The 125,170-nt window shown below is 46.4% G+C and overlaps 2 protein-coding genes, 1 long non-coding RNA gene and 3 pseudogenes across 3 annotated transcripts; all 6 read left to right on the forward strand.

Moving 5' to 3' along the window:
- Nucleotides 1–2,591: 2,591 nt before the first annotated feature.
- LOC101397302 (granzyme H-like) lies at nt 2,592–23,659 on the forward strand (annotated as a pseudogene).
- A 21,510-nt stretch (nt 23,660–45,169) lies between these two features.
- Nucleotides 45,170–48,367, forward strand: LOC101388463 (granzyme B-like). Its single transcript, XM_014780441.2, has 5 exons — nt 45,170–45,224; nt 46,284–46,431; nt 46,962–47,097; nt 47,304–47,564; nt 48,224–48,367. Exons 1-5 carry the CDS (start codon nt 45,170–45,172, stop codon nt 48,365–48,367), a joined length of 744 nt encoding a protein of 247 aa, XP_014635927.2.
- Nucleotides 48,368–54,861: 6,494 nt separating this feature from the next.
- On the forward strand, nt 54,862–58,183 carry LOC106800082 (granzyme H-like; annotated as a pseudogene).
- A 7,568-nt stretch (nt 58,184–65,751) lies between these two features.
- On the forward strand, nt 65,752–70,502 carry LOC101397555 (cathepsin G-like; annotated as a pseudogene).
- Nucleotides 70,503–93,997: 23,495 nt separating this feature from the next.
- LOC147917451 (uncharacterized) lies at nt 93,998–100,052 on the forward strand. Its single transcript, XR_015551706.1, has 3 exons — nt 93,998–94,142; nt 99,170–99,325; nt 99,870–100,052. It is a non-coding gene; the product is annotated as an uncharacterized LOC147917451 (long non-coding RNA).
- A 5,065-nt stretch (nt 100,053–105,117) lies between these two features.
- On the forward strand, nt 105,118–108,527 carry LOC101388722 (granzyme B-like). The gene is made up of 5 exons (XM_004421160.3): nt 105,118–105,208; nt 106,265–106,412; nt 106,937–107,072; nt 107,279–107,539; nt 108,199–108,527. Exons 1-5 carry the CDS (start codon nt 105,154–105,156, stop codon nt 108,340–108,342), a joined length of 744 nt encoding a protein of 247 aa, XP_004421217.1. The 5' UTR covers nt 105,118–105,153; the 3' UTR covers nt 108,343–108,527.
- The last annotated feature ends 16,643 nt before the right edge of the window (nt 108,528–125,170 follow it).

Raw genomic sequence — 125,170 nt, forward strand, 5'->3', positions numbered from 1 at the left:
CTGCTGGAGACCCAATGAGAACCTGCGCTGTAAATCTTCAGTTAGGCTGTCCTTGGTCAGAGCTTCTCAGAATCCCATTGTTCTTCCATTTTCTCTGTTTTTCCCACATTGTTCCATACCAAGACTACCTTCTCTGTCGGGGGTAAATTTAGTTCCGCCTCACTGTTATGCTAAGGGACAGCCTGTGGAGCCCCAGATTAATGTGAAGAGAGTTTCTTCCTTGACTCTCTATATTGGTTGGACCCAGAGCCTTGACTCTTATCCCTCTTGCCCGAAGAAATCACCAACCAAAGGCCAAATTGTTTAAGACAGCAAATACCATCAGGGCAAAAACAGCTTGGGTTGTCTTGACTTCTGCTTACTTCTCTGGGTTTCAGAATTAAATCCAAAATTTAGCCTGACTGGCCCTCACCGTCTTGTCAGTTCTCCAATGCTTTAAAAATATTTTTCTTCCCCTGTACTTTCCCTTAAATTGTTTTTCATTCAGAGGGTTCGTCCAAATAACTCAGCCTACTATAACTAAAGATACAATTCAGGGTATTCCTTTCATATTTATTAACCAACCTTGATTCATTTTCTCTTGGGAGGGACATAATTAGAACTATTTTCCCTAATCAATGGCCTGCCATTTTGGCGGTTATTCTTTACCTCACAAAATCACAGAAAATAAATCAATTACAGTTTAGTGGGTTCCTGCCCTGGTCACATGTGAAAAGATAATTTAACCTCAGTGAGCAATTTTCGAATTCATCACAGATTGGTTTTTTTCGGGGGAAGTTTCCTATAAAAAGCTAATCCAATCTGGTGTGTAAACTCTTACAGACTTCAGCATCCCATCCTCTTCCTGAACTGTGAGAGAATACATTTCTGTTGTTTTAAGCCTTCAAGTTGGTGATAATTTGTCACAGTGGCCATAAGAGACTAATACAGCACGTCATCTGGAAGTTTGCGTTTGAAAATCCTGTCCTGGGGTAGCTGCCTCAGAAAAAGCTGCCTCCTCTGAGAGGAGTTGGTAGAGACAGGCACCCTCTCAGGACTAACACACATGTGGCTACTGGGTATCAAACTTGGCCTTAGTGTCAAGAAAGTGGTGGCCATTCCTCCAAGGCTGTACAGCCCCAAGCTAGGGATTAGCCAAGTTCAGGCTCACACCTGTGTAAGAGCGCGGCCTGCACAAGCCCAGGCAGCGCCTCCGGAGTTCCTGCCACACAGATGCTCTGGGGAGAGGGCCTAGGCCAGAGTCAAGCTGGGAGAAAACTCAAGGCCAGGGCTGGGCCCCAGGACCACACTTCATCTCACAACTGGGGCCCAAACAGGGAGCGCCCACCCCAGGGAGGCGGGGAGGCCAGGACCACACAGAGGACAGCTCAGTCCTCCCTCCCTCTGCCTATGAGAGGCTCTAGGGGCCCCTCATGTATAACAACGCCACCCAGGGCATTGTCTCCTTTGGATGAAGAATGGAACACCTCCAGGTTTTCACCAAGATGCCAAGCTTCCAGCCCTGGAGAAAGATCAATGAGATCTTCTATGACTGACCATTTTCTCCGGGGAATAGTCCAGACCTCCCTGTGTGGAGGCTGCCATGACCTTAATAAATATCCATTTCTCGATGGAACCACTGATTTCTCCTTTATTTATTGAACAACAGTCACTGGGTACCAGCTGTGGGCAGGCCTGCCTCTGTCCCTTCCACTCACGGTTCTCCCCTCTTTTCCGCTTCCTCCTCTCTCCCACTTCCCACCACCTCCTCACAAACCTTTGCCATGTTATGACCCATTGATGCTTTTCCACACCTCCTTGTGGCTGAGCCCTTCACATCCAGCCCCACGTACCCTCTGGGCTCTGAGATTTCTCATAGGCCATTCACTTGCAGCCTCGGCCCCTTTCAGCCTGTCTCTTAGTCACCCATGGTAACCTGGCTTCTGGTCTAGGACCCCTGCTGCCCGCCTGGGTTAGAGCTGCAAGTTGAATAAGGGAGGGAGTCTTTGCAGCAGGACTGGATGGCACTACTTTTGCTATCAATCAACAAACAAACAGATATCGAGCACCCACTATGTGCCAGGCACTGGAGGCTCAGAAGTGAACATGGCAGACACCGGCCCAAAGACACTTGACACTTACATGACACTCATGACACTTACAGCCCAAAGAACTTTCATCAGAATTTCCCCAAAGCTCTTACTTGTCCAGTCTGGTCAGAGTGGCCCTAATCTGTGTGGGAAATCCACACAAATGAAAACCATCTTGTCTGAAGATGACAACATTCATTTGTCTTACAACTTTCTGTTTTCACGTGCATCGTCACATTTGACTCTAGAACAGCAGTGTATGGGACTGGAAATGAAGTTTCCTGTTCCATAGTCAGTGAAGCCCCACCTTTGGAGGAACCAGAGGTACAGGGAGGAAAAACACAACCAGAACAGCCACTTTTTTATGGTTTAAATGTAGGGTACCCTATGGGTACAAAGTTCAGTATAAATCTTGACATGGAAGAGATACCACATTTCCTTATCTTGCTGAAATCACACCACATCAGGGAGGCTTACATGGTGCCAGAAAAATAGAGAACCGCCTCCAACCCACAGGCCACCATGGTTACTGCTACATGCTTCACACCCAAGCTCACCGTGACCCTCAAATTTGGCCAGCTCTTAGGTTGGAGGCCACACATGTGATAGGAGGCTCTTTGTTGACACTGGGCCCCCGGTGCCTGGTCAGTCTAGCCAGGCATGCCCGACAGCCGTCCCTCCCATGTCTTGATGCCGATCAGAGTACAGCTTTGGAGTTCAGTGCAGTCACAGGTGTAGATCAATACTCCTGACCAAAACACACACACACCAACACTAGACTCATTTTCACATGGGAGAAGTGTATCCCTATGGGTTCCCGTTGCCCTAGAAGCCGCGCCTTCTCACATCTTTTTGCCCACCAAGACCTCTGTGCAGATGATCTTTTTTTATTCTCCTGGGAAAGATTGTCCCTGAGCTAACATCCATTGCCAATGTTCCTCACTTTTTTTTGGCTTCAGGAGGATTAGCCCTGAGCTAGCATCTGGTCCAAACTTCCTCATCTGTAGCAGAATATCTTAATGATGTTGGGCACTTTCGTAATAAGGGGAGAACAGTTGACTTGACACAGCTTCTTTTTGAGTGCTGAAAATCCTCCTCACACAAAGATGTTCCAAGATCATGCTCAGAAAGAGAAAACGAAGGGATAGAAAAAACAAAAACACACAACATACACACAAGCACACACAAATATATATGCACACATACAGACATATATTTGTATGTGTATCATATATAAAATATGCAGACGTGTCTATATACATGTGTATAGATACAGGTACAGGTATGGATATACGATTTCAAAAAGCTACCTTGGTACATACATAACCCATTTGAGGAGAGGTTTCTGTGGTTAACAATGTTTACAGAGCCTCTGCTGTGGCCCAATGCTCTTTCATTAGAGGAGGATAGTGAGGCCCAGAAATTGGCAATTGAATTACAATCCTGAGCAGGAGCCCAGGGTTCCTAACCTCCAGGTCAGGTCTCCTCCAACTGAGAGAGAAAGGCTCAGAGGTGTGGGGTCTTAAAAGTGACGTTATGCCCACGCCCAAGATAACCTCCCAGGGTCCCTGAGTAAGATGTTTTTCAGCCTCTGCTGCAACGATTCTCTGGAGAGAGAGCTCCTGGGTCACCTGAGCAGCCATTCTAAGAGAACTCTAGTTGTCAGAACACTCTCTTTTGCTGAGCTAAAATCTGCCTGCTGTGGCTTCCACCACCTCATAGAGTGATAGCAAAGAAAGTTCGCAGCTTGGCAGGCATGCATCCTCTGTGTGTGTATGTGTGTGTGTGTGTGTGTGTGTACACACTTTCTGTAACTATGGGACCATGGGTACATCACTTAATTTCTCTGAGTCTGTCTCATTTTACAATGTGATTACTGATAAAGCCCATGCAAAAGGTGGAGAATTGAATGAAATCTCGTATACTAGTTATATATGCGTTGGAACATAGTAAGATGTAGACTAGTAGTGTTGGGGAGGGGAAAATCCCCTTTCCTCGCTTCTTGTGTTCTTGTGGCTGGACTGATAGCAAAATTGACACAAGACAAGATTAACGGGAGAAAACCCAGTTCAATATATATGCATTGGAGACCAAAAAGAAGTGATGCTCAAGAGGGCCAGCCCGGTAACGCAGCGGTTAAGTGCTCGCTCTGCTTAGGAGGCCCGGGGTTTGCAGGTTCAGATCCTGGGCGCGCACCGACGCACCGCTTGTCAAGCCATGCTCTGGCGGCGTCCCATATAAGTAGAGGAAGGTGGGCACAGATGTTAGCCCAGGGCCAATCCTCATCAGCAAAAAAGAGGAGGATTGGAATCAGATGTTAGTTCAGGGCTGATCTTCCCCACAAAATAAAAAAAAGAAAGGAGCTCGAGAGTGAACAAAACAGGCAGTATACGTATCATTTATACAAAGAAACAGAAATTTGTGAAAAATTGACAGAACAAAGAAACTTAGGTTTGGGATACACAATTAGTGAGGAAATTAAGCAGAGTTGGGCTTGAGGTAGTAAATTAGCAAGGTTTGTTTATTCAGATTTCTCAGCCCTAAATCCCTAGCTCTGTTGATAAGGATGCAGGCAGAGCACCTTTCACATGGGAGATTTATTTCCTGCTTTCAGGGGGTTCAGAGACAGGAGGGTCAGAAAGCCCTTTTTGCTTTTCAAGTGACTTTAATTCTAAATAATTAATATGCTATTGTGGGATATTTTGGGGTGGCCTGCCCTGGGCCCCAACAGAATAATGCCCTTTGCCTTCCCTCTCCCCTGATTTCCCCCACACTGCATTTGTGTTAAAAAGCAGCTCCCAAATGACAGCCTATTTGAAGACAGCTATGACGCTCACCCATCCCCCAGGCAATCTTTTTCCTACCCTAGTCAGCTAGGAATTAATTTACCAGTGGGGACCCTCTCTTCTGGGAGACTCAGCAGAGCCCAGGGTGGGCACCCTCTTGGAACAAGCTTCCCTCCTCTTATCTGTTATATCCTCTACGGGGTCAAGAAAAAGTCCTAACCACCCTGCTCCTGTGAGACTGCAGCAATGATAAGATTTCTGGGAGAGAGGGGCCAAGCTGGAGGACACAAGCCAGTGCCCATCCCACTGATTCTGGTCCCCATTGTCTCCTCGGTTGTTATTTGTACCACTTGTGAGTAGGTATGTACGTGCCGGTATTTAAGATGCTCATAGCTGCACAGCCAAAGTCTTAGCATCTGATTCCAATGGGGGTCAGAAAGTTGACTCCTAAAAGCCTCAAAAGTGGAGGCCAAGGCCTTGGTGAATTAAGCATGGTCCAGTAACAGACCCATCCTCATTTTCCAGACTTAGAAACCCGAGAAAAGAGAACATTAAAAATGTTTAGAGTTTTGCAATCACATACTGGAGATTCTGGCAAATTAAGCCAGAGAGAGGACAGAGAGAATAATAGTCCTTGGTATCATGGTGAGTTATCTTGCTGCACTCCATTGGTACAATGCTCTCAGTGGCCCAGCAGGTTTCTGCAATACCTGATTTCTCACGTGCAGGCTTTGAAGGGCTGGCTGGAATGGTCCAGATCTCCTGCTTTGTTCACGTATGGTTCCAGTGCAGTGTCCTATTACTTGGTCAGAAACAGAGAAACTTAGTAGCAATGGGGGTCCTACAACTAGGAGATGTCATATCAAGACTGGTGGACAGACTGGGGACATGAGACAAGAATTCTTAGGTGTAAATTAGACTTTCCAAACACAAGGCTTCATTATATCTACCCTGAACTGTGAGACAGAAAGAAAGAGAAAGATCCACCAATTTTGCAGTCACATACTAGAGGTTCTAGTAAATGATTCAGCAGCACCCCTCTTACCTCCCCCAAACCAAACCATTTGCCACATCCCGTACACACGTGGTAAGAAGGCACACAGCACTAGCCCCTGAGTGATATGGGAAAAGAAAGAACTCGTTCACTCCAGAAGGGTAAAGTGTGACTTTTAGGTCCTGTGGGAATGAATGCTCTGGGGAAAGGTAATGGCCTCAGTGGGCAAAGTTCCTGGGGCGATAAAGACCCTCGGGTGGGAGTTTGGGGAAGGGGAGTCTTGAGTGTGATCCGAGGTCACATCAAAGGTGACATCACAACCCAGAACATCACTCTCTTCCAACCTGCTCCCACCCAGAAGTGCAGTCTATACCTATTGATTTTTCTGGATATGTATTATTACACTTGCCCCCAGTTTGGTGGGGGCGGGCACACTGGTCTCAGCCAACCCCACTTCTCCTCCCCCTTCCTCTGTAGTCCTATCTCTACTCATTACCCCAGACATTGCCCCACTCCAGAGTTTTACTGAATTATCCCCAATCCTACATCCAGACCTTGCTCTTTGTTGTTGGCTGGGCAATGATTAGAGTAGGCAACAAGGGGGAAATTAAAGGGTGTTCTAGTGGATACCAAAACTCTGGTAATCTCATAAATGTGTATCTGTCGTATAGACATTTTTCTCTCCCCTCCTGTCTTTTCTCCCCTATCCTTGCTACTACAGAAGCAAAATGGAAGTACAGTCTTCCCCACTCCCACACATAATCTAGGTGCTCCTTCACTGACAAGTCTTTCCCTCAAAACTGTTTTTGATGCCATGTACACACCCCAGAAAGTCTGACTATCATCCCAGCTTCCTAATAGGAATGCAGAGACAACTTCTACCTGAGGCAGGAATCTCTTCTCAACACCATGGCTGAGTCTCATGGTCAAATGAAATCAGCTAGGACCAAGTTCTGGCCTTTTATGCCTATAGGTTCTGATTTTAGGCATAACGTAAGAGAATGATCAGGCTCAGGGAAATTGGTTTAAAGCAGCAGACTCAAGTGCCATGTATGAGTGCAGGAATGTCATGTCACTGTGGCATTGTCGTTGCTGCAAGGAATGGCCCTACCTACTTCCAGTAGGTACTAGATATGATTCAGTGAAAAGCTAAGGCCCAAGGGGATTTCCCCTCATGGGCCAGGCCTGACATTCTCCTACTTGCTTTTGATGAACATCAGGAGAATGAAGAATAAAATCAAAGGGCGTGTGTGATCCCAAAGACCTTTTCCATCACAATATGGAATTTCCTTCACAATATGGTAGCCACTGAGGAACCTTTCTCTTCTAAGAGAACCAGAGTCTCATATTAGAGACATAGACAGAAACATTTATTCTTCAACATCCCCTTAATTTTACCCCCGATTCCTTGAACAATATAGGATATGGTGAAGTTTGTGCAGCTGTGGATAAGATCACAGACTTTGGAATCTGATCCCTGCATTCTAATTCCTGCTCCCCTTCCACTTTTATGAGCCAAGTGATGTAGAACAAGTCCCTGTACAGAATGAGCTGGGAGGTTTTCTACCTCCACCAAAATGTAAATAACTCTTGTAGTCTATACAGAAACTGATAAATAACAATGTGCACCTGAAATTACACAATGTTATAAACCATTATGACCCCAAGAAAATAGTTGGCAAAAATGTTAATTACTCTTTGCAGCATAACATTTACCATCTAAACTTTTGCAGCCTGAATGTCTTAAATGGAGTAATCACTGAGCATATATTTTATCAAATCCACCTGGCTACATACAGAAATGCTCTGGTAAATATGACCATTATTTTCTGGGTATTTCTCATCAGAAAATCATTAGCCTAATATTCATTGTAAGTCATTTATCAACAAAATTTTAGTCTATAGTACATCCTTAACAATGCTCAGTCACTCTCTTGCCACCATCTACCCGTAGGAATTATCTGTTACTTGCATGCTTCGGAGGATAACAGTCTCATTATTCAGTGTTTGCATTGGCAAATGGAAAGAACACTTGATGGTGGGGAGGGGGAGGAGAGCAGTGGAAGAGTCCCCAATTCAGCCCCCCTTCCTCTCTGGGACATTCACTTAGAGCCCCTCAGCAACGGCCCATCTCAGGACTGGGTCCCCAGGAAACACCCAGGACAGACATGTCTCACTTCCATGTCTTTCTCTGCCAGGTAGCACTTCCAAGGCAGCTCTCTGCCTCCAGCTGCCCTGCTGAAAAGATTTCCACAGACCTCGTGGCGGTCACCTCAGGAGATAATTCCCTCGTGACCGTCCCAGAGTCCAGCCCCACCACATCCCACAGCTCTGCTCTCTTCACGGTTAAGGAAACCTCAGCAGCAGGACTCTGGAGAGAAGGTGTTTTGCACACTGAATTCTAGTGCAAAAGGACATAATTCCTCCCACTCTCTTTCTCCAGGTACAGACTCTGTGCATTAAAGGCCCTTCTGACCTGACTGGGAGCTCGTAACAGCATGACAAGTTCGTACTTACTAACCTCACCGGGAACTAAGGCAGACTTGTGGTCTGCAGAGGCCTGGATATTCTGCTCCAGGGCCTGATCAGAGTCAGGAGAAACTGGACACTGGCCATTCATCATCATTATAGCAGAATTGCAGAGGTGAGGGGTGGTAAGCGTGATAAAGGTATCTGAGTTTGTCTGGGAAAAGGTGGGTGCCCTGGAGCAACCAGACTGAAATTTGAGGGGGAAAACAAGGGGTAGCTTGCCTCCCCAGGGCTCTTACCTCTGACATGGGCGAGTCTGGGCTCCAAAGGGAACCCCACTCTGAAGGGAATGCCCCTGAAAGGCCCAGGTGATTGGTGTGAGGAAGCCCACATGAACAGGGGCAGTGAGCTGGGCTAAGGGACACCTGAGGGCCCGGGAGACCACTCGTCCCACCAGGAACACCTTCCTTAGGGAATCACCACACATCACTGGCCGAGGTTCTCACAGCCTCCTGTTGTATACACAGTGGGTGACAACAAGGCTTCTCCTTGTGGTGACAAAACTCCTGGCAGAGTAGACACTTTGCTGGGCTCTGTGCTGAGTCCTGGAAGACAAGGTGGCAGCATCTGCCCCAGCCTCAGGGTCCACCCACGGCCCAGTCACTCTGCAGCAATAGGACATTTCATCCCATCCCTTCTGATCACAGCTGGCAGACTGGCTCTGCTCCTGCCATCCATCAATACACACATGGTTAGTCAGGGTCAGTCAACTGCCGGGCCGGGTGCAGGGCCCTGGAAATACAATGATGACAATGACAAATGCCTAATGACCCAGTGTCAGAGTGACCTCAGCCTGCATTGCATGGATCTCTGTGCTTTGTTCCAAGAGTCCTTAGTGCCCCAGATCTAGACGAAACTCAATAAGAACGGAAGAGGGTCCAGTTCCAATAAACACCACAACTTCCATTGTTTGTCACACTGTAGTCTGCTTGTATCATTTCAAATGATCTTAGAAATATAGATGATTGTAGCTAAAGGAATCTTGTACATCATCATGTCCCATGGTTTCAAATCCTGGAGGACCCTAGAGGAAGACAAGAGGGGAGGGATCAAGGCCCCCACCCCACCGTGTTAAATCAGAGTTGTCTGTTCATTTTAAATATTTGGCATTGATGAAATTATTTCCAGTGAGAAAAATATCCCCATATTAAAAAAGAAAAATATGGACACACAGTGATGTAGATTGTCTTGCTCTTTTGAAATAAAAGACTGAGAAAAAGAGGTGACCAGCACAGCCATTCAGCGAGTACTCCACGGGAACAGGGTGCCTGGTATCTCCATCACCACACCAGGGCTCCTCCATTCGGGAGATTTTGCCCCTACACTCTCTTCTCTCCAAAACCTCTGGCCACATGGCCATCCAGGCTGCTCTGACACCTACTGGAGAGGATGCACCATGTGGGACCACGTGCTAAACTCCAATCAGCCCCACTGGGGCTTCCAGACATCCATATTTCTCAATTAAGTGGTAGAATCAAGTTACCTGAGTATCTTCTGGAATCCCTTTATTACTGTGACTCACCAAGTTATTCAACCACCCTGTTCTGGAACCTCAGGGAGAGAATCTCACCCAGGCCTACCTGACAGTCCTTAATTTAGGACAGCTACCATGCACACCATCCTTTCACCCCAAGTATACTCTCTACCAAGCTAATCACCTCCAGTTTCTTATCCATTCTCCTAAGAAACTTGGAGGCCACTCAACACCCAGGATCCTCTCTTGTGGAAATTCTCCTCAGAGGCCAAAGCTGGAACCTCCAATGACCAGAGTCTCTTGGTTTCTCTCCACCATGTTGAGCTAACCTCTCAGGTAATGAGGGAAACTGGCCAATTTGGAGAAAACCCCATCTTTCATCCTAGCGAGCTGCTTCACTGAGGCTCTGGTCTAGGAATGTGCTTTTAGAAGGGAACGTGGCCACTATTTTCACTGCACCCACCATTCCTCTCAGGACATCGAGTGTTGGGAAAAAGGCAGAAAACAACACCCAGATGGAAGCATGCTCCCATAACAAGGCACTGTTTCTTCTTTCCATGGAAATAAAAGCCGAGACTCTCAACCAGGGACAGAGAGTGATGAGGTGCCAAAACTTTGCCTACACGACAGTGTTCAGTGTGGCCCCGCAACCAAGGGCCCCTGGGACAGGAGAGATCGGGACAGGGAGGATTCATGGCAAACTCTGATTTCATCTCTTTATAGCTCTACTTGCATGTTATGAGTACGATGGCGCTGGAATCTGTGACCCCTGGAAAACATCTTGATATTGAGAGCAACATAGGCTTTATCAGGGTGACCTAGGAACACACACTGAACTCAAGCACATATGTCATCACCCTCCTCTAAGGGCCTCTCTGGCCTCTCCTTACCTTCCTAATACTCTCTTTAACACCCCATCTCCACTTTATCCCCAATCTCCATGCTGCACCTGCACCCCTAGGATTCTGCCATGTCTGAAACCACCAAGAATTTAATAGATGACTGGAATCTAGGCTAGCATGTTTCAGGTGAGAACAGAGATGGGCACTTTTGCATGAACATGGAAAAAAAGGCTCAGGTTCTCCAGCAGTGAAAGACTAAGAGGGAAAAGATTGGGTCCAGTGATGATATTGTAGGAAGTAAGCAGGTGCTAATCACACACAAAAGGCAAAGGGAGGTGATCTTCAGGCTCTTTGTCCTCCCAGAATTCAACCACAGGAGAGAACATGACTTCTGGCTCAGGTCAAAGTCCCCAAAAGCCCCATGCATCACTTCTGAGAGCGCAGTATTTCCTCCTGGTGAATGTGGTCAGGCTGACTCAGCAACTGCCGAAGAATATGGTTCTTACAACACCTTCAGGGCTTGCAGAAAGCCCCAGCCAGGCTGTCTCTCTGACTGTCCTTGCCTCAGTCCTACCCGGCAATTTGCGGAAATGCAGCTCCATTGTTGAAAACAAATTACTGAAAGGACAGAAATAAAACATTCTCCCACAGGGCAACAGTGGGCCTCTGCCTTTCATGGCCTGCTCACCTGTAACCAGGAAAGTGATTTAGTATAAGGATGGCACATGATTCTGGTGGAGGGAAAACTGAAAATAGGAGATATAACTTTCCATTCTCTGGAGCTAAGAGTGGTTATCTACCCCAGGAGCTATTGTCTGGCTCAAGAATAGAAGAGCTAGCTAATAGTTTCGTAGGTGTGATCTTCACCTTGTCTGTCTTGTGCTGAGCCACTCAGTTCCACTAGGCAGATACACAGAACCTAACTGAACCATCAGAGTGTTACCTCACCACTGATCCCATGGCCCTAACGGAGACTGGCTCCCACCGAGGTCCCTCCTGCCCATTTCCCCGTCTCACTCTGATTTCCCATCCTTTGTATCTGCCCTCACTATTCTGAGAGCTCCATGCTTTGGGAAGATAAATCCATGCAGAAGTTCAGAAATCCATGTGGACGTCTCCTCCACACACACAAGCCAAAGCAAATTTGTGTATTATTCACTCCTGTTTCAATCAAACATTTATGGGTGTTTTGTAAGTATCCAACTCAGGTTGGAAGAGAAATATACCAGAGTATTCTGCCTCATGAGCTCAAAATATTCAGGTCTTAGAAACCAGACTCATCCTGGAAAGGAGCAGGACACTGGGGTCTGAGATGCTCAGGGACAAAGAAGCAACCAGCATAGGCAAGACAAAGTGTTTTCTAGATCTCGTGGACAGTCTACTCTGAAGACAGATCCTTTCCCCGTAAGATGTGTCTGAAGCACATTTGATACAAACCAGAGCTGAGCTCCTCACCACACAGGAAGAAACTGAGAACTAAGGAAGGAGCTGGGCCATGCTACAATGACACCAGGCTGCCCACAGAAGCCGGGAGCCCCATCTCAGTGTGTCGTGGTCCTGACAAATGGCTCTCTTCCCCACCATGTCAAACTCTATAGAGTCTTCCAGGCTCTAAACATCCTGTCTTGTGGCCATGAGACCTGTCCTCAGAGCCCAAGGCTGTCACCTCCTCAACCCAGCCTCCAGTTGAGCTTTCTCACACCTCATGCCAAGCTAACCTCTCAGGTAGTGAAGGAGACAAACAAGTGGAGGGAGATCCCATCCTCCACCCTAGTGAGCAGCTCCACTGAGGATCAGGACCAGGGATGTGGTTTCTGGAGGCAATGCCGCTTCTATTCCCACTTCTCAGGACAGTGAGTTTTGTAGAAAGTGCAGAGGAGCAGTGTCCAGGTGGAGGCAGTCGCTCTTGACTAGGGCTGTTCTTTCCTGGGAAACAAGAACAGAAGCCCTCACCAGGCTTCAAGCATCCTCAGTTGTCCTTGATGACATCAATACCCCATTCAGATGAAGAAATTTGCTTCTCATCTTTTCTTCATCTTCCAAAATCTGCAAAAGTGTGGAGAGCCAGGTCTGTCTATCCCACCTGGACACATTCAGGAGAAGTTAGGAGGAAACTGGGATTCATCCTGGTGATTGCGGGCAGAAGGTGAATTCAGGCAGGCTTGTGTGCCATCGCTAGCCCCTTCTCCAGCACTTCCTTTGTCCCTTCCACTTTTCTTTCAATCTCTGCTTGTGTAGAATTTGCCTACTACCTAATAATGTCCAATTGATGAACAAGGGGTAGGCTTAAGATGAAGCCATGCTCAAGGACCTTGTATTTATGTAAGAATCTCTTGCAAATTTATGGAGACACAAAGTAGAATGGTGATTCCAAAGACTAGGGGGAGACATCAATGGGAAGTTACTGTTCAATGGGTTCAGAGCTTCAATTCGGTGAGAAGGAAAAGTTCTGGAAGTCGATAGTGGTGACGGTTGCACAACAATGTGAATGTTCTTAACACCACTGAACTATAACTTAAAAATGCTAATAGCTAAATGTTATTTTATGTATATTTTACCACAACTTAAAAAGTAACTGTAAAAAAGAATATCTTATATCACAAAAGGAAAAAGCTCTAATGGAAGAAGATGCTATTTGGAGAAAGTGGCGGCAACCTCCTCGGCACATGTGTGGCATTGTTGGAGTTACTTGTCCTTTTGAGCACTCAGGTTTCTAGGTCAAGCAGAAGAGGCATCATGTCTGGTTGATGTCACAGACCCAGAAGTAGCTCCATCCCAGCATTTCTTCCCTGCTAACATGACACAGAAGCAGCAGCTGTGGGTGAGAATGAGCCAGAGGTGCTGTCTCAAGAGAGGGCTGGGCTGGAAATGAGACGATGAGATCTAGGATAGAAGGGAAAGAGCTATAGGGGAAATCTTGCCCATTCTCCTATGACACTTTATCCTACTTGGAGTGCACTGAGATTCTTGGGTGTGTACATCAATGGTTTTGGTTTTGGGGGTTTTCCCCACCAAAATTGAAGAATTTTCAGACATTATTTCTTCAAATATTTTTTTCTGCTCCTTTCTCTCTCCTCTCTTTCCCATTACATGTATATTGCATGTAGTTTCTCACACATCTCTAACACTCTGTTCATTTTCCTTCTTTGTTTTTTCTTTCTGTTCACTGAAAAGTCCTAAAGCAATCAGAAATTTATTAACGGTGACCTCACAAGAGCAGCCAAGCTTCTCTCCAGGCACAATGGCTACACACAGGCAAAGGTGCCTTCTGCCCTTGGTCAGAGTACCAGAGTCATGATCAGCTAGCTCTGGGTCAGGTGAGACAGGGCAAAGGGGGCAGAAAGAGAGCAGAAAGAAGCAACTGCCTGCAATATGATCTGGATCCACAGGGAACCCTGGGAGAATGGGAGCCTGAGCCATTTGTGGGGTGCAACTGTAGCCCAAGGTAGTGTCCCAGTAACTCACAGGAAAATTATCTATCAGAAAAATGTGATAGCGTAGCCAAACATACAAGAAACCAGCTATGGAAATTGTGAAAACTCTCATGGTTCTACGTGACAAGATGCACTCAAATGATAAACATCTGCTTTGGGCCAAAATTATATTTTATCATCTTTGATTTTTTATGCTTCCAAAACTCCATAGATATTACTTAAAAGGTTATTAATAACTCAACATGCTAATGCACATTTAGTTAATAAATCACTACAACATTGCTGAACATACTTGTGGTTTCCAAACTGGGGGGGCAGGAGGAGGCATAAGTCATCAAAGATAGGAGAACAGTGATAGCCCCATGAGGAACAGTCACATCTGGGACAGAGAATGAAAATGAGAAGATTCTTGACATGTTCTACTTTCTGGGTAATGACAAATCCAACAGAAGCAAAAGCAGCATAAGCATTATGCCCAGTTTGAGATAAGATGTCAGAAGTCTTCTCATGTCTGTACCAAATTATATAGGAACTAAGAGAAGTAACTTAAACTATCAGGCTGACTGCTGTATTCTTAGTAGCATCATAACTTGAAACTTTTCCACCCAAAAGCTAACAGCCCTCAAGCACCTGTGTACAGAGAACTGTGAGAGCAACTATGCCAGGTTCCTCACCACGGACAGGGAGCCTTGGGGAGCAGAAACTTTGCCTACATCATGGTCTTCACTGGGGCACCAGATTTCCTGGGCCAGGTGGGACAGGAGTGACCAAGGAAGCCCAGAATGAGTGACAAAGATTTGTTTCTTCTCTTTCAGTCTCTATCTGCATATCCCCCAACTACTTTAATACTGGGGTCTTTTAAACCTTTGAAATATCAAGAAGTTGAGAACAACATTAGCTTTGCCAAGGTGACCTGTGACCACACAATGAACTCCAGTGCATTTGTCTGTCAAACCCCTCCTCCCAAACTCTCCTATTCTATCACTACCTTCTCTTCCTAATACCCTCATCAATGTCCCATCTGCACTTCACCCCAATCTCTGCTCCTCACTCCCATCCCCAACAGTGTGCAGCTGCCTGAAACTACCAGGATACTGGATGAGCAGGCTCTTTGCTAGTGTGTTTTAACAGAAACCAGTGCTTTGTACTTTTGTATTTATACCAAAAAAATAAACAAACAAAACTCTGGCGCTATCAAAGAATTGAAGTTTTACAAAGAGTAGGATTGGATAGAGGCATGCTATTTCAGGAAGAAGACTGTTGCCTAATCACAAATTTGAGGCATGGTGGGGTCATATTCACATTCTTGAAGGATCTCACTTAGGGGAAAGGGACACCATTTCTAGATAATGCCAAAGCCCCCCAAAGCCCCTTCCTCACTCAAAGAGTCCAGGACTTTCTCCTGGTGAACGTGGTCATGCTATCAATGGCCTAAGAATGTGGTTCTTGCAAAACCCTCACCACACAGCCCTTTCTGTGTGAGGGGAAGGATATGACGAAAGCTCTTATCTTGAGAATCAGTAGAACTGGGAGGAAATTGGTGGTCACTGAGCCTGCCCCTTCTTCCTTCACCTCTACAGCTGAGAAGCCTGGAAGGAGAAAGCACACACCTCTTCAGACCAGATCAGCCTTTCAGAGAAGATGCTGCTGTTTCTGTTGTTATTGGCCAATCTCCTACCCTCCAGGGCTGAAGGAGATAAGTGAACATGTCGATCCTCAGAGGCCTGGCTTATTCCAACAGTGACACTTCCACAGTGTCCCACTGAGGTTATCACTGTGATCTTTCCTTGCCTCAGTCTATTCTCAGAAATTTGAAGAATGCTAGATCTGTTGATATCATGCAGTGTGGAGAAATTATAGAAAATAAAGTTATTCCCAAAGAGACCAGGTGGGTCCTCTCCCTTCTATGGGTCACATCCCTGTCACCTGGAAAGTGATTTAATATTAGAATGGCACATGCGTCTGTTGGAGGGGAAAGCTGAAAATAGGGGATATAACTTCCCATTCTCCAAAGCTAAGAGTGCTTATCTATCCCCCTAGCTATCGAATGGACCAAGAATAAAGCAGCTATCCTCTACTCAGTTTCCTAGATGTCACCTTCTCCATGTCCCCACTCTCTTCAGCCACTCAGCTCCACCAGGGCAGATACCCAGAACCTGACTGAGCCATCAGAGTGTTCCCTCCCGCTGCTCCCAAGTCCTAATGGAGACTGGCTCCCATCCAGGCCCCCTCCTGCCCCACCTCCTCATCACACTCTGATTTCCCCGCCTTTTTATCTGCCTTTTTGTTCTGAGGGCTCAATGCCTCATAAAGATAAATCTTTGCTGGATTTCACATTGCATTAAGACTGCTCCTCCCCAGCTGCTGACGAAAGCAGATTTGAAGACTATTCATTCATGTACCCGACAAGCATTTGCGGGGTCTGTACTATGTGCCTGACCCAGGATGGGGAGAGAGAGAAGCCAGAGTACTCTGCCCCATGAGCTCAAAATGCTCAGGTCTCAGACCAGACCCATCCTGGAAGTAAGCAGGACATAGGGGCTCTGAGAAGCTTGGGACAAAGAAGCAGCCAGGGTACATCAGAGAGCAATTTCCAGGCCTTCTAGCACAGTCCCCTTAACGTGTATATGAAGTGTGTTTGCTCCAGAGCAAGGGCTGAGCTCCTCATCTCCACAGGAGGAAACTGAGAATGAAGCCAGGAGACATGTCATGCTGTAAGCCCGCCATGCTGCCCACTGAAGCCTGCAGCCCTCTGTCACTGTGTTGGGGCCCTGAAGACACTAAAACCACCCCAGTCTCTGCACACACTATGGGTTTAGGCCACCTGGCAGTTCCGGTGCCCTCTTTTCATGAACACAGAGATCCAGGGCAATTTTCTCTTTCAGGGGAGATCAGATGGAGCAGAGAGGCCTGCCGTCACTCCCGGCCCTACATGGCATCTGTACTTTCCTACAACAACAACGAAGGCAGGAGCAGATGTGGAGAGTTCCTGGCACGAGACGACTTTGTGCTGACAGCAGCTCACTGTAACGGAAGGTGAGGAGCACAAATGAGTCCTTCTCTTCCTGGGAACCTCTTGTATCATCCCAGGGCTCAGAACTCAGGAAGGTACCTTAGCACACAGAGCCAAGGACTAATCAGAGGAGCCATCCAATCTGCTCAGGCCACGACAAAGTGGGATACAGGGTTGGAGCATGTGGACAGAGAACTGGGTGGCAGGCAGGCTGCTGAAGAACCAGGCTGGGTCACTGCTGCACAGCAAAGAAAGGCCACGCTGTCCACCTTTCCCTTCTTCCCTATCTGACTCAGCTGCAGGTGTGTAGGCTGGAACTTCAACCTATGATTCTAAGACAGAGCGTAGATCCTGTGGCTTACTCAATCATCCTTTCTTTACAGAAAAATGAGTGTCGTCCTGGGTGCTCATAATATCAGAAAAATGGAAAACAGCCGGCAGGTCATTCCTGTTCTTAAAGCCTTCCCTCACAAGGATTATAATAATAATTCAAAGTTCAATGACATCATACTACTGAAGGTACCATCTTGCTGACTTTCAGGTGCACGCACACAGGTTATGAGGGAGCACACAGCTCATTCAGGGTCTCAGTCCCCTCCTCTCCTCCAACCTGTCTGCTCTGCCTGGGTAAATGTAATAGAAGGGGGCTTGGGAGACTCCAGGCGAGGGGTACAGGCACCCTCACCCCTGGCTCTGAGTCCAGCTGGAAGGCGGGCCCTCAACTGCCATCTCTCACCTTTCTGACCAGCTGCGAAACAAGGCTCAACTCAACTGGGCTGTGAAGACAATCGCCCCGCCACAGAGCCAGGACTGGTTGAGGCCGGGGCAGGTGTGCAGCGTGGTAGGCTGGGAAAGTCTGGAAAGTGGCAAAAAGCTGAACCAACTCTGAGAGGTGGATCTGGTACTTCACAATGGGCAGAAGTGCAAGAACGTCTACAAAAACTACAACAACTCCATCCAGCTGTGCGTGGGGAACCCTAAGGACAAGAAGGCCACTGCACATGTAAGGAGACAAGTGTCTTCTCAGCCTTTCCCAGGGACACAGTGATGCTGGGGTGACATGGCCATGCCTTCTCCCACCACAGCCAATGGTGGACCAGGGTACACTCATGGGTACAGGCTTGCTGTTCCCAGCATGTGCTGCCCAGGTATCTCCCTCCAGCCAATCTCATGGCCTTTGTCCATTGGACAACAAGAGGAGGGTCTGGGACTGGGTTGTGCTGGAGAGAGGGCATAGCCAGGACACAGGCTCATGGTGTAGATAGATCACACAGTATCCACCACCCCCCCGGGTGCTCAGAGCCAAGGTGAATGGTGACCACTCAGCCACTACCCCTCTGAACTGCTGGGTCCTGAAAGGGGGGCAGGAGAGCACCAGGGAGGATATGAAGCTGAGAAGGGGGGAGCCAGAGGGGTCTGACTGAGACTTCGCCATTCTCTGTCCACAGGGGGATTCCAGGGGCCCTCTCGTGTGTTTACAACATGGCCCACAGCATTGTCTCCTTCAGAAAAAAAGAGTAGGAAACCTCCACTTGTCTTCACCAGAATCTCGAGCTTTCTGCCCTGGATAAAAAGCACAATGAGATACTTCAGACTTCAGGGACCAGACTGAGGTGTTCCCAGGATTGATCCATCAATCTTCTCTGGGGCAGAGGCCAGAACTACACTGGGCAGAGACGGGTGGAGGGGTCGCTGCTAGGGACTTAATAAACGTCCATCTCTAGAGTAGAAATCACAGATTGCTCTTTTATTCACCAAAATGTCCTATAGCTTATAGCTCATTGGGTAAATTTTCCTTCTATTTTTCAACATCTCTAAATCTTCTCTAAGAGAATGAATTCAGATAAGTAACCTCATTTTTAAAACATCCATCTTAGAGAAGGCTGGACTGGAGAGAAGTGGCTTGCTGAATGTTTACCATTGATGAGTGTCCTTCAATTATGGGAAAATTTATGTTGGGTGTAAAAGTAATACATACTCATCATAGAAAGATAAGTAAACACAGAACGTACCAGTAAGAACATTAACCTTCCTGGGAATTCCACCACCTAGAGATCATCATTAATCCTTAAGCATGTTACCCTCCCTTCTTTTTCTATGTACTCATAAGATGGTGTTGCTTTAACAGAATTGAGATTGGGCTCATAATGACTTCCTTTCCACTACTCTTTCATATGTCACCATACTGGTGAGAGTGTTGGGATAATCTGTTTTCAAATGTTTGTGATTGTTAGGTCCTGAGACATCAGGGCCGTGGTTCACTGGGCCCTGGACAGAGAATACTTAGTGTAGAGTAATTATTGGGATGATCGGCATCCATTTCCCCCTCACCTGGCAACAGTAGCCAGCATTTCTCGAGGGGAAACCCCTGCCCCCAAAAAAGGCACCAAGATTTTAGTGGAACAGTCCCCGCCTGAGGTCCAGGGGTGCTAAATGACCCAAGTATAAACCAATCAGGCAACTCAATCCTGCTGGACCCAATGATGGTTTCTTTTGGTCCAATGAACATAAAATAAATGACCTTTGTTCAAAATTGTGGTATAAGAGATGCTATCTTTGTTACAGAATACTTAGATTTAAAGAGGAGATTCTAAATATTCCAAAATACAAGGTTGGACTGGTGGTCAGATAGACAGTGGGGTCACATTTGGGGTGTTTGGGTTCCAGCTCTACATACCCCTAAGGCCGGTACAGCCATGGTCTCACACCACCAAGTGAAACCCTCACCACAGCCCTTATGATCATGTACTCTAACCACAGATTCTCAGTCTACACCAGCCAACCTCCAGCTTCTCAACGGCAGGAAGCTTGTTGCTAATCTCCCTGGACCTAGGTTACCACATAATTAGTCATGACTCCACCAGGATGGAAAAAGAGCCAAGAGCTGAGAAATGGAGACATTCTTGATTCTTGCTTCTTCTGGGTTCCACCTCCTCTGGGGCCTCAGCACGGGCTTCGCTTTCTTGTTCTTTCTTCTTGCTTTCGCCTTGTGACTCAGCACTGGGAGTGCAATTGTGGTGACAGTGCTACTGTCACCTACCCCAAGCCAGGGAATGTCGACAAACCCCCTTGCATGATGGCACAGGAAACCCAGAGGAGCACAGGTCTAGGAGGTCTCTGAGGTGCTGAGCCACCCCTCTTGCCTTCCTCTCAGGGGCTCTGTGTCTGGAAGGAGGAAACATCAGCAGCTCTGACCTGAGCAGACCTTCAGGAAAGATACAGCCACCCCTGCTCTTGTTGGCCTTTCTTCTGCCCCCCAAGGCTGGGACAGGTGAGTGACCATCCCCACTCCAGAGGCTTCAACTCATCTCACAAAACCCTCTGTACTCCTGACCCTTCTGCCCTGCAGAGTCAGAGAGTTTCCTCAATTTGAGCCCAAGAATTTTCTAGACCCCAGCTCCCATCCCAAATCTAGACTAATAAGTCCAAAGCTTCATAGACGCCAGAAGCAAGGGTGTTCACTAAAACACTCTTCCACGTTCACCCACCAGCACCAGTAGGTGTGAGCCTCTCTTAACATCTGGAAAGTGGATTGCTCATAGAAAAGCATTTGGCAGAGGATGTGAAGCTACAAAAGACAAGTAACTAAAATCACTCACTCCAACCCAGGAAAGGGCCGCTCAGATGAACTGGTAACAGTATTGGCAGTTGTCCCAGGAGCCAGTTTAAGAACAAGTTACATTTCTCAGCGCCCTCCACCCCCTCACTCTTGCCCAGGAGAGGAGCCCAGGGTGCAGTCGATCTCAGAAAGGGCTGGATGACTGTACCCGGACTCCTCTGAGGCCTTGGCTCTGCTGCAGGCCTGAGCCCACTTTCAGTCCCACCTCCCCCTGCTTTCCCAGGCCCTCGGCTGCTCCACACCGTGCCCTCCTCCCATCCCTGTGTCCTTGAATCCCACCAGCATTATCCCCACCAAACTTCTGCCTAAAGCTGAGTGAAGGCCCTTCATTCACACAGCCAAAAATGGTTACTGAGATCATAGGATGGCTTAGACACTAGGACGTGACGATTTTAGAAAATCCAACTCTATAGGCTCACGGACAGATAATTAGATGAAGGTGATTTCCCCAATCACAGTGTTAGCAGAGGTTCAGAGGGGTCGGGAGACTCACTGAGACAGAAGCCGTCAGGGGAGCCCTGTCCAGGATCCCTAGGGCTCCACCATCGTGAAGAGAGATCTTATCTCCTCAATACATTGTCTGAAGTAGGACGTGGAGAACAAGCACTGTTCCCCTTTTCTCACAGGGGTTCTGAGGTTTCACGTTCAGAAAAGGTTCTTCTGCTGCAGGGAGAACCCAGGAGATCTCTCCCCCAGAGTCTGCAGGGCACTGTAGACCCCACCGTCAGTCACCACCTTCCGAAACCTTCCCTCTAGACCACGGCCGCTCCCAGAAAGCCCATCTTTCAGTCTTTGTTTCAGAGGACATCATTGGGGACGTGAGGCCAAGCCCCATTCCAGCCCCTACATGGCGTTGGTTCAGTTTCTGGTTAACGAGAGAAAGAACAGGTGTGGTGGTATCCTCCTGCAACGGGACTTTGTTCTGACAGCTGCTCACTGCTGGGGAAGGTGAGGGGCCACAGACAACGGACACCTCCTGAGACCCCCACAGAGACCCTGTCCTCTGTCCAGGGGCTACAGCCCAGGGGAGCTCCCACAGCTCCTGGTAACTCAAGGTCACGAGAGCTCATCAGAGAAGCCATCTGAGAGCATGACTGGGGGATAGAAAGTGAAAAATAGGACAGGTAAGGTTTGGGGTCAGAGGTCAGAGGAGAGAGCTAGTGGCCCGGTTGAGAAGAGAGACCACACTGGCCAAATAAAGCAGCTGTGGAGGGTGAAAGCCTGCATGAGGGTCAAAATGCAAACTCAGAGGATTTTCACAATATTGCCTGAGGGCAAGAGAAATCTTCCAGAAGCTCTACCCTCAGTGTCATTGAGAAGCACAGAGCACAGAGACACTCAGCACCCGGCCCTCCTGTTGCCTCAATTTCCCCTAGCTGCTGCCCTGGCCTGTCCCAGCTGTCACTTGCCCATCATGGCTCTTGGGCTGGATCTCCTGTGACTCCACACCCTCAACACTCCCACTCTACTCTCTGTGCAGCTCAATCAGTGTCACCCTGGGGGCCCACAACATCCTCGACCAGGAGAGGACCCCCCAGGTCATCCCTGTGAAAAGATCCATCCCCCACCCAGACTATAAGAACTTCTCCAGGGCCAGCCCAGTGGCTTAGTGGTTAAGTGCATGCGCACCACTACTGGCGGCCCGGGTTCGGATCCCAGGCGTGCACGGACACACCATTTTTCCGGCCATGCTGAGGCCACGTCCCACATACAGCAACTAGAAGGATGTGCGACTATGACATACAACTATCTACTGGGGCTTTGGGGAAAAAAAAGGAGGAGGATTGGCAATAGATGTTAGCTCAGAGGCAGTCTTCCTCAGCAAAAAGAGGAGGATTAGCACGGATGTTAACTCATGGCTGATCTTCTTCACAAAAAAAATTTAAAAATAACAAAAAAAAAAAGAACTTCTCCAACGACACCATGTTACCCTCCCACTGCAACCTGTCCCTTCTTTCCTTCCTATCCTGGCTGCCTGACTAGTCCCAAGTGGCTCAGGGGAGAGGGAAGACAGTGCAGCCCCATCGCTGTGTCCAGGCCCAGGAGGCCGTTGGCTGAGCTGGACTTTCCTGCCTCTTCCCATCAGCTGGCGAGAAAGGCCAAGCAGACTGCAGCTGCGAGGCCCCTCAGCCTGCCCAGGGGCAAGGCCCAGGTGAGGCCCGGACAGGTGTGCAGTGTGGCCGGCTGGGGGAGAGTCTCAATGGGCCCTTTAGCACCACTCTGCACCATGCAGAGCTGACCCTACAGCAGGTTCGCGAGTGTGAATCCTGCTTTCCCCGCTATTACAGTGGGCCTCCCAGGTCTTTGAAGGGGACCCTAGGAAGATGAAGACCAGCTTCAAGGTAAGGTTTCCACCATCTACCGAGACAGGGCCCGGGAGAGAGGAGGAGAGCTGTGGGGTATGACAGTGGCCATATCGTCATGCTTCCTCCTGAGAGCTTGGGCAGGGTGGGTCCACGAATCCAGTCTTCAGCTATTCCCCTGAGCGGATCAGGGGTGCAGGGTGAGGAAGGATCAGTCAGCCCACAGCAGAGATCTCACCAAAATTTCCCTGAGGACTGGAGAGAAAGCCTTGGCCTGGGTGGAGCTGCGAAGAACAGTCAGAGCCAGGCTGGAGCCCCGGGATAAGGGAGGTGACAAGGCTGCCCTGGCCCTGATCTCCCACACAGCCCCCTAACAGAGAACACCCACCCCCGGGATAATGGGGAGGGCAAGACCACGAGGAGGCCAGCTCAGTCCTTCTCTCTGCCCACAGGGGGACTCTGGTGGTCCCCTCGTCTGTAATAATGTGATCCAGGGTATTTTCTCCTATGGACAAAGCAATGAGACCCTTCTAGGATTCTACATGAAGGTCTCACACTTCCTGCCTTGGATAAAGAGAACAATGAAGCGACTCTAACAGCAGGCCTGAGGCTTCACTTCCTCTGTGCTGACCATCTCTTCAGGGGCAGAGGCAGAAATCCCACGGGAGTGGGCAGTGGGTTGGCAGGGCCATAAAATGGATCACCAGTGCGAACATCACTGAAGTCTACTGATTCATGAAACCACTTTCAATGTGCAACAACACTGCTCCAGGCTGCCCTCTGCTGTCCATTCTGGGCTGCACTTCCTCCTTTCTCCCCCAGCCCTCCTTCCCCCCTAAACCCTATGTTGTATAGTTTCTTAGTCACACCACTGTGGTGCTTGGCCCTCTGCAACGGCTGAGTCTAAAGGCTGCCCATTATAGAAGGACAGTCTTCTCCCCCAAAATATGTTCCTCCCTGGGCCTTAGGAATTTCTTTTCTTCTCTAAGCCAAACACCACCACCAAGCCTGCAACAACTGAGCAGAGAACGGAGCCGGTCAGTGGAAGCAGAGTAACAACCAGGGCCTCTCTCTCCAGTGGGAGCAGCTTCTCCCAGCCTGGACAGCCAGGACCGTCTGCAGCTTAGGAGGCTCAGATGCTCCTTTGATGGCCCTCAGCCTCACTCAGGTCACATTCTCTGCCCTGCTCTCAGCCCAGCACTGAGCTCAGTCAACCTTCCTCCCTGGCTGACCGACCCACACCAGCCCCTGTTTTCTATCATCTGACTGCCCTGACCACCTGCTCCTTTCCCTTCCAGCTCCTTCTCTTCCTGTCCCTACCTTCTTTAGAGCCAGCCTCTCTCTCAACTCCCCAACAGAGTTCCCAAAGCCCCATGTGAATTCTCCTCTATTGTTTGTCCCTGTCATACCTGAGCTCTCAGCCCACCTGATGCCTATCAGAGGAGCCAGTATCTACTTCCTACCTGGGCAGAGACAGTTCAGGGCTTCCATCCACCAGCATCCCTCAGGGCCTCAGCCAAAATGGCCTGTGGAGTCACTCAGCAGCCTCAGCCCCTTTCAGCCTGACCTGACTCCCCCTGTTCGCAACCTGGGGTATGGCAGCTTTGTGAGCCTGAGGGCTCAAGGGCCATGGGCTAGAAAGTACCATTTTGGCATCCATCAATAGATCAATTGTTGACCTCTCTCTGTGGGCCAGGCACATAACGGGCTCTGTCCTTGACACTGGGACACTTACATGAGGGGAAATTTCCTCTAAATTCTCCTGGTTCCTCTCCTTCCACCAGGCAGGTCAGTTTGGCAGATGGATCTGTATGTGGAATCCACAGGAAATCTTGTCTTGAAAATAATTAAATTCTCTGTATTTTATCATTATTGTACATTACACTTTCACATGGGTGATCTTCTTGATTCCAGAAGGGCAGTGTAAAATCATAAGGGATTTGGAGACCCACAGGTCCCGAGGTTCCCAATCTGTGCTCTGTGGAGCCCATGTCCAGAGGGGAGAGCAGGAGGGAGGAGGGAACCGGGGCAGCCTTCTCTTTATTTATTTACATGTAGAAGGCATGACCTCAGTCCACAAACCAACACAATGCCACATTTCAAGGGCGAGACCCTTCATTGTGACCCAGAAGACCTTCTTTTAGGATCTTGTATCCTTCAAACAGCCCCACCAGTGAGTCAGCTGTGACAGAACATGACAAATTCACGAGAGCCGGACAAACATGACAACTGGGACCAACATAGAAAGGAGAAGCAACTTCATTGAAAAGAATAACAAATAAATCACATGGCTATGAAAAGCAAAATCCAGCACATTGAAAAATAAGTTGAAAAGCAACCAAAAGCTCATTTTGTACACACTACTGTCCATCTGCCAAGTCCCTGGGGCTCACAGCACCGGCAGAAGCACAGCTGAGAGAAGAGCTGAATGCATGTGTGGAGATGAGCAAGAGAATGATAGAGGGTGCTGTTCCAGGGGACAATTTCGGGTCACAGCAGCACAACAGTAAAAAAAGCACATTCTTTTTTTTGTTTTTTTTTTTGAGGAAGATGGGCCCTGCACTAACATCTCTTGCCAACCTTCCTCTTTTTCATTTTTCTCCCCAAAGCCCCAGTACCTAGTTGTGTATCATAGTCGTAGGGTTGCAACTCTTCTATGTGGGATGCCACCTCAGCATGGCTTGATGAGCGGTGAGTAGGTCCCTGCCCAGGATCCGAACCAGTGAACTAGCAGCTGCTAAAGCAGACCGTGGGAACTTAACCGCTACACCACCGGGCAGGCCCGAATAAAAGACCCTCTTACGAGAGGCCATCACACTAAAGAGATAGAGATTCCAGAGAGTCGGCCATGAGGAGCTCCATGGAGCCCCAGGGTGTAAGCCAGAGCCAGAGAGAGAGGGGCCAAGGACATCCGTTACCAGGGGCCCAGGTGTGTGGCCTTGAGGGACAGTGCCTGATGGGTCAATTCCCCTCACGCCTGATAGGAGCACTTGACATACTATGACGCACATTTGGAAGAAAAACTATTACCTTGTAACGCCTGCAGCATCAGGAAGACTGGGCTGCACTTGATGGGACCTGTTGACTTAAAATGATGTCTAAGTCAGTTTACATCTAATTCTCTCTCTAGATCCAGTGATTTTTATTTCTTGGACTTGTTCCTACATGAGGTTTAAAGTGCGTGCGTGTGTGTGTGTGTGTGTGTGTGTGTGTGTGTTATTCATAAAGATGTCACCACACCATTACTTAATAATAGACCCCAAATTGGAATCAGTATTAATGTCCAAAATAGGAAAAGGGTAAAATACGGCACATGCACATTATGGATTCTGCAGCCCTTCACATCTACATTATCCACAGCTCTAGAAAACTAAGCTAAGAATATTAATGGACAGGTTATTTTAAAAGACTAATAAACATTTGGAAAAAGGTAAAACTCACTAATTAATCAATGCAAATTAAAATATTAATAATTTTTGCTTATCTGATTGGGAAGGATTTACAAAAATGATAATACTGAGATTCACTATGGACATTGAGAAAATGGCATGTCTGCATCTGGTACACAGAGATCCTGAAAAAAGGAGGAAAGGAGTCCTTGCCCTAGCCGTCAACCACACGGAGAAAAGCAGACAAGGTTATTCCTTATAGATTTGTTACGCAAGTCAAATCATAGAAACAATGCCAATGTTCAGCACTAATATGAGGATGAGCTTTTAAAAAGTTACACATGACTGAACACTATGGAAACTTAAAGTTATGAGATAGAATTACATTTTGCCACATGGAAGAATGTTCGCCAGGTATTTTTGGTCAAAAGCAGGTTACAGAACAGTATATACTACAATCAAATTTTTGCTTATATACATAGTTTTCTTTTAGGCTTTTTTTTCTTCCTATGTATCCATTTTCCTATTTTTTCTAAAACTTTTATGTATTATTTATATAACTTAAATACATATTTGTTAAATATGAATGAGATTCTAAAACAAGATTCAATAATAGATCTTTAATAAAATGAGGAAATGGTTCTGTTGAGTAACTTAAACTATAGGATTCAAAACTGAATATATTGTGATGACACCTATATAAAAATATACACAGAAAAATCATAGGTGGAAATCCATTGGTTATCTGTGGTCAGTTGGCTAGTAGAATTAAGGCTGACATTTTTCTTCTTTCTAGTTTTGAATTTATTCACTATTTTAAATTTTATAATTATTAAAATAATTTTATTTTAAAATATATTCCAGGGCCGGCCCTGTGGCTTGGCGGTTAAGTGCGCGCGCTGCGATGCTGGCGGCCCGGGTTCGGATCCCAGGTGTGCATCGAGGCACCACTTCTCCGTTCATCCTGAGGCCGAGTCCCACATACAGCAACTAGAAGGATGTGCAGCTACGACACACAACTATCCACTGGGGCTTTGGGGGGAAAAAATAAAATAAATAAAATCTTAAAATATATTCCATGTCAGAAAAAAGGAGGCTTAAGTAAGTTGATCCATGTCTTAGTTAAGATAACCCTAACTGTTCTAACTGATGTTTTAGCATTTCAGTGACTGACACAACAGGAGTCGATTTCTTGCTCACACACGGTCCAAAATGAGTTTCCTGGTGAGCAGTGCCCCCTCTTACTCTCAAGTGTTCCAGTTTGCACAATAATTACAGGGTCAGCCCGTGATTAAGGGACCAGGCTCAGTCTCCTAAAGATGGATCCGTGTTCCCCAGGTTCCTCGGCCTCAAACCCTGGAAGGTCAAGAGCCTCTCTTACCATATCACCTCTCTTACTCTCTATAAATTGGTGTAATTGTGACTGTGCCTGCCATACATCTGAGCTGGCAGGGAATTTAACCTTATTAGCCATTCTTGGGACTGACTGCACACTAGGGTCATGTCATAGTTCCAGGGTCTGAAACATGGCCCAAGCCCGGTGTCTTGGGAGCGCTCTCTCTCATCACATGTCATCAGTAGGGTTGGTTCACTGCTGACACATTGCTCTCTCTGTGCAGTCTCCTCCTACCCCGGGGCTCTCTGCAGATTCATGCCCATTAGGTGACTTCCTCTGGAAGGCGCAATGGGAGGGTGAGTCCAATAGAGGGCTTCATCGGAGCATCAGCAGCTATTCCACGGGCAGAAAATGCAGACTGGAAATAAGACATTGTGATGGAGACAGCAGACTAGTAAAAGGGAGAGAGGGAGGGAGAAGTCTCCAATCTTATTATCCCACAGTCATATGTCATAAGTAGGACTCCTTCTCCAGGTGTGAAAGGAAGGCACAAGAGGAGAAAGAGAAGCTATCGTTTGAAAAATTGCTCCTAGAAACCCTGCTCAGTGACTTTCATGGGCTAGTATTGTGTCACATGTAAACACCATGTGCAAAGGAGTCTGGGAGGGTGAGTGTGTTTAGCTGGATATACTACCACTCTGAGCAGAATTAAGGTTCTTTACCGAGGAAGAATGGAAGGTGGATATGGGGCAGGCAACCAGCAATCTCAGACACAAAAAGTATCCTCTGTTTTAACAGTGAGGACACTAAGTATCACAGCCTTCTGCACAAACATGAGCCAGGAAATCTTTGGGGCTGCTTGGAGGGTTGGTGATAAAACTCATCTCCTAAGGCAGACGAGTGTGGACTATGGAATGTAATTGTGTACCTCAGACTTGCAACCTGTATGTAATAGGACACTGTTAGAGCTGGGGCTGTAAAAGATATTTTGATGTGGTTGTTTTGTCACCAGGGAGGAGACTCATGCAACTAGACCTGAGGTTGTGACAGGATGAAATCTGCCCACCCCGCCCCATCAAGTCCTCACGGGGTGGCAGCTGTCATTTTACTTCTTCACCACAGTGTCCTAAACATCTACAGTCTCATGGTGTCTCCCCAGCCAATGATAAGGAGCCTGCTCTGGGACCACAAGGAGGTTTTTCTTATTGGGTTAGGGGAGTGGAGAAGAGATCTCTTTTGATTACCTGCCTCGGCAGAGTCGGCTGTCCGCACTTGGACTGCAGCAGGATCACCTTCCCTCAGAATCTCAGGAAGTAGGTCCAAGCAGTGGCAAGTTTCCATGACCCTCAGACCCACCACCTCAGCACCTTCTCCTTCATTCCCTGACCTGATGTTTCTCCCTCCTGGTCCTGCCACCCATGGGGGCCCAGTGAGCTATAAAACCTTCCTTCTGAGAATTTTCTCTCCCAATGTAACTCAGAAAGCTGCTCAAGGATACTCCTGACACAAGAAAATCACTCAAGACTACTCCCCCTCACCACCACCCCTAGGAGGTGCAGGAGATCCGGCCTTGTCCTGAGATCAAGGCAGCTCTAGGGGAGCAGAAGACAGTCCCCATGTAGGTAGAGCATAGAAAGGTCAGGGGGGCTTGTCATTCACAAGGATACATGGGATATATTATTTTTTCCCACAAGGAACTTTGACTTGGATAAAAATCTTCCAGGTAGTGCTTAAGTGTGCACACTCTACAGCCAGACAGCTGAAGTATGAATCCTGGTTCCACTACCACCTAAAGGCACAACCTTGGAAAAGTCCCTTAACCTGGTGTGCCTCAGTGTTCTCAACTGTAAATTAGTGATAATAATACTACAACCTCATGGGATATTATAGGATTGAATGAATTCATATAAAGCACTCGAAACAGTACCTGATGCAGAATAGGAGCTCGATAAACGTCATCTGCTCATCATTGTCCCATTCCTACTGCACGGGGCCCTCAGTAGCTCACAGCTCCCACCTCATGCGGTGCTGCTCCCCTCCAGGCTTCTCTCAGAAGAGAAACTTGGACTGGACCATAAAGCAGGAGGGAAAGCTTGTTTGCTTCAGAAGGTAATACTCCCTATCGATCAACCCTTCTTTATGCACTGACGCACAATCTCACATACAGCATCTCAGTTGAGGTATGAGAGAAAATGGAGAAAAGGAAAAGAAAAAGAGAAGATGCAGATGAAACAGAGACCATTAACACAAGGGAAAAACAGAAAAGAAAGGATGTCATTTTCATTTATTCAGGATCACATTCCAAGTGAGGTGATGGCTGTCTTCCTTTTTCTCGTCTCTTTTCTCTATTTTGTTCAACTCTAAAAAGATGTCCGTTTTCTCTCAGGTCGATATCTCTAATTAATGCTGTATTTGTTTTCTATTGCTGTGTAACAAATTACCACAAATTTAGCAGCTTAAAATAGGACCCATTTATTATCTCACAGTTCTGTACATCAGAAGTCTGGGCAGGTTCCACTGGGTTCTCTGCCCAGGGTCTCTGAAGGCTGAAATCAAGATGTCAGCCAGGCTGGGCTCTCATCTGGAGGCTCTGGAAAGGATAAGCTGCCAGGCTTATTCAGGAGGTTGACAGGACTCGGTTCCTGGCTGTTGTAGGACTTACGGCCCCATCTCCTCACTGGCTATCGTAGGGGGCAGCTTCCAGAGGCTGCCCTCCTTCCTGACACATGGCCCCCTCAATATTTAATCCAAAAATGGCACATCAAGTCCTGTTCATGCTTGGGATTTCTATGACTTCATCTTCTGTAACCACCTAGAGAAAACTCTCTACTTTTGAAGGGTTCATGTGATTAGGATAGGCCTACCCAGATCACCTCACTCTTGTCATATAACCTAACATAATCATGGAAGTGATATCTTATTATATTCACAGACTCCAGCCACGCTCAGCGGGGAGGATATTACATAAGGGTGAGAGGCACTGGGGGTCATTTTAGAATTCTCCCTACAGCAAATGCCATGAACTTCAAGAGTGACAATGACAAAGCTTTTAAATGAACCGAGGGAAGAAAATGGGGCAGGGACGGTTCAGGGTCACCTAAAGAGTTGCGTTTGGGATATCTTCCCCCTAGGACATAGGACCTTCTCTGTATCAGGTTCAAAATCACTTCAAGGGCTCAAATGCTCTGGAAACATATACGCCATCCCAGTTCCAAGGCACATAGGCCTTGATAGAAGCAAGAGCAGGCTCCTGAGCAGACAGAACTGTGAGCAGGCCCAGGGGGACATAAGACAATGCTCACCTGGTTCTGACCTGGGAGGTGATGACACAGTGGCCCCAGGCCTTAGAGATCATGAGATATCAGGAGAAGGTCAGGACATTCAATACACATTCAATGGATTAAGAAAAGGAATATTTTCTTCTCCTTGGGCTTCTCTAAGAAAATTGAAGACTGGCTCAGCCTCCAATGGGAAGGAAAATTCCAAGCTAGTTGGAAGCAAAGAGGAGGAATTTATTAATGAGAGAAGAGACTAAGCCTAGTGATCTGAGTCTGTCAACTGACCATTCAAGCTTAGTCCTCATCCTCCAGTTGGAGGGCCCAAGGGAAGGGTCAGTTCTCAGACACGACAGGACTTAGAGATCTGAGCGGGTCACATTGCAGACATCAGCTGATTTATCTATTTGTTACAACAATGTTTACAACAGGTTTCAACAAAGTGCCTTGTTTTATCTCAGCCAGCTCGTGTGATAATTTTCTGACAGAAGGAAGTAAACGATCTTGAGGAAGGAAGGAGATCAGCTGTCAAGATCAGTCAGAGGAGCAGGCTTTCCAGGAAGGCTGCCCAGGGCAGGGGCTGCTCCACATGCCAAGTGTTTTCCCTCAGAGGTGGAAGGAAAGCGAGAACTCAGGGGCCCCAGCCTCTCCCTGCTTGTGTAGCTTCTGCTGTCTCTCTGCCCTCGCTGTATTTTTCTTCCCCTCTTGTCTTTGTTGTCAGAAGCAAATAAAGGAAGAAAATCAAGACCTGTGGTTCCCAGCCAGTGTAGTGGCTCAGGTGTAGAAACCACGGGGAAGTTTGGACTCTGTCTGAGCTAAACTGGGTGCAGTCGGGGTTGTGGAAACAGTGAGGGGAGCAGAAGTGCACTGGTGGTTCTTCGTTTGGTCTGTTTTCAAACATTTAAAAAATGATTTATCCTATACCAGCTCTCTGCAACCATTTTATTATTCAACATTTAAAAAATTAATTGATTTTTTTTAAAGAAACACACTTACTTGGTGCAAAATTTGGGTTCCAAAAGCATAAAAAAGTCAAAATACTCCTCTCACCTCTGACTCCTAGTCATACTGTTTCGTTCCCTGGAAGAAACAAATCAATGATACATTTTTGAGATTTATCCATGTCAATGCATGCGAGTAGAGTTCATTCATTTTAATGGATGCATAACATTCCAATGTATGCAAATATCACAATTTATTCTTCTATTCTTAGGAAATTTAGGTTGTTTCCCATTTTTCTAATAGAAAAAGTTGCAGTGAGCTATCTTTGACATGAATCTCTCTAGGGATGTTAGGGTATATCCTTACAGTGGAATGGCTGTGTTAGAGAGTGTGTGTAACTTTACTTGTCTTGGTAGTTGCTTGGTTGCTTCACAAAGTTATTGATCCAGTTAATGCTCCCAACGATACTGAGTATTGTAAGTCTTCATCATTTTTGTCAGTCTACTAGGTGTGAAATGGCAAATCATGGTGGTTTTTATTACCACTTCCCTTCATCTTTTCAAATATTTATTAGCCATTTGAGTTTGCTCCTCTGCAAATTGTTGTCTTTCTCTTTCACATTTACATTTGATTGTTTGTTTTCCTTAAGGATTTTAGACTTCTTTATAGATTCTAGGTGCCAATTTTTCAACAGATCACTGTAATCATCGTCTCCCAATCCAAAGTTATTTTTTGCTCTATGATGTTGCCTTTGGTTAAACAGAAGATTTAAATTTTCAAAGACTCCAATTTATTCACTTCTGTCTATTGCCTTTGAATTTCACATGTTTTGTGGAAAATAGAAGAATTTAATTTTTGGCAAAATTTCTCATTATTTCTCATGGTGCTCAGTCACTTCAGAACTTCTGTGTGTGGTCACCTCAAGATAATTACTTGAACATATCAGCGAACACTTTCCATCTTCAACTGTACGTTTGCATGACTGGTAAATATGACCTTGTTGGGGGAGAGGGAGAATCTCCCTCTGCCCTTTTCCTTAAGGTTCTTATGGCTGGCCAAATAATCAACAAGACAGGTGAGCAGGAGAAAATAATGCCAAGTTTAATAACATGTATACATGGGAGAAACTCAGAAATGAGCAACCCGTCCCTCTGTCTAAGCTGCTTGCTTAAGTATTGCAGCTAAAGGCGAGGAACGTGTTGGGGGTGGGTAGTGGTCTGGGACTTCAGAGGCCAGGAAGACAATTCTTTTCAGGGTCATCTATAGATAATGTGGTCAGGGAGAGACAGAGTTTTTGATAAAAGAGGCTTGGTGCCTTCTCTATTGTAACCTCTATCCTACATTATCTTTACAGCCGTCATGATAATAACTCCTTCCTGAAACAGATCTTTTGTTTTAAATTCTTTAGGCAGATTGGGAGGGGAAACTCAAATATTCTTCCTGAGTTCTCTGAGTCCTTATTGGCTTCAGCTCGAAATAATCCGCATACCAGAGTGGTGCTTCCTGGGGTAGCTTGCCCTGAGCACCATCAACCTCCTCAGGAAAGTCTTTCCTACCTCTAGAAAAAGACAGGTCAACCTGTCATCTTCTCCTATAATTGTTTTTCCTTCAGAGCACTTGCCACCATTCATAATCCTATACATGTGTGTGTACTTAGCTAATATATGTCTCACTCCTGGAGACTAGAAACTAAATCTGTCATTCCATCTCCATCTGTATTGTATAAAACTCTTCCCTTAGAAACTGTTTCTCCAGTGGTCCTATGAGTTAGCTTCCCCATATCAGCTCAAACTATGGAAAGGCTCACAATTGGCAGGAATTTGCATCTCTATCTTTGATCTAAGGCCCACAGTGGTCTTCTCTTTATGAGGTTCCTACAGTGGCTACAGTGATTATGAAAAGTCAATGGCTCTTTTGACACAGTGAACCCTAGAAGGGTAACTTGTGGTGACAGCAGTCTAGTTTGTGGATTATTGGCTAATCAAAATGAATTCTCACCACTTCCCCAAGCACTATGCATTTATTCTATGACACATTTTGAAGGGATTATTCTATTTTATTAAATTTAGGGCAATGAAAGGAGTGTCAAGGTTATAGTACAACTGATTAAGCCATGCTGGAATGTCTACCTTCCATCTGGATGCCATGGCACAGGGTTATCACATACAGACCCCACTCACAGTGCTCCCATTGTCTGCCTGTCACAGGTTTTCCTGAGTCTATCATATACCCTCCTCCCCTCAGGCTCGAGTCTGGAATGGAAGCAAGAAATCAGATGAGAACACTGATCTGGAGCATCACGTGTGGGGTGTACAGCCATTTTATATAATGATGGAAAAAAGAGGATGGAAATCACATAGGAAGGAGGGAGTTCGGTGGAATTCCTAAAGCCGAATATTCAATCTGCATGTAAAAAGTCAATACTGAGATTACACAATTGGTCTTCACTTCTAGAAAGTCATGTTCCTAGAAATGAAACTTAGTGATGGAAGGTGGTGATATACAAGAAGGGGTGCACATTACACCATCTAAAAGTAATCTAAAAACCGCAAAAAAGATGAGATCAAATGCCAGAAATGAAACATTGTATAGAGAGACAGAAAAAGTCAGAGATGTCATTTTTTTGTCATTATTGTTGTTGTTCTTTAGGTGTGGAAGATTAACCCTGAGCTAATATCTGTTGCCAATCTTCCTCCTTTTTCTGAGGAAGATGGGCCCTGGACCAACATTCTTGCCCACCTTCCTCTACTTTGTATGTGGGACGCCTGCCACAGCACCGCCTCATAAGCGGTACGCAGGTCCGTGACCGGGATCCGAACCCTGGAAGACCGGGCCACGGAAGCAGAACACGCAAACCCAGCCACTACACGACCAGCCCAGCCCTGGATGGAGTTTTTGTTGCATAGGTTGAGAAAAATGCAAAAATGTACTAATTGTTGACAACTAGTCAGTTCTAACGGACTCTCCCAAGCCTGATTCTCTGGAGATCCCAAGCAGCTCCTGGAAAGTCTTTCCCTTTTCTATCACTGATTCTTCAACAGTCTTCTGAGTACCTACTAAATATTTATACACTGTCAGTTTATTTCTCACCACCTTCTCCTGACTGCTCCACGTCCACCCCACGCCTTACAGTCCACATCTTCTCTATTTTGCATCAGGTCTCGTCCTCCCCGTCCTTCCTTGACAACATTAAATAAAGCTCTACATGCGCACTGTCCCCAAGGCTCTTTTTGAGCACGCTATGCTGCAGGGTTCGCCCCAAATACAAGAAAGACATCAGAGTCAGAGCATGAGGCCCAGGGACCCGCGATTACAGGGAGGAAAAGAGCCAGCAGGGCTGCAAACCCTCCTCTCCTCTGCCCAGCCCTGCTTCCTCCCTCGATCTACTCCTCACATTCTCCCCCTTTAATCTCCATAGACTCCCTGAAAGGATCCCCCTTGGGATCATTTCCAGACTCCAGCCTGCCCAAGGGAAAGAGCTGGGAGGAGCACACTAGGATCACACACAGCGTGCAAAGCAGCCTGGAGGGAAGGGCTTTCTCACATTCTTGAAGGTAGGATGGAAACCTCAGTTATTTTACTAGATGGGGTGTTGATCAAACGGTTTCTGTAGGTTTTGCAGATACTGTGTAGTAGACTAAGGAAATTTCTCTCCTTTTTGGTCTGATAAAAGCTTATCTTTGTTATTGCGAGTGGATGTTGAGTTTTATCAAATGCCTTTCTGCCTACTGAGATAATGATTTTTCTCTTAGATGTGTTCCTGTGGTAGTTCACGTTACTTGATCTTTCTATGGTTACATGAGATCTACACTCTTAGCGTAAACCTAAGCTGCCTGTGATGTGTTAACCTTTTTCTGTATTGTTGGACTAGTTTTGAGAGTAGATGCCTTGTGTAGGCTTTTGTGTCTGTGAATCACGAATGAGGTTAGCCTGTACATTTCCTCTCTTATCCTGTTGTTCGTGTCAAGGTTATGCCAGCCTTATAAAAGGAGACGGTAGTGTTCCTTCTTTTTCTCTTTTCTGGAGGCGTTTGCAGATTAAAGTTTTCCTTCCTTGAATTTTGGTAGAAGTGAACAGTGCGCCGTCTAGGTCAGTTCTCCAGGTAGATAATCTCTGATCACTACTGCAGCTCCTGTGACAGCTCTAGTCCTACATAAGTTTGCAGTTTCTTCTTGAGCAGGTGTCAGGAGTGATATTTCTATTGTGTCTAAAATTTCAAATTTGTTAGCATAAAGTTTTTAATAATGTTCTTGGCTTAACTTTTAATGGTGTGCAACTTTGTAAAAATATTCCCTTTTTAGCTCCTGATCTTAAATATTTACACTTCCTCTCTTTTTTCCTGATTAGTTTTTCTGGAAGTTTGTAATTTTATCGGCCTTTTCAAATAATTAATATTTGCTTCATTAAAACTCTCTGTTGTTTGTTTGCCTACTACTTCATTAACTTCTCCTACTTCATTTATTTCTTCCTCCCACTTCATTGAATTTATTCACTTATTAATTTCTAACCTCTTAGGCTTAGTATCAGCTCAATAATTTCAGTTTTTTGTAATATGTGAGTTTTAAGACTGAATTTTTCTCTACCTGCCTTCACTGCACTCCACAATTTTTAATAAGTACTGTTATTACTATTCACTTAACAATTTCTATTTCTTTTTAAATTTTATTTTGACTTTTGGGTTATTTAAAAGTGTATTTCTTTTTTTCTAATATTATGAGAATTCTTCTAGTCACCATTTTTTTGATTTCTAGTTTATGTTGTGGCCACAAAACGTTCCGAAGATTTACATTTTTAGTGCCTCAAGATTCACTTTATGGCCCAATATATGATCAATTTTTGCAAATGTTTTGTGTGTCTTTTAAAAACATATTGACATTGGGCACAATGTTCTAAATATGTCTATTAGATCCAGTTTATTCACTGTTTTGTTTAAATCATATATATCCTTGTGGATTTTTTTTTTTTTTTTTTTTGGTTTACTTACTGTACTAATTCTTGAGATGACGGTAGGTTTATTTATCTCCTTGGAGTTCTTTCAATTTTTATTTTATTTATTTTCTGGCCATACAATTAGGTGCATTAAAATTTAAAATCATTTTGTCTTCCTGATGAATTGATCTTTTTATCATTGTGAAATGACCCTAATTAACCTTATAGATACTTTTGAGTTAAAGTCAATTTAGTCTGGCATTGATACACCTGCAATGGTTTTCTATGGTTACTATAAATATGGTATATGCATTTCCTTTCCCTTACTCTCAACTTTTTATACCTGTCTTTTGCACAGAGTACATATTTATGTTTTTTTCACAGCTGATCTGATATTCTTCGAATTTTAACTCACACATTCAGGATGCTTACATTTAATATAGTTGTTGATATATTTGCTTTTAAATCTACTCTTACTTTATGGTTTATATTGGTCCCAACTATTCCATGGGTTTTTTCCCTCTTCTACCTTACCTTTTCTAGGATGGATTACTTTTTACCCTTCCTTTTTTCTCTTCTACTATTTGGAAGTTATGCATTGTTTATATTATTTTAGTATTTACATAAAACTACAGGATATTTCCACAACTTATCAAAGACTAAATTTAATCTGTAGGTTTACCATCCTCCCTGAAAATACAAGAAAGTCAGGACTTTTAGTTTCATTTACCTTCTTCCAACATTTTAGCATTTATTTTACCATTTTTTTAAGCACTGTTAGAAATTGTGATTATCATTTTATATAAACAATGTTCATTTTTCTTTGATAGTTTCTAGTTACTAGATGAGTTTTGTTTTTTTATGTATTATACTCTAATAATTTTTTCAATATTCCTTCCACTTAATAATTCTCTTTTTTGTTGTCTTCAATCTGCAAGCAAATCTACCCACATAATTGTGTTTTTTTGGTTTTTTTTTTGGTGAGGAAGATCAGCCCTGAGCTAACATCCATGACAATCCTCCTCTTTTTGCTGAGGAAGACTGGCCCTGAGCTAACATCCATGCCCATCTTCCTCCACTTTATGTGGGATGCCGCCACAGCATGCCCTGATACGTGGCGCATTGGTGCGCGCCCGGAATCCGAACCCAGGCCGCCAGCAGCAGAGCGTGTGCACTTAACCGCTACGCCACAGGGCCGGCCCATACCCACTTAATTTTTAATTTTGTTATTTCATTTTTTATTTTTAGATTTTCTGTCTAGTTCTGTATCATATCACTAATGACACTTCATATTTTCCTGTTCCCTCCAGTTATTTTTAAGTTTGTAGCATAATATGTGCCAGATAATTCCAAAATCTCAAGTACGTATTTGCTGATCTCCCCCAACTCAGAGTTATCTCTGCTGGCTCTCAATGAAGGGGTCACATTTTCCTGTGTTCTTTGGTATTTTGATCACGTGCAGCTTGATACTTTTAAAAAGATTTTGTGTGTGGTGGGTGGGGCAGAGGGTGCAGGCTTCCCAAGGCCTGGACTAAAGGTATCTTCAGAGAGAATTTGCAATGGCTTCTGTCTGGCCCCAGGGGGCGTTTCCCTTCTAAACCTCCTGAAAATCAAGACCACTGCTGGAGAGCCAATGAGAACCTAGGCTGTAAATCTTCAGGAAGGCTGTCCTGGGTCACAGCTTCTCAGAATCCAGTTGTTCTTCCCTTTTCTCTAGTTTTCCTGCCTTGTTCAGTAGCAAGGCTAATTTCTCTGTCGGGGGTAGATTTGGTTCTGCTTCACCCTTATGCTAAGAGACAGCCCAGCCCGTGTGCCCCAGGTTAACATGAGGAGAGTTTCTTACTTGACTCTCCATATTGGTTGGAGCCAGGGCCTTGACTCTTATTCCTCTCTTGCCCCAAGAAATCACCAAAACCAAAGGCCAAATTTTTCAGATGGCAAAAATCGCTTGTCTTGTCTTGACTTTTGCTTACCTTTCTGGGTTTCAGAATGAAATCCAAAATTTAACCTGACAGGCCCTCACTGTCTTGTCAGTTCCTCAATGCTTTAAACAGTTTCCTTTTCCCCTGTGTTTTCCCTTAAATTTTTTTCATTCGGAGGGTTGGTCTAAATAACCTGGCCTGCTATAAGTAAAGAAGAAAATCAGGGTACTACCTGTGTATTTATTCAATCAACCTTGATTCAGTTTCTCTTAGGAGGGACATAATTAGAACTGTTGACCCTTGTCACAGCCCTGCCATTCTGGCGGTTATTCTTTACCTCATAAAATTACAGAAAATAGTTCAGTGACTTCAGTTTAGGGGGCTCCTGCCCTGGTCACATGTGAAAAGATGGTTTAATCTCAGTGAGCAATCTTCAAATTCGTCACAGGTTGGTTTTCTTCAGGGGATGGTTCCTATAAAAAGCTAATCCAAATTGGTGTGTAAACTCTTTTCTGACTTCAGGATCCCATACTGTTCCTGAGTTGTGAGAGAATACGTTTCTGTGGTTTTAAGCTGTGAAGTTGGTGACAGTTTGTTGCAGTGGCCATAGGAGACTAATACAGCACCTTATCGGGAAGTTTGCATTTGAAAATCCTGTCCTGAGGTAGCTGCCTCAGAAAAAGCCACCTCCTCTGAGAGGAGTTGGTGGAGACAGGCACCCTCTCAGGACTGTCACTCACATGCCACTGGTTATCAAACTGCACCTTTGTGTGAGGAAACAGTGTCCATTCCTCCAAGGCTCTGCAGCCCCAAGCCAGGGATTAGGCCAGTTCAGGCTCACACCTGTGTGAGAGCGCAGCCTCCGCAAGCCCAGGCAGCCCCTCCGGGGTTCCCACCACACAGACACTCTGGGGGCAGGGCCTAGGCCAGGGTCAAGCTGGGAGAACACTCAAGGCCAGGGCTGGGCCCCAGGACCGCCCCTCATCTCCCACACAGCCCCCAAACAGACACCACCCACACCAGGGAGGCAGAGAGGGCAGGACCACACAGAGGTCAGCTCAGTCCTCCCTACCTCTGCCTACAGGAGGCTCCAGGGGCCCCTCGTGTGTAACAACACGGCCCAGGCATTGTCTCCTTTGGATGAAGAGTGGAACACGTCCTGGTCTTCACCAAGATCCTGTGCTTCCTGCTCTGGAGAAACATCAATGAGATCTTCAATCACTGACCATTTTCTCCCGGAAGAGTTTAGACTTCCCCTGTGGAGGCTGCCATGTCCTTAATAAAAGTCCATTTCTAGATGGAAACGACTGATTTCTCCTTTATTTATTGAACCACAGTCACTGGGTGCCAGCTGTGGGCAGGCCCACCTCTGCTCTGTCTGCTCATGTTGCTCCCCTGTTTTCTGCTTCAACCTTTCTCCCACCGCCCGCCACCTCCTCACAAACCCTTGCTGTTTTACAACTCATTGATGCTTTTCCACACCTCCTTGTGGCTGAGCCCTCTCACATCCAGCCACACCACTCTGATTGGCTCTGAGACTACTCACAGGCTATTCACTCACAGCCTCGGCCCCTTTCAGCCTGTCTCCTGGTAACCCATGGTAACTGGCTCCTGGTCTAGGACACTTGCTGCCCCCCAGGGCTAGAGCTGCCAGTTGAGTAACGGAGAGAGTCTTTGCAGCAAGACTGGATGGTAGTACTTTTGCCATCAGTCAGCTAACAAACAGATATCGAGCACCCACTATGTACCAGGCCCTGGAGGCTCAGAAGTGAATGTGGCAGACACCGGACATACCCTCATGAAACCTACAGCCCAAAGAACTTTCATCAGAATTTCCCCAAGGCTCTTCCTCACCCAGGTTGGTCTATTGGTTGGCCTGAATCTGTGTGGGAAATCCACACAAATGAACATCATCTTGTCTGAGGATAATAACATTCATTTGTCTGACGACTTCCAGTTCTCACGTGCATCGTCACGTTTAACTCTAGAACAGCAGTGGATGGGATTGGAAATGAAGCTTCGAGTTCTGTAGTCAGTGGAGCCACACCTCTGGATGAAGGAGAGGTACAGGGAGGAAAAACACAACCAGGGCAGCCATTTCTTTACAGTTTACATCTAAGGTACACTATGGCTATAAAGTTCAGTATAAACTCTGACATGGAAGAGATACCACAGTTCTTTAACTTCTTGAAATCACACCAGATCAAGGACGCTCACATGCTGCCAGAAAAATGGAGAACAGCTTGCAACCCACAGGTCACCATGGTTACTGCTACATGCTTAGCATCCAAGCCCACCATGACCCTCAAAGTTGGCCAGCTCTTAGCTCAGAGGCCACACATGTGATAGGAGGCTCTTTGTTGACACTGAGTTCCCTGGGACTGGTCAGGCTAGCCAGGCATGCCTGACAGCCGTCCCCTCCCAGGTCTTGATGCCGATCTAGTGTGCAGCTTTGCAGGTCAGTCCAGTCACAGTTGTGGATGAATAGCCCTGACCAAAACACGCACACCAACACCAGACACATTTTCACATGGGGGAAATAGTTCCCTCAGGGTTCCCATCATGTGAGATGGCGTGCCTTCTCACATCTTGTTGCCCACCAAGACCTCTGTGCAGAAGATCTTTTTTTTTCTTTTTGCTTGAGGAAGATTAGCCTTGAGCTAGCAATGTGCCAATCTTCCTCATCTGTAGCAGAATATCTTAATTATCGTGGCCACTTTCATAATAAGGGGAGAACAGTTGACTTCACACAGCTTCTTTTTGAGTGCTGAAAATCCTCCTGACACAAAGATGTTCCAAGATCATGCTCAGAGAGAGAAAACCAAAAGATCGAAACAAACAAAAACACACAACTGTACACACAAGCACACACAAATATATATGCACACATACAGACATATATTTGTGTGCTTATCATATATAAAATATACAGACGTGTCTATATACATATGTGTAGATACAGGTACAGGTATGGATATATGATTTCAGAAAGCTGCCTTGGCACATACATAACCCATTTGAGGAGAAGTATCTGTGGTGAACAATGTTTACAAATCCTCTCCCTTGACCCCATGGTCTTTCGTTAGAGGAGGATAGTGAGGCCCAGAAATTGACGATAGAGCTAAATCCTGAGCAGGATCCCAGGGCTCTGAACCTCCAGGTCAGGTGTCCTCCAGCTGAGAGGGAAATGCTCAGAACTGTGAGGTCTTAAAAGTGACCTTATGCCCACGATCAAAATAACCTCCCAGTGTCCCTGAGTAAGATATTTTCCAGCCTCTGCTGCAACAATTCCCTGAAGACAGAGCTCCTGGGCCACCTGAGCAGCCATTCTAAGAGAATTCTAGTTGTCAGAACACAATCTTTGCTCGGCTAAAATCTGACCACTGTGGCTTCCCCCACCTCTAAGAGTGATATCAAAGAAAATTTGCAGCTTGGCAGGCATGCATCCTGTGTGTGTGTGTGTGTATGTGTGTGTGTGTACACATTTTCTGTAACCAGGTGACCTTGGGCACATCATTTATTTTCTCTGGGTTTGTATCATTTTACAACATGATTACTGATAATACCCATGCAGAAGATGAAGAATTGAATGAGGTCACATATGAATTATATATGTGTTGGAACATGGTAAGCTGTGGATTAACAGTAATGCCCTTTGCCTTCTCTCTCCCCTGATTGCCCCCACACTGTATTTGTGTTAAAAAGCAGCTCCCAAATGACAGCCTATTTGAAGACAGCTCTGATGCACACCCATCCTCCAGCCCATCTTTTTCCTGTACAAGTCAACTGGGAGTTAATTTACCAGTGCGGACCCTCTCTTCTGCGACACTCAGCAGAGTCCAGGGTGGGCACCCTCTTGGAACAAGCCTTCCTTCCTCTTATCTGTTATATCCTCTATGGGGTCAAGAAAAAAGTCCTAACCACCCTGTCCCTGTGAGACTGCAGCAAAGATGAGATTTCTGGGAGAGAGGGGCCAAGCTGAAGGACACAAGCCAGTGCTCATCCCACTGATTCTGGTCCCCATTATCTCCTCGGGAGTTATCAAGTACCACTTGTGAGTAGGTATTCATGTGTAGGTATTTAAGGTGCTCATAGCTGCACAGCCAAAGTATTAGCATATGGACTCCAAAAAGCTTCAATGGTGGAGTTCAATGCCTTGGTGAATTAAGTATGCTCCAGTAACAGATCCATCCTCTGCTTCCAGGCTTAGGAACCTGAGACAAGGGAACATTAAAAATGTTTCGAGTTTCACAATCACATACGGAGGTTCTGGCAAATTAAGGTGGAGAGAGGACAGAGAGAATAATAGTCATTGGTATTGGTAAGATAAAGGTTCCTTAGTGGCTACCATATTGTGATGGGAATTCCATCATGTTGTGATGGAAAAGGTCATTGGGATCACACACTCTCTTTGCTTTTATTCTTCCTTCTCCTGACTTTCATCACCAACATGTAGGAGAGTGTCATGCCTAGCCCATGAGGGGCACTCCCCTTGGGCCTTAGTCTCTCACTGAATCACATCTAGTACCTATTGGAAGTGGGTAGGGCCATTCTTAGCAGCAATGACAATGGCACAATGACATGACATTCCCACACTCACACATGTCATTTGAGTCTGCTGCTGTAAACCAAATTTCCCTGAGCCTCATCCTTCTCTTAAGTTATGCCTAAAATCAGAACCTACAGGCATGAAGGGCCAGAACTTGGCCCTAGCTGACTTCATTTGACCGTGAGACTCAGCCACATCGTTGAGAAGAGATTGCTGCCTCAGATAGGAGTTGTCTCTGCATTCCTATTTGGAAGCTGGGATGATACTCAGAATTTCTGGGCTGTTTACATGGCATCAAAAACAGTTTTGAGGGAGAGACTTGTCAGTGAGGGAGAACCTAGGTTTTGTGTGGGAGTGGGGAAGATTGTACTTCCATTTTGCTTCTGTAGTAGCAAGAATAGGAGAGAGAGGGCAGGTATGTGAAGAGAAAAAAGTCTATAGGACAGATATACATTTATGAGATTTCCAGAGTTTTGGTATCCACTAGAACACCCTTTAATTTCCCCCTTGTTGTCTACTCTAATCATTGCCCAGCCACCAAAGAAGAGCAAGGTCTCGATGTTGGGTTGGGGATAATTCAGTAAAACTTTAGGGTGGGTCAATGTCTGGAGTGCTGAGCAGAGAGAGGACTCCAGGAGGAAGGGGGAGGTTCTTCTAGGAGAACCAGGGTCACATATTAGAGATACAGACAGAAACTTTTATTCTTCAGGACCCCCTTAATTTTTTCTCATATTTCTTGAACAATACAGGATATGATGAAGTTTGTGCAGCTGTGGATAAGATCGCAGACTTCGGAATCAGATCCCTGCATTCTAATATCTGCTCCCCTTTCAGTCTTATGAGCTGAGTGATATGGAACAAGTCTCTTACTTTCTCAATGTCTTAGCTTTCTCATTTGTGAAATGGAAGAAATATCAGTAGTAACTCAGACGGTGAGGTATCTGCGGTGGGTGATCAATAAATATTAGCCAACATTATGATGTTGGTCATTATTTTCTCATTTGTTCAACAAACTGATGAATCATATCTTCTTTTCCAGATATATTTTTATTATAAATATTCACTTAGATGCAGATTCTTAAAATTACAAGTCACAAATGCTTTTCACCATCTTTTAGTTTGTCTCTATCTGGTCACATCTAGGAAGAAATTTAGTCTCTCCACTGAGGCTTTTTCCGATAGGCTTCTTTCTTAGGAAGATGCCTGTATTATACTCTTTTCCACATGTCTGCCACCTCACTAAGCTTTGTCTGTGTCCACCAGACAGTTAGCTCTCTAAGAGAAGGAGACACACCTCCAATATGCTTGGTCATAGCAGAGAGAAGGGCCCAGACACACATCTGCTAAAGGAATTATTCGGATGGACTTAGCAACATGGGAATGAGGCACTGGTGTTTCTAGCACTGGGATAGAAGGTTTCAGGGGCTCCAACACCTCTACTAGTCAATACCACAGCCCACAGTCTCTACCTTCTATGCTCGGGTTCCTGCTCTGGGCTAGAACAAGTGGTCGTCACTGAGTCATCCACTGCGGCCACTGATGTGGTCACCGAATGATTCTCAGACAACAACCCAGAGGACATCATCAGGCAGAGGGGGTGGGGGTGGGGAAGCTTTTGTAGAAAGCCATCTATGATGAAGCACCACACAACCGAGGGGGACTTGACGTCATTGAGCCCACCTGCACCTCCTTCCTCTCCTGGGGGCTATAAGAGAGCAAGGAGGAAGCACCAGCAGCTCCGAGCTGGGCAGCCTTCCTGGAAAGATGCAGCGTCTCCTGCTCCTGCTCGCCTTTTTCCTGTCTGCCAGGGCAGAGGCAGGTGAGTGACCATCCCCATCCTCAGAGGCCCCATCCCATCCCACAGGGAGCACAGATCCCCTGCCCCTTCTGCACAACCCTGATCCATCTATCCACCAGCAACGGTCCTAATCCAGCTCCGTTCCCACCTCAGACCCCGGAGTATGATACTGGATAAGCTACTAGCAGCAACGGCAGGGCAGAAGGCTGTTCTCAAGAAGAGCCAGTGGGTGCTATTCCCTCCCCAGCCCTCCAGTTGCCATCTGGAAAGTGAAACTTAACTAGATGTGCCTGGCAGAGGGAGGGAAACTAGAAAAGAGAAAATAATAAATCCCCCAGCAGAGGACAGAGTGGGGCCTGGCTTCCCTGTCTGGGATGAGGCAGATGTTCCCTTCAGTGTCGGCTCAGGAGAGAATCCCAGAGCTCAGCAGACCCTGGAGCTGGTGGGACCACAGTCCCTGGATGATTGTTGGTGCCTTGCTCAGTCCCAAGGCCCCTCTGTCCCTTCACCAACTCTACTCTTCTTCCCAGGCCTTTAGCACCTCCCCTCTTTCCAGGAAGCAGCCACTGTTTGGCAGACCCCAACTTCTCTGCTTTCTATAATCCCACAAGCACTGGCCCTACCAACCCTCATCCAGAGGCCAATTGGGGGCCATTCCTTCACGTAGCCAACAGACACTTCTTGGGCATCCATTACCTGTCAGGCCCTGAAAACAGGCCATGACAACATCTAGATCCTAAACTTAAGACTTGGCCACTGGAAAGCAGCACAACCTTATATGCGGGCCTTACAAATGCACAGGAAACAAAGTAAAGTCAGGAGAGGAATTTTCAGGAGCCTCTAGGACTTCGCTGTCTCTCAGACAGAGATGCTCGCTTCCAATCATCTATGGAGGACAGATGCACAGATGGAGCCTGCTCCTCTTCTCTCTCCCAGAGGAGGAAGTTGAGGCTCCTCCTCAGCCCTTGCCAACTCCAAAACATCCTGGGCTCCCAGACGCCCAGTAGTCCTGAGCCGTAAGCCTACATATGCCTGGTGGACTCAATGAGTGCACACAAGCAGATCAGGGTTTCCTTTCAGGAGAGATCATCGGGGGACACGAGGCCAAGCCCCACTCCCGCCCCTATATGGCCTTGGTTCAGTTTCTGGTGAACGAAGGATGGAAGATGTGTGGTGGTGCCCTCGTGCGAGAGGACTTTGTTCTGACGGCTGCTCACTGCTGGGGAAGGTGAGGGGCCACAGGCAACTGATACCTCATGAGACCCCCACAGGGACTCCTGTCCTTTGTCCAGGGGTGCAGTCCAGGGAAGCTCCCCCGGCTCGTGGTAGCTCAAGGCCACGAGAGCTCATCAGAGGAGCCATCTGAGAAGATGACTGGAGGATGCAAAGTGAGAAATAGGACAGGTAAGGTTTGGGGTCAAAGGTCAGAGTTGAGAGCCAGTGATCCAGTTGAGAAGAGAGGACACTGGCCAAATAAAGCATCTGTGGAGGAAGAAAGCCTGCACGAGGGTCAAAATGCAAACTCAGAGTATTTTCACAACATTGCCTGAGGGCGAGAGAAAGCTTCCAAAAACCCTACCCTCAGCGCCATTGAGCAGCATAGGGCACAGAGACACTCAGCGTCCGGCCCTCAGGTTGCCTCGATTTCCCCTAGCTGCAGCCCTGGCCTGGCCCACCTGTCACCTGCTCTTCATGGCTCTTGGGCTGAATCTCCTGTGACTCCACATCCCCTACACTCCAACTCTGCTTTCTGTTCAGCACAATCAGTGTTACCCTGGGGGCCCACAACATCCAGGAGCAGGAGAAGACTCAGCAGGTCATCCCTGTGAGAAGAGCCATCCCCCACCCAGACTACAATCCTAACAACATCTCCAACGACATCATGTTACTAGAGGTAAGGAAACCTCTCTGCTGCTTCTGCTCTCCTGGGTCCAGATTGTTTCCCCTCCCACTGCGACCTGTCCCGTCTTTCCTTCCCATCCTGGCCACCTGGCTACTCCCAAGTGGCTCAGGGTAGAGAGAAGACAGTGCAGTCCCATTGCGGTGTCCAGGTCCAGGAGGCCATTGGCTGAGCTGGACTTTCTTGCCTCTTCCCATCAGCTGGCAAGAATGGCCAAGCAGACTGCAGCTGTGAGGCCCCTCAGCCTGCCCTGGGGCAAGGCCCAGGTGAGGGCCGGACAGGTGTGCAGTGTGGCCGGCTGGGGGAGAGTCACTCCAATAGGCCCAACCTCAGACACTCTGCAGGAGGTGGAGCTGATCGTGCAGGAGGACCGGGAGTGTGAATTCTGCTACCCCGGCATTTACAGCGGGGCCACCCAGATTTGTGTAGGGGACCCGAAGGAAAAGAAGTCTTCCTTTAAGGTGAGACTGATGATCACACTAATTTGGCTCTGAGGAGAGGGGTGTTTGGTGAAGATCTGGGACCTGTTCCTCCAAAAAGTGGGGTCTCCTTCACCCCCTGGACTCTGATCTTTCTCCTGGGAAGAGAAGGGCTGAACAGCCAGAGTGAGGAGTCACGGGACTTCTGCGAGCCCCCCAGGGGCCTGTGATGGATCCACAAATGTCATTCCCCTGGGCGGTGATGGTTCAACACTCTGCCCCATGCTGGGCACACGTGTTAGAAAACTGTGCTCCCTGCTGTGCAGCAGTTAAAACAAGGTGGCTCCTCAGAGCTGGCACCCATCTTGGATGATGGGCTCACCCTCCATGCTGAGTGTCGGCCCCACCTGCAGCTTCTGTGTCCTTAAACAGTAGACTGAAGCACAGTCCCACAGCACCTTCATGGGGAGATGATACGGGACCTGGGGGAGGACAGAGAGCTGCCACCTGAGTGAAGTGAAACAGTGACAATGTCCAGGGTCAGGACTGGGCAGCTGAGGGGCACACAAGGGGCTGCCCTCCCCTCTGATCTGCCACATGGAGGCCATGCAGGAGGCCTTCTCTGAGAGGGGCTTTGGGATGACAGGGAGGGCAGGACCAGGAGGAGAACTAGCTCAGTCCTTCCCTTTCTCTGTCCACAGGGGGACTCCGGGGGCCCTCTCATGTGTAAGAACGTGATCCAGGGCATTGTCTCCTATGGACGAAGTGACGGGTCACCTCCACGGGGTTACACCAAAGTCTCGAGTTTCCTGCCCTGGATAAAGAAAACCATGAAAAGCCTCTAACTGCAGGAACCAGACCATCTTCTCTGGAGCTCATCCAGAATCACACCAGCAACTAAATAAATGTCTCTTAGCTGAGTGGGAACGTCTGGTTTCTTGTTTATTCATTGACCCTCATTCACAGGCACCAACTCGGTGCTTAGAAGGCCAATGACACAAATCTGCTATTTTCTGCTTCCTCCTCTTCCCACTGCCAGCACCACCTCCCCCAAACCCCATGCAAAGCTGTCACCCAACTCCGTCTTACCAACACGAGTCTCTCCAGGCCCTGCTCTTCTGCCAGGGCTGAAGCTGAGCACCGTCAGGAGAAAATATGACCCTCTCTGGTCCCGGGGCTCAGGGTGAACTTCTTACCTCCTTCCCGGTGTTATATGGCAGAGAGGAAGGGGGATAACACCGCAGATCCCAGAGACCAAGCCGGCACAGCCTGGGGCTGGAGCTCAAGGGCACAGCCCCCAGCACAGGGGAGGGGAGGGGCTGCCTGAGCAGGACATTTCTCTCCCACAGCCCGGGGAGCTGGCACGGAGTGGGGCGGGTCTCTTGAGAAGCTCCTGTTCTCACCTGGGCTGAGTTTCCTCCTTGACCTGCTCTGAGCTCAGGGCCCAGCTCGGCCTCCAGTCTCCTGGCTGCCCCTTCTTCTCCATCCCTGCTTACCACTGAGAGTCCTCAGAGTCCAACAACTCCTGTTGCCTCCAGACAACAGTGCTCTGAGCTGGGCCCTTCCTCACAGCCGTCCCACCCAGGACTCCCAGAGGTCCATGTCGTTCCAGCAGGGCCTCCCCACTGACATGCCAATCCAGCTCATGCCCTGGCAGAGAGGGCTACAGAGGGACCAGGCCTGTGATGGAACCAGGCAGGGCCCATGGAGGACAGGGTAGGCGTGTGTCTATCCGGAACCTAAGGCCCCATCTCTCAAGTGGCAGGGCCACCTCAACCCCTCACATCTAGACCAGTGTCACCACTCGTGCTCAGGGTCCCCTGGCCACCTGGTCACTCAGTAGCCTGAGTCCCTTTCAGCCTGTCACTCTTAGTCCTTGCTGGCCTCTAGGGGTAGACCCCTGCTCGCCACCCAGGGCTGTATCAGCATTTTGAGTTGGCAGGGGCTGCTCTCTGCAGTAGGACTGGAAAGCACAGGTTGTCCATCAATCAACAAACACGGGCTGATCCAGGACCTAACTGTTCTGCCCTGGGATATACAGTGAACCCAAGACAGACTCTGTCATCTGAACCCGAGTGACACTGACAGTGTGACTTTCACCCAAATCATCTAACTCTCCCTCCCTCCTTCACATGAGTCCACGTGGCCTAGATCTATGTGGAAAATCCACAAGAATAAAGTATTTTATTTTTATTGCTGATTACAATCTGTATGAATGTTATCACATGTGACTCTAGAACAGCAAGTATGGGATTTGGAAATGACGTTAGTCATTTAGTTTCTAGAGTGAAGTTACCAAACTCGGTTCACTGGAGCATCCTCTTCACCTAGAGGAGAGGGCAGCTGGTGGGGAGGAAGAAGACAGGAAGGGCAGCCTTACATTCATTTGCTTTAAAAGCAGCAAGTATGAACATCATTGTCCAGATTCAAATGGTAGGAAAAACTATATGATGCATTTGCTTGAAGGCAATTAGAGTCTGACTCCAAACTCCCATCCAATTGGACCAGCCAGAAACATGAACCCTGTCGTTACTGCAGCTCCTGCCTGCGCAGAAGCCAGCTAGAATCTGGGAGGCTGATACAGTCTGGAAAAATGGAGAAAAGCCTCTAGTCTGCAGGCCTTCATGGTTACTCTGCATCCACCATTTCCAAGACCACCCAGACTTTTGGACTTTAGGAGGTTTTTGGCTTGGAGGCCACACATAGTGTACATGATTCTTTGCTGAATGAGGATCTCCCTGTGTTGGGCTCACCTTGACAAATACTCCCAAGGGCCACCCCTCCAAGGTCTTGCCACAGATATGGGGCACTGCCCAGGGGCTGAGCAGAAGTCCCAGCTGGGCTAAAGCCCTCCTGCCCCAAATACACACAGCACAACCCTCTTGTGACGAGAGATAAATACTCTGGGATCGTGTAACCCTCAAAGGCATGGCCTTTCCCATCTTGTTGTGCACAAAGCATACAGCAACCCAGCCTCTTAACGACCATGGGCACTTTCACAAGGGAAAAGCAGTGAAGTTACGGAGCTCATGACTTGGAGCTAAAAAACATCCCTGCATCTAAGACGTACTAAGAACCTGGCTCCTCGATGGAAAAAGACAAAAAGGAAAATGCAGAAAGCAAAACAAAAATAATATTTTTAAAATTTGCCCAGGGATCTGGCCCCGTGGTGTAGCGGTTAAGTGCGCGCGCTTCGCTGCTGGCGGCCCAGGCTCAGATCCCGGGCATGCACCCACGCACAGCTTGTCAGGCCATGCTGTGGCGGCGTCCCATATCAAGTGGAGAAGGGTGGGCACAGATGTTAGTCCAGGGCCAGTCTTCCTCAGCAAAAAGAGTAGGATTGGCATGGATGTTAGCTCAGGGCTGATCTTCCTCACAAAAAAATAAATAAATAAAAGTTGCCCAGCCACATGCATGTTTAGTTTAGTTATAACATTGACTTTGAGAAAATGGTTCTGTGCTTTAAAGCAAGTCTGAGAACCCCTGTTGTAGGTCTTCATCCTCCTTTGAGAGATGACAGGGAGCAAAGTCCCAGGAGAGGGAAGTGACCGACTGAAGGTACCACAGAGTCAGGACACAGCCTGGACTGAGCCCCGGCCCTGATGGCCAGGCCACCGAGAGGCCTGACATGTTGTCTAACATCCTCCCTGTGCTGGCTTCCTGGCGTCCCTGAGCAAGAGGTGAGCTTCTCTCAGACGTCTCCCCGGAGAGAGAACCTCGGGCTCCTGTGCAGCCACTCTGTGACAACTACTCAAGACACCTTGTTCAGTGAGCTGAAGTCTGCTCATGGGCACATTTAGATGGAGGTGGATAAGGACCCTAAACATGCTGATTCCTTCAAATCTCCTTTGTCTTTGGAAGTATCTCCCTGCTGCACTCCCCACCTTTGAGGAAACTATCCTTCTCTTGCTTAAAAATATATGTAATGAAAATTTTAAAATAAAAATACATAAAATATCTCTGTAATGACCTCAAGGAAATGCCTCTATGCACAAAACCCACTCTCACCGCCCCTCCTTCCTTCCAGACCCACAAGAAGAGTCAGGTCCCAGGATGGCAGGGAGAGAATTGCCAAGCCAGCTCCTGGGGGAGAGAGGCCCAGAAGACTGCGAGATCTTGCTAATCTGTTTTGGGAACGTGTCTCGGGATGGATCTGCCCTTCCCGCCCACCACCACACTTCTGCTGGGCCCCATCTTTGTGAACTTACAGAACTCACAGGGTTTATTTCCTGTCTGTGTATCCCACACAGCACAGCTTTTGACCAATAAACATATTTCACCATAAAACAAGTGCTGCAACAGGTTCCTTTTTATCATAGGCCTATTGCTAGACTACATTCCTCATCCACAGATTCAGGAAGCTCAGTGAACCTCAGGGAGGACAAAGAAGGCCACATCTGAGCACATAATAGTCAAAGTGGTGAAAACCAGAGAAAAAGCTGAAAGTGGACAGAGAGGAAAATAATATACATTACTTTAGGAGAAACAACAAGAATAACAATCAGCACCCATCAGAAATAGTGGAAGTCAGAAGACAGTGACATGACATTAGTAAATGGTTGAAAGTAAAAAAGAAATAAGCAACCTATTTCTGGAATTCTATGTCCAGTGAAAATACTGTTCAAAAATGAAGGCAAAATACAGACATTTTCAGAAAAACAAAGGTAAGAAAATTTGTTGCCATCAGACCTGTGTGGCAAGAAATACTAAAAGAAGCTCTGCAGGCTGAAAGTAAATGATCCCCATTGTGGGCAGGAAGGAGGAAAGAAAAAGCAAAACGTAAATGGTGACTAAATTTAAAAGACTTTACATAAATTTCTTTCAAAGACTAATGACTACATAAGACAAAAAATGTTTTAGGGTTTATGACACATTTTAGTAAAATGTATGACAAAAATAACTCAAAGGCTGGGAGGGAGGATAAATGGAAATACATCATTGCAAAGTTCCTATATGAAGTGGTATAACATTAATTCAAAGTACACTGTGATATGTGAAGGACGCGTACTGTAATCCTAGAGTAACCACTACAAGAATATATAGAGATATGACTAAAAACCAATCAAATAGCAATATGATGTTCTCCAACCTAACCCTACCAGTAGTTGCATTAAATGTAAGCAGACTAAACACTCCAACTAAAGGGTAGAGATTGTCAGTCTGGACAAAAAATGGATGACTCCATTTTGTGCTGTTTACAAGAGACACTCCTCACTATAAGGACGTGGATAGGATGAAAGTAAAAGGGGAGAAAAAAGAAGATATATCCTGCAACACCAATCAAAAGAAATTAGCCTTGCCCATGGAGTGTGCTGTTTAACTTTAGAATTTTTGACAACCTGTGAGATCAGAGTGTCTCAGTAGAATTTTTATTTCCATTTTTCCATATTTTATTTCCATTTCTCTTAATATGAGTGAACTCTTTCCATTATTTTTTAAATATATTTTACTGTGAACTATCAGGTCTTTCAACCATTATTCTATCAGATTTTTGGTCTTTTTCTTCTGGATTTTCAGAGCTCTTTATATACTAGATAGATTAGATCCTTAATTGTGATATATGTTGCAATAGTTTCTCCAAGTTTGCTGTCTGTATTTTGAATTTGCTTACACTGTTTTTTGACATACAAACTTTTAACAATTGTTTTTTTACATATGAAAGTTTATTTATCAATCTTTTCTTTTCATGTTTCTGGATTTAGAGTCATTGTGGCAAAGGCTTTCCCCCTTTCTAAAGGAATTCCTTTTATAAAGGAATTTACCCATGTTAATTTCTAGTGCATGTACGGCATTATTTTGTATCTTTGAGTCTCTTATCTATTTGCAGTTTATTCTGGCAATTTATGGAAAATATGAGCCCAACTTAATCTCTTAAGAAATCCCTATCTAGTTCTTCCAACATCATTTGTTAAAAAGTCCATCATTTCCTCAAGGATTTGAAAGCCCACCTTATTATAAACTAGATTTCCATGTGTACCTGGGAATGTTTCTGGCTATTCTATTCTCATCAGTCTCTCTGTCTATTCATGAGTAAGTGCCACACTGTTTTCAGGAAAGAAGTTTTATAAGATGTTTTTAATATCTGATAAGATTACTCCTCTCCCTTACAAGTCTTTTTCTCTTTTTATAATAATTTTCCTAGCTAATCTTTCTTGCTTATTTTCCACATAAACTTCATACATTGCCTAGAACATGTGTAACACTAGGTAAAGAATTGGTATTCTTAATGGAATCACACTAAATTTATATATTACTTTGGGGAGAAATTATCCCTTGTTGGTGTAGATCCATCTTATCTGAGAACTAAGACTATCTTTCTATTTCTCAACTATATTTTTGTGTTTTTAGGAGTATTTAAAAGTCTTCTTCAAATAGGTTTTTCACAATTCTCGTTAAGATTTTCCTAGCATCTTGTGTTTTTTGTTGCTACTATAACAGACTTTCTTTTCAATTACGTCTTCAAACTGATGGTTGGTTGTTTATGTGAAAGCTGTGAGTTTTCTTCCAGTTTTAAAACAATCTCAAGCTTACAGAAAAGTTGCAGGTGCAATACAAAGAATTCTTTTGTTTCCTGAGTGATTTGAGAGTCAGGTTACTGACCTGGTGCTCCATCACTTCCCAAATACTTCAGTGTGTAATTCCTACAAACGAGAACACTCTTACATAACCACAATCCAACCATCAAACCCAGGAAATAAACATCAATACCATGTAAGCTTTACACATCTAATCACTAGCCTTAATATGTTGATTTATTTGATTAACCCCCATAGAGATTTATATAACAAATCTCCCACATCCCCCCCTTCCCCTAAGTGGGTCCCCTCCTTCCCCCACACAGGCTCTGGGATTCCACACTGGCACACCCTTCATGCCAATGCCCACCTCACCCTAATCAGCCTCCTCTGACAAATTGCACCCGTAGAGTCCCCTGTACCCCTACTTGAGCTCTGATACCACCTACTAGGCCAGCCCCTTGTGTGAACACCCTCCTCACCCCACTTGGGCATCAGCTCCCTGCACTGGGCTGCCATCCTAAGCTCACATGTATGTATTCAGGCACCCCAAGCTGAGCTGCCCAGTGCCGGGTCTTGAGCCAATGTGGGGTGAGCAGAGTGTCCACACAGGAGGGAGGCCTGGCCTGGGCACCTTCCTCACCCCACACAGGCATGGCTGGGACACCTCACTCTGACGCACTGTGGCTCCCCTGCCAGAGTCACCACCGTCACTGTGCTTTGTCTCTTTAACTAAGGTTCTATTGCTTTTTAAAAGAAATGCGATGAAGATGTTTAGAGCCAACAATACTTTCAATTCCATGACTCTCTCCTCTTTTTCCGTGATGGGGAGGTAATCAGGATAACTTGGTAGCAAACGGTACCGGGCCAACAGAAATGTAGCTCTCTGGGCAGTACTGTGAGAACACTGCTTTGGCTCCCTGGCATCCATTCCCACTTCATGTGGTATCAGTAATTCACCAAGGAGAATAACTCTGGGGAGAACCAACCTTCTTCCATTCTCAGGACACATGGTGTGGACAGAGCAGACCCCAACTGATCAAAGGCTACCACCCAGGTTTAGAGAGATCAGTGGTTTCAACTCCTCTGACCAACTCTACACGCACTTAAACCAGTGTGGCAGACTGCACTTTGCTATGACAGCCCCTGTGTATCTCCCATCCCACAGGCTCTTCTTATAGGACTGCAACACTCCTCCCACTGAGAGGCGGGGTCTATGCCCTTTCCTTTTTAATCTGGGTGGGGGCTTTTGTTGGCTCATGCAGTGGAAGATGGTAGATGGATGCCATATGACTTCAAAGTCTAGGTAATAAAAAGAACACAGTTTCTGCCTGGTTTGCTTTCTAGGAGATGCTCACTCTGGGGAAGCCAACCATCCTGTGGCGAGGAAGACCCAACAATCCCGTGTGCAGAGACTACTTGAGATGCCCTCGTGGAGAGGAACTGCCGTGCCTAGGGGACAGCCAGCACCAACAACTGGGCCTGCGTGAGCGAGCCTCCAGGTGATCCCAGCCTCCAGGCTTCACGCCTCCCCTGACACCAAGGGGAGCAATAGGGAGCTCTCCACAATAAACCCGGACCGAAATGCAGATTCGTGGGCTAAATCAATGTCACTGTTGTTGTTTTAAACCACTCAGCTCTTTAATAACTGGAACAAACCTTCTTCAGCATTACTCCCACACCATTCTGCCCACTCCTCTAACCAGGGCCCTCACCACCCTTGTCTGATCACTGATGGTTTTTTCTCCTCTGCCAGAAGCGAGGACTCTCACCTCAATATCCCCAAGTTTCACACAGAGAGGGGCCTCAGTAAATGATCATCCTGATGGTCCAGAGAGAGCCAAGGAAAAGAGGACATTCTTGGATCCCTCTTCATAAGACTCAGGGTGCTGGGCTCAGGGACCTGCTACTGGCTGATCAACATCTCGAACCGCCCCACTTGTAGCACCTACGATGTGTCAGGCTCCAGCAGAGAAAGACCAAACACAACCCAGCACATGGAGCTCGTGTTCCAGATGTCACAGAGCAGCAGCAGCCCAGGCTTGTCTGGACACATGAGGGGAGAGAGGACCTGGGGGACAGCAGGGCTGTCACTGATTGTTCCACACACAAGGTCTGTCTGGCAGCACATGCGTCTGCAGCAGGAACTGAGAACAGGGCCTGCTCTTCTCAAGTCAGAGGGAGAACCTGCGTCCGGGGGTCACCAGGCAAGCCAGGATTGCCGCCCAGGAACCGCACGACCCCTTCTTGGTGGTGCTGGCTACCACAGAGCCCACTATCCGCCACCCCACCTCCTTCCCACCCTGCTTTCCTCTGTCCCGTCCCCCACTCCAGCCTTTGGCTCCATGCGCACAGCAGGCAGGTAGAATCTTCTTTCAGGGAAAATCCTCGGGGCCATGAGGCCAAGCCTCATTCTTGTCCCTGTCTGGCGTTTCTTCGGATCCAGACTCCAGAGACAATAAAAAGCTGTGGGCGTTCCTTTGTGCGTGAGGACGTTGTGCTGACAGCAGCTCACTGCTGGGGAAGGAGAGGAGCAGAGCAGGGCCCTACTCTCTGTGGACACCTCACAGAGAACCCTCCTCTGCGGGCTGCATACCAGGGCAACCTAGCAACACAGAAGAGCTCTTCAGAGGACAGAGAAGCTTTGGGGAGAGGGGGACAGGTCACTGCCCATGGCCTGTTGAAGAGAGGAGCCGATCAGAGGTGGCATTGGAAGGAGGCTGAGGCCGTGCTCCAAAGCCCAGAGTGCACAGGTGACAAATTCACTGTTCTGCTCAGAGACAGTCAAGCTCTGAGCATGACCGAGCACCCTGAGTCTGCTCCAAAAACTGCCACCCAGTCTGGGCTGCCAAGAAGCAGAGGACACGGAGATGCCCCATCCCTGTGATTCCTCTCCACTCTAGTCCTGCCCTGTCCCAAGCTGTCCTCTTTCCTTCACGGCTCCTGGCTGGAGCTCCTGTGACTCCACCTCCCTCTCTGCTCTCTGTGCAGCTCAATCCACTTCACCCTGGGGTCCCACAACGTCCAGGGGCAGGGGAGGACCCAGCAGTTCATCCCTGTAAGAAGAGCCATCCCCCACCCAGACTATAAGAACATCTCCAAGGACATCATGTTACTAAAGGTAAGGAAACCTCTCGGCTGCTCTTGTTCTCCTGGGTCCAGCTTGTTTCCCCTCCCACTGCGACCTGTCCCTTCCCTCCTTCTCTTCCGGGCCACCTGATTACTCCCAAGTGGCTCAGGGAGAAGGAAGACAGTGTAGCCCCATCGCGGTGTCCAGTCCCAGGAGACCACTGGCTGAGCTGGACTTCCTTGCCTCTTCCCATCAGCTGGTGAGAAAGTCCAAGCAGACTGCAGCTGTGAGGCTCCTCAGCCTTCCCAGAGGCAGGCCCAGAGGAGGCCCAGACAGGTGTGCAGTGTGGCCGGCTGGGGGAGAGTCTCAAGGGGCACTTTAGCAACCACTCTGTAGGAGGTGGAGCAGACCCTGCAGCAGGATCACGAGCGTGAGTCCTGCTTCCATCGCTATTACAGCGGGGCCTCCCAGATCTGTGTAGGGGACACGAAGAAGACGAAGACCAGCTTCAAGGTTAGGTTTCCACCATCAACCTAGACAGTCCCCAGAAGACAGGAGTTTGGGGAGTTTGGGGTACAGGAGTGGCCATATCTTCATGCCTCAGCCTGAGAGCTTGGGCAGCCTCGGTCCATGAATCCAGTATTTAGCTTTTCCCCTGAGCGGATCAGGGGTGCAGGGTGAGGAAGGATCAGTCAGCCCACAGCAGAGATCTCAGCAAAATTTCCCTGAGGATTGGAGAGAAAGCCTTGGCCTGGGTGGAGCTGCAAAGAACAATCAGAGCCAGTCTGGAGCCCCAGGATGAGGGAGGTGACAAGTCTGCCCTGACCCTGACCTTCCACGCAGCCCCCTCTCAGAGACCACCAACCCCCGGGATAGTGGGGAGGGCAAGACCACGAGGAGGCCAGCTCAGTCCTTCTTCTCTCTGCCCACAGGGGGATACTGGTGGCCCCCTCCTCTGTAATAATGTGGTCCAGGGTACCTTCTCCCATGGACAAAGCAACAGGACCTCTCCAGGAATCTTCATGAAGGTCTCACACTTCCTGCCTTGGATAAAGAGAACAATGAAGTGCCTCTAACAGCAGGCCTGAGGCTGACCTTCATCGGTGCCTGACTATCTTTTCTGGGGCAGAGGCAGGAATCCCAAGGGGGTGGGCAGTGGGATGGCAGGGCCATAATAAATGGATCTCCAGTGAGAATATGACTGAAGTCCACTGATTCATGGAACCACTTTCAATATGCAGCAACACTGCTCCAGGCTGCCCTCTGCTGTCAGTTCTGGGCTGTACTTCCCCCTTCCTTCTCCAACCCTCCTTCCCCCTTAAACCCCATGCTGTGTAGTTTCTCAGTCACACCTCTGCGGTGCTTAGCCCTCTGCAAGGGCTGAGGCTACAGGCTCCTCATTATAAAAGGACAGCCTTCTTCCTCAAAATATGTTCCTCCCTGGGCCTTAGAAAATTCTTACCTTCTCTAGGCCAACCACCATCACCAAGCCCCCAACAAATTGGCAGAGAGAGGAGCAGGTCAGTGGAAGGGGAGTAATTCCAGGGACCCAGGAGGCCGGGGGGCCATGACATGGGCACTGAGTTTCCTGTTTCCAGGGCCTCTCTCTCCAGTGGGGGCAGCTTTTCCCACAGCCAGGACCATCTGCAGCTTAGGAGGCTCAGACGCTCCTTCGACAGCCCTCAGCCTCACTCTGGTTCCATTCCTGGCCCTGCTCTGGGCCCAGCACTGAGCTCAGTCAACTTTCCTCCCTGGCTGACCATCCCACACCAGCCCATTTTCCATCTGACTGCCCTGACCACCATCTCCTTTCCCTTCCAGCCCACCCTGTTTTGAGCCAGCCTCTCTCTCATCTCCGTAACAGAGTTCCCAAAGCCCCACCATACCTGAGCTGTCAGCCCACCTGATGCCTATCAGAGGAGCCAGTACCGACTTCTGACCTGGACAGAAACTGTTCAGGCCTTCCATCCACCAGCATCCCCCTGGGCCTCAGCCACCAAGGCCTGGGTAGTCACTCAGCAGCCTCAGCCCCTTTCAGCCTGACCTGATTCCCTCTGCTAGCAACCTGAGTTATGGCGGCTTTGTGGGCTTGAGGGATCCAGGGCTGCTGGGCTGGAAAGGACCACTTTGGAATCCATCAATAGATCGATTGTTGATCTCTCTCTTTGGCCATGCACATAGGTTCTGTCCTTGACACTGGGAAACTTACAGTGAGGGGAAATTTCCTCTAAATTCCCCTGGTTCCTCCCCTTTCACCACAAAGTTCAATTTAGCACAGTGGTATCTATATTTGGAATCCATAAGAAATCTTGTCTGAAAATAATTACATTCTCTGTGTTATATCTGTACTGCACATTACAGTTTCACATGGGTGATCTTCTTGATTCCAGAAGGGCAGTGTGAAATTGGAAGGGACTTGGAGACCCACAGGTCCTGAGGTTTCCAATCTGTGCTCAGTGGAGTCCATGTCTGGAGATGAGGGCAGGAGGTAGAAGAGAACCAGGGCAGCCTTATCTTTATTTATTTACATGTAGAAAGCATGAACCTCAGTCCACAAACCCACAAAATGCCGCATATCCATTGTAAGACCCTTCATTGTAAGGAAAATAATAAGGATAATAATAAGTGTTCATACCTTGAGGTATATGAGGAAGCCATTCTTGTTTAACCCTGATTCAACCTAAAACTTGTTTTTCCCAGAGCAGCCTGACTTATGACCCACCAAACATGCATTGTACATCTGCTTCAAACATTTTCACAAAGCAAAGAACATACTCTTTAAACATAGGGATGAATGTCTCCCTTTCTCTGATGCTAATACCAGTACTTCTCTGAAGATAAGCTTTTCCTCCCAGAGAACCAAGGTCAAGTTGACCTGCTCTGTATGTGACTTTCCGGAAAAAAATGTATTCCTGTAACTCGCGATATGTTCCTTGTTTGAAATGGTGTATTTCCATACTGTAAACCCCCCTTCCCAGAAGTGCCTTCCTCCCTGGGGGAGACAGCACTTCCTGGCTGGTCCTCAGCATTGGGTCAATAAATATCACTCTATCTTTCTTATCTATAGATTTGTTATTGACTGTTTGCATTGACACTTGTGACCCAGGTGAGCTTATTTTAGGGACCCATATCCTTCAACACCACCACCAGTGAATTGGACGTGACAGAACACAACAAATTCATAAGAGCTGGACAAACACTGAATCAACTTGGACAAACATTGAAAAGTGAAGCATGTTCATTGAAAAGAATAACAAATAAATCACACAGATATGAAAAGTAAAATCCACCACATTGAAAAATAAGATGAAAAGCAAATGAAGCTTATTTTTCATTCAAGACTGTCCCCATGTCCATCTGCCAAGTCTTCCCTGGGGCTCACAGCAGCAGCAGAAGCACAGGTGAGAGAAGAGCTGAATGCACGTGTGGAGATGAGCAAGTGAACAGTAGAAGGTACATGAGCCAGGTGACAACTTCAGGTCACAGCAGAAAAAAGGACACTCTTAGGAGAAGCTGTCACTCGAAAGAAATAGAGACCCCAGAAAGTCAGCCATGAGCAGCTCCACGGAGCCCCAAGGTGTAAGCCAGAGCCAGCGAGAGAGTGGACAAGGACATCCGCCACCAGGGGCCCTGGTGTGTGGCCTCGAGGGACAGTGACTGATGGGTCAGTTCCCCTCACACCTGATAGGAGCACTTGACATAAGATGACGCACATTAGGAAGAAAAACTATTACCTTATAATGCCTGTAGCCTCAGGAAGACTGGGCTGCTCTTGATGAGACCTGTTGTCTTAGAATGGTGTCTAAGTCAGTTTACATCTAATTCTCTCTCTTGATCTAGTCATTTTTCTTCTAGAACTTTTTCCTACATAACGACTAAAGAATGCTCATGTATATGTGTGTGTGTGTGTGTGTGTGTTTGTGTGTGTGTGTGTGTGTGTTATTCATAAGGATGTTCCTCACACCATTAATTAATAATAGACCCCGAATTGGAATCAGTACTAATGTCCAAAACAGGAAAAGGGTAAAATATGGCACATGCACATTATATATTTTGCAGCCCTTAACACCTACATTATCCACGGCTCTAGAAAACTAGGTTAAGAACATAAATAGGCAAGTTATAAAAAATCTAATAAACATTTGGAAAAAAGTAAAAGCTCACTAATTAATCAATGTAAATTAAGATGTTAAAAACTTTTTGCTTATCTAATTGGAAGGATTTACAAAGATGATGCTTAGATTCAGCATGGACATTGAGAAAATGGCATTTTCACACCTAGTACACAAAGGTCCTTCAAAATAAAAAACAAAAAGGGAGTCTGTGACCTAGCCATCAACCACACTGAGAAAAGTGGACAAGATTATTCTTTATAGATTTGTTACAAAAGTCAAATCTTAGAAATAACTCCAATGTTCAGCACTAATTGCAGATCAGTTTTTAAAATTTTCATATCGTTGAACACTATGGAAACTTTACAGTTTTGAGATGGAATTATATTTTGCCACGTGGAAGAATGTTCACCAGGTATGTTTAACTCAAAAGCAGTTAGCAGTATATACTACAATCAAATTTTTCCTTATACACATATTTTCCTTTTACGCCTTCTTTTCTTCCTACATATCTCTTTTCCTAGTTTTCCTATAATTTTTCTGTATTATTTAGATAACTTAAAAACCTATTTATTAAATATGAATGAGATTTTAAAACAGTATTCAATAATCGATTTTTAATAAAATGAAGTAATGTTTATGTTGGATAATTTAAATTATAGGATTAAAAACTTATTTTTATCCTGAGCAAATATATTTATGATCAAACCTATATGTTGTGATAAAATCTATATAAAAATATACATAGAAAAAATCTACATGGATAAACATCTGTTCACAGTGGTCAGTTGGGTTGTGAGATTAAGGCTGACATTTTTCTTCTTTCTATTTCATAATTCATTCAATATTTGAATTGTATAATTATTAAAATAATTTTATTTAAAAAAAATTACAAATCGGAAACAGGTAGGCTTCAGTACGTTGGTCCATGTGTTAGTTAAGATAACCGTAACTGTTCTAACTGATAAACTTTAGCATTTCAGTGACTAACACAGTAGAAGTCGATTTCTTGCTCACACACGGTCCAAAATGAGTTTCCCGGTAAGCAGTGACCCCTCGTACTCTCAAGTGTCCCAGTTTGAACAATAATTGCAGGGTCAGCCCATGATTAAGGGAGCAGGCTCAGTCCCCTAAAGACAGATCCATGTTCCCAGTGTCCATCTGCGTCAGACTCTGGAGGGGAGGAGTCTCCGTGATCAGGCACAGGAGTATGTTTGGAGCCAGGTCTGGACAGCGCCCAAATCATCTCCACTCACATCCCATTTGCTGCAACAGTCACACAGCCACACCAAACCTTGAGTGAGGCTGCACAGTGGGGTCACCTACGTCCCCTGGAAGAAAAGGACATTGATTTGCTAAACTGCTAGCTCATCTCTACCACGATGCCTAACAGTGTTTGCTGTTAGAAGGACCAGGGGCCATAAGTATTTTTCTGACTATAAAACTAACAACTTTCCATTGTATAAAAAATTGGATAAGATAGAAGTGAAAATGAGAGTCACATAAAATGGTTGTTCTGGTTCTTGTCTTTTTCTTTAAGAAAATTAGTATCAACTTGTATATACCGTTCTACATTCTACTTTTTATACTTAATATTACATGACACAAACTGCTCCACGCCACTAAGCAGTCTTCTCAAACATGATGCTTTTTAACAGCTGGATGGTGTTTCATCTCATGAATATATCATAATGTATATTACCACTCTCCTATCGTGAATATTTGGATTGTCTCTGCATTTTTGGAAGTGGGTCTTAGTGATATGTCCACCTCCACCTCATTCTTTATTTACCCAGGGCCCCGGGGTCAGCTGCCCAGTCTCAGAAGTAAGCTTTTTTGTCAGGAAACACTGAGGTTCTGGACCTTTTTTCAAATCCTTCTCTGCCACATCCAGGGTCTGGGTCCCTCTCTCCCACTAACTACTCTGAGGGGAAGATTGTATGCAGATCTCATTGAATTTCCTATGTCACCTGCTCTTTCCTACAAGCACAACAGCACAGGCCACTTCTTGGCAAGACAGTGTCTTGCTCCCAGCAGACACGTGTGGTGGGAAGACAATGGCATGGGTACAGCCTTCTCCCAGCACTGACACTCCATAAAACACCACAAACTATCAGGAGAAACTTCCCAAGGAGCTTCCAAAACCTCTCTCTGAGACTGAAATTAAGGCAGCCCTGAGGATGTCCGGAATGCCCCAGTAGTACACTGGTCTCCTACAAAGCTAAGAGCTGTGAGATTGGTTTCTGACTATAGCGGCATCAGAGTGAGGGAGGGGGAAGTGACCCAGCATCAGCCTGCCCAGAAGATTGGCATTGATGGCAGCCTATGGGGCCCAGGGAGGAGGTGGGAAGCACCCAACTTTAATGTCCCAACATCCCAGAGGAGAAAACAGTTGTAACTGATGGAAATGTAATAAAAGAGTCCAAATTGGATGTAACCAGCTATGGATGTTGTGAAACGTTTCAGAGTCATATTTGATCTAATACTACAATTTCCTATTAAAGTAGAAAATAAAAACATTAAAAAACCTATGTGTCCCTATCTACTCTCATACATTAGTTCTCCATGGACAGTTTCTAGAAAGAAGTGGGAAGACAGCTAATTTTCAACAAAGGAGCCCAGAACATACAATGGAGAAAGGAAAGTCTCTTCAATACATGCTGTTGGGAAAACTGGACAGTCACGTGCAAAAGAATGAAAGTAGACTATTATCTTATGCCATACTCAAAAATTAACTAAAAATGGATTAAAGACTTGAATGGAAGACCGGAAACCGTAAAACTCCTAGAAGAAAACATAGGCAGTACTCTCTTTGACATGGGTCTCAGCAGCATCTTTTTGAATATCATGTCTCCTCAGGCAAGGGAAACAAAAGAAAAAATAAATGAATGGGACTACGTCAAGCAAAAAAGCTTCTGCATGGCAAAGAAAACCACCAGCAAAACAAAAAGACAACCCACCAACTGGGAGACAACATTTGAAAATCATATATCCAATAAAGAGTTAATTTCCAAAATATATAAAGAACTCATACAACTCAACAACAAAAAACGAACACCTCAATCACAAATGGGATCACGGACAAGAACAGACATTTTCCAAAGAAAATATAAAGGTAGCCAACAGGGACAAGAAAAGATGTTCAACATCACTAATTATTAGGGAAATGAAAATCAAAATCACAATGAGCTATCACTTCACACCTGTGATAATGGTTATCATTAAAAAGACAAGAAATAACAAGTATTAGAGAGGATGTGATTAAAGGGAACCCTCATCACTGCTGGTGGGAATGTAAACAGGTGCAGCCACTATGGAATACAGTGTGGCATCGCCTCAAAAAATTAAAAATAGAAATATCATGCAATCCATCTGTTCCACTTCTTGGTATTTATCCAGAGAACATGCAAACACTAATCCAAAAAGATATATACACCCCTATATTCATTGCAGCATTATTCACAACGGCCAAGAGTTGGAAGCAACCTAAGTGCCCATCAGTGGATGAAAAATGTAGTATAATTAAACAATGGAATACTACTCAACCATAAAAAAGATGAAATCTGGCCATTTGCAACAGTATGGATGGATCCTGAGGGTACTATGCTAAGCGAAATAGGTCAGATACAGAAAAACAAATACAGTATGATTTCACTCATATTTGGAAGATAAACAAACACAGAGATGCAAAGAACACTTGGTGGTTACCAGAGAAGAAGGGAGGAGGGGCAGGGGGGAAACAGGGTAAAGGGGTACATACGTGGGGTAACAGACGGAAACTAGAATTTTGGTGGTGAATACAATGCAATCTACAGAGAAGTCGAAATAAAATGATGTACACCTGAAACTTACATATGTTATAATCAATGTGACTTCAATAAAATATAAATAAATAAATAAATAAATAAATAAATAAGAAGTGGGAGGAGCCAGGGTCTCAGCAGGGTGGCCAGGGGTCAGAGGGTAAGACAGGCAGGCTTCCTCTTTCCTCTTTCATCTCCGTCAACTTTGTCCTGCTGTCCCCACCATATCCCACATCTGTGTTTCATTCACCTCTGTCCATGTCTTACTAAGTACAAATGAATAAGGAATCCAGGAAATATATTCATTTAGAGAAACCAAAATTCCAAAGGACTGAGCCTTAATCTTGGAGACACAGGAAATAGAGGACATAGGCAGCCACCAGCTTTCATGCATTGTTGGGAAATTATTGAATTTGTGGGTTTAGGGATCTGGGACACAGGCCCCACGCCCCCTCCTGTGGCCCTGGGTCCCCATTTCTGCTGCCAGCACTGACTCTGCAGTTGTGGGGGGATCACACTGTGGCTGGGATGTCTCTCTTTTCCTCAGATCAAAATGGCAGTTGGTGAGCAATCCTCCTGAGCAGCTTGGGTGACGAAACCTATCCCACCAGCAGGAGAATGGGACTGTGAATTCTGACCCCAACCTGGCCCTTCCTTCCTCTCTCAGGGGCTAAAAGTCTGGCAGGAAGAAGCACCAGCAGCAACTCACTGGGCAGCCTTCCTAGGAAGATGCAGCCGCTCTTGATCCTGGTGGCCTTTCTCCTACACCCCAGGGCTGGAGCAGGTGAGTGACCATCGCCAACCTCAGAGGCCCGAGCCCTCTCGCAGACCCTGGAGCCTGACTGCCTAGGCACCTTCTAGCTCAGGATCACCGGGCAAGTCATTCGAGTTCAAAGTTCCTCAGGTTCCTTACCCATAAAATAAGAATAATTTTAATGGTTACCTCACAGAGTTGCTATGAGTGTTAAATTAGTTAGTGTACATAAAACTCTTGGAATTGGTCTCAGCACCTGGAACCTGCTTTATAAATGTGCTCTCTAAGTTCATTCTCCCACCCACGGATCAAAGCCTAGGATACAAGGAAACAGCAATAACAGTCCCATCAGCTCACATCTAGTCTCATCCCACGCTGGTCATGAGCTGTCCAGGAGCTGGACTCAGGTGGATCTGGGAAGCTTCCTGAGGAAGAAAGTACCAGGAACTTCAGGGAGAGGCCACTCCAGCAGGCTCCCATCCAACAACAGAGCATCTCTCCTCAATGCGGGTGGCTGAAGTTGGCCATGCCTGGAGCAACAAACTTCTCCTCCTTCTTCTCCTCCTGCCTTGGACCCAGACCAGCCTGAGACCTGGGGACATGTGGGAAGGGGCTGAGGTCTGGAATGGGGAGTCAGCAGAGTTTCCTGAAGATCCCTGGAGTGCTCCCCCAATGTGTGGTGCAGACCTCAATTCTCACCACCAACTCCTCTGTCCTCCGCATCATCTCACCTGCCTCCCAATCTTCTAGCCTTTCTGGAGCCACCAACCGGGTACCCACACCATGGGTTCCATGAGCACAAAGATAAGTACTGAATGCTTCCTTCCAGGGCCAATCACTGGAGGCCGAGAGGCCAGGCCCCATTCCCACCCCTACATGGCATATCTTCAGACCCAGACTCTAATGGGTCCAGGCATGTGCGGGGGGTTCTTGGTGTGAGAAGACTTTGTGCTGACGGCAGCCCGCTGCTGGGGAAGGGGAAGAACTAAGGAGCTTCCTGGGTGACCAGTAACACAGGCCCAGAAGGGTTATAAGAGAGGCCATATGAAAGCAGGGCTCTAGCAACGAAGAGGTGAAAGAGCCCAGGGAGGTCTGGGGACTGGGAACAGGCCAATGTAAATGAGGAGAAAAGAAGGGCATGATCAAAAAGAGCGAGAGGAGGAAACGGAAGACGTGCATTGGGGCTCAAAATGTGAATTCAAGCTCTCTCTCAATTTATTCTAGGGGAAGTAAAACTCAGGTCACTGCGTCCCCCACCATCCCCAGCTCGGGGCTTTGGGGAAGCAGAGGGCACAGACAGAGCCCCAGAGCCCCCATCCCCTTAATTCCCTCAGCTACAGTCTCACCACCCTGGGCTGTCCCCTTGCCCTGCAGAGCTGGTGGAACATAGTTGCTGAGGCTCACACCTACCTCTAGGCCTCCTCTCCTTTGTAGCCCTTTGAATGTCATCCTGGGGGCCCACAACATCGGGAGACGGGAAAGCACCCAGCAGCGCATATTTGTGCGCAGAGCCTTCCCCCACCCTGAATATAATCAGCAGAACCACCTGAATGACATCATGTTACTGCAGGTACCACCTACCTGACCCCCTGGTTCTCCAGCCCAGCTGACTTTCTCCCAGTGTGGGGGCTTCACCCTGTCCTGGCACCATGGTGGAGGAAGCTGGCACAGAGTCCCAGGTAGTGGTGAGGGCAAGGGGTGGGTTCTGCACAGGGTTCCCTGAGGGCCTGCACTCTTCCTGCCAGCTGGAGAATAGAGCCACAGAGAACAGAGTCGTGAGGCCAGTGGCTCTGCCTCGGACCCAGACCAGGCTGAGGCCTGGGGACATGTGCACCGTGGCGGGCTGGGGCCTGGTGGGCCTGGATGAGAGGACAGACACACTCCAGGACGTGTGGCTGAGAGTGCAGAGGGATCAGGAGTGCAGCAATCGCTTCCATTTCTACATCCACCGAAGGCAGATTTGAGTGGGGAACGTGAGGGAGGGGAAGTCCCCCTTCATGGTAAGGCCACAGGTACCCACCAATGCTGCCCATACGGAGGGACCTGGGCAGAGCTGAGTGGGGGAACAGACTACACCCCACGGCCTCAGTCTCGGGCCCAGACCTGAGTGATGGGGTGCTTTCTCCCATCAATCTGGTCTGGGGACAGGGGAGGAGCACCAGACACACAACGTACACATATGCCGCCTTGTCCTGGGGAAGGGGAAGGTACCCCGCCTTGGGTTGAGCTAGAGACAGTAAAAACAGTCAGGACTGAAGCCCAGCAATGGAAAGATCCAGAAGCTTGACTGCTGCACCCCACCACCCTCCTTTCTCATATACCCCACAATTGAAGGAGCCGACCTGTCCCTGCCTTCTCTGAGGGCCTGGCTTTAGGGCAGCAGGAGTGGAGAGGCCTGACTTCATTTCGCTTCCTCTCATCACCCACAGGGTGACACTGGAGACACCTTGGTGTGTCACAATGAGGCCTAGGGCACCACCTCCTATGAAAATAGGATCGGGGCCCTTCCAGCAGTCTTCACCTGGTGTCCAGTTTCCTGCCCTGGATAAGGAGAACAATGAGATGCTTCAAACAGCGGGGTCAGACTGAGACCCCCAGTGACTCTCTCTTCTTCTCTGGGGCTGAGGTCAGCTGCGAGGGGTTTCTCAGAGCCTTAATAATTGTCCATGTTTGGAGTGGAAATATCCAATTTCTCATTTGTTCATTCAGCATGATTCAGTACACAACACATGTATGCCAGAACTGAGGCTGAGCAAATCCAGGAAAATGGGGTCTCTTCTTCAGGACAATGAATCCCCCCATGTCATGGAGATCAGGATGAGCTTCTTCCCTTCTCCAAGACATCCATTCTCCCGTCTCCCCTCCCCCCACAGCCTTAGGGATTGATGAAAGGACATCTCTCTCCCCAGAGCAAGACTGTCTACTCTCCCCCTACCAGAGACCCCCACTACATATTAAAGTACAATCCACCTTCCGTATCCCCCACAGATTCAACCAATGCAGATCGAAAAGCCTATGATGGTTGCATTGTACTGAACATGAACAGACATTTTTCTTTATTCCGTAAACAATACAGTATAACTACAGTATTAACAACTACAACATTTACATTGTATTAGGTATCATAAGTACTCTAGAGATAATTTAAAGTGTATGGGAGGTTGTGTGTAGGTTATATGCAAATACTTTGTCATTTTATATATGGGACTTGAACATCTGGGGATTTTGATATCCATGGAGGTCCTGGAACCAATCTCCCTCGGATGCTGAGGGATGACTATATACTATAAAACTGTGTGCCATTGGTATGTGTAGGACAGGCAGACCAAAGGACACGATTGAAATTCCATACAAGGCCCAATTTAATACATGGTGAAGGTGGCATCTCAAATCACTGGGAAATTATAAACTTTTAATACAAGGTGTTAGAACAGCGAGGTAGTTATTTGGGGAAAAACAGAGAATTAGATCCACTCCTCACACCATAATCTAAAGTAACCCTCTAATGGATCAGAGATCTAAATCTAAAAAATTAAACCATACAAGTACTAGAAGAAAAAAAAGATTTACTTGCTTAAAAATAGCTAACGAGCACCCATGTTCACAGCACCACTATTCACAATGGCCAAGAGATGGAACAACCCACGTGTCCATCACAGCCAGAGGCCTTCTGCTAAACCCTTCACCACACCAACCCCCACTGTCCTATAGACAGATGTTCTCATTTTCAACGTGAGGAGGGTCTGCTGTTTGTTTTAATATACTGAAGTTATACAAAATTCCAAAGAAAATGTTGACTAAAATAATATGAATTTTACCCTAAAGATTAGCCCATATTCAAATAAAAGATTACTGACGTGACTTAATTTAAAATCATGCTTTAAATATCTTCTTAAGGTAACTGTACAGAATGACCTGGGAGGTTTTTCTACCTCCACCAAAATGTAAATAGCTCTTGTAGTCTACACCGAAACTGATAAATAATAATGTGCGCCTGAAATTACACAATGTTATAAACCATTATGACCTCAAGAAAACAATTGAAAAAAAATGTTAATTACTCTTTGCAGCATAACATTTACCATCTAAATTTTTGCAGCCTGAATGTCTTAAATGGAGTAATCACTGAGCACATATTTTATCAGATCCAGCTGGCTACATGCAGAAATGCTCTCGTAAATTTTACCATTATTTTCCAGGTATTTCTTATCAGAAAGTCATTAGCCTAATATTCAGTGTAAGCCATTTATCAACAAAATTTTAATCAACAATACATCTTTGACAATGCTCAGTCATTCTCTATATTTGCTACCATCTACCCACAGGAATTATCTGTTACTTGCCTGCTCCGGAAGATAGTCTCATTATTCAATGTTTGCATTGGCAAATGGTGGGGAGGGTGAGGACAGAGCAGTGAAAGCATCCCCCATTCAACCCTTCCTCTCTGGGACATTCACTTAGAGCCCCACAGCACTGCCTCGTCTTAGGACTCGGTCCCCAGGAAACACCCAGGGCAAACATGTCTCACTTCCGTGTCTTTCTCTGCCAGGCAGCACTTCCAAGGCAGCTCTCTGCCTCTAGCTGCCCTGCTGAAAAGATTTCCACAGACCTCGTGGCGCTCACCTCAGGAGACAATTCCCTCATGACCGTTCCAGAGTCCAGCCCCACCACCACCCACAGCTCTGCTCTCTTCAAGATTAAGGAAACCTCAGCAGCAGATCTTTAGCAAGAAAGTGTTGTGCACACTGAATCCTCGTGCAAAAGCACACAATTCCTCCCACTCTCTTTCTCCAGGTGCAGACTCTGTGCATTAAAGGCCCTTCTGACCTGACTGGGAAGTCGTAAAACCATGACAAGCTCATGCTTAGTAGCCTCACTGGGAACTAAGGAAGACTTGTGGTCTGCAGAGGCCTGGGTCTTCTGCTCCAGGGCCTGATCAGAGTCAGGAGAAACTGGACACTGGGCATTCATCATAAGTATAGCAGAATTGCAGAGGGGAGGGGTGGTGACCTTGATAATGGTGTCAGAGTTTGTCTGGGAAAATGTGGGTGCCCCAGAGAAGACTCTGAACCTTGAGTGTGAGAACAGGAGGCAGCACAGGATGTCTCCATATGTCATAGGAATCTTCTCTACTACGGAAATGTGAAAAAACTATCAGAAGTACATCAAATCTGCTAAATAAATTATGAATGAGCAAGATTTTAGGTGGCATCACCCCCAGAACAATTAAGAACTCCACTAGACTGATATCTTATCACAATTTCATTTTCAAGTTTCCACTGAATTTTCAGAAGTATAATTTTCCAAGGCTGCATTATGATCCACTGCATGATACATAGCAACTTACTAAACCAATTCAGCAATCCAGGAATTTACAGTGTGGACTTTGAACATGCTATTACAACTTTGACAATCAGAATGGGTTTCAGTGGTAGCCAGCTCTAATATGGCCTGGATGACCCCCACCTCCTGGTGTTCCCACTGGAGGGTGAAGGTTTTTGCTGGCATGACAACGTCACTGAGACCCCAGATTCCCAGGGCAAGGAGACTAACGAAAGCCAAGATGAATTATACCCTCTTCACCTTTTCTATGGCAAACAGATGTCACCCATGGTGCCCACAACATCACAGAAGAGGAAACCACACAGCAGCGAATTCCTATGTGCAGAGCCATCCACATCCTGATGGAGACAAAAGACAGGGACCACATACAACCACAAGAGTCTCATGCCTGCCTTTCTGGTCCTGTAGATGATCAGGCCCGACCCTCCCCTCTCCTCCACCTGAATCACCTGCTGGGTCCCAGGACACCCAGGGGATTGGTACAGCTTCTGATGGAAGGGTTCAGTAGACAGTTCTTCTGTGGCTCGAGTTCCCAAGAGGAGCAAGAGAGAATTTGCCATCTCTTGCCTCTTCCAGCCATCTGGAACACAAGGCCAAATGAATTCTGCTTTGAGGTTTGTTGTCTTGCACGAGAGCTAGGACTGGGTGATACAGGGGAAGATGTGCAGGGAGGCAGGCTGGCAACATCTGGATGACGGCAACTCTCAGACAATCTCCAGGGAGTGGAAATGGAGGTACAACTGGAGCACAGACCAGTATCTACAGCAGCTCTGAACAGTTGTGGGTGGGATGCAAAGGAGAACGCTGTTCAAGGGAAAGGTGACAGATGTATGCCCAGCCGTGACCCAGAGGCAAAAAGTCGTATGGGCATCTGGGGAAGAATATACCCACAGTCTACAGAACTGGATTACCAGGGTCCACAGAGTCCCCCATCCAGTCTATGGACCTTGTTTCTGATGCTCCGGACAGACACTGGAAAGCTGGGGTAGAGCTGGAGATAGCAGTCAGGACTGAGAGGGACGACCAGGATGCTGATATGCACTCCCCCTCACAATCACACACACACATTCACACACACCAGGGCCCTGACCCTCTGACATGAGTGAGTCTGGGATCCAAAGGGAATCTCCCTCTGAAAGGAATGCCCCTGAAAGGCTGAGATGATTGGCATGAGGAAGCCCACATGAACAGGGGCAGTGAGCTGGGCTAAGGGACGCCTGAGGGCCCGGGAAACCACTCATCCCACTAGGAATACTTTCCCTAGGGAATCACCACACCTACCTGGCCCAGGTTCCCACTGCCACCTGTTGCATATATAGTGGGTGACAACAGGGCTCCTCTTTGTGGTGACAAAATTCCTAGCTGACTGGACACTCGGCTGGGCTGTGTGCTGAGTCCTAGAGAACATGGTGAAAGCATCTGCCCCAGCCTCAGGGCCCACCCACTGCCCAGTCACTTAGCAGCTACAGGACATTTCAGCCCATCCCTTCCTTTCACAGCTGGCAAACTGGCTCTGCTCCTGCCAACCATCAATACACACATGGTTAGTGAGGCTCAGTCAACTGCCAGGCCTGGTGCAGGGCCCTGGAAATACAATGATGAGAATGACAAATGCATAATGACCCAGTGTCAGAGCAACCTCAGTCTGCATTCTATGGATCTCTGTGCTTTTTTCTCAGAGTCTTCAGTGCCCTAGATCTAGACAAAACTCAATAAGAACGGAAGAGTGTCCAGTTCCAATAAACACCACAACTTCCATTGTTTACCAAACTACCTCTGCTTGTATCATTTCAAATGACCTTAGAAATATAGATGATTTTAGCTAAAGGAATCTTGTACTTCATCATGTCCCATGGTTTCAAATCCTTGAGCACCCTAGAGGAAGACAAAAGGGTAGGGATGAAGGCCACCACGCCATCAGGTTAAATCAGATTTGTCCATGTGTTTGAAATATTTGGCATTGGTGAAATTATTTCCAGTGAGGAAAATATCCCAATACTAAAAAAGAAAAATATGGACACACAGTGATGTAGATGGTCTTGCTCCTTTGAAATAAAGGCCGAGAAAGAGAGGTGACCAGCACAGCCATTTGGCGAGTACTCCACAGGAACAGGGTGCCTGGTGTCTCCATTACCACGCCAGGGCTCCTCCATTCGGGAAATTTTGCTCCTTACACTCTCTTCTCTCCAAAACCTCTGGCCATGGGTCATCCAGGCTGCTCTGAAACCTACTGGAGACGATGCCTCATGTGAGACCATGTGGTCCATCTCAACTCCTGCCTGTAATCTATACTCAGCCCAGCTGGGGCTTCCAGACATCTGTATTTTACAATTAAGTGGTAGAATCAAGTTACCTGAGTATCTTCTGGAATCCCCTATTAGTGTGACTCACCAAATCATTCAACCACACAGTTCTGGAAACTCAAGGAGAGAATTTCACCCAGGTCTGCCTGACAGTTCTTAGTTTAGGACAGCTACCGTGCACACCATCCTTTCAGCCCAAGTATAATCTCTACCAAGCTAATCACCTCCGGTCTCTTCTCCATTCTCCTATGGAAGTTGGAAGGCCATTCAACTCCCAGGATCCTCTCTTGTGGAAATTCTCCTCAGAGGACAAAGCTAGAACCTCCAATGGCCAGATTCTCTTGGTTTCTCTCCACTGCACTGAGCTAATATCTCAGGTAATGAAGGAAAGTGGCCACTCTGGAGAAGACCCCATCTTCCACCCTAGTGAGCTTCTCCACTGAGGCTCAGGTCTAGGAATGTGTTTTTAGAAGGGAAAGTGGCCAATATTTCAACTGTAGCCACCATTCCTCTCAGGACATTGAGTGTTGGGAAAAGGGCAGAAAACAACACCCAGGTGGGGCAGTGCCCCATAACTGGGACTGTTTCTTCTTTCCATGGAAATAAAAGCAGAGACTCGCAACCAGGGATAGAGTGTGATGAGGTGCAGAAACTTTCCATACACGACAGTCTTCAATGGGGTCCCATGATCCAGGCCCCATGGGACAGGAGAGATCGGGATAGGGAGAATCATGGGAAAGTCTGATTTCCTCTCTTCATAGCACTACTTGCATGTTCGAAATACCTTGCAACAGGAAACTGTAACCCCTTGAAAACATTCTGATATTGAGAGCAACATGGGCTTTATCAGGGCGACCTAGGAACACACATTGAACTCAAGCACATATGTCGTCAATCCTCCTCTAAGGCCTCCCCTTCTGGCCTCTCCTTACCTTCCAACTACTCTCTTTAACACTCCGTCTCCACCTCATCCCCAATCTCCATGCTGCACCTGCAGAATCCCCAGGATTCTGCCACGTCTGAAACTAACAAGAAATTGATGGATGACTGGACTCATGGCTAGCGTCTTTCAGGTGAGATCAGAGCTTGGCCCTTGCATGAATACGAAAAAAGGGCTCAGGCTCTCCAACAGTGAAAGACTAAAAGGGAAGGGATTTGGTTGAATGGTGATGTTGTAGAAACTAGGCAGGTGCTAACCACAAATGCAAGGCAATGAGGGGTGCTATTCAGGCTCTTTGACCACCTGAATTCAACCAATGTAGGAAACGTCACTTCTGACTCAGGCCAGAGTTCTCAAAAGCCCTATTCATCCCTTCTGAGAGCCTGGTATTTCCTCCTGGTGAATGTGGTCAGGCTGACTCAGCAAATGCTGAAGAATGTGGTTCTTACAATACCTTTACTACTTACAGAGACCCCCAGCCAGGCTATCTCTGTGATCCATCCTTGGCTCAGTCCTACCCAGGAATTTGTTGAACACCAGCTCTATGACTGAAAACAATTCACCGAACGGACAGAAATGAAAACTTCTCCCAAAGGGCAATAGTGGGCATCTCCCTTTCATGGCCCTCTCACTTGTACCCAAGAAAGTGATTTGGTATTAGGATGGCACATGATTATGGTGGAGTGAATGCTGAAAATGGGGAATATAACTTTCCATTCTCCAGAGCTAAGAGTGGTTATCTATACCAAGAGATATCATCTGGCTCAAGAATAGAAGAGCTAGCTAACAGTTTCCTAGGTGTGACATTCACCTTGTCCCCATACTGCTGAGCCACTCAGCTCTACCATGGCAGATACCCAGAACCTAGCTGAGCCATCAGTGTTGTAGCCTCAACGCTACTCCCCCAGACCTAATGGAGACTGGCTCCCACCCAGCCCCCACCTGCCCATTTCCCCATCTAGCTCTGATTTCCCATCCTTTGTGTCTGCCCTCATTGTCCTGAGAGCTCAATGCCTTAGGAAGATAAATCCATTTCTGAACTCCTGTTCAGAAATTTATGTGGACCTTTCCCACACGTGGCGCAACCCAAAGCCAATTTGTGTATTATTCATTCCTATGTCAAACAAACATTTATGGGTATTTTGTAAGTGTCTGACTCAAGATAAAATAGAAAGATACCAGATCATTCTTCCAGATCAGCTCAAAATATTCAAGTCTTGGAGACCAGACTCATCCTGGGAGGGAGCAGGACACAGGGTTCTGAGATGCTCAGGAACAAAGGAGCAACCAGCATAGGCAAGAGAAAGTGTTTTCCAGGTTTCTGGATAGTCTACCTTAAAAACAGAACCTTTCTCCTTAAGATGTGTCTGAAGTATGTTTGACACAGATCACAGGTGAGCTCCTCACCACACAGGAAGAAACTGAGAACTAAAGAAGGAGCCAGGTCATCCTACAATGATACCACACTGCCCACAGAAGCCGGGAGCCCCATCTCAGTGTGTAGCGGTCCTGACAAACGGCTCTCTTCCCCACCATGTCCAACTCCACAGACTATCCCAGGCTCTAAACGTCCTGTCTTCTGGCCACCAGACCTGTCTTCTGGTTTCTAGAATTCTCCTCAGAGCCCAAGGCTGGGACATCCTAGACCCAGCCTCCAAGTGAGCTTTCTCATACCTCATGCCAAGCTAACCTGTCAGGTAGTGAAGGAGACCAGACTAGTGGAGGAAGATCCCATCCTCCACCGTAGTGAGCAGCTCCACAGAGGATCAGGACTAGGGATGTGGTTTCTGGAGGCAATGTTGTTTCTATTTCCACTTCTGAGGAGAGTGAGTTTTTGTAGAAAGGGCAAAGGAGCAGTGCCCAGGTGGAGGCGGTTACTCTTCACTGCGGCTGTTCTTTCCTTGCAAACAAGAACAAAAGCCCTTACCAGGCTACAAGCATCTCTCGGTTGTCCCTGTCGACACCAATACCCCATTCAGATGAAGAAATTTGATTCTCATCTATTTCTTTATCTTCCAAAATACCCAAAAGGAAGGAAGGCAGGCCTCTCTATCCCACCTGGACACATTCAGGAGAAGTGAGGGAATTTATTTTGTGTGTGTGTGAGGAAGATCAGCCCTGAGCTAACATCCATGCCAATCCTCCTCTTTTTGCTGAGGAAGACCAGCTGTGAAGCTAACATCTATTGCCAATCCTCCTCCTTTTTTTTTTTCCCCAAAGCCCCAGTAGATAGTCGTATGTCATAGTCGCACATCCTTCTAGTTGCTGTATGTGGGACGCAGCCTCAGCAGGGCTGGAGAAGAGGTGCATCGGTGCACTCCTGGGATCCGAACCCGGGCCGCCAGTAGCGGAGCGCAGGCACTTAACCGCTAAGCCACGTGGCCAGCCCTTAGGAGAAGTTAGGAGGAAACTCGGCTTCATCCTGGTGGTCGGGGGCAAAAGGATGAATTAAGGCAGGCTGGTGTAGCATTGCTTGCCCCCTCCCCAGCTCTTCCTCTGTCCCTTCCACTTTTCTTCCAGTCTCTGCTTGCATAAAGTTTGCCTACTACCTAATAAGTACCCACTGATAAATAAGGGGTAAGGTACTTAAGATGAGACCATGCTCAAGGCTTTTGCATTTGAGTAAGAGTCCCTCAAATTTATAGAGACACAAAGTAGAATGGTGATTCCCAGGACTAGGGGGAGACACCAATGGGAAATTACTGTTTAATGGGTTCAGAGTGTCAAGTGAGAAAGACGAAAAAATTCTGGAGATGGATAGTGATGATGGTTGCATAACAATGTGAAAATACATAGTGCCAATGAACTGTACACTTAAAAATGGTTAATAGCTAAATGTTATGTTATGTATATTTTACCAGAGTTTAAAAAATAAACTCTGGTAAAGAGGGTGAGAATGAGCCAGAGGTGCTGTCTCAAGAGAGGGCTGAGCTGTAAATGAGATGATGAGATCTAGGATAGAAGGGAATGAGGAATGGGGAAATCTTGCCCATTCTTCTATGACACTTTCTCCTACTTGGAGTTCACTGAACTTCTTGGTTGTGTTCATTAATGGTTTTCATTTCTTTTGGGGTTTTTTTCACCAAACTTGAGAAATTTTCAGCCATTATTTCTTCAAATATTTTTTTCTGCTCTTTTCTCTCTCTCCTCTCATTCTGGGACTCCCATTACAAGTATATTGCACGTAGTTACAAGTATATTGCATGTAGTGTCCCACACATCTCTGACACTGTTTATTTTACTTCTTTCTTTTTCTGTCTGTTCACTGAAAGTCCTAAAGCAATTACAAATTTATTAATGATAGTCTCGGAGAAGCAACCAAGCTTCTCTCCAGGCACAATGGCTAAACACAAGGACAGGTGCCTTCTGCCCTTGGTCATAGCAGCAGGGTCATGATCAGCTAGGTGTGGGTCAGGAGAGGCAGGGGCCAAAGGGGGGAAGAAGGAGAGCAGAAAGAGGCAACCCTCTGCCATTATCACCTGGATCCATGGGGAACCCTGCCCAAGGTGTGTCCCAATAGCTCAGAAGATAATTATCTATCAGAAAAATGTGATAGCACAGCCAAATGTACAAGCCAAATGTAAACAGCTATGGAAATTGTGGAAATTCTCATGGTTCTCTGACCATAGATTCTCAGTCTACTCAGCCAACTGCCAGCTTGTAAGGGACAAGAGCCATGTTGCTCATCTCCCTGGACGTAACATGCTAAATAATTATTCATGACTTTATCAGGATGGAAAAAGAGCCGTGAGCTGAGAAGTGGAGACATTCTTGATTCTTGATTCTTCTTGGTTCCATCACAGGCTTCAATTTCTTGTTCTTTCTTCTTGCTTTCACCATGTGACTCAGCACTGGGGGTGCAAGTGTGGTGACAGTGCTACTGTCAACTGCCCCAAACCAGAGAACTTTGACAAACCATTTTGCATGATGGCACAGGAAAACCAGCGGAGCACAGGTCTAGGAGGTCTCTGAGATCCTGAGTCACCCCTCCCGCCTTCCCCTTGGGGGCCATGTGTCTCAAAGAAGGAAATACCAGCAGCTCTGACCTGGGCAGACCTTCAGGGAAGATACAGCCACTCCTGCACTTGTTGGCCTTTCTTCTGCCCCCCCGAGGCTGGGACAGGTGAGTGACCATCCCCACTCCAGAGGCTTCAGCCCATCTCACAAAACCCTCTGTACTCCAGACCTTTCTGCCTAGTATAGTCAGATATGTTCCTCAGTTTGAGCCCAGGAATTTTGTAGACTCCAGCTCCCATCCTAAACCTAGACGAACAAGTCTGATGCTGCAAAACACTCAACAAGGATGGCAGGAAGGAAGGGTATTCACTAAAAGGTTTAGTAGGTGTGAGCCTGTCACTTATCACCTGGAAAGTGGGTTGTTCATAGAAAGGTACTTAGCAGAGGATGTAAAGACACCAAAGAGAGGTAAATAAAATCCCTCACACCAGCCAAGGAAAGAGCAGCTCAGACAAACCAGCTGCAGTAGTGGGAATTGTTCCCGAGCCCAGCTTAGGAACAACTTACATTTCTTGGTACCCTCCACTCCCTCACTCCTGCCCAGGAGAAGAGCCCAGGGTGCAGTTGATCTCAGAAGGGGCTGGACGACTGCACCCAGGACTCCCCTGTTGCCTTGGCTCTGCCACAGGCTGGAGTGGCCCATTTTCAGCCCCACCTCCCCCTGCATTGCCAGGGCCTCAGCTGCTCCACTGCAGCGCCCTCTTTCCATCCCTGTGGCCTTGAATCTCACCAGTAATATCCCCACCAAACCTCAGCCTAAAGCTAAGTGAAGCCTCCAGTCCACATGCAAGGGCTGAGTCTAAAGGCTGCCCATAAAAAAGAAAAAATCCTCCCCCTAAAATTGATAATCTCCTGGCCTTAGACTTTTCTTACCTTCTCTCAACCAACTACCATCACCAACCATGCAACAATTTGGCAGAGAGAGGAGCAGGTCAGTGGAAGGGGAGCAATTCCAGTGACCCAGGAAGCCGGGGGGCCAAGCTGTGGGTACTGAGTTTCCTGTTTCCAGGGCCTGTCTCTCCAGTAGGGGCAACTTCTCCCACAGCCAGGACTGTCTGCAGCTTAGGAGGCTCAGATGCTCCTACGATGGCCCTCAGCCAAACTCGGGTCCCATTCCTGCCCTGCTCTGGGCCCAGCACTGAGTTCAGTCAACCTTCCTCTCTGGCTGACCATCGCACACCAGCCCCTGTTTTCTGACTGTCATGGCCCCCAGCTCCTTTCCCTTCAGGCTCACCCTGTTTCAAGCCATCCTCTCTCATCTCCCTTACAGAGTTCCCCAAGTCCTCTGTGAATTATCCTCTATTGCTTGTCCCCAACATACCTGAGCTGTCAGCCCACTTGATACGTATCAGAGGAGCCGGTACCCAAGTCTCACCTGAGCAGAGGCAGTGAGGCCTTCCATCCTGCTCAGCATCCCCCAGGGGCTCAGCCACCATGGCCTGTGGAGTCACTCAGCAGCCTCAGCCCCTTTCAGCCTGACCTGACTCCCCCTGCTGGCAACCTGGGTTATGGCAGCTGTGAGCCTGAGGGCTCCAGGGCCATGGGCTAGAAAGTACCACTTTGCCACACATTGATAGATCAATTGTTGATCTCTCTCTTTGTGCGAAGCACGTAACAGGTTCTGTCCTTGACATTGGGAAATTTACAGTGAGGGGATACTTCCTCTAAATTCCCCTGGTTCCTCCCCTTCCACCAGCCAAGTCAGTTTGGCATGGAGGTATCTGTATTTGGAATTCACAAGAAATCTTGTCTTGAAATCAATTAAATTCTCTACATTGTATCTATATTGCACCTTGCAGTTTCACGTGAGTGATCTTCTTGATTTCGGAAGGGCAGTGTAAAATTGGAAGGGACTTCGAGACCCACAGGTCCTGAGGTTTCCCATCAATACTCAGTGGAGTCCATGTCTGGAGTGGAGAGAAGGAGGGGGCAGGGAACTGGGGCAGCTTATCTTTATTTGTTTACATGTAGAAGGCATGAATCTCAGTCCACAAACTCACAAAATGCCACATTTCAAGTACAAGACTCTTCATTGGGACCCAGACGACCTTCTTTCATGATCTTGTATCCTTTAAACAGTCCCACCAGTGAATGGGCTGTGACAGAACACAACAAGTCATGAGGTCTGGACAAACACTGACAACTGGGAGAAATGTGGAAAAGAGAAGCAACTTCATTGAAAAGAATAACAAATAAATCACACAGCTATGAAAAAGCAAAACACAGCACAGTGAGAAATAAGGTGAAATGCAACCAAAAGCTTATTTTTCACACTCTACTGTCCATCGGCCAAGTCTTCCCTGGGGCTCACAGCACCTGCAGAAGCACAGGTGAGAGAAGAGCTGAATGCACGTGCGGAGATGAGCAAGAGAATGACAGAAAATGCACGAGCCAGGGGACAACTTTGAGTCACAGCAGAAAAAATGGACACGCTTAAGAGAAGCTGTCACACTAAAGAAATAGAGACCCAGAAAGTCAGCCATGAGGAGCTCCATGGAGCCCCAGGGTGTAAGCCAGAGCCAGCGAGAGAGTGGACAAGGACATCTGCCACCAGGGGCTCCAGTGTGTGGCCTCGAGGGACAGTGACTGATGGTTCTGTTCCCCTCACACCTGATGGGAGCACTTGACATAGTATGACGCACATTAGGAGGAAAAACAATTACCTTATAATGCCTGTAGCCTCAGAAAGACTGGGCTGCTCTTGATCATACCTGTTGCCTTAAAATGATGTCTAAGTCAGTTTACATCTAATTCTCTTGATCCAGTGATATCTACTGCTAGGACTTATTCCTACATGAGGGCTAAAGTGCGCGTGTGTGTGTGTGTGTGTGTGTGTGTGTGTATGTTATTCATAAAGATGTTCCTCACACCATTATTTAACAGTCGACCCCAAATTGGAATCAGTATTAATGTCCAAAATAGGAAAAGGGTAAAATATGACCCATGTACATTATATATTCTGCAGCCCTTAACATCTACCTTATCCATGGCTCTGGAAAACTAGGATAAGAACACAAAACAAAGAAAACTAGGCTAAGAATATTAATGGGCAAGTTATTTTAAAAAAGTAATAAACATTTGGAAAAAAGTAAAACTTATTAATCAATGCAAATTAAAATGTTAATAATTTTCTGCTTATCTGATAGGGAAGGATTTACAAAAATGATAATACTGAGATTAAGTATGGATATTAAGAAAATGTCATTTTCACATCTGGTATACAAAGGTCCTAAAAAAGGGGGGAAAGGAGTCTTTGCCCTAGCCATCAACCACACGGAGAAAAGTGGACAAAGTTATTCCTTATAGATTTGTTACACAAGTCAAATCATAGAAACAATGTCAATGTTCAGCAGTAATTTGGAGATGAGCTTTAAAAAAGTTACACATGACTGAATACTATGGAAACCTTAAAGTTATGAGATAGAATTACATTTTGCCACATGGAAGAATGTTTGCCAGGTATCTTTTTAGTCAAAAGCAGGAAACAAGGAAGTGTACACTGCAATCAAATTTTTGCTTATACACATAGTTTTCTTTTAGGATTTTGTTTCTTCGTACGTATCCATTTTCTTAATTTCTCTACTTTTATGTATTATTTATATAACTTAAATGTCTATTGATTAAATATGAATGAGATTCTAAAGTGATATTCAATAAGAGCTTTTTAATAAAATGAGGGAAAAGTTTATGTTGAATAATTTAAACTATAGGATTCAAAACTAAATATATTGTGATCACACCTATATAAAAATATACACAGTAAAATCAGAGGTGGAAATCCATTGGTTATCAGAGATCAATTTGCTGGTAGAATTAAGGCTGACATTTTTGTTCTTTCTATGTTTTAATTTATTCAATATTTTAAATTTTATAATTATTAAAATAATTTTATTTTTAAAAAATATTCTGTGTCAGAAAAAAGTAAGCTTAAATAAGTTGGTCCATGTCTTCATTAAGATAACCCTAACTGTTCTAACCAATAAACTTTGGCATTTCAGTGACTGACACAATAGAAGTCGATTTCTTGCTCACTCACGGTCCAAAATGAGATTCCTGGTGAGCAGTGCCCCCTCTTACTCTCAAGTGTCCCAGTTTGTAAAATAATTATAGAGTTAGCCCATCATTAAGGGACCAGACTCAGTCTCCTAAAGATGGATGCATGTTCCCCGTGTCCATCGGCATCAGACCTTGGAAGGTGAAGAGCCTCTCTTACCATATCACCTCTCTTATTCTCTATAAATTCATGTAATTGTGACTTGAGCCTGCCATACACTTGAGCTGGCAGGGAATGTAACCTTATTAGCCATTCTTGGGACTAACTTCACACTAGGGTCATGACATAGTTCCAGAGTCTGAAACATGGCCCAGGTCCTGTGGCTTGGCAGCCCTCTCTCTAGTCACCCATCATCAGTACAGTTGGTTTACTGCTGACACATCGTTCTCTCTGTGCAGTCTCCTCCTATCCCATGGTTCTCTGCAGATTCACGCCCATTAGGGGACTTCCTCTGGAAGGCGTAATGGGAGGGTGAACCCAATAGAGGGCTTCATCGGAGCATCAGCAGCTATTCCAAGGGCAGAAAATGCAGACTGGAAATAAGACATTGTGATGGAGAGAGCAGACCATAAAAGGGAGAGAGGGAGGGAGAAGTGTCCAATCTTATTATCCCACAGTCATAAGTCATAAGTAGGACTCCTTCTCCAGGCATGAAAGGAAGGGACAAAAGGCGAAAGAGAAGACACCCTTGGAAAAAATCTCTCATAGGAACCCTGCTCAGTGACTTTCGTGGGCTGGAACTGTGTCACATGTAAACCCCTATGTGCAAAGGAGTCTGGGATGGTGAATATGTTTACCTGAGTACACTACCATTCTGAGCAAAATTGGGGTTCATCAGCGAGGAAGAAGGGGAGACGGATATGGGACAGGCAACTAGCAATGTCAGACACAAAAAATATCCTCCGTTTTAATGATGAGGACACGAAGTCTCACAGTCTTCTCAACAATCATGAGCCACGACATCTTTGGGACTGCTTGGAGGGTTGGTAATAAAACTCATCTCCTAAGACAGATGAGTGTGGACTCTGGAGTGAAATTGTGGACTTCAGATTTGCAACCTGATGTAACGGGACACTGCTAGAGCTTGGAGCTGTAAGAGATGTTTTCATGTGGTTGTTTTCTCACCAGGGAGGAGATTCATGCAACTAGACCTGAGGCTGTGACAGGAGGAAATCAGCCCACCCCACCCCACCAAGTCCTCGGGTGGTGACAGCTGTCATTTTACTTCTTCACCACAGTGTCCTAAACATCTACAGTCTCATGGTGTCTCCCCAGCCAATGATGAGGAGCCTGCTCTGGGACCACAAGGAGGTTTTTCTTATTGGGTTAGGGGTGTGGGGCAGAGATCTCTTTGGATTACCTGCCTGGGCAGAGTCGGCTGTCCGCACTTGGACTGCAGCAGGAGCATCCTCCCTCAGAATCTCAGGAAGTAGGTCCAAGCAGTGGCAAGTTTCCATGACCCTCAGACCCACCACCTCAGCACTTTCTCCTTCATTCCTTGACCTGATGTTTCTCCTTCCTGGCCCGGCCACTCCTGGGGCCCAGTGAGCTATAATTCCTTCCTTCTGAGACTTTTCTCTCCTAATTTAACTCAAAAAGCTGCTCAAGGACACTCCTGACACAAGAAAATCACTCAAGACTACCCTCCTCACCACCACCCCCAGGAGGTGCAGGAGATCCATCCTTGTCCTGAGATCAGGGCAGCTCTAGGGGAACAGAAGACAGTCACCATGTGGGTGGTGCAGAACAGGGTCAGGGAGCCTTGTAATTCACAAGGATACATGGTATATATGTCATTTTCCCACAAGGAACTTTGCCTTGGATAAACAACTTCCAGGTAGTGCTTAGGTATGCAGACTCCACAGCCAGACAGCTGAAGTGAGAATCCTGGTTCCATTACCACCTAAAAACAACCTTGGAAAAGTTCCTTAACCAGGCTGTGCCTCAGTGTTCTCAACTGTAAATCTGTGATAACAATACTGCAACCTCATGGGATATTATAGGATTGAATGAATTCATATAAAGCGCTCGAAACAGTACCTGATGAAGAATAGGAGTTCGATGAACATCATCGTTTCATCATTATCATATTCCACTGCACGGGGCCCTCAATAGCTCACAGCTCCCAACTCACTGGGGTGCTGCTCCCCCCAGGGCTTCTCTGAGAAGAGAAACCTGGACTGGACCATAAAGCAGGAGGGAGAGTTTGTTTGCTTCAGAAGGTAATCCTCCCTATCGATCAACCCACGTCTCTTCTTCACACTTTTATACACACTCCACGTACAATCTCACACACGCAATCTCAACTGAGGTGTGAGAGAAAACGGGAAAAGGGAAAGAAAAAGAAATGATTCAGATGAAACAGAGACCATTAACACAAGAGAAAAAGAGAAAAGTAAGTGTGTCATTTTTCGTTTCTTTGGGATCACGTTCCAGGTGAGATGATGGTTGCCTTCCTTTATCTCCTCCCCTTTTCTCCATCTTGCTCTACCCTAAAAAGATGTCCATTTCCTGTCAGGTTGATATTTTTGATTAATGCTGTATTTATTTTCTATTGCTGTGTAACAAATTACCACAAATTTAGCAACTTAAAATAAGACCCGTTTATTATCTCTCAGTTCTGTACATCAGAAGTCTGGGCAGGTTCAAGTAGGTTCTCTGCCCAGGGTCTCTGAAGGCCAAAGTCAAGGTGTTAGCCAGGCTGGGCTCTCATCTGGAGGGTCTGGAGGAGAATCAGCTGCCAGGCTTATTCATGGAGTTGACAGGACTCAGTTCCTGGTGGTTGTAGGACTGAGGGCCCCATCTCCTTCCTGGCTATCATCAGGGGGCAGCTCTCTGCTTCCAGAGGCTGCCGTCATTCCTGCCACATGTCCCCCTCAATCTTTAATCCAAAAATGGCACATCTAGTTCTGTTCATGCTTGAGATTTCTAACTTCATCTTCTGTAACCACCTGGAGAAAACTCTCTACTTTTGAGGGGCTCATGTGATTAGGTTGGGCCTACTCTGATCATCTCCCTTTTGCCATATAACCTAACGTAATCATGGAAGTGATATCTTATACTCATAGACTCCAAGCACACTCAGAGAGGAGGAGATTATATAAGGGTGGGGACTACTGGGGGTCATTTTAGGATTCTGCCTACAACAAATGCCATTAACTTCAAGAGTGACAATGAGAAAGATTTTAAATGAAATGAGGGAGAAAAATGGAGCAGGGACAGTTCAGGGTCACCGGAAGTTGAGTTCGGGATACCCCCTTCCTAGGACATTAGACCTTCACTGTATCAGGTGCAAAATCACCTCAAGGGCCCAAATGTTAAGGAAACATGAACACCAACACAATTCGAAGGCACATGGGCCTTGATAGAAGCAAGAGCAGGCTCCTGAGCAGACAGAAGTGTGAGCAGGCCCAGGGGGCCATAAAACAATGCTCTGCTGGTTCTGACCTGGGAGGTCATGACACAGCGGCCCCAGGCCTTAGAGATGGTGAGATATGAGGAGAAGGTCAGGGCATTCAATAGACATTCAATTGATTAAGCAAAGCAGTATTTTCTTCTCCTTGGGCTCTATAAGAAAATTGAAGACTGGCTCAGCCTCCAACGGGAAGGAAAAGTCCAAGCTAGCGGAAAGCAAAGAAGAAGAACTTAAGAGTGAGGGCTGGCCCCGTGGCTTAGCGGTTAAGTGCGCACTCCGCTACTGGGGGCCCGGGTTCGGATCCCGGGCGCACACCGATGCACTGCTTCTCCGGCCATGCTGAGGCCGCGTCCCACATACAGCAGCTAGTAGGATGTGCAACTATGACATACAACTATCTACTAGGGCTTTGGGGGGAAAAAAAGGAGGAGGATTGGCAATAGATGTTAGCACAGAGCCGGTCTTCCTTAGCATAAAGAGGAGGATTGGCATGGATGTTAGCTCAGAGCTGATCTTCCTCACAAAAAAAAAAAGAACTTAATAGTGAGAGAAGAGATTGAGCCTAGCGATCTGAGACTGTCAACAGAACTTTCAGGAATAGTCCTCATCCTCCAGTTGGAGGGCCCAAGGGACGGGTTGGTTCTCAGACGCACCAGGACTTAGAGATCTGAGCGGGTCACATTGCAGACATCAGCTGATTCATCTCTTTGTTATAACAATGTTTACAACAGATTTCAGCTAAGTGCCTTGTTCTATCTCAGCCAGCACCTTGTGATAATTTTCTGACAGAAGGAAGTAAACGATCTCGAGGAAGGAAGGAGATCAACTGTCAAGATCAGCCAGAGGAGCGGGGCTTTCCAGGAAGGCTGCCCAGGGCAGGGGCTGCTCAGCACGCCAGGTGTTTGCTGCCAGAGGTAGAAGTCAGAGGTAGAAGGAGAGCAAGGGCTCAGGGGCCCAGCCTCTCCCTGCTTGTGTAGCTTCTGCTGTCTCCCTGTCCTCACTGTATTTTTCTTCCCCTGTTGTCTTTATTGTCAGAAGCAAATAAAGGAAGAAAATCAAGAGCTGTGGTTCCCAGCCAGTGAAGTGGCTCAGGTGTAGAAACCAGGGGGAAGTTTGGACTCTGTCTGAGCTAAACTGTGAGCCATCAGTTGTGGGAAAAGTAGGTTGTGGGAACAGTGAGGGGAGCAGAAGTGAGCTGTTCATTCTTCATTTTGTCTGTTTTCAAACCTTTAAAAATTTTTTTATCCTATACCACTGTTACCACACCAGGTCCCATTTTGCCTGCCGCCCAGAAAGCCAATCGCTGATATGACGAGATTGCAGAGAGAGAGAGTTTAATCACAAGGCAGCCAACTGAGGAAAACAGGAGAACAAGTCTCAAGTCAGCCTCCCCGAAAATAGGGACTCAGGGGTATTTATGGGGAAGAGGGCAAGGAGGTCTCAAATGATTGGAGGTGAGGAGAGATGAGGTACTCGAAGCTCTGTGCAAGCGTAGTTAGGCTTCATTTCTCTTCCGTAGTGAAGATTTTCACAGAATGGCAGCATTTGCATGCCCTGAGGGTGGAGTTCCAACCTCTTGCTGTCAAAAGGGCCCAGTTGATGGGTTGGTGGTCTCAGTCCAGCCCGAAGTGGACAAGGGGTTCAGTTCCTGAAAAAAATAGCTCAAACACCCATTACCATGGTGACCCAGGCTCCAGGGAGATGTCATCTATAGGAACCTAGTGGGAGTCAGATAGCGTATTACCCAAACAACACAGTTAACAATGAGTAAGTTTATCATGCAGATTTAAGTCCTTGCCTTTGATTTGGATAAATTTCTAGGTAAGGCCATCCCCCCTTCTTTCTGGTGCAGGGAAGAAGATACCTTTAAAAATGGAGATTTTTCTTTACAAATGTAAATGTCTCTCATAAAGGGTAACTAGAACTAAGAATGGGCTTAGCACCACCCACCCAGGTACCTGGAGATATCTATAGTAATGGCCTTTCCTGGGGGCAGGCATCCCATCCCAAACTCCTTTGGTCAGTTAGTGGGGATGGTAGTCAAAATGTCATTCAGGCAGAGACATATTTTGAGGTGGCAAATTCCAATCCCCCGTAGTTACTAGCTGTTTAATCATCAATGGCTATTGGCTGGTTTCACCAGCCCACTGCAATCGTTTTATTATTCAACATCTAAATAATAAATTGTATTTTTTAAAAAAAGATACATTTACTTGGTGCAAAATTTAGGTTTCAAAAGAATAAAAAGGTAAAAATACTCCTCTCACCTCTGACTCCTACTCATCCTGTTTCCCTCCCTGGAAGAAACAAATATAATTTCAAAATCTATCCATGTCAATACATGGGAGTAGAGTTCATTCATTTTAATGGATGCATAACATTCCAATGTATGCAAATAACAATTTATTTATGTATTCTTAGGAAGTTTAGTTTGTTTACAATTTTTGCTCATAGAAAAATGTTGCAATGAGCATTCTTTGACATGAATCTTTCTGTGGATGTTAGAGTGTATCCTTACGGTGGAATGGCTGCGTTAGAGAGTGTGTGTACCTTCACTTGTCTTGGAAATTGCTCAGTTACTTAGCAAAGGTATTGTTCCAGTTAATGCTCGCAGAAATAATGAGTATTATGAGGCTTAATCATTTTTGTCTGTGTACTAGGTACGAAACTGCAAATCATAGTGGTTTTTATTACCACTTCCCTTCATCTTTTCAAATATTTATTAGCCATTTGAGTTTGCTCTTCTGTTAATTGTTGTTGTATCCCTTTCATGTTTACATTTGATTGTTTGTTTTCCTTAAGGATTTTAAAGACTTCTTTATAGATTCTAGATGCCAATCTTTCAATAGATCACTGTAAATATCATCTCCCAAGCCAAAGTTGTTTTTTGCACTAGGATGTCACCTTTGGTTAAACAGAAGATTTAAATTTTCAAAGACTCCAATTTATTCATTTCTGTCTACTGCCTTTGAATTCCACATTTTTTGGAAAATAGAAGAAATTAATTTTTGGCAAAATTTCTTATTATTTCTCATAATGCTCAGGCACTCAAGAACCTCTGGGTGTGTGGTCATGAAACTGGCAACCGGTTAGCCATTGATGGATAAGCAGCTAGTAACTATGGGGAATCGGAATTGGCTGCCTCAAAATATGTCTGCCTGAAAGACACTTTGGCCTCTACCCTCAATAATTAACCCAAGGAGTTTGGGATGGGAGACCTGTCCCCAGAACAGGCCATTACCATAGACATCTCCGGGTATCTAGGAGGGTCCTTGCTAAGCCCATTCTCACTTCTGGTTACCCTTTATAAGTGACATTTACATTGGTAAAGGAAATCTCCGTTTGTAAAGGTATCGTCTTCCCCGTACCAGGAAGAAGTAGGGGATGACCTTACCTAAAAAATTCTCAGAATGGAAAGCCAGAACTTAAATCTGCATGTTAACCTTACCCATTGTTAATCATGCTCTTTAGGCAATATGCTGACTCCCACTAGGTTCCGACAGATAACATCTCCCTGAAACCTGGGTCACCATGGTAATGGGTGTTTGAGCTATTTTTTTCAGGAATTGAACTCCTTGTCCACTTCAGGCCAGATTGAGACCACCAACCCATCAACCGGGCCAACGCAGACATATGTTGGATAAGCGACCTTTTGATGGCAAGAGGTTGGAACTCCACCCTCAGGGCATGCTAATGCCGCCATTCTGTGAACATGCGTCCTACGAAGAGGCGTGAAGCCTGACTATGCTTGTGCAGATCATCAATTACCTCATGTCTTCTCACCTCCAATCATTTCAGACCACCTTGCCCCCTACCCCATAATTATCCCTGAGTCCCTATTTTTGGGGAAGTGGATTTGAGATTCAGTCTCCCGTTTCCATACTTGGCTTCCTTGTGATTAATAAACCCTCTCTCTCTGCAATCTCATCATCACGGTGATTGGCTTTCTGGGCAGCAGACAGAAATGGACCTGGTGCAGTAACAGTCACCTCAAGATAATTCCTTGAACATATCAGAGAACACTTTCCATCTTCAACTGTACGTTTGCATGACTAGTAGATATGACCTCCTCAGGAAGGTCTTTCCTACTCTAAAAAAGGGTAGGTTAACCTGTCATCTTCTGTTGTAAATGTTTTTCCTTCAGAGCACTTGCCACCATTCACAATTCTATATATGTGTGTGCACGTGGCTAATGGATGTCTCACTCCTTGAGACTAGAAACTAAATCTGTCAGGGCCACCATCTGCCTCCCAGTGCTTTGTAGAGGCAACACATGGAGAAAGTACCTAACACATCTTTTTGAATGAAAGAACTGCCCAGGCTTGGACATTCCATCTCCATCTGTATTGTGTAAAACCGTTCACTTAGGGACTGTTTCTCCAGTGGTGGTATGAGTTAGCTTCCCCATATCAGGTCCAACAATGGAAAGGCTCACAATTTGCAGCAATTCACATCTCTGTTTTTGATCTAAGGCCCACAGCGGTCTTCTCTTTATGAGGTTCCTACAGTGGCTGCAGGGATTGTGAAAAGTCAATGGCTCTTTCGACACAGTGAACCCTAGAAGAGTGATCTGTGGTGATAGCAGTCAGGTTTGTAGATTATTAGCTAATCAAAATGAATTCTCACCCCCCCAAGCATTTTGCATTTTTTCTATGACACATTTTCAAGGGATTATTTTTTTTTTTATTAAATTTAGGGCAATGATTCACAGAAATAGAAAAAAGAATACTAAAATTTATATGGGGCAACAAAAGACCCCGAATAGCTAAAGAAATCCTAAGAAAAAAGAACAAAGCAGGAGGCCTCACAATTTCTGACTTCAAAACATACTACAAAGCAATAGTAATCAAAACAGTATGGTACTGGTACAAAAACAGACACAAGGATCAATGGAACAGAATTGAAAGCCCAGAAATAAAACCACACATATACGGACAGCTAATTTTCGACAAAGGTGCTAAGAACATGCAATGGAGAAAGGAAAGTCTCTTCAATAAATGGTGTTGGGAAAACTGGACAGCCACATGCAAAAGAATGAAAGTGGACCATGTGCTATCGCCATTCACAAAAATTAACTCAAAATGGATCAAAGACCTGAAGGTGAGACCTGAAACTATAAAACTCATAGAAGAAAATATAGGCAACACACTATTTGACATTGGTTTTAAAGGAATCTTTTCGGATGACATGCCTACCCAGACTAGGGAAACTAAAGAAAAAATAAACAAGTGGGACTTTATCAGATTAAAGAGCGTTTATATGACAAATGAAACCAGAATCAAGATGAACAGACAACCAACCAGCTGGGAGAGAATATTTGCAAAACATACATCTGACAAGGGGTTGATCTCCATAATATATAAAGAACTCACACAACTGAACAACAAAAAAACAAACAACTCGATCAAAAAATGGGCAGAGGAAATGAAGAGACACTTCTCCAAGGAAGATATACAGATGGCCAATAGGCACATGAAAAGATGCTCAACATCACTAATCATCAGGGAAATGCAAATCAAAACAACACTAAGATACCACCTCGCGCCCGTTAGAATGGCTATAATCACCAAGACAAAAAACAACAAATGTTGGAGAGGATGTGGAGAAACAGGAACCCTCATACACAGCTGGTGGGAATGCAAATTGGTGCAGCCTCTATGGAAAATGGTATGGAGATTCCTCAATGAATTAAAAATAGAGATGCCCTATGATCTAGCCATCCCACTACTGGGAATCTATCCAACGAACCTGAAATCACAATCCAAAGAGGCTTATGCACCCCTATGTTCATTGCAGCATTATTCACCATAGCCAAGAAGTGGAAGCAACCTAAGCGTCCCTCGACTGACAATTGGATTAAGAAAATGTGGTATATATATACAATGGAATACTACTCAGCCATAAAAAAGACAAATTCGTCTCATTTGCAACAACATGGATGGGCCTGGAGCGTATTATGTTAAGTGAAATAAGCCAGAAAGAGAAAGACAAACACTGTATGATCTCACTCATATGTGGAATATAAACCAACACATGGACAGAGAAAACTGGACTGTGGTTACCAGGGGCAGTGGGGGTGGGGGGTGGGCACAAGGGGTGAAGGGAGTCATATATAGGGTGATGGACAAACAAAAATGTACAACCCAAAATTTCACAATGTTAGAAACCATTAAAACATCAATAAAAAAAAAAATTTAGGGCAATGAAAGGAGTGTCAAAGTTATAGTATGACTGATTAGGCCATGTTGGAATGTCTACCTTCCATCAGGATGCCATGGCACAGGGTTATCACATATGGAACCCACTCACAGTGTTCCCATTGTCTACGTGTCACAGGTTTTCCTGAGTCTATCATATACCGTCCTCCCTTCAGTCAGGCTAGAGTTTGGATTGGAAGAGAGAAGTCAGATAAAAACATTGACGTGGAACATCAGGTGTGGGGTGTACAGTCATTTTATGTAATGAAGGCAAAATGAGGATGGACATCGCATAGGAAGGTGGGAGTTCTGTGGAATTCCTAAAGACGAATATTCTATCTTTATGTAAAAAGTCAACACTGAGGTTACACAGTTGCTCTTCACTTCTAGAAAGTCATGTTCCTAGAAATGAAACTTAGAGATGGAAGGTGGTGATATACAAGAAGAGGGCTACACATTACACTGTCTAAATGTAATCTAAAAACAGCAAAGAAGGTGAGATCAAATGCCAGAAATGAAATACTCTATAGGAAGACAAAAAAAGTCAGAGATGCAGTTTTATTCTTGTCAGTGTTGTTGTTGTTTTTGGTGTGGAAGATTACCCCTGAGCTAACATCTGTTGCCAATCCTCCTCTTTGCTGAGGAAGATTGGCCCTGGACCCACATGCTTGCCCACCTTTCTCTACACTGTATGTGGGCCGCCTGCCACAGCATTGCCTGATAAGTGGTGCACAGGTCCATCCCCCGAACACTGGAACCCCAGGCCACGGAAGCAGAGCCCACAAACCCAACCTTTACGCCATGGATAGAGTTTTTCTTTCATGGGTTGAGAAAATGCAAAAATGTACTAATTCTTGATAACTAGTCAGTTCTAATGGACTCTTCCAAGCCTGGTTCTCTGGAGATCTCAAGAAGCTCCTGGAAAGTTTTTCCCTTTTCTATCACTGATTCTTCAACAGTCTTCTGAGCACCTACTAAATATTTATACACTGTCAATTTATTTCTCACCACCTTCTCCTGATTGCTCCACGTCCACCCCACGCCTTAGAGTCCACATCTTCTCTATTTTGCATCAGGTCTCGTCCTCCCCATCCTTCCTTGACAACATTAAATAAAGCTCTACATGTGCACTGTCCTCAAGGCTGTTTTTGAGCACGCCATGCTGCACAGTTCACCCCAAATACAGGAAGGACATCAGAGTTACAGCATCAGGCCCAGGGACCTGGGATTACAGGGAGGAAAAGAGCCAGCAGGGCTGCAAACCCTCCCCTTCTCTGTCCAGCCCTGCTTCCTCCCTCCAACTACTCCTCACATTCTCCCCCTTTAATCTCCATAGACTTCCTGAAAGGATCCTCCTTGGGATCATTTCCAGACTCCAGCCTGCCCAAGGGAAAGAGCTGGGAGGAGGACACCAGGATCACACACGGTGTGCAAAGCAGCCTGGAGGGAAGGGTTTTTTTTGCATTCTTGAGGGAAGGATGGAAACTTCAGTTATTTTACTAGAGGAGGGGATGATTAAATGGTTACTATAGGTTTTACAGATACCGTTTAGTAGATTAAGGAAATTTCACTCCATTTTGTTCTGATAAAAGCTTATCTTTGTTATCATGAGTGGACATTGATTTTTATCAAATGCCTTTCTGTTTATTGAGATAATGATATTTCTCTTAGATCTGTTTCTGTGGTAGATTGCATTAATTGATCTTTCTATGGTCAGAAGAGATCTGCAGTCTTAGTGTAAACGTAACCTGCCTGTAACGTATTAACCTTTCTGTATTGTGGGACTAGTTTTGAGAGTTGTTATATTGTGTAGGGTTTTGTGTCTATGAATCAGGAATGAGGTTGACCTGTACATTTCCTTTCTTATCCTGTTGTTTGTGTCAAGGTTATGCCAGCCTTATAAAATGAGACGGTAGTGTTCCTTCTTGTTCTCTTTTCTGGAGGTGTTTGTAGATTAAAGTTTTCCTTCCCTGAATTTTGGTGGAAGTGAACAGCACGCCGTCTAGGTCAGTTCTCCACGTGGATAATCTCTGATCGCTGCTGCAGCTCCTGTGACAGCTCCAGTCCTACCTAAGTTTGCAGTTTCTTCTTGAGCAGGTGTCAGGAGCGATATTTCTATTTTGTCTAAAATTTCAAATTTGTTAGCATAAAATTTTTAATAATATTCTTGGCTTTTGTTTAATGGTCTGCAGCTTTGTAAAAATATTTGCTTTTTAGTTCCTGATCTTAAATATTTGCACTTCCTCTCTTTTTTCCCTGGTTAGTTTCTCCTGAAGTTTACAATTTTATCAGCCTTTTCAAATAAGAAATATTTGCTTTATTAAACCTCTCTGTTGTTTGTTTGCCTACTATTTCATTAACTTCTGCTACTTCTTATTTCTTCCTCCCACTTCATTGAATTTATTCACTTAATTTCTAACTTCTTGGGATATATGATCATCTCAATAATTTCAGTTTTTTGTAATATGTGAGTTTTAAGACTATGAAATTTTCTCTACCTGCCATAGCTGCATACCACAATTCTTAATAAGTACTGTTATTATTATTCAATTCACAACATTTTCTATTTCTTTTTAAATTTTATGTTAACATGTGGGTTATTTAAGAGCATATTTCTTTTTTTAATAGAATGAGGATTTTTCTAGTCACCATGTTATTGATTTCTAGTTAAATTATGTTGTGGCCACAAAACATTCCAAAGATATACATTTTTAGTGTCTCAAGATTTGCTTTATGGCCCAATATATGATTAATTTTCGCAAATTTTTTGTGTGTCTTTTAAAAACATATTGACATTGGGCACAATGTTCTAAATATGTCTATTAGATCCAGTTTATTCACTGTTTTGTTTAAATCATATATGTCCTTATGGATTTTTTTTTTTTTTTTGGTCTACTTACTGTACTAATTCTTGAGATGATAGTAGGTTTATTTATCTCCTTGGAGTTGTTTCAATTTTTATTTTATTTATTTTCAGGCCATACAATTAGGTGCATTAAAATTTAAAATCATTTTGTCTTTCTGATGAATTGATCTTTTTATCATTGTGAAATGACCCTAATTACCCTCACAGATACTTTCGAATTGAAGTCAATTGCATCTGGTATTAATACACTTACAGTGGTTTTCTATGGTTACTATAAATATGGTGTATCCATTTCCTTTCTCTTACTCTCAACTTTTTATACCTGTCTATTGCACAGAGCACATATTTATGTTTTTTTCACAGCTGATCTGATATTCTTTGAATTTTAACTAGCACGTTCAGGATGATTACATTCAATATACTTATTGATATATCTGCTTTTAAATCTACTCTTACTTTATGGTTTGTATTGGTCCCAACTATTGTATGAGTTTTTTCCCTCTTCTATCTTACCTTTTCTTGGATGGATTACTTTTTGCCCTTCCTTTTTTCCCTTCTACTATTTGGAAGTTATGCATTGTTTATATTATTTTAGTATTTACATAAAAGTAGAGGATGTTTCCACAGCTTATCAAAGACTAAATTTAATCAGTAGGTTTACCTTCATCTCTGAAAATACAAGAAACACCAGACTTTTAATCTCATTTACCTTCTCCCAACATTTTTGCATTTTAATTCTACCTTTTTTTTCTTAAGTGCTGTTCGAAACTGTGATTATCATTTTATATATACAACGTTCATTTTTCTTTGATAGTTTCTTGTTACTAAACGAGTTTTGTTTTTTCTGTATTGTACTCTAATAATTTCTTCTGGTATTCCTTCCACTTAATAATTCTCTTTTCTGTTGTCTTCAATCTGCAAGCAAATACACAATTTTTAATTTTATTTCATTTTTTATTTTTGCAAGTTCTGTCTAGTTCTTTATCACATTACTAACGACACTTTCTATTTTCCTGTTCCCTCCAGTTATTTTTAAGTTTGTATTGTAATATGTGCCAGATAATTCCAACATCTCAAGTCTGTACTCGCTGATCCATCCCTACTAAGAGTCATTTCTGCTGGCTCTAGCTAATGGTGTCACGTTTTCTTGTTTTTTTTGGTATTTTGATCACGTGCAGCTTGATACTTTTAAAAAGATTTTGTGTGTGTGGTGGGTGGGGCAGAGGGTGCAGGCTTCCCAAGGCCTGGACTAAAGGTATCTTCTTCAGAGAGGATTTGCAATGGCTTCTGCCTGGCCCTTGGGGGCATTTCCCTTCTAAACCACCTGAAAATTAAGACCCCTCCTGGAGAGCCAATGAGACCCTAGGCTGTAAATCTTCAGGAATGCTGTCCTGGGTCACAGCTTCTCAGAATCCAGTTGTTCTTCCCTTTTCTCTAGTTTTCCTGCCTTGTTCAGTAGCAAGGCTAATTTCTCTGTCGGGGGTAGATTTGGTTCTGCTTCACCCTTATGCTAACAGACAGCCCATGTGCCCCAGGTTAACATGAGGAGAGTTTCTTACTTGACTCTCCATATTGGTTGGACCCAGGGCCTTGACTCTTATCCCTCTTGCCCCAAGAAATCACCAAAACCAAAGGCCAAATTTTTCAGATGGCAAATACCTTCAGGGCAAAAACAGCTTGTCTTGTCTTGACTTCTGCTTACCTTTCTGGGTTTCAGAATGAAATCCAAAATTTAACCTGACAGGCCCTCACTATCTTGTCAGTTCCTCAATGCTTTAAAAAGGTTTTATTTCCCCTGTATTTTCCCTTGAATTTTTTTCATTCAGAGGGTTGGTTCAAATAACCTGGCTTGCTATAATTAAGATAGAAGTCCGGGTATTACCTTTGTATTTATTCAACCAACTTTGATTCAGTTTCTCTTGGGGGGGACATAATTAGAACTATTTTTTCTAGTCGATGCCCTGTCATTTTGGTGGTTATTCTTTACCTCACAAAATCACAGAAAATAGTTCAGTGACTTCACTTTAGGGGGCTCCTGCCCTGGTCACATGTGAAAAGATGGTTTATCTCAGTGAGCAGTCTTCAAATTCGTCACAGGTTGGTTTTCGTCAGGGGAGGGTTCCTATAAAAAGCTAATCCAGTCTGGTGTGTAAACTCTTTTCTGACTTCAGGATCCCATCCTCTTCCTGAGTTTTAATAATTGCCTTTTCTGGATTTAGGGGAATCTTGTACCACTTGGGAAAATCTATGTGTACCCGAGGGGTAAGTCCACTTCAGATCACCAATGTTTGATGGTCAGGCCAACGAGCAATGGAAAAGGGCAAGAGAAAGGCCTGAGAAACCACTGAGGGGAGTGTTCTGACCCAGTAGACGTGGGACCAAGGCTGGAGCCAGAGGAGGAAGGAAATCCCCCCACATACCCCTTGCTCCTCACCAGGAGGGGTTTAGCCTCTTGTTCCTCCTCATAGATTGCTAGTACCTGATGGGAACCTTGACCCCATCTACCCGTGTAAAGGTAAGACCCTAGGATGAGACACACGATGATGACACGGTATTGCACTGGGGTAACGACCGCGACAGGGCAAGAACCAGAGTGTGCTTGACGGGCTGGGATCCTGGATGTCTTCTTCTTTCCTCAGCAAGTTTCTCAGCAGCAAGGAGAAATAGTTAAATAATTCAATATTATTTGTGAAAATGTTTATGATACATGACATAATAATTCTCCTACTGAAAATATATCCTGAAAACAGAACCTGAAACACACACACACACAAACGCGTGCACACACACATACACACAGGCCTACAGTACACAACAAACTTTGAGCATAAAGATGCTCATCTCAATATTATTTAAATTTGTTAAAAATTAGAAACAGCCTAAGTAACAAAGTGGAGAGCATTAAGTATGGTTTTTCCACATAATGGAGTATGATATAAACATAAACATGATTTTTAGGAACCTTACAGAAAACCAGGCTAAAAATATTGACTGGCTTTTTGCATCCTCTCACTCCCCAAACAGAAAAACATTAAAACATCAAGACGACACTTTAGCCTATGGGACTGGCAACAATTTAGAAGGAGGACAATACTCACTATGGGCATCAGTATGGAGAAACCGCCATAGAAATTTCCTGATATCGAGTATATAAACTAGTACAATCCTTTTATTGCTATTTATTTATTTATTTTTAGGATGAGGAAGAATCACCCTGAGCTAACATCTGTTGCCAATCTTCCTCTGTTTTTGCTTGAGGAACATTAGCCCTGAGCTAACATCTGTGCCAATCTTCCTCTATTTCGTATGTGAGTCACAGACACAGCATGGCTGACAAGTGGTGTAGGTGTGTGCCCGGGACCCAAACTCGAGAACCCCAGACCACCGAAGTGTAGCACACAGAACTTAACCTCTACGCCACGGGGCCGGCCCCGGTACAATCCTCCTAGACAGCAATTGCTCATGTTTTCAATAAGTTAAAAAAAAAAGTGCAATTATGCTTTGAACTAGCAAACCCATTTGATGTATTATTCTTGGAAAATGGGACAAGTACACAAAGGTGGTTTGTTACAGTGTTGTATATACTAGCAAAAAATTAAAAAATGGGAGCAACCTTGAAATAAAGCAAAAGGAGAATCATTAAGTAAATTGTCATTAAGTTCACATATCACATGGAAACGACAAAATAGAAGCAGCCAATAAAATGATGACTACTATTTCCTGGTAGTCGTATATGACCAAGTAATAGAAGCAGGTTGCAAAATCTTATGTGTGGGAGAGTGACATCACCAAGACGGCAACATAGGTCATTCCCAACTTTGCTCCTCCTCACGAGAAGAACAACTAACAACTGCTCACTGACAAGACACCACTGGGAAAATCCTAGAACACAGGGTTGAGGCGAAGCACCCCCCTGCACCACAGAGACCAAGACAAACCACCTTAGAAGGATGATGGATGTTAACTAAACTTATCATAGTAATCATAATATATGCAAGTCATTATGCTGTATAGTTCAAACTTATACAGTGCTATATGACACTTATATCTCAATAAAACAAGGGAACAATCTTATATGTAGCATTACCCCATTTTTATTTTGCTAAGTATACAAATTTGCATAGTAAAAAGCCTATGAAAATATACACCAAATTGTTGGTCGTTGTAACTAGGTGGTAAACATCAGGTAAGGCTAATTTTTTCCTGTTGTCTTGGCTTCCATGTATTCCCTTTAATTATGTTTTTGTATATTTTGAAGATGAAGGAAGGGACCATGAACCAAGAAATGTAGTTCCTGATGCTGGAAGAGGAAAGAAACAGATTCCCCCTTAGAACCTCCAGGGGGAGTGTGGCCCTGCTGACACCTTGATTTCCACCCTGGGACACTGATGGTGGACTTCCGGCCTCCAGAACTGTGAGAGAAAACATTTCTGTGGTTTTAAGTCATCAAGTTGGTGACAGTTTGTCGCAGTGGCCATAGGAGACTAATACAGCGCCTCATCTGGAAGTTTGTATTTGAAAATCCTGTCCTGGGGCAGCTGCCTCAGAAAAAGCCACCTCCTCTGAGAGGAGTTGGTGGAGACAGGCACCCTCTCAGGACTGTCACTCATGTGTGCTACTGGTTATCAAACTACACCTTTGTGTGAAGAAAAACAGTGCCCATTCCTCCAAGGCTCTGCAGCCCCAAGCCATGGATTAGCCTAGTTCAGGCTCACACCTGTGTGAGAGCATGGCCTGCACAAGCTCAGGCAGCCCCTCTGGAGATCCTGCCACATAGATGCTCTGGGGAGAGGCCCTAGACCAGGGTCAAGAAGGGGGGCCACTCAAGGCCAGGGCTGGGCCCCAGGACCGCCCCTCATCTCCCATGCAGCCCCCAAACAGAGACCGCCCACCCCAGGGAGGCGGGGAGGCCAGGACCACAGGAAGGCCAGCTCAGTCCTCCCTCCCTCTGCCTACAGGAGCCTCCGGGGGCCCCTCATGTGTAACAACACCGCCCAGAGCATTGTCTCCTTTGGATGAAGAATGGAACACCTCCTGGTCTTCACCAAGATGCCAAGCTTCCTGCCCTGGAGAAAGATCAATGAGATCTTCTGTGACCGACCGTTTTCTCTAGGGAAAAGTCCAGACCTCCCTATGTAGAGGCTGCCATGACCTTAATAAAAGTCCATTTCTAGATGGAAATGACTGATTCTTCCTTTATTTATTGAACCACAGTCACTGGGTACCAGCTGTGGGCAGGTCCGCCTCTGTTCCCTCTGCTCACGTTGCTCCCCTCTTTTCTGCTTCAACCTTTCTCCCACTGCCCGACACCTCCTCACAAACCCTTGCCATATTACAACCCATTGATGCTTCTCCACACCTCCTTGTGGTTGAGCCCCTCACATCCAGCCCCACGACCACAAGGGGCTCTGATATTACTCATAGGGCATTCACTCACTCCCTCGGCCCCTTTCAGCCTGTTTCTTGGTCACTCATGGTAACTGGCTCCTGGTCTAGGACCCCTGCTGCCCACCTGGGCTAGAGCTGCCAGTTGAGTAACGGAGAGAGTCTTTGCAGCGGGACTGGATGGCACTACTTTTGCCATCAATCAGCTAACAAACAGATATCAAGCACCCACTATGTGCCAGGAACTGGAGGCTCAGAAGTGGACGTGGCAGACACCGGACATACCCTCATGAAACCTACAGCCCAAAGAACTTTCATCAGAATTTCCCCAAGGCTCTTCCTCATCCAGGTTGGTCAGATTGGCCTGAATCTATGTGGGAAATCCACACAAATGAACATCATCTTGTCTAAGAATAACAACATTCATTTGTCTGACGACTTCCAGTTTTCAAGTGCATTGTCACATTTGACTCTAGAACAGCAGTGGATGGGACTGGAAACGAAGTTTCGAGTTCTGTAGTAAGTGGAGCCGCACCTCTGGATGAAGGAGAGGTACAGGGAGGAAAAACACAACCAGGGCAGCCATTTCTTTATGGTTTACATCTAAGGTACACTATGTGTATAAAGTTTAGTATAAACTCTGACGTGGAAGAGATACCATGGTTCCTTATCTTACTGAAATCACACCAGATCAGGGATGCTCACATGCTGCCAGAAAAATAGAGAACAGCCTGCAACCCCCAGCTCACTATGGTCACCGCTACATGCTTAGCATCCAAGCCTGCCGTGGCCCTCAAAGTTGGCCAGCTCTTAGCTCAGAGGCCACACATGTGATAGGAGGCTCTTTGTTGACACTGGGTCCCCTGGGCCTGGTCAGTCTAGCCAGGCATGCTTGGCAGCCGTCCTCTCCCATGTCTTGATGCCGATCTAGGGTGCAGCTTTGGAGGTCAGTCCAGTCACAACTGTGGATGAATAGCTCTGACCAAAACACTCACAGTCACAATTGTGGATGAATAGCTCTGACCAAAACACTCACACACCAACACCAGACTCATTTTCACATGGGGGAAATATCTCCCTCTGGGTTCCCATCATGCGAGATGGCGTGCCTTCTCACATCTTGCTGCCCACAAAGACCTCTGTGCAGAAGATCTTTTCTTTTCTGTTTGCTTGAGGAAGATTAGCCCTGAGCTGGCAATGTGCCAATCTTCCTCATCTGTAGCAGAATATCTTACTGATCGTGGCCACTTTCGTAATAAGGGCAGAACAGTTGACTTCACACAGCTTCTGTTTGAGTGCTGAAAATCCTGCTGACACAAAGATGTTCCAAAATCATGCTCAGAGAGAGAAAACCAAGGGATCAAAACAAACAAAAACACACAACTATACACACAAGCACACACAAATATATATGCACATGTAGAGACATATGTTTGTGGTTGTATCATATATAAAATATACAGACATGTGTCTATATACATATGTATAGATATAGGTATAGGTATGGATATACAATTTCAAAAAGCTACCTTGGCACATATATAACCCGTTTGAGGAGAGGTTTCTGTGGTTACCAATGTTTACAAAGCCTCTGCCTTGGCCCAATGCTTTTTCGTTAGAGGAGGATAGTGAGACCCAGAAATTGGCAATAGAGCTGCAATCCAGAGCAGGACCCCAGGGCTCCTAACCTCCAGGTCAGGTCTCCTCCAACTGAGAGACTAAGGCTCAGATCCGTGGGGTCTTAAAAGTGATCTTATGCCCACACCCAAGATAACCTCCCAGTGCCCCTGAGTAAGATGTTTTCCAGCCTCTGCTGCAATGATTCCCCGGAGAGAGACCTCCTGGGCCACCTAAGCTTCCATTCTAAGAGAACTCTAGTTGTCAGAAAACTCTTTTGCTGAGCTAAAATCTACCTGCTGTGGCCTCCTCCACCACTTAGAATGATATCAAAGAAAGTTTGCAGTTTGGCAGACACGCGTCCTATGTGTGTGTGTCTATGTGTACACAATTTCTGTAACCAGATGACCTTGGGCCCATCATTTATTTTCTCTGGGTCTGTTTCATTTTACAGTGTGATTACTGATAACACCCATGCAGAAGATGAAGAATTGAATGAGGTCACATATATGAATTATACACAGGTTGGAACATCGTAAGGAGTGGATTAATTAATGCCCTTTGCCTTCCCTCTCCCCTGGTTTCTCCCACACTGTATTTGCGTTAAAAAGCAGCTCCCAAATGACAGCCTATTTGAAGACAGCTCTGATGCACACCCATCCTCCAGCCCATCATTTTCCTGCACAAGTCATCTGGGAGTTAATTTACCAGTGCGGACCCTCTTCTGGGACACTCAGCAGAGCCCAGGGTGGGCACCCTCTTGGAACAAGCCTTCCTTCCTCTTATCTGTTATATCCTCTATGGGGTCAAGAAAAAAGTCCTAACCACCCTGTCCCTGTGAGACTGCAGCAAAGATGAGATTTCTGGGAGAGAGGGGCCAAGCTGAAGGACACAAGCCAGTGCTCATCCCACTGATTCTGGTCCCCATTATCTCCTCGGGAGTTATCAAGTACCACTTGTGAGTAGGTATTTATGTGCAGGTATTTAAGATGCTCATAGCTGCACAGCCAAAGTCTTAGCATATGATGCCAAGGGGGGCCAGAAAGCTGACTCCTAAAAGCCTCAAGGGTGGAGTCCAATGCCTTGGTGAATTAAGCACGCTCCAACAACAGATCCATCCTCTGCTTCCAGGCTTAAAAACCTGAGACAAGGGAACATTAAAAATGTTTAGAGTTTCACAATCACATACAGAGGTTCTGGCAAATTAAGGTGGAGAGAGGACAGAGAAAATAATAGTCATTGCTGTTGGTAAGATAAAGGTTCCTCAGTGGCTACCATATTGTAATGGGAATTCCAGCATATTGTGATGGAAAAGGTCACTGGGATCACACACTCTCTTTGCTTTTATTCTTCCTTTTCCTGATGTTCTTTGCCAACATGTAGGAGAATGTCATGCCTGGCCCATGAAGAGCACTCCCCTTGGGTCTTAGCTTTTTATGGAATCACATCTAGTACCTACTGGAAGTGGGTAAGGCCATTCCTTGCGGCAATGACAATGGCACAATGACATGACATTCCCGTACCCACACACGGCATTTGAGTCTGCTGCTATAAACTAAATTCCCCTGAGCCTTATCCTTCTCTTAAGTTATGCCTAAAATCAGAACCCACAGGCATAAAAGGCCAGAACTTGGCCCTAGCTGACTTCATTTGACCATGAGACTCAGCCACGTCATTGAGAAGAGATTGCTGCCTCAGGTAGGAGTTGTCTCTGCATTCCTATTAGGAAGCTGGGATGATACTCAGAATTTCTGGGGTGTTTACATGGCATCAAAAACAGTTTTGAGGGAGAGATCTGTCAGTGAAGGAGAGCCTAGGTTATGTGTGGTACTGGGGAAGATTGTACTTCCATTTTGCTTCTGTAGTAGCAAGGATAGGGGAGAGAGGGCAGGGATGGGGAAAGAAAAATGTCTATAGGACAGATATACATTTATGAGATTTCCAGAGATTTGGTATCCACTAGAACACCCTTTAATTTCCCCCTTGTTGCCTATTCTAATCATTGCCCCGCCACCAAGAAAGAGCAAAGTCTGGATGTTGGGTTGGGGATAATTCAGTGAAACTCTGGTGTGGGACAATTTCTGGAATGCTGAGTAGAGAGAGGACTCCAGGAGGAAGGGGGAGGTTCTTCTAGGAGAACCAGAGTCATATATTAGAGATAAGGACAGAAGCTTTTATTTTTCAGCACCCCCTTAATTTTTTCCCAGATTTCTTAAACAATATAGGATACGGTGAAGTTTGGGCAGTGGTGGGTAAGATCACAGACTTAGGAATCAGATCCCTGCATTCTAATGCGTGCTCCCCTTCCACTCTTATGAGCTGGGTGATGTGGAACAAGTCCTTTACCTTCTCAATGTCTCAGCTTTCTCATTTGTAAAATGGAAGAAATATCAGTAGTAACTCAGACGGTGAGGTATCTGCGGTGGGTGATCAATAAATATTAGCCAACCTTATGATGTTGGTCATTTTTTTCTCATTTGTTCAACAATCTGATGAATCATATCTTCTTTTCCAGATATATTTTTATTATAAATCTTCACTTAGATGCAGCTTCTTAAAATTACAAGTCACAAATGCTTTTCACCATCTTTTAGTTTGTCTCTATCTGGTCATATCTAGGAAGAAATGTAGTCTCTCCACTGAGGCTTTTTCCAGGTAGGCTTCTTTCTTAGGAAGATGCCTGTATTATACTCTTTTCCACATGTCTGCCACCTCACTAAGCTTTGTCTGTCTCCTCCACCAGACAGTCAGGTCTCTAACAGAAGGAGACACACCTCCAGTATGCTTGGTCATAGAACAGAGAAGGGCCCAGACACACATCTGCTAAAGAAATTATCCTGATGGACTTAGCAACAGGGAAACGAGGCACTGGTTGTTCTAGCACTGGGATAGGTTTCGGGGGCTTGAACACCTCTACTGGTTGATACCACAGCCCACCGTATCCACCTTCTACCCTTGGGTTCCTGCTCTGGGCTGGAACAAGTGGTCCACTCTGAGTCATCTGCTGTGGGCACTGATGTGGTCGCCCCATGATTCTCACACAACCACCAGAGGACGTCATCAGGCAGAGGGATTGGGGCGGGGAAGCTTTTGTAGAAAGCCATCTATGATGAAGCAACACACAACCCGAGGGGGACTTGAGGTCACTGAGCCCACCTGCACCTCCTTCCTCTCCTGGGGGCTATAAGAGAGCAAGGAGGAAGCATCAGCAGCATCGACCTGGGCAGCCTTCCTGGAAAGATGCAGCCTCTCATGTTCCTGCTGGCCTTTTTACTGCCCCCCAGGGCAGAGGCAGGTGAGTGACCACCCCCACACTCAGAGACCCCAACCCATCACACAGGGTGCACTGATCTCCTGCCCCTTCTGCACATCCCTGACCCATCTATCCAGCAGCAACATTCTGAATCCAGCTCCGTTCCCACCTCAGACCCCCAGGTATGATGCTGGATAAGCTACCAGCAGGAATGGCAGGGCAAAAGGCCTCTCAAGAAGAGCCAGTGGGTGTTGTTCCCTCCCCAGGCCGTACACGTGCAATCTGGAAAGTGAAACTTAAATAGAAGTGCATGGCAGAGGGAGGGAATCTGGAAAAGAGAAAATAATAAATCCCCCAGCAGAGGACAGAGTGGGGCCTGGCTTCCCCGTCTGGGATGAGACAGATGCTCCCCTCAGTGTCCACTCAGGAGACAAGCCCAGAGCTCAGCAGACTGGAGCTGGTGGGACCACAGTCCCCAGAGGACTGCTCGTGCAGTGCTCAGTCCCAACGCCCCTCTGTCCCTCTCCAACTCTGCTTTTATTCCCAGGCCTTGAGCAGCTCCCCTCTTTCAAAGATGGGGCCACTGTTTGGCAGACCTCACCTTCTCTGCTTTCTAGAAGCCCACCAGCCCGGGCCCTACCAACCCTCATCTAGAGGCCCATTGGAGGCCATTCCTTCATGCAGCCAACAGATACTTCTTGGGCATCCACTACCTGTCAGGCTTTGGAAGCAGGCTACGAGAACATCTAGGTCCCTAACTGAAGTCCTGGCCACTGGAAAGCAGCACTATCCTTAGATGGGGGCCTTAGAAACGCACGGGAAACAAAGCAAAGTCAGGAGAGGAATTTTCAGGAGCCACTAGGACTTCACTGTCTCTAAGACAGAGATGCTCCTTCCAGTTATCTGTGGAGGACAGATTCACAGACCAAAGCTGCTCCTCTTCCCTTTTCCGGAGGAGGAAGTTGAGGCTCCTTCCCAGCCCTTCCCAACTCCAGACTATCCTGGACTCCCAGACGCCCAGCGGTCCTGAGCCATCAAGCCGACACGTGCGTGGCAGGCTCACTGAGTGCACACAAGCAGATCAAACTTTTCCTTCAGGGAAGATCATCGGGGGACATGAGGCCAAGCCCCACTCCCGCCCCTACATGGTGTTTGTTCAGATTCTGGTGAAGGAGACAATGAAGATGTGTGGTGGTGCCCTCGTGCGAGAGGACTTTGTTCTGACAGCTGCTCACTGCTGGGGAAGGTGAGGGACCGCAGACAACTGACACTTCCTGAGGCTCCCAAGGGACACTGTTCCCTGCCCAGGGGCTACAGCCCAGGGGAGCTTCCCCGGTTCCTGGTAAATCAAAGTCACGTGAGCTCATGAGAGGAGCCATCTGAGAGCATGAGTGGGTGACGGAAAGTGAGAAATAGGACAGGTAAGCTTTGGGGTCAGAGGTCAGAGGTGAGAGCTAGTGGCCAGATGAGAAGACCACACTGACCAAATAAAGCAGCTGTGGAGGATGAAAGCCTGCATGAGGGTCAAAATGGAACTCAGAGTATTTCACAATATTTCCTGAGGGCAAGAGAAAGCTTCCAGAAGCCCAACACTCCATGCCACTGAGAAGCACAGGGCACAGAGTCACTCCATGCCCGGCCCTCACATTGCCTCGATTTCCCCTAGTTGCAGCCCTGGCCTGACCCAGCTGTCACTTGTCCTTCATGGCTCCTGGGCTGGATCTCCTGTGACTCCACACCCCCCACACTCCCACTCTGCTTTCTCTGCAGCTCAATCAGTGTCACCCTGGGGGCCCACAATATCCAAAAGCGGGAGAGGACCCAGCAGGTCATCCCCGTGAGAAGAGCCATCCCCCACCCAGACTTTAATCATAACAACATGTCCAACGACATCATGTTACTAGAGGTAAGTAACCTCTCGGCTTCTCTTGCTCTCCTGAGTTCAGGTTGTTTCCCACCCCCCACTGCGACCTGTTCCATCCCTCCTTCCTGTCCTGGCCGCCTGACTAGTCCCAAGTGGCTCAGGGGAGAGGGAAGACAGTGCAGCCCATCATGGTGTCCCGGCCCAGGACGCCATTGGCTGAGCTGGACTTTCTTGCCTCTTCTCATCAGCTGGCAAGAAAGGCCAAGCAGACTGTAGCTGTGAGGCCCCTCAGCCTGCCCTGGAGCAAGGCCCAGGTGAGGCCCGGACAGGTGTGCAGTGTGGCCGGCTGGGGGAGTGTCACCCCAATAGGCCCAACCTCAGACACTCTGCAGGAGGTGGAGCTGACCGTGCAGGAGGACCGGGAATGCGAGTCCCGCTACCCCGGCGTTTACAGCGGGGCCACCCAGATTTGTGTAGGAGACCCGAAGGAACAGAAGTCTTCCTTTAAGGTGAGACTGAGCATCTGCCTAGTTCAACTCTGAGGAGAGGGGTGTTTGGGGAAGATCTGGGACCTGGAGACCAAGCAGTGGTATCTTCTTCACCCCCTAGACTCCGATCTTTCTCCTGGGAAGAGAAGGGGGGAGCAGCCACAGTGGGGAGTCACAGGGCTTCTGCGAGCCCCCCTGGGGCCTGTGATGGATCCACACATGGTGTTCTCCCGGGCGATGAATGTGCAACACTCTGCCCCATGCAGGGCACACGTGTTAGAAAACTGTGCTCCCCGCTGTGCAGAAGTTAAAACCAGGTGTTTCCTCAGAGCTGGCACACATTTTGGAAGATGGGCTCACCCTCCATCCTGAGTGTCAGCCCCACCTGCCTGCTTCTGTGCCCTTAAACAGTAGACTGAAGCACAGTCCCACAGCACCTTTATGGGGAGAGGATCCGGGACCTGCGGGAGGAAAGTGAGCCACAACCTGAGTGAAGTGAAACAGTGACAATGTCCAGGGTCAGGACTGGGCAGCTGAGGGGCCCACAGGGGCCAGCCCTGCTCTCTGATCTCCCACATGGAGGCCATGCAGGCGGCCTTCTCTGAGAGGGGCTTTGGGATGACAGGGAGGGCAGGACCAGGAGGAGAACTAGCTCAGTCCTTCCCCCTCTCTGTCCACAGGGGGACTCCGGGAGTCCTCTCGTATGTAAGAACGTGATCCAGGGCATTGTCTCCTATGGACGAACTGACAGGACACCTCCAGCGGCCTACACCAAAGTCTCGAGTTTCCTGCCCTGGATAAAGAAAACCATGAAAAGCCTCTAACGGCAGGAACCAGACCATCTTCTCTGGAGCTCATCCAGAATCACACCAGCAACTAAATAAATGTCTCTTAGCTGAGCGGGAACAGCTGGTTTCTGGTTTATTCACTGACCCTCATTCAGAGGCACCAACTCTGCTTAGAAGGCCAATGACACAAATCTGCTCTTTTCTGCTTCCTCCTCATCCCCCTCCCACCAGCTCCTCCAAGTCCCACGCAAAGCTGTCACCCAGCTCCGTCTTGCCCATATGTGTCTCTCCAGGGCCTGCCCTTCTGCCAGGGCTGAAGCTGAGCACCGTCAGGAGAAAACATGACCCTCTCTGGTCCCGGGGCTCAGGGTGAACTTCTTACCTCCTTCCCGGTGTTATATGGCAGAGAGGAAGGGGGATAACACCGTGGGTCCCAGACACCAAGCCGGCACAGCCTGGGGCTGGAGCTCAAGGGCACAGCCCCCAGCACAGGGGAGGGCAGGGGCTGTCTGAGCAGGACATTTCTCTCCCACAGCCCGGGGAGCTGGCACGGAGTGGAGTGGGTCTCTTGAGAAGCTCCTGTTCTCACCTGGGCTGAGTTTCCTCCTTGACCTGCTCTGAGCTCAGGGCCCAGCTCGGCCTCCAGTCTCCTGGCTGCCCCTTCTTCTCCATCCCTGCTTACCACTGAGAGTCCTCAGAGTCCACCAACTCTTGTCCTCTAAAGACAACAGTGCTCTGAGCTGGCCCCTTCCTCACAGCCCTCCCACCCAGGACCCCAGAGCTCCGTGTGGTTCCAGCAGGGCCTCCCCACTGAGATACCAGCCCAGCTCGTGCCCTGGCAGAGAGGGCTACAGAGGGACCAGGCCCGTGCTGGCACCAGGCAGGGCCCACGGAGGACAGGGCAGGCGGGTGTCTATCCAGAACCCCTGACCCCACTTCTCACCTGGCAGAGCCACCTCAGCCCCTCACATCCAGCCCAATGTCCCCCTTTGTTCTCAGGGTCCCCTGGCCACCTGGTCACTCAGTAGCCTGAGTCCCTTTCAGCCTGTCCTTCTTAGTCACTGCTGGCCTCTAGACAAAGACTCCCCGCTGGCCACCTAGGGCTGTATCAGCCTTTGGAGTTGGCAGGGGTTCCCCTCTGCAGTAGGACTAGAAAGCACAGGTTGTCCAACAATCAACAAACATGGGCTGATCGAGCACCTAAGTGATCAGCCCTGGGATAAACAGTGAACCTAACACAGACTCTGTCATCTGGACCCGAGTGACACTGACAGTGAGACTTTCACCCGAATCATCTAACTCTATCTCCCTCCTACACGTGAGTCCACGTGGCCTAGATCTATGTGGGAAATCCACAGAAAAAGTATTTTATGTTTATTGCTGATTACAGTCTGTGTGCATGTTATCACATGTGACCCTAGGACAGCAGGTAATGACAATAGTTATTTAATTTCTAGAAGTGAAGTTACAAAATGGGGTTCACTGGAGCATCCTCTTCACCAAGAGGAGAGGGCAGCTGGTGGGGAGGAAGAAGACAGGAAGGGCAGCCTTACGTTCATTTGCTTTGAAAGCAGCAGGTATGAACATCATTGTCCAGATTCAAAAGATGGGAAAAACTATATGATGCATTTGCTTAAAGGCAATTAGAGTTTGACTCCAAACTCCCATCCAACTGGACAGGCCAGAAATATGATCCCTGTAGTTACTGTACCTCCTGCCTGGACAGAATCAAACTAGAACCCGGGAGGCTCACATGGTCTGGAAAAATGGAGAAAGGCCTCTAGTCTGTAGGCCTTCATGGTTACTCTGTGTCCATCGTTTCCAAGACCATCCAGACTTTTCCACAGTAGGAGGTTTTTGGAGGCCTCACATAGAGTACGTGATCCTTTGCTGAATGAGTATCTCCCTGTATTGGGCTCACCTCACCAAACAATCCCAACAGCCACCTCTCCAAGGTCTTGCCACTAATATGGGGCACTGCCCGGGGGCTGAGCAGAAGTCTCAGCTCTGGGCTAATGCTCTCCTGCCCCAAATACACACAACACTACCCTCCTGTAGTGAGATCGTGTAACCCTCGAAGGCACAGCCTTTCCCATCTTGTCGTGCACAAAGCATTCAGCAACCCAGTCTCTTAATGACCATGGGTACTTTCACAAGGGAAGAGCAGTGATGTCACGCAGCTCATGACTTGGAGCCAAAAAAACATCTCTGCATTTACGACGTACTAAGAACCTGGCTCCTTGATGGAAAAAGACAAAAAGGAAAATGCAGAGAGCAAAACAAAAATAATATTTTAAAAAGTTGCCTGGCCACAAGCATATTTAGTTTAGTTATAACATTAACTTTGAGGAAATGGGTCTGTGGTTAAAGCAAGTCTGAGAACCCCTGTTGTAGGTCTTCATCCTCCTTTGAGAGATGACAGGGAGCAAAGTCCCAGGAGTGGGAAGTGACTGACTGAAGGTACCACAGAGTTAGGACACAGCCTGGACTGAGCTCAGGCCCTGAAGGCCGGGTCAGTGAGAGGCCTGACATGTTGTCTAACACCCCCCCTGTGATGTCCTCTTGGCGGCCCTGAGCAAGAGGTGAGCTTCTCTCAGACGTCTCCATGGAGAGAGAACCTCGGGCTCCTGTGCAGCCACTCTGTGACAACTACTCAAAACACCTTTCTTGGTGAGCTGAAAGTCTGCTCATGTGCACATTCAGATGGAGGTGGGTAAGGACCCTAAACAGGCTGATGCCTTCAAATCTCCTTTGTCTGCGGAAGTATTCCCCTCCTCAACCCTGCCTTGGAGGAAGCAATCCCTCTATTGCTTAAAAATCTCTGTAATGAAAATTTAAATGTAAAAATGAATAAAATATCTCTGTAATGACCTCAAGGAAATGCCTCTACTCACCAAACCCATTCCCACCACCCCTCCTTCCTTCGAGCCCCACATGAAGAGTCAGGTCTCAGGATCACGGGAAGAGAACTGCCAAGCCAGCTCCTGGGGGAGAGAGGCCCAGAGGAATGCAAGATCTTGCCAGTCTGTTTTGGGAACGTGTCTTGGGATGGCTCTGCCTTCCCTGCCCACCACCGTACTTCTGCCGGGCCCCCTCTTTGTGGACTAGAAATCACAGGGTTTATTTCCTGTCTGGGTATCCCACACAACACAGCTTTTGACCAACAAACATATTTCACCATAAAACAAGTGCAGCAACGGGTTCCTTTTCATCATAGGCCTATTGCTAGACTGCATTCCTCATCCGCAGATTCAGGAAGCTCAGTGAACCTCAGGGAGGACAAAGAAGGCCACGTCTAAGCACATAATAGTCAAAATGGTAAAAACCAAAGAGAAAGAGCAAAGCTGAGGGGCCGGCGTGGTGGCGTCGCAGTGGCATAGCGTGCCAAAGTGCTCATGCACCGCTTTGGCAGACTGGGGTTCGCGGGTTCGGATACCAGGTGCACTGATGCACAGCTTGTCAAGCCATGCTGTGGCGGTGTCCCATCTAAAATACAGTAAGATGGGCACAGATGTTAGCCCAGGGCTAATCTTCCTCAGCAAAATAGGAGGGTCGGCCTCTGATGTTAGCTCAAGGCTAATATTCCTCACATACAAAAGAAAAAGCTGAAAGTAGACAGAGAGGAAAATACTATTTTGGGAGAAACAACAATAAGAATAACAATGAGCTCCCATCAGAAGTAATGGAAGTCTGAAGACAGTGACATGACATTATTAAATGGCCAAAAGTAAAAAAGAAATAAGCAACCTATTTCTGGAGTTCTATGTCCAGTGGAAATACTGTTCAAAAATGAAGGCAAAATAAAGACATTTTCAGAAAAACAAAGGTAAGAAAATGTGTTGCCATCAGACCTGTACGGCAAGAAATACTAAAAAAGGTTCTGCAGGCTGAAAGATGATCCTCATTGTAAGCAGGAAGGAGAAAAGAAAAAGAAAAACGTAAATTGTGACTAAATTTAAGAGACTTTATATGAATTTCTTTCAAAGATTAATGACTATATAAGACAAAATATGCTTTAGGATTTATGGCATATTTTAGTAAAATGTATGACAAAAATAACTCAAAGGCTGTGAGGGAAGATAAATGGAAATACATCATTACAAAGTTCTTACGTGAAGTGGTATAACATTAATTCAAATTAGACTGTGATATGTGAAGGAGGCATATTGTGATCCTAGAGTAACCACTACAATAATATATAGAGATATGACTGAAAGCCAATCAAATAGCAATATGATGTTCTCCAACCTAACCCTATCAGCAGTTGCATTAAACATAAGCAGATTAAACACTCCAACTAAGAGCAGAGATTGTCAGTCTGGATAAAAAATGCAAGACTCAATTTTGTGCTGTTTACAAGAGACACTCTTAAATATAAAGACATGGATAGGATGAAAGTAAAATGGCAGAAAAAAGAAGATATATCCTGCAACACCAATCAAAAGAAAATAGCCTTGCCCATGGAGTGTGCTGTGTAACTGTAGAATTTTTGGCCACCTGTGAAATCAGACAGAGTGTCTCAGTAGAGTTTTTATTACCACTTTTCTATATTTTATTTCCATTTCTCTTAATATGAGTGAACTCTTTCCATTATTTTTTAAATATATTTTACTGTGAACTATCAGGTCTTTCACCCATTATTCTATCAGGTTTTTGGTCTTTTTCTTCTGGATTTTCAGAGTTCTTTATATACCAGATAGATTAGCTCTTTAATTATGATATACGTTGCAATAGTTTCTCCAAGTTTGCTGTCTGTATTTTGAATTGGCTTACACTGTTTTTTGACATACAAACTTTTAACAATTGTTTTTTTACATATGAAAGTTTATTTATCAATCTTTTCTTTTCATGTTTCTGGATTTAGAGTCCTTACTAATAAGGCTTTCCCCTTTCTAAAGGAATTCCTTTTATAAAGGAATTTACCCATGTTAATTTCTAGTGCATGTATGACATTATTTTGTATACTTGAGTCTCTTATCTATTTGAAGTTTATTCTGGTGGTTTATGGGAAATATGACTCCAGCTTAATCTCTTAAGAAATCCCTATCTAGTTCTTCCAAGATCATTTGTTAAAAAGTCCATCATTTCCCCAAGGATTTTCCCCAAGGATTTGAAAGGCCACCTTATTATAAACTACATTTCCATGTGTACTTGGGAATGTTTCTGGATATTCTATTCTCATTGGTCTCTCTGTCTATTCATGAGTCACTGCCACACTGTTTTCAGGAAAGAAGTTTTATAAGACGTTTTTAATATCTGATAAGGTTACTCCTCTGTCTTACTAGTCTTTTTTTCTTTTTGTCATAATTTTCCTAGCTAATCTTGCTTGCTTATTTTCCACATAAACTTCATAAATTGTCTAGAACGTGTGTAACACTAGGAAAAGAACTGGTATTCATATTACAATCACACTAAATTTATATATTAGTCTGGGCAGAAATTATACCTTTTTGGTGTGGATCCATCCTATCTGAGAACTAAGACCATCTTTTGATTTCTCAAGTCTATTTTTGTGTTTTTAAGAGTATTTAAAAGTCTTCCTCAAATACGGTTTTCACAATTCTGGTTAAGATTTTCCTAGCATCTTGTGTTTTTTGTTGCTACTATAACAGACTTTCTTTTCAATTACAACTTCAAACTGATGGTTGGTTGTTTATGTGAAGGCTGTGGACTTCTTTCTAATTTTAAAACAACCTCATGCTTACAGAAAAGTTGCAAATACAGTACAAAGAATACTTTTGTTTTCTTGAGCCATTTGAGAGTCAAGTTACTGACTTGGTGCTCCATCACTTCCAAATACTTTAGTGCGTAATTCCTACAAACAAGGACACTCTTACATAACCACAACCCAACCACTAAACTCTGGAAATTAACATTGATACCATCAATACCATCTAATCTTTAGACATCTAATCATTAGCCTTAATATGTTTATTTATTTGATTAATCCCCACAGAGATTTATATAACAAATCTCCCACATCCCCATCTTCCCCTAAGTAGGTCCCCTCCTTCCCCCATACTGGCTCTGGGATTCCACACCGGCACACCCTTCATGCCAATGCCCACCTCACCCTAATCAGACTCCTCTGACAAATTGCACCAGACTGTCCCCACGTGGAGGCTCCTGTCCCCCCACTTGAGCTCTGATACCACCTACTAGGCCAGCCCCTTGTGTGAACACTCTCTTCACCCCACTTGGGCTTCTGCTCCCTGCACTGGGCTGCCATCCTCACCTCACATGTATTCAGACACCCCAAGCTGAGCTGCCCAGTGCCGAGTCTTGAGCCAATGTGGGGTGAGGAGAGTGTCCACACAAGAGGGAGGCCTGGCCTGGGCACCTTCCTCACCCCACGCAAGCATGGCTGGGACACCTCGCTCTGACTCACTGTGGCTCCCCTGCCAGAGTCACCACTGTCACTGTGCTTTGTCTCTTCAACTAAGGTTGTATTGCTTTTTAAGAGAATTGGTATGAAGATGTTTAGAGCCAACAATACTTTCAATTCCATGAGTCTCTCCTCTTTTTCCATGATGCGGAGGTGATCAGGATAACTTGGTAGCAAACAGTACCAGGACATCAGAAATGTAGCTCTCTGGGCAGTGCTGTGAGAACACTGCTTTGGCTCCCTGGCATCCGTTCCCACTTCACGTGGTATCAGTAATTCACTAAGGAGAATAACGTTGGGGAGAACTAACTCTCTTCCATTCTCAGGAAACATGGTGTGGATAGAGCAGACTCCAACTGATCAAAGGCTACCACCCAGGCTTAGAGAGATCAGTGGTTTCAACTCGTCACTGCTTGTTCCACACACAAATCCCGTCTGTCAGCACGTGCGTCTGCAGCAGGAACTGAGAACAAGGCCTGCTCTTCTCACGTCAGAGGGAGAATCTGAGTCTGGGGGTCACCACGCAAGCCGGGATTGCCGCCCAGGAGCCTGCAGGACTCCTTCTTGGTGGCTGCTGGCTACTACAGACCCCAATATCCGCCGCCCCACCTCCTTCCCGCCCTGCTCTTCTCTGTCCCGTCCCCCGCCCCAGCCTTTGGTTCCATGCGCACAGCACGCAGGTAGAATCTTCTTTCAGGGAAAATCCTCGGGGCCATGAGGCCAAGCCTCATTCTTGCCCCTGTCTGACATTTCTTCAGATCCAGACTCCAGAGACAATAAAAAGCTGTGGGCGTTCCCTTGTGCGTGAGGACGTTGTGCTGACAGCAGCTCACTGCTGGGGAAGGAGAGGAGCAGCGCGTGGCCCCACCCTCTGTCGACACCTCACAGAGAACCCTCCTCTCGGGGCTGCAGACCAGGGCAACCTAGGGACACAGAAGAGCTCTTCAGAGGACAGAGAAGCTTTGGGGAGAGGGGGACAGGTCAGTGCCAGTGGCCTGTTGAAGAGAGGAGCTGATCAGAGGTGGCATCGGAAGGAGGCTGAGGCTGTGCTCCAAAGCCCAGAGTGCACAGGTGACAAATTCACAGTCCTGCCCAGAGACAGTCAAGCTCTGAGCATGACCGAGCACCCCGAGTCTGCTCCAGAAACTGCCATCCAGGCTGGGCTGCCAAGAAGCAGAGGACTCGGAGATGCTCAGCCAGAGGGCCCCATCCCTGTCACTCCTCTCCACTCCAGTCCTGCCCTGTCCCAAGCTGTCCTCCTTCCTTCACGGGTCCTGGGCTGGAGCTCCTGTGACTCCACCTCCCTCTCTGCTCTCTGTGCAGCTCAATCCACTTCACCCTGGGGGCCCACAACGTCCCGGGGCAGGGGAGGACCCAGCAGGTCACCCCTGTGAGAAAAGCCACTCCTGACCCAGACTACAATCCTAAGAATTCCTCCAACCACACTGTGTGACTAAAGGTAGGGCACTTTGCTCCCCTGGTTCTTGCACACTTTAATCCAAGGTTTTTGCATCCCCCACAACCTCATTCCTGTCCCTCCTTCCCAGTATGACCCCTTCACCTGTCTCAGGGCTGTGGAGAAGGCAACCCCACGACTGTTCCTGGAGACTTGGTGAATTCCTTTCCTCTGCCTTTAGCTTGAAGAGGAAGGCCAGCCTGACTGCCTCTGTGAGCCCCTCAGGCTGCCCAGGATGCTGTGCAGGGTGGCCGCTGGGGGTGCCTCGGTGGGAACACTGCCTCAGCCATGAAACTGCAGGAGGCTGAGCTTGAAGCCCACAGGGATGAGCAATGCGTCTCTCGCTACCAAGACCGTTACAACACCAACACCCAGAAATGTGTGAGGGACCCAAAAAAGAGCAGGATGTCTTTTAAGGTGAGATCCCCAACACTGTCCATGCCCAGCCCTGGGTACAGCCAAGCTTTGAGGAGATCCGGGGCAGTGGGGACTAGCTATATCCCCATGTATTCAGTCTTGTCACCAACCAAGTCTCTATTCTTGTCTCCCGAGAGGAATGGGAGACTGTCCCACAGCCACTTATTGGCAGAGTCTTCCTGGGGGAGGAGAGGAAGGGAACTGTCAGGGCCAGGCTGAAGCCCAAGGACCGAGGAAAATCACAAAGCCTGTCATGGCACAGATCTCACCCACAGCCCCCTAATAGAGACCACTCAACCCCAGGGTGGCAGGGAGAAGAAAACCAGGAGAAGGCCCAGTTCAGTCCCTCTGTCCACAGGAGGACTCCGGGGGCCCCTTCGTGTGTAACAACGTGGCCCAGGGCATTGTCTCCTTTGGAAAAAACAACGGGAAACATCCACATGTCTTCACCAGGATCTTGAGCTTTCTGCCCTGGATTAAAAGCACAATACTTCAGGCACAAGGACCAGACTGAGGCACTGCCAGGATAGAACTGTCCATCTCCTCTGGGGCAGAGGCCAGAACTACACTGGGCAGAGGAGGGTGGAGGACAGGTTGTCAGTGACTTAATAAACTTCTATTTCTAGTGTGGAAATCTTTAATTTTTCCTTTATTCACCAAAGTGTGTTACACCTTGTAATTTCTTGACTAAATTCTTCTTCTTTTTTTCAGCAGTCTCTGAATCTTGTATATAAGAATGGATTCAGAAAAGTAACTTCATTTTTAAAACCTCCACCTTAGAGAAGGCTAGACTGGAAAGAAGTGATTTGCTGAATGTTGGTCATTGATGAGTGTGCTTAGACTCTGGGAAAATGTATGTTGGGTAGAAAAGTAATTATATATTCATCATAGAAAGAAAGTTAAGGGCAGAAAATATCAGTAAGAACATTAAAATACCCAAGAATTCCACCGCAAAGAGATCATCATCATTAATGCTTAAGCACGTTGTCCTCCCCTCTTTTTCTAAGTACTCATAAGATGCTGTGGCTTTAACAGAATTGGGATTGGGCTATTTAGAACTCATAATGCCTTCCTTTCCATTACTCCTTCATCTGTCATCATACTGGTGAGAGTGTTGGGACAATCAGTTTGCAAATGTTTATGATTGTTAAGCCCAGGGACATCAGAGCCATGGTTCACTGGACCCTGGACAGAGAATATTTAGTGGAGGCTAATTATTGGGATGATCAGCATGCATTTCCCCATTACTTGGCAACGGTAACCAGCATTTCTCGAGGGGAACCCTCTCCCTAGAAAACAGGCACTAGATTGGGTGCAACAGTTCCCACCTCAGGTCCAGGGATGCTAAATAAGCAAAGCATAAACCAATCAGGCCACTCAATTCTGATGGGCCCAATGATGATTTGTTTTGGTCCAACGATTATCAAGTCCAGGACTTTGTTCAAAGTTCTGGGATGAGAGAAGCTCTCTTTGCCACAGATTATTTACATTTAAAGAGGGGATTCTAAATATTCCAAAATACGAGGCTGGACTGGTGGTCAGATAGGAAGTGGGGTTACCATTTCAGGTGTTCGGGTGAGTCCAGCTCTACTTGCCCCTAGGGCAGGTCCAGACTCTTTCTCCCACCACCAAGCAGAACCCCCGCCACAGCCCTTATGATCCTTACTCTAACCACAGCTTCTCAGTCTACGCCAGCCAACCACCAGCTTCTCATCAGCAGCAGCCATGTTGCTTATCTCCCTGGACCTAGCTTGCTCCATCATTATTCATGACTTAATCAGGGTGGAAAAAGAGCCAAGAGCTGAGAAATGGAGACATTCTTGACTCTTGATTCTTCTGGGTTCCAGCTTCTCTGCTGGCTGCAGCACAGGCTTCGCTTTCTTAGTCTTTCTTCTTGCTTTCGCCTTGTGACTTAACACTGGGAGTGCAAGTGTGGTGACAGTGCTATTGTCACCTACCCCAAGCCACAGAACTTCAACAAACCACTTTGCATGATGGCATAGGAAACCCAGAGGAGCACAGGTCTAGGAGGTCTCTGAGGTCCTGAGCCACCCTCCTGCCTTCCCCTGGGGGCCGTGTGTCTCGAAGGAAGAAACACCAGCAACTGTGACCTGGGGAGACCTTCAGGGAAGATGCAGCCACTCCTGCTCTTATTGGCATTTCTTCTGCCCCCCAAGGCTGGGACAGGTGAGTGACCATCCCCACACCAGAGGCTTCAGCCCATCTCCCAAAACCCTCTGTACTCCCAACTCTTCTGGCCAGCAGAGTCAGAGACTTTCTTCAATTTCAGCCCAGGAACTTTCTAGACTCCAGCTCCCATCCCTAACCTAGACTAACAAGGCTGAAGCTGCATAGACAATCAACAAGGATGGCCAGAAGGAAGGGTGTTCATTAAAAGGTTTAGTAGGTGTTGAATTGACATGAGTGAAGCCATGATGGCCACTCCATGACCCTCAGAAACCATCTTCACTGAAAAAATACAAAGCAGTTGCTTGTGATGGGAACTGGCCCTTCTCCCACAATACAAACTGCAATTGTTTACGTCTCAAGACTCTGGGAGCATCGGGAGCAGGCACAGACTGGCCATCTGTGTTGGCTCCGGACGATGACCAGGAGTCACAGTGCACGTACACACTAGATAACACCTACATCTAAAGAAAAGACACACCAATGTTCCCATGTAGGCCCTCGATGAAATCCTAATAAAAACACTTGCTTAGCATTGCCTGGGCGAGAGTCTCACTGCGGAGGGGACGCCTTGCCCAGGATCCTTTCTCTCAACCGGCCCTCCCCGCCTGGCCGTGCTGTTGGGGACGCCCCCGGCTAAAGGCGTGGATCTTGTGAGTACCCGGTTTGATGTTACTTTCATTTTCCCATTCATGTATTCTCATATTTTACTGATTTTCTTTTGCTATAGCTGTTTCAGCCTAATTTTGTATATCTCTATTAATAAACAACCATTGCTTACTTATTAGATATTTGCTCTGAATGGTCCTTTGGGCAGGAAAGACGCTATTCTTTGACCGATCTGACCCCCTTTCCCTGGTTAAAACAGGTGTGAGCCTCTTTTATCATCTGGAAAGTGGGTGGTTCATAGAAAGGCATTCAGCACAGGTTGTGAAGCTACGAAAGATAAGTAATTAAATCCCTCACTCCAACCCAGGAAAGGGCAGCTCAGAAGAACTGGCCACAGTAGTGGGAGTTGTCCCCAGACCCTGCTTAAGAACAAGTTACATTTCCCGGTGCCCTCCACCCCCTCACCCCTGCCCAGGAGAGGAGCCCAGGGTGCAGTCGATCTCAGAAGGGGCTGGATGACTGCACCCAGGGCTCGCCTGTGGCCTTGGCTCTGCCGCAGGCCTGAACAGCCCATTTTCAGTCCCACCTCCCCCTGCCTTCCCAGGCCCTCGGCTGCTCCACACCGTGCCCTCCCCCCATCCCTGTGGACTCCAATCCCACCAGCACTATCCCCACCAAACCTCAGCCTAAAGCTGAGTGAAGGCCATTCTTTCATGTAGTCAAAAATGATTACTGAGATCCTAGGATGGATTAGACCCTAGGACACGAGAATTTTGGAAAATCCAACTCCATAAGCTCCTGCGTGGATTATTAGATAAAGGCACCAATCAGGATGTTAGCAGATGCTCATAGGAGTCAGGAGTCTCAGTGAGACAGAAGGCTTCAGGGGAGCCCTGTCCACGCTCCCCTGGGCCTCCATCATTGTGAAGATAGGTCTTATCTCCTCCATACATTGTCTGAAGTAGGACGTGGAGAACAAGCACTGTCCCCCCTTTCTCACAGGGGTTCTGAGGCTTCACGTTCAGAAAAGGTTCTTCTGCTGAAAGAAGCTAGTTGGTTGCTCCCTTGGAGTCTGCAGGGCACTGTAGACCCCACCCTCGATTGTCACCTTCTGAAACCTTCCCTACTGAGCACAGATGCTCCCAGAAAGCCCATCTTTCAGTCTTTCTTTCAGAGGACATCATCGGGGGACATGAGGCCCAGCCCCATTCCCGCCCCTACATGGCGTTTGTTCAGTATCGGGATGAAAAGATCCACAAGATGTGCAGCCGTGTCTTCCTGTGAGAGGACTTTGTCGTGACAGCTGCTCATTTCTCGGGAAGGTGAGGGGCCGCAGACAACTGACACCTCCTGAGACCCCCAATAGGACCCCTGTCCTCTGACCAAGGGGTACAGCACAGGGGATCTCCCCTGGCTCCTGGTAACTCAAGGCCACGAGAGCTCATCAGAGGAGCCATCTGAAAGCATGACTGGGTGATGGAAAGTGAGAAATAGGACCCATAAGTTTTGAGATCAGAGGTCAGACGTGAGAGGTAGTGGCTCAGTTGAGAAGAGAGACTGCACTGGAGAAATAGAGCAGCTGTGGAGGGTGAAAGCCTGCATGAGGGTCAAAATGCAACCTCAGAGTAATTTCAGGATATCACCTGAGGGCCAGAGAACCTTCCTAAAACCCTACCCTCAGTGTCATTGAGAAGCACAGGGCACAGAGTCACTCAGCCCCCAGTCCTCCTGTTGCTTCGATTACCCCTAGCTGAGCCCTGTCCTGTCCCAGCTGTCACCTGCCCTTCATGGCTCTTGGGCTGGATCTCCTGTGACTCCACGCCCCCCTCACCCCCACTCTGCTTTCTGTGCAGCTCATTCAATGTGATCCTGGGGGCCACAACATCCAGGAGCAGGAGAGGACCCAGCAGGTCATCCCTGTGAGAAGAGACATCCTCCACCCAGACTATAAGAACATCTCCAACAACATCATGTTACTAAAGGTAAGGAAATCTCTCTACTGCTCTTGTCTCCTGGGTCCAGATTGTTTCTCCTCCCATTGTGACCTGTCCCTTCCCTCCTTCCCACCCTGGCTGCCTGACTAGTCCCAAGTAGCTCACAGGAGAGAGAAGACAGTGCAGCCCCATCTCGGTGTCCAGGCCCAGGAGGCCATTGGCTGAGCTGGTCTTTCTTGCCTCTTCCCATCCGCTGGCAAGAAAGGCCAAGACAACTGCAGCTGTGAGGCCCCTCAGCCTGCCCAGGGCCAAGGCCCAGGTGAGGCCCAGACAGGTGTGTAGTGTGGCCGGCTGGGGGAGAGTCTCAATGAGCACTTTAGCAACCACACTGCAGGAGGTCAGCGGACTACGCGGCAGGATCGCGAGTATGAGTCCCACTTTCCCTGATCCTACAGTGGGGCCTCCCAGATCTGTGTAGGGGACCCACAAAAGATGAAGACCATTTTCAAGGTAAGGTCTCCACCATCTACCTAGACAGACCCCGGGAGAGAGGACCTTGGAGAGCTCTGGGGTACGGGAGTGGCCATATCTTCATACCTCAGCCTGAGAGCTTGGGCAGCCTGGGTCCATGAATCCAGTCTTTAGTTTTTCCCCTGAGCGGATCAGGGGTGCAGGGTGAGGAAGGATCAGTCAGCCCGCAGGAAAGTTGTCACCAAAATTTGCCTGAGGATTGGAGAGAAAGCCTTGGCCTGGGTGGAGCTGCGAAGAACAGTCAGAGCCAGGCTGGAGCCCAGTGTGAGGGAGGTGACAAGGCCTGCCTCATGCAGCCTCCTAACACAGACCACTGACCCCCAGGATAGAAGGGAGGGTAAGACCATGAGGAGGCCAGCTCAGTCCTTCTTCTCTCTGCCCACAAGGGGACACTAGTGGTCCCCTCATCAGTAAAAATTTGGTCCAGGGTATTTTCTCCTATGGACGAGACAACGGGAACCATCCAGGAGTCTTCATGAAGGTCTCACATTCCTGCCCTGGATAAAGAGAACAATGGAGCGCTTCTAACAACAGGCCGGAGGCTGCCCTTCCTCTGTGCCTGACCATCTCTTTTGGGGCAGAGACAGGAATCCCATGGGGGTGGGCAGTGGGATGGCAGGGCCATAATAAACGGATCTCCAGTGCAAATATGACTGAAGTCTACTGATTCACTGAACCACTTTCAATATGCAGCAACACTGCTCCATGCTGCCCTCTGCTGTCCATTCTGGGCTGTATTTCCTCCTTTCTCCTTTAGCACTCCTTCCTCCCAAACCCCATGCTGTCTAGTTTCTCAGTCACACTTCTGTGGTGCTTAGCCCTCTGCAAGGGCTGAGGCTAAAGGCTTCCCATTATAGAAAGACAATCTTCTTCCTCAAAATACGTCCTCCCCAAGCCTTAGAAACTTCTTTCTTCTCTAACCCAACTACCCTCATCAACCCAACAATTTGGCAGAGAGAGGAGCCGGTCAGTTGAAGGGGAGTAACTCCAGGGATCCAGGAGGCCAGGGGGCCGTGTTGAGGGCACTGAGTCTCCTGTTTCTGGGGCCTCTCTCTCCAGTGGGGGCAGCTTCTCCCACAGCCAAGACCGTAGGCAGCTTAGGAGGCTCAGACGCTCCTTCAGTGGCCCTCAGCCTCACTGGGGTCCCATTCCCTGCCGTGCTCTGGACCCAGCACTGAGGTCAGTCAACCTTCCTCCCTGGCTGACCGTCCCACACCAGCCCGTTTTCAATCTGACTGCCCTGACCATCAGTTCCTTTCCCTTCCAGCCCACCCTGTTTCAAGCCATCCTTTCTCTCATCTCCCCAACAGAGTTCCCAAAGCCCCGTGTGAATTTTCCTCTATTGCTTGTTCCCATCATACCTGAGCTGTCAGCCCACCTGATGTCTATCAGAGGAGCCAGTATCTACTTCCTACCTGGGCAGAGACAGTTCAGGCCTTCCACTCCAGCATCCCCAGGGCCTCAGCCACCATGGCCTGTGGAGTCACTCAGCAGCCTCAGCCCCTTTCAGCCTGACCTGACTCCCCCTGCTGGCAACCTGGATTATGACAACTTTGTGAGCCTAAAGGCTCCAAGGCTGGAAAGTACTACTTTGCCATCCATCAATAGATCAATTGTTGATCTCTCTCTTTGGGCCAGGCAGATATCAGGCTCTGTCCTTGACACTGGGAGACTCACAGTGAGGGGAAATTTCCTCTAAATTCCCCTAGTTCCTCTCCGTCCACCAGGCAGGTCAGTTTGGTAGATGGATCTGTATTTGGAATCCACAGGAAATTTTGTCTTGAAAATAATTAAATTCTCTGTGTTTTATCTGTATTGCACATTACAGTTTCACATGGGTGTCTTCTTGATTCCAGAAGGGCAGTGTGAAATTGCAAGAGATTTGGAGAACCACACAGGTCCTAAGGTTTCCAATCTCTGCTCAGTGGGGTCCATGTCTGGAGGTGAGGGAGAGAGGGAGCACGAACCGGGCAGCCTTATCTTTATTTACATGTAGAAGGCGTGAACCTCAGTCCACAAACCCACAAAATGCCACATTTCAAGTGCAAGATCCTTCATTGTTTCGAAAATTATAAAAATAGTAAGAAATTTTCACCTATGAGGTAATGGGGGAAGCCATTCTGGTTTAACCTAATGATTACCTGATTCAGACTAAAACTTGTTTTTGCCAGAGCAGCCTGACTTCAAACATTTTCCCAAAGCAAAGAAGCTCTCTTTAAAGATAGGGACGAACATTTCCCTCTCTCTGATGTCAATACCAGTACTTATTTGAAGATAAGCTTTTCTTCCCAGAGAACCAATGTTGAGTTGACCTACTCTGTATGTGCTAAACTGCAGCAAAACATATCCTTGTGACTTAGGGGAAAAAATTGTATTCCCGTCATGTGTGATGTGTGTTCCTTGTTTGAAATGGTATATATCCATACTATAAACCTCCTTCTCAGCAGTGCTTTTTTCCCTTGTGGAGACAGCACTTCCAGGCTGGTCTTCAGCATTGGCTCTGTAAATATCACCGTATCTTTCTTATCTATTGATCAGTTATTGACTATTTGCATCAACAATTGTGACCCAGACAACCTTATTTTAGGACCCTGTGTTGTTCAAAGAGCACCATCAGTGAATTGGATGTGACAAAACACAACAAATTCATGAGAGCTGGACAAACACTGAATCAATTGGGACAAACAGAAAAGAGAAGCAACTTCATTGAAAAGAATAACAGATAAATCACACAGATATGAAAAGCAAAATCCAGCACACTGAAAAATAAGACAAAAAGCAAACAAAAGTTTATTTTTCACACACTACTGTCCACACGTCCATCTGCCAAGTCTTCCCTGGGGCTCACAGCACCGACAGAAGCACAGGTGAGAGAAGGCTGAATGCACGTGCAAAGATGGGCAAGAGAACGACAGAAGGTGCAGGAGCCAGGGGACAGTTTCGGGACACAGCAGAAAAATGGACACTCTCAGGAGAAGCCGTCACACTAAAGAAATAGAGACCCCAGAAAGTCAGCCATGAGGAGCTCCACGGAGCCCCAGGGTGTAAGCCAGAGCCAGCGAGAGAGTGGCCAAGGACATCCACCACCAGGGGCCCCGGTGTGTGGCCTCGAGGGACAGTGCTGATGGGTCAGTTCCCCTCTCATCTGATGGGAGCACTTGACATAGTATGACGCACATTAGGAAGAAAAACTGTTACCTTATAATGCCTGTAGTGTCAGGAAGACTGGGCTGCTCTTGATGGGACCTGTTTCCCTAAAATGATTTCTAACTCACTTTACACCTATTTCTCTCTCCTGATCTAGCAATTTTTTTTTCTAGGACTTATTCCTAAATAAAGTCTAAA

Source organism: Ceratotherium simum, chromosome 3 (assembly GCF_057802395.1).
Source record: "Ceratotherium simum simum isolate JZ-2026a chromosome 3, ASM5780239v1, whole genome shotgun sequence".
NCBI lineage: Eukaryota > Metazoa > Chordata > Mammalia > Perissodactyla > Rhinocerotidae > Ceratotherium > Ceratotherium simum.

Bases quoted from the DNA above. Each gene is read 5' to 3' on its own strand.
- LOC101388463 (XM_014780441.2), top strand. From the start codon at position 45,170: ATGCAGCGTCTCCTGCTCCTGCTCGCCTTTTTCCTGTCTGCCAGGGCA. The intron at 46,432-46,961 runs GTGAGGGGCCAC...CTTTCTGTTCAG, and splicing joins GCTGCTCACTGCTGGGGAAG to CACAATCAGTGTTACCCTGG. The intron at 47,098-47,303 runs GTAAGGAAACCT...TCTTCCCATCAG, and splicing joins ACGACATCATGTTACTAGAG to CTGGCAAGAATGGCCAAGCA.
- LOC101388722 (XM_004421160.3), top strand. From the start codon at position 105,154: ATGCAGCCTCTCATGTTCCTGCTGGCCTTTTTACTGCCCCCCAGGGCA. The intron at 105,209-106,264 runs GTGAGTGACCAC...CTTTTCCTTCAG, and splicing joins GCCCCCCAGGGCAGAGGCAG to GGAAGATCATCGGGGGACAT. The intron at 107,073-107,278 runs GTAAGTAACCTC...TCTTCTCATCAG, and splicing joins ACGACATCATGTTACTAGAG to CTGGCAAGAAAGGCCAAGCA.